This window comes from Vipera ursinii (genome assembly GCF_947247035.1).
Source record: "Vipera ursinii genome assembly, chromosome: 9".
Taxonomy (NCBI): Eukaryota; Metazoa; Chordata; class Lepidosauria; order Squamata; family Viperidae; genus Vipera; species Vipera ursinii.
In genome coordinates, this window is record NC_139523.1 from 3,716,948 (window position 1) to 3,859,470 (window position 142,523).

Genomic DNA, 142,523 nt, shown 5'->3' on the forward strand with positions numbered 1-142,523 from the left:
GAGAGATCGAGGAGAGAGAGGAGGGCCGCACTGTCCCCAGTCTCTGTCTCTCCCACCAGAAGTCCTCTCTGAGACCTCTGTCCCATCACCTGGCCTGGACCCTGACTGAGAAGGGGCCAGGTGATCCCTTTCCTCCAGAGTCCTCTGAAGCTTTGGGGTGCCACCTTTTTAGGGAAGGTGGGGACTGGACCACAACTATCCAGATTGGTGAATTGGGCGATGGGCCCTGGAGAGCACATCGCTGCCCCTGAAGGGCTGGTGGAACCATCCCTTTCCTCGAGGAAGCCTGAACCACTGTCTAAGCCCAGTCACACCTCCTCTCCTGAGCGGCCTTCAGCAGCCAGAAAGCCTACGGATCTACTACAGAAGAGGCCAAGCTAGCAGCTTTAAGAATTGTGTCCACTTCCTCAGGGTCAACAGGGACAAACTCCTCCTGGATAACTACCCAGTTAGCCCCCCTAGTCTCCACTGGCCCGTCGTCAAGGCCACCGTCCAATATGCAGCAAATACAAGCAACCTTATCCGGCCAGGTGCTCAGCATATTCTTCACAATGACCCTGTAAATACGCTCCAGAGTTATTCCCTCCAAGATCACTCCAAAGACGGCCTCTGGATGCTATCTGTGGATGCAATTAATCCAGAGAAATAATTACGTTTTGCCATCCTTGCCATCACAAGGTGGGCCTTAATAGGGGCTCCAGCTCATGTTTGGTGAGATTCACTTTTTGTCATTCTCCATCCGTGCTCTAGGCATCTCTTCATCTGCTTCAGCTCCTCCGCAAAACCACAAGATTTTGGGAATGCAGGGGTGTGGAAAGGCCACTCGGGTGCAATTTGATCCAAAGTCACAACCACCCTCCCATTCAAGGTGGCCTCCAGGGCTTCAGTCAAACCATGCAGCTTCTGGAGCTAACCCCAAGCCTCTTATGGAACCATCCTGGCTCCATCAGTTGTCTGGGACAGGCCGGCCGAATAGGTCCAGCCTCCCTGTGCTGGTGAGTAGTTATGGCACAGATTGTAATCTGAGCCTAAGGAAATAAATTTAAGACTCGTTTATAAAATCCTGGAGAAGTTTTGACAAATAACATTGTGTTAGGAACAGATCGGGGGAAACATGAGAAGGCATATCTTCAAGAGGTCTTTAATATCAAATGCCAAGAGCACGTCATACAATCATGCAGCCACAAGTCTTCTAGTGCAACCTCTTAGGCTGCCTATGCTGAAATTCCTGTGCACAAAACTGTGGTGGACGTTGACAAAAGCAAGATGACAGACTGGATGAGCATCCCATGACGAAGTTATGGGGATGCTTCACTCTCCTTTGGGGGGATTATTTATCAGGTGTGCCTTTGTTTTCCTCTCTGTTAAATATGGGCACAATTTTGGATTGGATCCCCCCACAGTGCTTCGGGAAGTGTGGGAGCAGCTGCTCCCTCCGCAGACTCACAAAGCTGAGCCTGGGCTGGCAGGTGGTGCAGTGGTGGGAAGGAAGCGCCGTGTGGGTGCACCAAGAGCCACATGGAGTCTGGACAGTGGGAAGGGATTGTCTCCTTCTCTGCCTTGGCCAGGTGCATCCTTGGGCAGTTCTGGCACCACCATTCAAACAGGGCCGAGACAGGAAACAGTCTGGAAAGGGAATCCTTTGAGAAACGGCTGGTGGATCTAGGCCTGCGCTGCTTGCAACAAAGAGTTAGGATAGCGTAAGGACCTACCTCAGCTAAGCCTCCCAAGAAAGCAGAACTCTTGAAACAAGCATTGTGTCCAAAGGAACTTTTGTTAGGGGCTAGTGATAGCCGGGAATCAAGGCGAGGTCTGGAGGAAAACTCTCAAAAGCAGTCTATTAAAAGCAATATTCAATACTCCTCCCCCCAGAGTTCCAGTGTTCGTTTAAATCCCAGCCAATCCACAGGTGGCACCGTGTTTTGGTAACCGGTCCATTTGGCAGGCTCTTCAAGGTCTCTCTTGCTTTCAATTTCTTCTGGCTCCAAGCCCAGAAATCCTCCTATCTCAGAGGAGCAGCAGCCATTCCAGGATAAAGATGGGTGTCCCTCTTTTCGGGGAGCAAAGAACCCAAACCAGTCCTCCCACACATACGGCCACTTCTTCATGCGTTTCTCTTTGATCTCTGAAGAGCCAAAGAGCCTGTGTTGAGGTAGGGAAATAGATCCCTAGAGATACACTGGGAAGGGGAAATGCAGAGCAGTCAACGTTTCCGGGATCGTGATCAGGAAAGCTGGGTCACTCTGGGCAGCCAACGCAGAGAAACAAAGCAGCCCATCCGGGCAAAATGCAAGACGAAGGGGATGGCTCAGGCACAGGGGCCCCTGAAACCCTCAAGATGTAGGAAAGGGCCACAGAGCTGACCTGATCTTCGGTTCACCCCACCTTTGGGGTGTCTGTGCGAAGAGCACAGACCCCCCAAAGGCCCTGCAATTGCCCGGCCGGCTCAGCTCAGCACCCTGCCGGGTTGTGCTTGAAGGATACAAACCTGCCAAAGTTAACCTACTTAACTTTGACAAATAATGTAAACCACACAATCTGGTGTTTGGGAAAACGACTCCGCCACAATTTATTTTAGTGCTTTCAACCACACGCCAAGCTCTGTAGCGAATTGCTAAATCAATGCCGGTCTGCCTTCTAAATTGGCCATTTTCAGATCACAGGCATCTTATGGGGAATGCTTTACTTTGAAATGCTCCCCAAGGCTCGAAGGTTGGTTGCGTGGAGACAAAAATGTGCCCAGGAACTGGTCTCTGCCAACTTGTGGCTACCACGTTTCCCAGCGTCTGCTGACCCAGCTGGCATTGGCCACTGGAGAGAAGCTGCAGGGTGAGAAGTGGGTCGGGGAAGGGCTGGGACTATCCTGAAGACCCTCGGGAGACCCTTCCTGCTCCTGCCTCGGCAGGTCTCCCAGGCCTGCCCCCTCCCCACCCGAGCTTGCCTGGGTTTCTGCCCCTTCTGCATCCCCAGGAATGTTGCTGTGGAGAAAGCAGGAAGAGGAAGGAGCCTTAGTTGTCTTCACAGCCTTGAGTTATTTCTAAAAATCATAAAACCAGGATTAAAAAAAATCTAAACAAACCCAACACCAATCCATTTGGACTTCAACAGCATGAATGCAATTATGTAAGATAAATTCATCCTAAATAACTTAGGATGAAAACGAGGTGGGAGATTTATAAGGGAATGAAACCGACGTATCAAGGAGTGGCACTGAAATAAAGCTTTATGTCCCCCCCCAAAAAAAAAACCCTGATGAAAAGAAAATCAGAAATGATAGGAGAATGTTGAAATAGGGTAAGGTTGCGGGCACATATAGTGTGATTGTTAAAATATTAAAATGTGCCTACAGCTAATCATTTATACGTTGAAAATATTAAGAATTATATTTTGGCTAAGGTTGAAGAAGGAAAATACAAATAGGAGAAGGGAAGATCAAAGAAATGTATTATTAATTAATATATTAATTATGGAATTATCAAATTTAATCATTATTGACTGTGAATTAATTATTACTGTCCTTTTTTGTTGTTGTTAAAATATAAACCAAGACAACATGCTGTACACCAGGCACTGGAGATTGTTATAGTTAAAAACCAATAAAATATCTATTAAAAAATATTAAAATAGGGATGTGGTTTGCTGATGGAGGTGGCAATGGCAGGTCAGCATCAAATCTTTATTTTGGTCAGTGACCAGAGCAGTGCACAACTGCACAGAACAAACAAAACAAATAAACCATGTCAAATGTCATGTAAAAAAATAAATAAGGAATAATGCTGCTTGGGGTGTGTGTGAAAAAGCCCTAATAAGCAGGCATATACATAGGATGAAGGCTACTGCTAAGCTTGTAAGCCGCCCTGAGTCTTCGGAGAAGGGCGGGATATAAATGGAATTAAAATAAAATAAATAAATAAATAAATAAATAAATAAATAAATAAATAAATAAATAAATAAATAAATAAATACAGTTTTAGGAAAGTTCTCAGAATTATAGAATAATTACTCTGCAATCAAGACTATTAAGCAATGATTGTGAAGTTACTAAAACCACTACAGTAATAGGTGCTGATACGTTTGGGTCCTAGTTCTGTAATTTTTTTAAACTACTTACAAAAGGAGTACATAGCTGGAATGTCATTCTTAAAAATATAGCCCCAGAACAAAATGGTATGAAATAGCTTTGTTTGCTTTATTGACCCAAGCTTAGATTTTGATAATCAAGTGAGAGATTCATCTTATGAGGTCCATAGATTCTGGGGAACAGACTAACTCACACCAGAGAGTAATTTATCTCCTTTCCTGGAGGTCAACTCTGAGGTATCTGCTGGAAGGAGAAAATAAAATCAGTGCCAGTTTTTCAGAGGTTAGACGTGTTGTGCCAAGCTAAATCAAAAGGACCATGAAATGCGATGGGATCTCCTAGCAGAGAGAAGCACGAATGCTCCCCCATTGGCTTGGGATCAAGCCCGCCCAGGTAGCCTGCGTAAGAGCAGCAGCAGTGCCTCCATCCAGGCCCTTGAAAGACACCATGTGTGTCTCCCAAAATGGAGAGCTTCCCATTGGTCCGTAGGGAGGAGACCTCCAAGCGCTGACGGCAGCCTGAAAAGAGTCAGGGACACAACATGGGGGGAAAACGTAGCTAATTAATAACAAAAACTCGGGTATAATTTTTGGGAGCGGGAAGTTTAAGAGGTGGCCAGCTCATTAAAGTTAATCAAAATTGTACCTTCACCAACATGAGAGTCTACCTAGTTCTTAGAATATATGTTTGCATTTCATATATATTTATAGATATAAAATATATATTTTTATGTATTTTGTACATGGCTTAGCGGCCCAGGGGTAGGCAACCTTGGCTCTTTTATGACTGGTGGACTTCAACTCCCAGAATTCCTGAGCCAGCACGGCTCAGCTTGGAAACCTCTCCCTTTCCCCTCAGCACGGCTGCCTCAGGAATTCTGGGAGTTTATTTATTTTATTTTTATTCCATTTATATCCTGCCCTTCTTCCAAGACTCAGGGCGGCTTACAAGCTTAGCAGTTGAAGTCCACCAGTCATAAAAGAGCCAAAGTTGTCTACCCCTGGCTTAGCCGTTAAAGATGCTGAGCTTGTCAGCTGGAGAGCTGGCAGCCCGGCTTTGAGACCCAAGCGCCACACAACGGGGTGAGCTCCCGTTCCTTGCCTCAGATCCTGCCCACCCAGCCTGCACAGGCAAGCAGATTAAGGTGCCACTTTGGAGGGAAGGCAACAGTGTTCCCTGTACCTCCTCAACATATAGTCTTGCTGGCCAAATGACCACAGAAATGTCTTCGGAAAAACACTGGCTTCCTCGCTCAAGAAATGGAGATGAGCACCGTGCCTTAAAGTCGGACAATGACCGACAGGGAAACTTTTATTAAGAGTAGTTGATAGCAGGCATGATAGACAGGAGCTGAGATTTCTTGCGCAAAGCGATAAAGTATCCCCAAGCAAGATCCCACCCCGTAGTCTGCCTGCCCGACGTGGGACGGCCAATCCCCAGGTGTGAGGTCCATCGTGGGAAAAGGGGAGATAACTTTCGCCCGTCTCCAGTTCACGCAGGAGACGGAGCAGGGACAGGAGGCAGCCTCGTCTTTCTGACATCTGGCAGAACACGGAGCAAAAGTTAAAGCTTCCTATTTTCCAGTCAGCAGTTTGCTAAATCCACAATGTGAAAGTGACTCTTCTGGTTCTGCTTAACGTTTTTAATGAATTAAAAATTTCTCACTTGATTGAAAAAAAATTGTGGTCTTGGCACTATTTTCTTGAGAAATAAAATGAACAGTTCAGACAAAAAAAAATACAAATCGAAACTAAGAATCCTGGGAACTTTAAAAGCCACGTAATGCAAAGCAGAGCTTCAGACAGCCTGTCCTTCAGGCCTGCAGCCAATTTGGTTGCATCACCTGTGGCAGATGGGCGGGGAGAGGGCCTTGGGGCACGTGGTGCCGAGTCATTGGGTTCCTGTGACTCTGGAGCAGTTCTGGGTTTGGGTTTGATGTCCCCAGAAGGCAGAATTTCCTTCAGTCCCCCAAGCCAGACTCCATGACGGCAGATCTTGGGGGGACACCCCGGGTGCTCCAGCTCCTTGAGGGCTGAGGTTAACTGCAGTGGCTTCTTTTGTTTAGATTCTTTTCAGGTTTCGTGATTCAAGTTATTGCCTCATGAAATCTGGTGCAGATCTCTGCTGGGGGTGCGGGGGGGGGGGAGCAAAGCTATAACAGATGTGAGCTAATTGGAAGCACAGCAGCAGCTGCAAGAAGTACTGGCTTGCTGCAGAGAAGGGAACTGTCCAGACCCCAAGAGGTCCCAAAGTGGCATCTTCTGCTGGCCTGCAGGAAGGGGTCAAGTGGGCGGTAACAGTCACATCCAGGGTCACCCTCTCTACCTCAGCATGGCTGACCAGGATTCTGGCTGGACAGGCTGTTCTTGGGAGCCCCTTGGGTCCTGCAAGTATGTCCATCAGCTCTCCACTGCCCGCATCACTCAGTCTGACCTCATATAAGGAGCTGGAGATTCCTGAAGTGATGGTTCCATTCCTCCAGCTGATCTTTCACGTTTCCTTTCTCTATTCTCAGGATAAATTCTGCAGCTTCCAAAGCAATAACTTTTCATGGAGGGATCCTCCCTTTAAGGCCGGACTTCCCTGCTCATCCAGAGCATCCCTCTTTGGTGGTGTGGTCCGTGGGGCAGGAAGGAGACGTACTGGTATCACTGGTGCTGCCGAGGGAGCAGAGAAGGCAGAGGCCAGGAGAGGCCTGCTGGCCTCCTGGTCTCTCCAGGGCCAACGTCACCTGACCTTACAGTGACCCACCTGTCCATTAGCAATAATGGATCTATTGCGGGGATTAGAGAGATTGTCATAAATGTTTCCCAAATAAACACTTTTCCTGCCGGTCAAGCATTTCTTGATCCAAGCAGAAACAGATGTGTGGACTAGCCAAAGAATTGGAAACATCTGGAACAACTTATCTCACTGAAGCAGGACAAACACTCCTTTCACCACAGCCCCCGTGAGAGAGTTGAGCTGGGCTCTCCTGGGCCAATGGGACGAGATCAGAGGGGCCAGGAGGCCGCTTGTCCCCACAAGTCTGCCCGCAGCAGGCCACGTCTAGTGTCAGCATCATCAGCATCCTAGCATGTTTCCCAGAGGTGCAGGGTCTGGTTTTCGGATCCACAAGAACCAATCTTCTGCGATCAAATGCAGCACCTGAGTCCACCTGGGCATTTTTCACGTCTGCATTTATTGCACCTGGCCATCTTTGCTTCAGCCTCCCATCAATATTAAAGTGGGAGATCAGGTAGTCCACCGTATGAATTGCTACCCACAGAACATGGCCGTACCTCTGCAGGCGCTTCTCCCTAAAAGGGCAGGTCTAGAGTGCTCATAAGGGACGTGGTGGCTCAGTGGATTAGGACGCTGAGCTTGTCAATCTGAAGGTCGGCAGTTTGGCGGGTCGAATCCCGAGTGCCGCGTAACAGAGTGAGTGCCTGTTACTCGTCCCAGCTTCTGCCAACCTAGCAGTTCGAAAGCACGTAAAAATGCAAGTAGAAAAATAGAGTCAACTTCTGAGCCTCTAATGAGAATGCAGAGGTATAGAATAGGTCAGTGGTGGTGAACCTATGGCATGCGTGCCAGAGGCGCCACTCACAGCCCTCTCTGTTGGCACGCGCTCCACCGCTGCCAGCAGCAGGTCCACTACTGCCCGGAGCAGGAGCCCTGCCCAGCATGAAGGAGGCGAAGCGGTCGACTAGCAAGCTCAAGTAAAGGTGGTAGAAGAGAGGTCCCATCAACCATTGTCGATTGGTGGACTGGAAGAAAAGGGAGGGGGAAGCATTTTACATGCCTGCATGCAATGCACGGGGCCGGGAGCACGCATGCACTGCAAATGGGGCGGGGATAGTGCCTGTATGATACTCAATAGCCCTGCCCTGTTCTTGCATGGTGCAGCGCCTTGTATCTGCACCCTGTGGCACAGCGGTGGCCGTTTTTGCGCCTTGCAGCACGGTGGCCCATTTTTGCACTCCCGGTTTTTGCGTGCCAGAGGCAGCACTCAGAAGCACCTCCCTGGGCACCATAATGCTGATGCGGCCCTGGCACTTTGCGATAAATGAGTGAGTTTTGAGTTGCAGTTTGGGCATTCGGTCTCTAAAAGGTTCGCCATCACTGGAATAGGCAGTACCTCACTCAACAGGGATAGCTGTGAGAAAGATCTTGGTATCCTAGCAGATCAGCACTTAATTATGAGCCAGCGGTGTGCTGCAGCTGCCAAAAATGGATAGCATCAAAGATCAAGAGATGTGATGTTACCGCTTTATGCTGCAATACAGAGGACACAGCTGGAATTCTGAATCAATGCAAAAAAGATCCTGAGATCCTGGAAAGGGTGCAGCGAAGCTAAACTGTCTTATTTCAATAGTAGCCACTAGAGGGAGCAGGAGACCACCTTTTAAGTGTTATTTCGACCTTAAACCACAAAAAGGACCTACAAAATTTGAAAAATTGCTAAAAAGCAATAGTGGCGAATATCTGTAGCTGGGGTGGAGGATGAGGGTGGAGGTTCGTTCTCCGAGCTTGTGGGTCGGTTTCAGGACGTTCCATTACCTGGCTAGGTAATATCTTCAGTGGTCTTACTAGGGTTTTCTAAAGAGGTACTAATACTTCACATGATCTTGATTCTATGCCTCTGTTTATACAACCCAGGATAGTATTAGCTTTTTTGGCTGTTGCTGCACACTGCTGGCTCATAGTCAACTGATCGTCCACTAGGACTCCAAGGTCCCTCTCACAGTTACTGTTTTTGAGACAAATCGCCTAATCTGTACTTGTGATCTGTATTTGTGACTTCAAACAGGGGCAACCGTATTGTTGACAACCATAATGAGGACCCAGATTGTTGGGGGCAATTAAGCTGACTTTGTAATAATGCCTCTGGGTGTGTGTGTGTGTGAAAGCCCTAATAAGCAGGCATATACATAGAATGAAGGCTACTGCTAAGCTTGTAAGCCGCCCTGAGTCTTCGGAGAAGGGTGGGATATAAATGGAATTAAATAAAAAATAAAAAAAAATATTTATGGAGCAGTGGGCTAATGCCTCCTTAAGTAACACCAGCTGCCTGCAATTAGTGCAGGTTCGAGTCCCACCAGGCTCAAGATTGACTCAGCCTTCCATCCTTCCGAGGTAGGTAAAATGAGGACCCAGATTGTTGGGGGCAATTAAGCTGACTTTGTAATAATGCCGCTTGGGGGGGGGGGCGCGAAAGCCCTAATAAGCAGGCATATACATAGAACGAAGGCTACTGCTAAGCTTGTAAGCCGCCCTGAGTCTTTGGAGAAGGGTGGGATAGAAATGGAATTAAAATAAAAAATAATAATAAAAAAAATAAATAAATGTGAAGTGACCAAAACCTGCTGCAACCACCCAGCAGAGAGGAGGGAATAAAAACCAAACACCCCCCCACCCCACCCCCGCTGCCAATCCTCAACAGAAACGCTCACAACTATCAAAGCCTCGGACAGGAGGAAGAGCGGGCGGGCAGGTGTCTTGCGTGACAAGGCGAGCGGGGAGAAGGGAGGCGCAGCGCGAAGGGCAGCGGCGCGTCTTTGGGGAGCCGGCGGGCGGTGGCGAGGGGGTCTCCGGCCAAGGGCCGCGGGCTTTCGGGGGGAGCGGCTGGGAGGGCGCGGTGGGTCGGGGGCTCTTGCGCTTGTCCTGTTTCTGGGCGAGAAGAAGAAGCGTAGGGAGGGGCGGCGGCTCAAGGGCGGGCGCGAAAGGAGCGCCCAAGCGCCGGGGAAGGAGTTGGCGAAGCGCCCGAGGAAGGCGGGAGAGGCGCTGCAACGGGCAGGCGGCGAGGTGAAGAGGTGGGAGAAGAGAGCTTCTCCCGCAGCGGCTTCGACGGCTCGGCTGGCAGCGCGGCTGGAAGGTCTCCGGTGCTAAGCGGGGAATGCTTAGGGCAGGGGTCTTCAAACTTGGCCCTTTTATGACTTGTGGACTTCAACTCCCAGAATTCCTCAGCCAGCTGAGGAATTCTGGGAGTTGAAGTCCACAAGTCATAAAAGGGCCAAGTTTGAAGACCCCTGGCTTAGGGTCATCATCTGGGATGGGTGACCAGAGCGCAGCCGGCCAACAGCGTTTTTTCTCTCCGTTACACCCCAACGAGAAAGGGCCTCCGCTTTAGGCGCCCCCACCCTTCTCCAAATGGCAGCTCTTCGCTTTGCCAACGCGAACAGTTTGCACCTTAGGAAGCTCCAGGGACTCTCCCTCCCCCCACGCTGCCTCGCCCTTCTCACGGTTGGCCTTCCTTCTGCCCCTTAGCCAACCTTTTCTGCCAGGATCCCTGCCGAATACTCTGCTCCTATTTGGAGTAGTTTTTTTTTTTTTTTAAAAAATCAGGCTAATATCTTGACACACACTCTTCTTTGTGGCAGCCTCTCAGATACTGGAACACTGCTATTGTCCCATCTCATCCTTCTTTTTTCTAGACAAGCCAAACCCAAATCTTGCAACCATTCCTCATGTGGTTCAGTCTCCAGGCCTTTATTGTCTTAGTTGCTCTTCTTTGCATTTTTCCCAAAGTCTCAACATCTTCTTTGTAATCTGGTGGCCAAAACGTTTGGTCTTCCTAAGACTTTATGAAGAGGTACTTCAAGTGATTTTGGTTCTATGCCTCTGATTCTAGAACCAAGGATTGTATTAGCTTTTTGGTTCCTGCTGCACATAACTGACTGATGTTTAAATAATGATCCACTAGGACTGCAAGGACCTTCTCACAGTAAGGCTTTTTGGGGCCAGGTTTCCTCTAATCTGAACTTGTACTTTGCATTTTTCCTACCCAGATAAAGTCCTGGTTGTCCCTGTTTGAAGCCACAAATAGCCCAGAGCCTGGATATCTGCAAGACCACCTCTCTCTGAGGGTCCATGCCCATTTCCCCCGCCCCAAACCATAAAGGGTGGGTTCCTCCAGGTCCCAGAGACTTAGTTAGGAGACGTTTCCCATCGCTTCTCAGGCCAGGTGAAAGAGGATTTCTGTGAAACCCAGCATCCCTCTTGCATCCTCTTATTGGGCGATAAGGACACCCCAAACAGAGGGGTCTTTTCCCCTATACATGGAATAGAGCAAGACTCCAGTCCCAAAGATGTGAGGGGGAGAATGACTCCGTGGGCACCATCTCTCTCTGTCTCTGTCTCTGTCTCTGTCTCTGTCTCTGTCTCTGTCTCTCTGTCTCTCTCTCTCTCTCTCTCTCTGCCTCTGTGTGTGTGTGTGTGTGTTTGTGTCTTCCCCAACCTCTCCCTTTCTCCCACTCCCTCCCATCTTTTCCCTCCCTGCGCTGTTCTTTCCAAATCACCTGTGACAAGGCGTCTGGAGCACAGTCCTGACGTTACAGAGCTCACGTACTAGAGCTACACCCAGCCACCTAGCCTGATAGAAGAATAACTACTCCAAATAGGAGCAGAGTATCTGGCAGGGATCCTGGCAGAAAAGGTTGGCTAAGGGGCAGAAGGAAGGCCAACCGTGGGAAGGGCGAGGCAGCGTGGGGGGTGGGGGGAGGGAGAGTCCCTGGAGCTTCCTAGGGTGCAAACTGGGGAAGCGTTGGCAAAGCGAAGGGAGGGTGGAAGAGCTGCCATTTGGAGAAGGGTGGGGGCGCCTAAAGCGGAGGCCCTTTCTCGTTGGGGTGTAACGGAGAGAAAAAACGCTGTTGGCCAGCTGCGCTCTGGTCGCCCATCCCAGATGATGACCCTAAGCCAGGGGTCTTCAAACTTGGCCCTTTTATGACTTGTGGACTTCAACTCCCAGAATTCCTCAGCCAGCTGGCTGAGGAATTCTGGGAGTTGAAGTCCACAAGTCATCAAAGGGCCAAGTTTGAAGACCCCTGCCCTAAGCATTCCCCGCTTAGCACCGGAGACCTTCCAGCCGCGCTGCCAGCCGAGCCGTCGAAGCCGCTGCGGGAGAAGCGCTCTTTTCCCGCCTCTTCACCTCGCCGCCCGCCCGTTGCAGCGCCTCTGCCGCCTTCCTCGGGCGCTTCGCCAACTCCTTCCCCGACGCTGCCGCTTGGGCGCTCCTCCCTCGCGCGTCTTCTTCTCGCCCAGGAACTGGACAAGCGCAAGAGCCCCAAACTCTCCCAGCCGCTCCCCCCGAAAGCCCGCGGCCCTTGGCCGGAGACCCCCTCGCCACCGCCCGCCGGCTCCCCAAAGACGCGCCGCTGCCCTTTGCCCGGCGCCTCCCTTCTCCCCGCTCGCCTTGTCACGCAAGACACCTGCCCGCCCGCCCGCCCGCCCGGCGGCGCTCTTCCTCCTGTCCGAGGCTTTGATAGTTGTGAGCGTTTCTGTTGAGGATTGGCAGCGGGGGTGGGGTGGGGGTTGGTTTTTATTCCCTCCTCTCTGCTGGGTGGTTGCAGCAGGTTTTGGTCACTTCACATTTATTTATTTTTTTTTTATTTTTTTATTTTAATTCCATTTATATCCCACCCTTCTCCAAAGACTCAGGGCGGCTTACAAGCTTAGCAGTAGCCTTCATTCTATGTATATGCCTGCTTATTAGGGCTTTCACACACACACCCCAAGCGGCATTATTACAAAGTCAGCTTAATTGCCCCCAACAATCTGGCTCCTCATTTTACCTACCTGGGAAGGATGGAAGGCTGAGTCAACCTTGAGCCTGGTGGGACGCGAACCTGCACTAATGGCAGGCAGCTGGTGTTACTTAAGGAGGCGTTAGCCCACTGCTCCACCAAGGCTCAATAATCCCCTCAAGCCCTCCAGACGGAGCAGGGATCCTCTTTCCCAGCCTCCGGCCTGAATGCCAAGTGGAGACGGCTTGGGAATGGTGCTGCGTCTCTCGGGGACGGGCGACTCGGTGCTCCTTTGGGATCTCTCTCGCACGTGAGGCTGAAGATTTGCAAGACGGCCCCTCTCTGAGGGTCCGTGTCCACCCCCTCCAAGGCTGCCCAGTTCCAGGAAACCTAGTTAGCAGATGTTTCCCATGACCTTTCAGGCCAGGTGAGAGAGGATTCCTGTGAAACCCAGCATCCCCTTGAAGTTTTCGCTATAATCTCAAAATGTTTTTTATTTTATTTTTATTTTAATTCCATTTATATCCCGCCCTTCTCCGAAGACTCAGGGCGGCTTACAAGCTTAGCAGTAGCCTTCATTCTATGTATATGCCTGCTTATTAGGGCTTTCACACACACCCCCAAGCAGCATTATTACAAAGTCAGCTTAATTGCCCCCAACAATCTGGGTCCTCATTTTACCTACCTCGGAAGGATGGAAGGCTGAGTCAACCTTGAGCCTGGTGGGACTCGAACCTGCACTAATTGCAGGCAGCTGGTGTTACGACAAGGACACCTCAAAGTCCCATTCCTGGCTTCGACATTGGAACTGCTTGTCACTGTGTTCTTCACCCAACTATCATCTGGTGTTTGGCATCCTAAGATTCATCAGAGTTGTCAACAATTCTCTCATGTCCGACCCTGGTCCACTCTCTAGATCAGCACGCTGCCTACCCCTTTGTCTCACCCTGCGTTCGTCAGACCTGCCCTGGTCAGCCCCGTGTGTTTTTAACAATGTCCAGCCAGAAATACTAGAGCGGCCACTTCATTTGGCCACTCTCTGTCCGCATGATTGACTTTTCACATCAGTCAGCTCTCACGACACAAAGTAGGGCAGCCTCTGTTTGATGATCTTGGCTTCAAGTGATGTTTTTAGAGAATTTCGGTCTAGGACTTCTGTGTTACCTTTTCAGTCCCTTCGATGCCTAAAAGTCACCTCCGGCATTGCAGTTCAGTCCACCCTTCTCCCATCTGCCTTTTTCAGAGTCCAACTTTCCCAGCTCTAAGTAGCAACTGGGAAAGGTAATGCATTTACTACTTTGCATTAGGCCGATGTCTTTATTCTTCCAGATGTTATTCAAGCTGGATGTTGCAGTTCTTCCACGTGAGACTCGCCTTTCGCTGTCAGGACTGGAGTCACCACTCAGGTTGATTTTAGAGCCCGGGAAGATGAATTCCTTTACCGTTTTGCTGGTCCCAAAGTCATCTGCACTCTGACCTCTGTTTCCTCTGCAGTCTTCGTTATCTTCCTTTTTATGACGTTAAGATGCAGCCCAGACTTTTCATTTTACTAAGACAGCCAGAACATGCAAAGACAAGTCAGGAAAGCAAAGGCTCAGAATGAACAAAGACTTGCAACAGACAAGCTCAGGATTCAAAAAGTTGTTGACAAACTTGAACAAAGGGCCCTGATACAACAAAATGAATTTTAATGTGGAGAAAAGCAAAGTTTTACATTTAGGCAGGAAAAATCAAAGGTTCAAGTACAGATTAGGTGAGACCTGTCTCAAAAACAGTAAGTGTGAGAGGGACCTTGGAGTCCTAGTGGACGATCAGTTGACTATGAGCCAAGCAGTGTGCAGCAACAGCCAAAAAAGCTAATACTATCCTGGGTTGTATAAAAAGAGGCATAGAATCAAGATCACACAAAGTATTAGTACCGCTTTAGAAAACCTTTGTAAGACCACACCTGAAATACTGCAACCAATTTTGGTCACCATATCACAGAAAAGATGTTGAGAGTTTGGAAAAAGATTTAAGAGCAGCTAATATGATCCAAGGACTGGAGACTAAAACATACAGACGGCTGCAGGACTTGGATTTGGCTAGTCTAAAGAAAAGAGGAAAGAGGGGCGACATGATAGCAGTATTCCACTATTTTGAGAGGCTGCCAGAAAGAAGAAAGTGGTTCAAACTATTCACCAAAGCACCAGAGGGAAGGAGGAGAAAGAATGGTTGGAAACTGACCAGAGAAGCAACCTGGAATTAAGGAGAAAGTTCCTGACAGTGAGCACAATTAACCAGGGTAACAGCTTGACTCCAGAAATCGTGGGCATGCTTTTCTGCCTTTTTAAGATCCTTTGAGGAGATAAAATTTTCTGCCCTTTTTAATATTTCCTTCTGGGAGGGGGCTGACTTCCAACAACAGACTCCTAAAATCTCCATTCCCCAAGCAGCTCCAATGACAGGGCATGACCTCCAAGCCACAATGAGAGTCAGGCAACAATGACTAGAATACCAAAAGAGCACACTCAAGCATAGGTCCAAGTGACGCTTCGCAACAGGCATCGCAAGCACAAAGCCCCAAAGAATGTATAAAAACCCACCTGGTTGCATCTCCATTTTGTCAACTGTCCCAGAACTACATGCTGTTGCTGGTTCTGCTCATCAATAAACTGAAACCTACTTTCCTAAGCAGTCAGCCTCCATTTTATTTACAGCATCCTCCCAGCTTGGAACAGGATCAGGTTTTTCTTCCCTCCCTCCCTCCTTTCTTCAGATCACAAGTACAGATTAGGCGACTTGTCTCAAAAACAGTGAGAGGGACCTTGGAGTCCTAGTGGACGATCAGTTGACTGTAAGCCAGCAGTGTGCAGCATCTTGCAAAAAAGCTAATACAATCCTGGGTAGTTGGGAGATTTGTTCTCCGAACTTGTGGGTTGGTTTTGGAAAGTTTTGTTACCAGGCTGAGTAACACCTAGGGCTTCAGGCGGTCAGTATGTCTTAAGATTGGAGGGTCACGTCAGATGAGGGTCTTGGGATGGGTCTTATGAGGGTGTCAGGACCCACCCCAATTCATCTCTTAGGAAAGAAGAACTCTTGGAGACAGGATTGTCCAAGCAAGAACTTTTACTAAAATATGGTTGACAGTGGATAATCTAGACAGGATCTAGAAACTCTCCCAGACTGATACTTTTAAAGTGTCCCCGAATAAAACCCCTCCCCTCAGTCCATTTGGTCAGTACCGAATCAGTTATGTTTCATGTGTCAAAATCCTTCATGGGAAAATAGAAACTTTGTGCATTTACAGCATCTTCCTCCCCTTCACATTCAGTCGGAGATGCAAACCAGAAACCCGCTTCCCCCCCTTCCTTTTGTTCTTCTCAGTTCAAAGGTTCTTTCCCTGGTCTTTGATGATGGCCTCCAAGGCAGGCTGAATAAACCACCTTTCGTCTAATGGATAGGGGTGGCCAATTGACATCTTCTCTCCCCCTCCTTGTGGATCCAGTAAGGGGGTAAGATTGAAGTTTGCACAGATAGGGATTTAGGAATGGAATATAAATGGATTTGGACAATCTGCCCTCCTCAAAAAAAGGATAGGTCCCCCTGCAGAGGTTCTGCCGTCCTCCAATTTACCCAGGGGTTCCATTTCTTCAGCCATTCCAGTCCTAAAATCATTGGGCATTCCATGCCTGGGGCCACTACAAACGCTATGCGTTGCATGCAAGAGCTAACAATAATAATACTAAATTAAAAGAGTTTTGTAAAGAAGAGTGGGAAAAATATCCAAAAGAAAAGAAATTTTCTAAGCTGATTAGGTTAGGTGTCTGAAAGATGCTGTTTTCACGAAAGGAGGTGGAAATAAAGGATATTTATTAATATCTCATCCCCTCCAGACATGACCCTCTGGTGCACAGGTCGGCAACCTGCGGCTCCGGAGCCGCATGCGGCTCTTTGAGCCGTCTCTTGCGGCTCCCAGCCGCCCGGTGCGCGCGCACCTCTTCCAACGGGCAGTGGTGCGCGCGCACCTCTCCAAATGGAGAGTGGCACCGCCCGTTTGGAGAGGTGCACGCGCACCACCCCGAATGGGCGGAGGTGCGCGCGCACCTCCCCAAACCTTTGGAGAGGTGCGCGCGTACCTCCGCGCGAATGGGCAGCGGTGCCGCTCTTTCAGGAAGCCCGCCGCGGCCCGTCTGTGAAGCTGCCGAAAGCGGCACCTTAGCAGACGGGCCGCGGCAGCTTCCGCAAAGAGCGGCGCCCCTGCCCATTCCGAGAGGTGCGCGCGCACCTCTCCGAACGACCGGAGGTGCGCGCGCACCTCCCCAAACCTTTGGGGAGGTGCGCGCGTACCTCCGCGCGAACGGGCAGCGGTGCCGCTCTTTCAGGAAGCTGCCGCTTTCGGCAGCTTCCTGAAAGAGCGGCGCCGCTGCCCCTTCGCTTTCGGCAGCTTCCTGAAAGAGCGGCGCCGCTGCCCCTTCGCACGGAGGTACGCGCGCACCTCCCCAAAGGTTTGGGGAGGTGCGCGCGCAACTCCGGTCGTTCGGAGAGGTGCGCGCGCACCTCTCGGAATGGGCAGGGGCGCCGCTCTTTGCGGAAGCTGCCGCAGCCCGTTTGCTAAGCTGCCGCTTTCGGCAGCTTCACAGACGGGCCGCGGCGGGCTTCCTGAAAGAGCGGCACCGCTGCCCATTCGCGCGGAGGTACGCGCGCACCTCCGGTCGTTCGGAGAGGTGCGCGCGCACCTCTCGGAATGGGCAGGGGCGCCGCTCTTTGCGGAAGCTGCCGCAGCCCGTTTGCTAAGCTGCCGCTTTCGGCAGCTTCACAGACGGGCCGCGGCGGGCTTCCTGAAAGAGCGGCACCGCTGCCCATTCGCGCGGAGGTACGCGCGCACCTCCGGTCGTTCGGAGAGGTGCGCGCGCACCTCTCGGAATGGGCAGGGGCGCCGCTCTTTGCGGAAGCTGCCACGGCCCGTCTGCAAAGCTGCCGAAAGCGGCAGCTTTGCAGACGGGCCGTCGCCATCGGGCAACCGGGAACCGGTTCCATCTCATTTTTTAAAAAATGGCAGCCGCGTGCGTCCGCGCATGCGCAAAAAACCTTTTTGCGCATGCGCGTGCATGGACACACGCACGCGGCTCCCTCTTTTTTTAATTTGTGATGGAACCGGTTCCCAGTGGCTCTTTTTCTTTTTTAGGTTGCCGACCCCTGCTCTGGTGGAATACAGTCACCTGTGAAGACTATTAAAGCATCTCTTAAGTCTTTAACAAACTCCCATTGATATTTTGAGTAAAGAACGGAGTCTGAGGCTCCGGAAGAGCTGTCATCATTAAGAAAATGGCATTTACATGCAGAAACACAGAAGATCTACAGAAGATTCACAGAAAACGTTTCATCACATGGAAAGTATTCCTACGGAAGGAAGTTTCACATGTTGTTAAACAACGAGTAAAATTGTTTGCAAATTCCAGCAACCAAAACCCATACTTCCGTTCTTGTCAAAGCCGAACCTATTTTTTTTTTAAATAAAAGGACCCTCTATGCGATTATGCGACACGGAAGGAAATATGGAATCAATGGCAGCCATCCTGGCCAGGCAGGGTGAAAGGGAATTATCTGGGGAGGGCAAAGCTTTCTCCTGTCCCGCTCTAGGGGATGATCTTCCTCTCCTTCTCCTAGCTGAGGGCGCCAGTGCTGCCCAAAGACGCTTCACAAAACAGGGTCACAATGCGTGCAGGACCTGAGCCACCAAAGGCTTGAGAAGAGCCCAAGACATTTCAAAGTGAAAAGCAGAGAAGCGCTTTCATTCAATGGGCTGGTTAAGGAGAGGTCACAGGATGTATTACTTTTTTCGGGTACTACCACAAAACCATGTGATAAGTCATATGGAATGTGTTGAGCGTGTACTCAAATAAATTATGCAATATGCCTGAGTTTCAGAGCCCCTGGAGCACATCACCGGCTGCCGAATTCGGAGACAAACGAGGAAGTTCCCACCTGGAGGAAGGAGATACTGCCTGCCCGCCTGCCAAATGACAGCGAAAGCCGCCACTCTCAATCTGGGCTTCCTCGCAGCCACCCCGGGTGTTGGTACGAGCGCTGAGCACAAGTCCACCAGGCAGACTCCTCTGGCTTCGAAACAAAGGGCTGGAGTCGGGCAGCCTCCCTCCCTCCGTGCTGCCGCTCCTGCCCGATCCAGGCGCAGGGTGAGCAAGCAAGCGCCAGCTCGTCCCGGCTCAGTCCTCCTTCGGGGTGCCATTATGAGCCCCGGCTTTCAGACTGGGAATGCTGGCTTGATGGCCGCAGGAGCCCTGAGAGGACACGCCCACCTCAAAGACCTCGTGGATGGCCTTGCGGAAGCAGTGGAAGTTGTAGTCTATCAAGCCTGCGAAGAAAGGGGGAGGGGGCGGGAGGGAAGAGGAGACATCAGTTGGGAAGATCTCAGAAAACGAGAGGCGGGTGATACGGGAACTTTGCAAACTGAAACATTGCGAATGCAATTGGCCCTTTTCTGAGCTCCAAAGGCATCATTGGGGACTGCAGAAGTTCTAAGAAGATGGAAACAACCCGTTTTTTTAAAGCATAAAATCTTTCCAGTTCTAAGCATGTTGCATGCCTTCTTCATTCTTCTGCATCTTCCCACGGAAAACCACACGGTTTCCCACTCACCAGCTGCCCTCTTGCAGGGAAGCAGCCCTGCCCTTTCTTGCCCCTCACAGCATTTCTCCTTACCAAAAGTGACACGCCTGAAAGCAAAAGGTGATCTCAGCCACGCTGCAATCCAGTGAAAAGGGCTCCCTCCCAGCCCACCGGCCGTTCCCCAGAAATCCCACCGGGGGCCAAACTACCCAGAGTTAAGCTGTGTTCGATGATCCCCAGGGAATTAGAGGAACGGCAAGCTTTTATAGACAAAAGCCCGAAGGGCAGCTTCATCCATGCTGCCAGACCAGGATGGGTCCCTTCGTCTAGAGGTCGACTATCAGGGCTTAAAGGCTGTCAGCCATGAAAACGCCTACCCGCCAGCCCTAATGAAGGACACCTTGCCCATTTGGCAAAAGGGAAACTCTTTGCCAAACTGGACCTGTGAGAAGGGCATTACCGGGGGAGGATCAAAGAGGGCGACGAGTGGAAGACAGCCTTCAATTGCCCCTTAGGATGTTTCCACTTCCGGGTCCTCCTTGCGGACTGCTGTCTTTGTGCAGCTGATAAACAAAGTGCTGCCTGAGCACCTGTGCGAGCGAGTGCCGGTTACCTGGATGACATCTTAACCTGCACCGAGACTATGGCAGAACAGGCAAAACAGGCCAGGCTGTGCTCAAAAGGCTCCGAGCAGCCCAACTGTGTGTCAAAATGCTAATTCCTCCATCTAGGCTTCCGCATTTCTCACGAGGGGATAGAGATGGACCCCAAAAAGGTGTGGGTGGCACTGGACCGGGCTCCTCCCCACACCAGGAAGCAAGGGATTTGCAAACTTTTTCCGCCAACTCATCCTGTCGCTTGCCCTGACAGCCCCCCCCCCGGTCAGCCATTTGCTGAAGACTAAAAGGGAAGGGAAACCCCAGCCCAGCCAACCGCTGAAATGCACAACGGAATGCCAAGCGGGGTTCGGAAAACTCAAGCGCCTCTTCGCAGCAAAGCCGGCGCTGAACACCCCCTTTGCCATCCAGGCAGATGCTGCTGATGTGGCAGAGGGGCAGAACTCTTACCGAAAAAGGAGCCAGGGCCACGACAGCACATAACTTCCAAAGGCGCACTGAAAGAGAGCGCAGAGGGCAGTCTGGGAAAAGGAGGCACATGCAGGGCACGGGGCACTCCTCACTTGGAGTCGTTTCTTAGAAGGGAGCAAAACGCCTTTGGAGGTTGGACTGACCACCCACGCAAGCTGTCACCCCAACAGGTCCGCTCGGCTCAGGATTTTAACCAGCTCAATTTCACCCTGAGATATCTCCCGGGGGGGGGGGGGAGAGAGATTTCTTGGCGGATGAACTGTCTGGAATGCCACAATGCAACAGGGAAAGCCAGACCTGATCCTGTCCCACCCATTGGCGGCCCCAGTCCCCACCAGAGCACAAGCCAAGCGAAAGGCCCAAGTGGCCGGGGACATCCGGGCTGCCCTGGAGGACAACGGTTTCCAGGCCGTAAGGTCGAGTGTACGATACAGGACGGTGTAGCCTGGCTGGGAGCCAAACTATACGTCCCTGAAAGTCGACGATGGTCTTGTAGAAAAGCCACGATTCCAAAGCAGTGGGACATTCTGGCTTTGTCAAAACCCTGCAGCCGGTTAAGCAACAATTCTAGTGCTGTCATTGAAAAAAGGCATAGAAAGCTACATAGCTCACTGCCTCAGCTGCGCGTCTGCTGAAAGACGGAAGGGAAACCAACAGGACTCTTGCAGCCAGCAGCACAGCCTCGTGCCCCGTGGAAGCAGCTCTCCGTAGACTTCAGAGCAGAGCTGCCCGAACCTTCCGGGAACACCGTAATTTGAGGGATAACCGAAAATTTATATGGCCACCCATTCTCAAATGACTTTGGGTGGCTTACAAAAATTATTCTCTTGTAATTTATTATATGGCTCAGGTTAGGAAATTATTCTCTCTCCAATACTAGAACAATTATTTCACTGACTGCCAGGGCAATGTTTAATGCAGTTTTAAAACCATTTCTCCAAAAGGAGTGGCAGGCAACCGTTTTGTGGAGCATTCCGAGCAGCCACTGCTTCCAATGAGCTGAACATCTGAAGCATTTCCAGTGCTGCTCTCTCCGATACCTGGAACACTTCAGGAATTCCAACTTTCACTCGCTAGGACGCAGCCAGCTTAGACTAAGTATTTCAGATGAGACTGTTTTGCCCTGAGTTTGAAACACAGCCTATTTTTTATTTTGGGAAAAATAACATTACGATTGTTTTTAATGCTGTTGTTTGTGCTGCCGATCCATGACGGTAATAAAGATTGATTGGTTGATTGAACAAAATGAAGCTCTTTTCTTACCTTTGCGTTCAAAGCTCTCCTCTCGAAGGATACACACCAAGGCTAGAAATTTTGTCACTTCTTTTAAATATAAAACAGTTGTGTTGTTGAGTTTAATAATTGCCATAGATTCCTCGTCATATGCGCTACCGCTGCCATCTTCTTTTAACCTGGAGTAGGTTGAAGGAGAAAGACTGCTCAGAATACCCGAGACTTACGACTGAGCACTTAAATTTGATGCAACTCAGATGTCTCATTTATATTTAGGCAACTGCATAGGACTTTAGAACAAATTAAAAACTTTTACAATTTACGACGACTTCAGAAATCTATAGCTGCTTTTTAGCTTGACTGATCTACAAATATATTTAAATAGCCTTATATTAATATATAAAGTGAGTTTACCACCATACTGATGATCTCTATTTTTTTTATTTATTCATTAAATTTATATGTTGCCCATCTCATCAATTAGGTCAGGGCTTTTCAATCTTTTCACCCATTGTACCACTTTTAGGATATGGCAACATCCGAGTACCACCAGTTGCCTAGGAAGGTGTCAAAAACCTGATGACCAAAAAAAAAAAAAAAAGGAAAAAGTGATGGAGTTCAGGTAGTCCTCGACTTACAACAGTTCGCTTAGTGACTGTTTGAAATTACAATGGCACTGAAAAAGTGCCCCCCAAGCCAGAGCCGAGCAAGACACCTGCCTGCCCACCCAGCGGCGCTCTTTCTCCTGTCCGAGGCTTTCACTGTTGTGAGCATTTCTCTTGAGGATTGGCAGTGGGGGTGGGGTGGGGGTGTTTGGTTTTTATTCCCCGCCCCATCTGCTGGGTGGTTGCAGCAGGTTTTGGTCACTTCACATGACCCTGGGACACTGTTACCGTCATAAATATGAATCAGTTGGCAAGCATCTGAATGTAGATCAGAAGACCCTGCAGATGCTGCAACATTCCAGCTGATAGGCAATTCTTCTGGGCTTAGCAGAAGCGTCAGGATCAGCGCTGAGCTCCACCTGGAGCCTGGCACTGATCCTGGTGCTTCCACTGATCCCTGACAGCCCTGAAGCTCCAGCCATCTCTCGCTCAGGCTTGTGCGGTGCTGCCACCGGTTCAGCTCATTCCCCTCCCCCGCTACCACTTTTCTAGGATAGTCGCGTACCACCTGCCAGGTGCCAATGTACCACAGGTGGTACCCGTACCACTGGTTGAAAAGCCCTGAATTAGGTGACTCTCGGCAGCAGTCATATTTTGATACAAATACCTGTAACTATGATCGTGAAGAGAGGCATACCAGGCTTTATAAAGACGCTTGCTCAGAATACTGGATAAAATTTTGTTGACAAAATTATGCCAACAATAAGCAAGGCGGCATAGCATTCCCCACCTTTTAAACTAAAACCTTCACAATTTTAAGATTATCTTGCATTTCTCAAAATATCCATGGACAGCAAAAGATCTTCTTAAGCAGTTAGAAGTCACTAGCTTCTTTCAAGACGGTTGTTCCGTACTTCTCAAGTATTTACTTACCCATATATGCAAGAAACATCAATGACAACGTCAATCATGTCACAACATAGCTCGTAGGACTGCATGTCAACAGGGGAGCTGTCTGTTGCAATATAGATCTTGCTGACAACATCAAAAAGAAAAGCTTTCTCAATCCCCGAGTTCTTCAGGAAATGAAAAGACAGGTTTACGTTAAGATTACATCTCACAAATACCCACATTTGTCCCAAGATCTATTTCCTTTTACTTATTTTGCAATATTTTATTGTATGAACTAAGGAGGTAAAATACCCACTCAATAGAAAGCAAGTATTGATCAGACCACATATTTTAATAATTTTACTAGCATCCAATCCAAATCTTCAATGTACGAAGATTATTAGTTTAAAATGTCTAATATAAACCAAATCATCTGTTTAAGCTCAGCACGATTAAGCAGTCTCCAACCCACCTCTGCTTTGGAGGCAAAAGTTCTTCCCAAGATCTCTTGGTGTCAGTTTCACCATCCCCTAAACGGAAATCCCTCATTTGTTAACTTTCACGACACGATTTGCCCTTCAAACATGTGGAGTAATTAACTGCTACTTACCGATATAAAGATATTCAGCAAGTTTTCCAAAGTGGGCAGCTGTGGAATGAGCTTCTGCACCACCTTACTGAAGGCCTCAAAGATTGAGTGATCGTAGATGCTGGTCAAATAAAAGCTAAAAAGAAAAGAACTCTAATTAGTTACCTGAGTGCTTTCACATATTAATAAACTGGTCAATATGTAAAGAAATGATGTCATAACCCACTTCAGTCCACATTTGAGGAAAGTAGGACTCTTGGAGATGAGATTTTCCAAGCAGGAACTTTTACTAAGAAATAGGAGATAGCAGGCATAACAGACAGGATCTGAGGAATCCCCTCACAGATCGATATTTTTATAGTGTCCCCAAGCAAACCCCATTCATTCGGTCAGTTCCGGATCAGCCAAACTCCCAGTGGTAAGCCCCTCGTGGGAAAAGAGAGATAACAGTCCGTTTGCAGCAGGATCATTTCCACCCTCCTCAAACTTTATTCAGAGAAACAAACCAGATTCCAGAGGGTTGCATTCCCCCCTTTCCCACCCCCTTTTCTAGTTTCCTGTAAGATGAGAGGGAATGCCTAGTGAGAAAGCAATTGATTATATTGTGATGGACAGCAGGCAAGCGGAATAAACAAAGGTTACATTTAAGGGAGGAAGTGAAAGCCATAAAGTCCCATGCCTGTTCCCTCTCCCCCTTGGGAACGGCAGAATCCAGGGGAAGATGAGATTTGGGTTTAGCTCAGAGGAGATAGTTAGAAATGAAATATAAATGGATTCTGTCAAATGATCTGTTTAGAAATACTACACCAAATCAAGTAATGGACTGACGTGTGAGAGGGGGAAGAACTTTGTTTCAAGAAGAAACAAATGTCAGTTTTCAGAAATTCAAGGAAACAATAAAATCAGAAAAATACCAGATCAGTAAAAGTAGAATTGCTAACCGTGACAGCATTTCAGATTCAGAAGAGGTATATTATGGGCTTTGGCTGCTCCCTTCCCCACCCCAAAATTGGTGCCGAATCATGAAAGGTCATTAAGGGGAGCATGGGGTGCCTGGAGGGGGGGCTTGGAAGCAGAGCAGAACCCCAGGCCTGCCTGCCCTGCCCCCCCACAAGGCTTCCGCTGCTCCCCAGCCCAGCCCAGCTTGCACCTGGTAACCGCCATTCAGAAGCAGGTAACGCCACTCGCCTAAGATGCAGCTTTTCTAAGCCAGCATCAGCCAGATCGTCGTTGGCTCTCTGATGGACGTCTCTCTGAGTTTCGATCTTGTGGTCGTCGGATAAGCCGTCCACTTTGTGAATGAAAACCTCAAAGTTCATTTCCGGATTGATTTTGTAAGCTTTGGAGACGGTGATGTGCAGCCTGGTTAAGGCCTCCATGTAGTCGTCCTGCAAGGCAAACGGAGGGGCGGCCTGAAGCGCTGCGGGGGGGGGGTCTGGGCAGGGGTCTGCCTTTCGGGGTCCCCCCTCCCCCGGGGGCTGGTGGGGGGAAGGAGCCGGGAGGGGAGCCCGGGAGAGAGCGGGAGGGGCCCGGGGGGGCTTCGGGGGGGGCTCGGCTGCCCCTCCGCCTGCAGCCCCCCACCCTCCCCTCCCCTCCCCTCCCCTCCCCCACCTGGGCGTCGATGACGTAGATGAGGGCGCCGGTGCCGCGGAAGATGGTCTCGTAGTCGAAGGCGGGGTCGAAGAAGTCCATCTGGCCGGGGAAGTCCCAGATCTGGAAGTTGACGAAGGAGCTGCCGGAGACGTCGTCCTTGTGGATCTGGGTGGTGCTCTCCAGGAAGAGCGTCTCGTTGGGGGACATCTTGTGGAAGACCACCTGCGGCACAGGGCGCGCGCCCATCAGGCGGCGGAGGGGCAGCCCCGACCCCCCTCCCCGAGCCCGGCCCGCCGCGCACCTTCTGGATGGAGGACTTCCCGCTGCGCCGCAGCCCCATCAGCAGGATGCGCGGCTGCTTGGAGGAGTCCCCGCCGGGCCCCGCCACGCCCATCCCGCCGCCGCCGCCCGCCAGCCCGGCCCCGTCGTCCTCGCCCGCCAGCTCGTCCTCGTCGGCGCCGTAGCCGAAGTCCTTGGGGAAGGCGTCGGCCGCGCCCAGGCTGCCCGCGGGCAAGGACGCGCCGGACGGCAGCTGCGCCGGCTCCTCGGCCGCCCCGAACGGCGTGGCGGCCATGGCGAGACCGGCCCCGGGCGGACGCTCGGCCGATTGGACGGCGCCGCGGCGGGGAAGGGCACGTGACCCCCTCGGGCCCGCCTCCCTGCCGCCCTGCGGCTTCCGGGCCCGGGCCCACGCGGGCGCCCCCTCCGGCCGGGCGGTGGCAGGGCAGCCGAGCGGCAGCCAGCCCGCCCCGGACGCTTCTCCGTCGGCGCCCGCCAGAGTCCGGCGCGGGGCTGGGGACGGGAAGCGGCCGTCCGTAACCGGCTTCGTGTCCTCGTGAGCCGCGACTTGTAGGGAGGACGCCGTCTGGCTCAGTCTAATGCAGCGTTTTCCAACCTTAGGAACTTGAAGATGCGTGGACTTCAACTCCCAGAATTCCCCAGCCAGCTATGCTGGCTGGGGAATTCTGGGAGTTGAAGTCCACGCATCTTCAAGTTCCTAAGGTTGGAAAACGCTGGTCTAATGGAAGGCGTCCAAGTCAAGCGGCGGCTCTCTTCCAGAACTAGAAGGATGAACGGGAGAGACAGAGCGAAGGGAAGGGGTGGGGTGGAATTGTGGGATTCTGAGCCCCCAAAGGTGCGGGGGATGGAAAAGTTCCCAGATTTAATTGGACAATTTAAACTAACGACGGCTGGTTCGTGAGCCTTGTTAATAAGATGAGGCTGCTAGGCTGATTTTTAGGGGGAATAAATCAGAAGAGGTTAGCATAATTACAGAGCAGGTTCCCATATTATGACAAGATATACATTAAGTTCATAGCCCAGAGGCAAAAACTGGATTGACAGTTACTTCAGCTGCCAAGCTACTTAATACTTTCTAGTTTCTTAATAATTTCCAGAATAAGATCTTTCAAAGCTGGGATATGAGAATGTATTTATTTATTTATTTCCTGGATTGCTTCCAGAGAGAAAAGATGTAAAAAAACACAATTCATTTGTTTTCAGGTAGACTATACCAGTCCCTGGAAGCTCTGTAAAAGATTCTGTCACCTAAACCTTGTCCCATCTCCCCTCTTTCACCCTTATCAGATCACCTTGAGCAGATTAGAACTCTCAAGTTCTATCCAGGCTTGCATGGGAGAAAATACTTAAGGAAAGACACGGAGTCCCAAAGTGCTTTTTCAAAAGGCAACTAGAATTTCTTTGTTTTTCCTTGAAGATGTTTCGCTTCTCATCCAAGAAGCTTCTTCAGTTCTGATTGAATGGTGGAATGATGGAAGGATTTATATTCCTTGCAGTCATTCTTCCATCCTCCACCATACAGTCAGAACTGAAGAAGCTTCTTGGATGAGAAGCAAAATGTCTTCAAGGAAAAACATAGTCCAGTTGCCTTTTGAAAAAGCACCTTTGGGACCACCATGATCTAGAGCAGGGGGTCTTCAAACTTGGCCCCTTTATGACTTGTGGACTTCAACTCCCAGAATTCCTCAGCCAGACACGCTGGCTGAGGAATTCTGGGAGTTGAATCAACAAGTCATAAAAGGGCCAAGTCTGAAGACCACTGACCTAGATGACTGGGAATCTCCACAGACAGAAAGGCATGGAGGTTGTAAAAAGGCAGTGACTGGCTTAGAGATGACTTATAGAATAACTAAAAATGCCCAACCCCTCCCCTCCTAGAAGCCTCAAACTTATTACTTTATTACTGAAAAGTGTTTAGTCCTTTTGGTTGCAAACACCAAGTTTTCCCCACTCCTTTACAACTGGCTACTTTCTTTCTATGGCAAGGAGCTTCAAATGCCCATATTCCCGTGGCAAGTTTACTCAGAAGAAAGATGTTCCTTTAGCTGTAATGGAGAATCATTCAGATTCTGTTAATTGCTATACTTGTTGTTGTTAGCTGCGAAGTCGTGTATGACCCATCGCGACCCCATGGACAACGTTCCTCCAGGCCTTCCTGTCCGCTACCATCTTTTGGAGTCCATTTAAGCTCACGCTTACTGCTTCAGGGACTCCATCCAGCCACCTCATTCTCTGTCGTCCCCTTCTTCTATTGCCCTCAACCTTTCCCAGCATGAGGCTCTTCTCCAGTCAGTCCTTCCTTCTCATTAGGTGGCCAAAGTATTTGAGTTTCAGCTTCAGGATCTGGCCTTCTAAAGAGCAGTCAGGGTGGATCTCCTCTAGGACTGACCGGTTTGATCGCCTTGCAGTCCAAGGGACTCGCAGGAGTCTTCTCCAGCACCAGAGTTCAAAGGCCTCACTTCTTTTGCGCTCAGCCTTTCTTATGGTCCAGCTTTCACAGCCATACATTGCAACTGGGAAGACCATAGCCTTGACTATATGCACTTTTGTTGACAGGGTGATGTGCTATACTGAGTGGTGCCTTTTTCCTTCTAGATTAGTTCAATAGGAATCTGTAATTAAAGTTATTAAAGGTAGGAAATGAGGAATAAAGATGTGTGCAAATTGGATGAAGGCTGAAGGAGAAGAGATGGAGAGATAGAATGAGGTGTTTTAAGGTGAACAGTTTGCAGGCGGAATTTGGAAAGTCCAGGGTTATGGAGCAGAGGTTCCCCAAGCCGAAAGGTGTCATTGGGAAAGAGAAGTTACTCCCCTACTTGTATACTGAAAAGAACTAAGAGAAGGAAACACAGACACACGTGCCTGCACACACACAAGCACACTTGAGAGTCGAAATAAGTAGGGGGCACCTATAAGAACTTATATAAGTCTCTGGGAATTTCATGGTGCATCTGTGGATGGCCATACCTCATGGTATAGAAAGGCAGACAGACAGCACCCTTCTACAAACATGTTTGACAAAAATATACAGAAAACGCAAAATAGAACTTTTGTCCAACCAATAGCAGATTTTCATGTTTCCTTTTATGAGTTTAAAACATTCCTTCACCAGGAAACTGGTGAAAATCTGGGCTGTCTCATAGCCCCGTTTCTTGGGGAAGGGATAAGAAAAGGAAAAAGGGGAAAGAGGTTTCTTCCCAGATTTCTCTGTTAGCCAGGCAAACCAAAGTGGGCAAGTTATTCCCCATTATTATTTCAGTAATTTCTAGAGATTTTAGAAATCTTTGATGGGTAAAGATCTTAAACAGCTGAGTTGTACTATACACCAATGCCATTGGTTTCCCCGCAGAATTCCCATCTCAGACGCTCCACTCAGAATAGGCTGGAGGACACGGAATTAATTTGGAGGAAGAGAAATCAGATATACATAATGCACAAAAACTGTAAGATTGTCTTGCTTACAAAGAAAAAATAAAAATCAGGGCTCTTATGTTTTACACATCCTGGCCAGGCATTTTCTGAACTGACAAGATTCATCTTATTTCAATTTAAACTTGAAGAAACTTTGTCATATTGAATGGCAACCTGACTTCTCAAGAAAACTGCTATTTTAAGAATGTTTTAATTTTTTAATTACAATTTGAAACTATGTTTGGCCAAATCCAATTGCGTGCTGAACTCAGTCCAATTGCTACATAATCTTCCTGTGTGTGTGTCAGAATCCATTTATATTCCATTCCTAAACCCCTATCTGTGCAAACCTAAATCTCATCCCTTACTGGATTCTGCCATTCCCAAGGAGGGGAAGAGGAGATGTTAATTGGCCATCCCTATCCATTAGACCCAAGTTTGTTTATTCAGCCTGCCTGGAGGCCATCATCAAAGACCAGGGAAAGAACCTTTGAACTGAGAAGAACAAAGAAAGAGGTGGGGGGGGGGAGATTCTGTTTTGTATTTGGAATTTGAAGGGGAGGAAGCATGTAAAGGCATGGAAGATCCTTCTTCCCTTGGAAGGTTCTGACACATGAAACTTGACTGATTCGGGACTGACCAAATGGACTGAGGGGAGGGGTTTTTACTCGGGGACACTTTAAAAGTATCAATCTGCGACATTTTCCAGATCCTGTCTAGATTATCCACTGTCAATCATGTTTTATTAAAATTTCCTGCTTGGACAATCCTGTCTCCAAGAGTTCTTCTTTCCTAAGAGGTGGATTGGGGTGGGTTCTGACTGTGCTTATTTCCATTCCTGGAAGTATTTTATTTCAATAATAATAATCATAGGAGATTCTTTATTCCAAATTAACCTTATTTCTCTCATTATCTCAGCTACCCTTTAACCATTAACACAAATCCATGATTCACTGAGGCTGGAAAGTATGGAAAATATATTGTCACAATAGATTGCTAAACTGCACCTCCGCTAAGCTATCAACTGGCATTAGAAAAACCAAGTGCCAAAACCAAGGACCTGGGCAAGAGTAATTAACCACACAAGGAACCTGTTCAGCTACACTTCCAGTCACACCCACAAATAGGCTACCCAGACACCAGGAAGGACAAATAAGATAGACCTGTTGACAGTCACACACTAGAACCAGCACGTATGCAACCCCCCACCCCACCCCAGCCTACACTAGAACCAGCACATACACAACCCGTGCCTCCCCAAACCCACACAAGGACCAGTCCCCCTATAAAAAAGTCTCTGTACCCCATTTTCTCTGTAGTCCGCCCCCAAGAGCAAACCTTTTCGTTCCTGGGAAATAAACGAATCGTCTCCTTTCCACAGCAGCGTGCCTCATGTCTTCTTTGCCTGCCTTCTCCCAGCTCAGAGAAAAGGACCCAGGTAAAAATTATCTTCACCCCAGGAATCCCAGATTCACAGAAGATAGGGTCAGTTACTGGAGGTTCCCCTCTTGGAGGTGTTTTGCAGGTTGCACCCTCTCCCAACCCTCCTGAATTTCTGCTTCTTTGCTTGTGGGGCGTATTAGTGATTTACCCTCTGTTTACCAATGGGGAAACAGGGACGTTTCTGACTACATTTCTGATTGTTGCCCTAAGTGCCCTAATCCAGAGTCTGCAGATTCAAATAGACCCTGGAGCCCCAACCAAGGTCAGCCACAGCCTGAGAGGGACCTTGGCCACATCTTTCAGCTGGACAGATACACACACACACGCGCGCACACACACACACACACACACACACACACTGCTTCCCTCCTTTGGTACTGCCTGGATGTCTGATCACAGGGTCCCAGGGACCATTTTCCTCCAGGGCTCAACTGGGTGCATGAGGAAGTACCCCAGTTCATGGTGTGGTTTCATTCCCATCACCACCACAGTGACTGCACATCAACAATGCCTGGGAGGCAAAGCAAGCATCTGAGGCCCAGTGACAAATTACCAGCTTGTAACAGGTCACATCTTCACACTTTTGCTCAGCTTACCCGAGCGCTGCCTCTCCCTGTAAGGATCCGTAGCCTTGAGCATCCGTAGAGGCAGATGGTGGTCCATACCAGCGGCAAAAAAGCATCCTGTACATTTGCTGAGCCAGGTGGGGGGAGGGAGAGGGGGAGCGGAGAAGGAAGGGGAAGAAGGTGCTTCAAAAGCTCAAGATGCCTGCGATGAAAGTCAAGGCTTGGCATTGTTTTGTGAAGGTCTCTCAACTGTCTCCGTAAAGACTGCTGTGTTGTTGGCTACTCGTTGTGGTGCCATTTCACATAGCTGAATGGATAAAGTTGCCCTGTAGATACAACGGCCTCCCATGCTGGCCATGAAGGTCAGGATAGTTCATGCACTCAGAGCCTCCCTGCCATGTCACTCTGGCTACTATGCATTCAGAATAACAGAGTTGGAAGGGACCTTGGAGATCATCTAGTCCAACCACCTGCCGAAGCAGGAGACCCTATGCCATTTCAGACAAATGGTTGTCCAATTTCTTCTTAAAACCTCTGAGACAAAATGGGCAAATTTGTCCTCTCTCCTCTTCCCCTGGATAGCACTGCTTTCTGGGACACAAAGGAGTGGGCCACATATGCCTGGCAGAAGACTCTTGCTGTGATTCTGTGCCAGCCAGTGGACCAGCTGAGTCCGGGAAATCAGAGGAGGAGGAGGAGGAGGAGGAGGGGCCTGGAGAGCCATCAGAGTCGGAGGAAGGCTTTCATGAGCTCCAGGACTTACAATCTGAAGAAATGCCTCCCCCCTCCACTCGTGCTCAGGCTGAGACCCAACTGTGCTGGGAAGCTGAGTCAGACTCTGAGGACTCACAGCTGCCTGCGGCTCCAAGGAGAAGACATTGAGAAGCCATGCCTTGGGGCTGCATAATAAAAAGGGAAGGTGTGGGCAGTGCTGGTAGCTGAAGGCAACCATTTGCAAAGGACTCAAGTTTCATGGAATCATGTTCTGTTTGCCTTGCCTGTGAACAATTCTATGTTTCAATTGTGTTGTGTTTGCCTTTGGACAATTGTTTGTTTGAATTGTGTTGTGTTTGCCTTTGAACAATTCTCTATTTGAATTGTGTTCTGTTTGCCTTTGGACAATTCTCCGTTTGCATTGTGTTCTGTTTGCCTTTGCTTTTGGGACATTTTGCAGGTCTGTAAATAATAATAAAAGGGGTTTGTTCTTCCTGCATTTCCAGCCTACTTGTTAAAAGAGGGGTTTGTCCTTGTGAGTTAACAAGGACTCACACAGCATGGGACAGAACAACTCTCCAGTGGGTCTCATACAGCTTTTAAAAGATCTCATGGTCTTGAAAAGGCTCTGGAGGCCAGTCAACCCCCCTTAGGTAATGTGGGAGGCTCCTTACTGTACTGCCTCTCCCCCCCTCCCCCTCCTGCTTTCTAGGACTTTTTTGTCAACTTCATGATGTATGACCTGCCCTCAAAGCAGAATGTTCTGTTCCTCCCTATGAACAGGTCAAGGGAAGTTCCTTTTTCAGCGGCTGCTTCTGGGATGGAAAGAGAGGAAGTTATCAAGTGGTTTTACAGGCTGGCCTATTTCCAGAAGAGATGAGGCAGATCACAAAGGTATGATGGTAAAGTGTGCCATTCCTGCTCCAGCAGCCAAAATGTGTGGGATCCTCCATATCACCATCCTTAGCCACCCCACCCCATCCAGGTCCAGTGTGATGAACAAAATCTGAGGGGTTACTCTGGTTGGCCTTCCCGCGAGATGTGGAGACTTATTGGGGGGCCACTGCTCTCAAGGGGGCAAATGGACAGCTCCCCATAAAAGCTTAAGCCACCCCAGGATGACATGTAAAAGTTCTGCTGGAGGCAGGTAAACTGCAGGCAAGCTGGAATGCCTTGGGCAACAGGTACATTCACAAGAGAGAACCCGTTAGTGGATGCACAATTGCAACCTTCTCCATCAAATCCAGATTACAGAAGTTTGTTTATTTAGTGTAGGGCATCTACAGAGCTCATGCAGTCACTGATATACAATACTAATAAAACACGCTGTATGTACAAAGACAAATATGAATTGAAGTAAAGCATCAGCAAATACATATATACATACATACATGCATGCATTATGTGTGTGTGCGTGTGCGTGTGTGGTAATACAATATGTAAGATAAAATATTAAATTAAGGTGAATCCATGATAACATCACCATAATATGGTGCCATTGAGCCTCGATAGGATAGATAATACAATTTGAGATCTAAGGCAGCTAACCATCTTAACTGCTTCTGGTGTGGCTATGATGAAATTATCCCAGGTGCCTTGAAATTTCCCGAGGAAACATTTTCAAACTTTTGTGTTTGTAAAATTTATTGGCCACCCATCTTACCACAGGATATATGTGTTATCGTTTGTCCCAATGCACCAGTTGTGATGTGGGGTCTCAGCCATTCCCCACTTAAAAGAGTTTGGCCTTAGTTCTGGTATGGATTTGCAGGAGTACTCCGATACAACATGAACCTCTTTCTCAAAATTTTCCAGTACTTCCCCAAAATTCCTACTGCCTGCTACTGGGAAAAAAACCAACCCATTTGGGATTGCCAAGCCTCGTCCTACAGCTCTCCATAGAAAAAAATGTTCTTTCTTTGCTTTACATCAGTAGAAGAAGGAAGGAAGAACCCATAGCTAGAAGAAGACAGTAAGATGTTGGGGAGAGGATAGAGATCCTCAACATCTGGTTTAGTTTGGTCTTTTTCCCCAAAAGGGAATAACGCTCAAAAGCAAAACAACAAAAACGTGATGGTGGTGGTGGTGGGGAATGGCAGTCCAAATTAAGTACTGATGTTTGGATGTTTGTCTTCTGAACCAGATCAAACATATTCAAGAAATTTGGAAAGTTTGTGCATATCATCTTGGAGCAACTTTCTGTGACTTTTTTGAAAAACAAATGCAAAAAGCTAAAGAAGGAGGAGCCGAGTTACCAGTAGCTTAGTTTCATAAGCAAGTATTGGAACAGATTATTAAGCAAATTATTATTTGTTAGCATTTAGGAAATAACTCATTGCTTAGCAGGAGCAAGCATAACGTTTGCTACTAATCATGCAAAACCAACTTGATCTATTTTGATAGAGTGACCAGCTTAGTACTTGTTTGTCTTCAGCAAAGCACTTAACACAGCAAAGCCTCCATGACTGCTACTGGGTGACTGCTCATCTCCGTTTCAAAGCCGAAGAGCCAGCGCTTGTCCGAGGATGTCTCCGTGGTCATGTGGCCAGCATGACTAGACGCCAAAGGCGCACGAAACGCTGTTACCTTCCCACCGTAGTGGTCCCTATTTTTCTACTTGCATTTTTACGTGCTTTCGAACTGCTAGGTTGGCAGAAGCTGGGACGAATAACAGGCTCTCACTGTTACGTGGCACTTAGGATTCAACCCGCCAAACTACCGACCTTCTGATCGACAAGCTCAGCGTCCTAACCCACTGAGCCACCGCGTCTCTTTTGGGTGACTGCTACTCCCACTCAAAAGCGGGTTGAAGAGCTGTGTCTAGCAAATGACCATCAATGGCTCTACCTATTCCTGGTATCTGACTTCCTGGAGGTTTAGTCCAGAGATCTTCAAACTTGGCAACTTTAATACTTGTGGACTTCAACACCCAGAACTCCCCAGCCAGCATGGTTGGTTTAAAGTCTTTAAAGTCTTAAAGTTGCCAAGTTTGGAGACACCCAGCCTAGTCTGTCAACTAAAGGGTAGGATGGGGATCTTTCAGCATTCTTTCATTCTGGGCCTAGTTTTTGAAAATCTCATGTTCAAAATGTTTCTGCCTGCTGTGGACGTACCATTTCCAGATACCCTTGTTGGGATTAGCTTGGTATATACTTTTGCCGAGGTAACTATCAACTAAGAATTAATAAACCTAACAAATTTTGGGGAGAAAAGTTTGAGATGGGGGAAAGAAGCAACATAATCAATTGGTGGACCAAACTCACTACAGATAATCCTTGACACACAACCATTCATTTAGTAACTTCTCAGACTTACAATGGTGCTGAAAAAAGCAGCACGGCTACTCGCATTTCCTGGAAGGGGAGGGATTTTTGACAGCTCAATGCTCCCTTTGGTATTTACTAACCTGGGAACATTCCAGAGGGCTGGGAGGTTAGTATTTCCCTTGCAAAGATAGCCCACATTATAAAAAGCGGTTGCTCCGCTACAGACCGGAGGGGAGAAAGTGGCAGCAGTTGCCAAGGTGCAGCACAGCCTCGTTCTGGGTCTTTGCCTTAATCTCAGTTCTACACTCAAGAAACTTGGATGACCAACGATCTTTACAGTAAAATAAATATAACGTTTATATGATATCATTTATTATAATAAATCTAATAAAGCCACTCCAGCTGCCCTCTCGGTGGCCCTTTCCTTCAGGGGACTCGCCCGGAGGGGCCCCTGGACAGGCGGGGGGGGGGGCATTGCTTCTCTGCCAGCCCAAATGCCCTGCTCCCCGTGTGTGTGGCGGGGCGTGCCCAGCAAGGGTTCGCGGGCTGCCGGGTGGGCCAGCCCCGACTCAAGGCTGCTGGGGAAAAGGGGGCCACAGACCGGACGGCCGAGGGGAGCCGCCGTTGCCGGCGGGACGCTGAACAGGGGCGACCCCCGCCTGTCTTTCTCCCCCGCAATTCTTCCCTTCGTCGCATCTCCGAGGAACGGACGCCCCTCCGTGCGCCCCCCTCCCCCCACGCGCCCTGCCTCCCAGCGGGGCGAGCTCCGGGGCGCCTCCGACCGGCGTTGGCGACGGGGCGTCTCCCGGCCGGGACCAGGCGAGGCTAGGGAGGCGAAGGGGCGGGCGGGGAGCAGCGCTTGGCCGGCCCGCCTCGCCTCGCCTCTTCCCGCTGCTGCGCCGGCGGAGCTCCTGGCTGACGCGCCCAGGTAAGCGCTGCTGGCCGCGGCGGCGGCTTCCCCGGCTCGGCCGCTCGCCACTCCCTCCGCCGCCTCGGGTCTCCCGCCGGCCGGCGGGGCCGAGCTCCTCTCCGGAGCCCGGGGCTGGCTGGCTGGCTGGACGGCGTCGGTCTCCGAGCTGCCCGGGCGTAGCCGACGAAGCTCCTTCCTCCTCCGCGTCCCTGGGAGCGGCCGTTCCGAGGCGCGTCTGAGCGGATCCCGGCGACGGGGGAGTGAACGGAGCGCGGCTGCCCGGCGGATGCAGGCGGCCCTCCCGGCCGGCCGGGGCTGGCGGGGTGGCGGCGCTGCCCCCGGGGCTGCGAGACGCCCGGGCAGCGATGCGACCTTTTGCTCCCTTCCTCCGGCCGCAGGCGGGCTTGGCCTCCCGACTCCTCGTCCAGGCAGCCCGGCGTTCCCCGGGTCTCCTGGCTGGGGCTGAGGAGGGCTAGGGGGACCCCGGTTGGGTGAGCCAGGCGGCTCGCCTGCAGGCTGGGAGCCCCCCAGTAACTGCCCATCGAAAAAAGGCCACCCCCAGGGAAGAAACAGCCCAAGCGCTGCCTGGCAGCCTCTGAGGCGCCTTCCGAGTGCGGGGAGAGCCCCGGAGCATTGGCCCCAAGGCTCTAGAGTGGATCTTTAACCAAAAGGACGCAAAGCTCTTTCTTTTTTTAAAAAAAAAACAACAACATATTTTTATTTATAAGTTTACATTTCATGAGTGCTTGATAAACAATGTGTCTGGGTCTTATCTTAATAACATGTAATAAAATCCTAATCTCTACCCCGTTTTTTCCAGCCATTGGTAAAATACATCCCATATTGGGACATGCATCTTGTGGTTTGTTTGTTTTTAATCTTCAACGTGAGTCTGTCCATTTCTGCACATTCCTTGACCTGCTGAGACTTAGGGAGGATCGGGGAAGGTTAGTGCTAACTGCAGATCGCACCACGCACACACGAGTGCCCCGAATCATGCCTTGCAGGCAGCGGAGAGACGGTCCCGGCAGAGGCTCCTTCCTGACGGCCCCTTGAAGGGCTGGGGCAGCATGGAGCTTGAGCGACTCAACCTGGAAGATGCCCCAGACACCTGGCGGGAAGAGGAGCCCAGCGAGGAGAAGAGCAGGTGGTGCCCTCGGCTGAAGTGCAGCAGCATCCACAACACCGTCTCCAAATGGATGCTTCCCGGAGAGGCCAGAGCCACTTACCTGGAAAGAGCCAGCTGCATTCCGCCACCCGTTTTCATCCTGGCTATCAGCTTAGCTGAGGTGAGAAGCTCTCGCTTTGGTCTGTACATTTCTAAATCTGCATTTCATGGTTTTTACCATTGAGGAAAAGTTCAGGAATTTTCTTCTTTAATCTAATGCGTTGCCGGGTTTGGAGGCCCCCGATCTACAGAGTTGGTTTTCGTGAACTCCAATTCCTTTTTAACTAGTGTTATTTATTTATTTATTTATTTATTTATTTATTTATTTATTTATTTATTTAAAAAAAGCATCATAGAGTTTTTACTTCTCATTTTAAGTGAATGTTTTATCAGTTCCTAAAAAGGAACTTATCAACCTTTCCACGGGGAATGCTCACCTGGGCCTTCTCTCTGTTCTGGTTTAACTGCTTCGCAAAAGGCGCTCGCTTACTTCTTTTCCCCCAAATAGAAGGCTGTCTCTTTCACCCAAGAGAAACAAAGTAAAATGGCAGAGAAAATCCTGTGAAGGAATGTAGTCATGTGGGTTTCTCAGAATCAGAATGTTTTAAGTAAAATATTAACATTGGGCTGTTTTGATTATATAGATGGGAGATTTGAAAGCTGTTCAGAGTTGATCGAGTATCGGAGTTGTCTGTAAACCTAGCAAAATAAGTAAATAAAGCTGAGCTTTACTAAGATTTCCTGAGAGAGAGAAAAGTTGCAGAAATTCCTTTTCTTTTCCAGCAAAGCGCTGTGAAGGATAGTTTTCTGTGAGATGCCAAGCAACTGATTGCAGGCTTCTTGGGACCACAAAGCCAGGGACTCAAAGGGCATTGCTGAATCTCTGCAAAAAATCAGCGTCAAAGTCTGCTTGACCAGATTGCTGAAAAATCCCTGCTTAAGAAATATAACTAAGAACAAAGTGAATCTTTCTTCCTTACACTACCAGTATCCCATTTAAGCGTTTAATTTTGATAGTTTTATACACAGAAGGAAACTTTAAAAGACAGAATAAGAAGCAGTGGGCCAAAACGATAAGGAAGTAAAGTCAGGTTAGATATTAAAGAACTTTCCTGCCTCTGAAATGTGATTTTCCCCATGTGACAGAAGTCTTCACGGGATGGATAGCCACCTGTTCAAAATGCTTTAGGTTTGCACTTCAGGTTGGCCTAGGTCAGGGGTAGGCAACCTTGGCTCTTTTATGACTCATGGACTTCAACTCCCAGAATTCCTGAGCTGGCTCAGGAATTCTGGGAGTTGAAGTCCATGAGTCATAAAAGAGCCAAGGTTGCCTACCCATGGCCTAGGTCACCTCCAAAGACATCTATGATTTTATGAGAAACAAAAAAGAAATTATAGACCTAATTTAAAAAGGGGGAAAGAAAAAAGTATCAAAACTTCTTATTATATTTAAAGCAGACACCTTGATCACATGGAATAATATTGAGTGATTTTTGCATTTTACTCATTGCCAGATCAGAACAGAGAATCAAAATCATGCCATTAATTCCTAATGGCAAATCAGGATGGCACATTCTTTCCATTGTAACAATATAATCTTGTAGGGGCAGCGTCTAAATCTACAGTCCTTCATAGAAGATTGAATCATAAGGCTGGAAGGGATATCGGAAGTCTTCTAGTCCAACCCCAACCATGCTCAAGCAGGAGATCTTAAATGGGCCCAGTGATGGAGCACTCAGACATGCTATTTCATTGATTAATTGTTCTCACCATCAGGAAATTTCTCAGTTGGATCTGTCTTCCAACAAGCTTCCACTCGTTACTTCTTGTCCTGCACTCAAGTGCTTTGGAGAATAAATTAAGCCCCTCTTCTCTGTGACATCCTCTCAAGTACTGGAGGATAGTTATCATGTCCCCTCTAAACTTTGTCTTTGGTAGGCTAGGCTAGGCCTACCTACTTCCCTCAGCCGTTTGTCATACGATTTAGCCTACAGATCCTATATTATCTTTGTTGCTCTTCTCTGCACCCTTTCTAGGGTTTCAGCATCTTTTGTGTTATTATGGTGGCCAGAACCGTATGCAGTATTCCAAGTATGGCCTCACTAGTACGGTATGAAGCGGTATTATCCTAATTCATATATGGATACATTCCAAATATTTTGTTTATAATGCAAAATTCTCTTTCACACCTTCAGACCTTATTCTTCCTAAAACTGCATCATCAAGAATATTAAATGAACATGGGACTGCAATAGGGCAAGCCCATATATCAAATTTCACCTAAAATGGTGAGGAGGGGAGCCTGTGTGCCCCCCAACCCCCACAGCTGTTATTGATCTATGTCAATTGCTAATTGTTTCGGACATTGCGGCTTTTGGCGATAGATTGTGGGAAGTCTGGAAGCCCACTCCTGTGGCTAACTTTCTGAAGGCCTTACTCTCTAGCCTACTGAAGGGAAAAGGCCCCAGTTGCTTGGGGTCTTCACCTGTTATCTCCATCAGGTATGGACTGAAGGACTTTCTCTTGTTTATTTCCAGCTGTCAATTTTCATTTATTATGCTGTTTGGAAGCCCCAGACTCAATGGATCACGCTAGAAGTGGGAATCTGGGAAAGTCCACTTATTTACAGGCCTGAGAAACGGAAGGAAGCCTGGAGATTTTTGTCTTACATGTTTCTGCATGCTGGGTAAGCAATCTGTTATTTTGCTCATTTTGACAGGTGCGAGATGAGCCCCTGGGCTGGGCTTGTGTTATTCTACTTTGCTTTCCAATGGGACTGAAGCTGCTTTATGGCTTTGGGCTAAGAGCACACCTAGAACCCCTGGAACCGTTGCGCTCTAATTGTATTTAATTACTTCACTGCCACTTAAGTTGCTTGTCGTATTGGTATAATTATGCTAAACACTGCATATTTACAGTGTGTATTCATTAAATTTGTATCCCATTTTATCATTTAAATAATCTCAGTGTTCTTTTTTTCTGGAGAAGATGAGTATTCATTTCAAATTCACCTTTCCTTCCGCAGCGTTGAACATATCATAGGGAACCTTGTTCTGCAGCTCTGCCTGGGGATTCCCCTGGAATTAGTTCATAAAGGACACAGAGTTGCAGCTGTGTATCTTGCTGGAGTAATTGGAGGTGAGTCGTGCCAGAAAAAGGCTTGGTAGCAATTAGCCCACTTTTCGATACAAAGCAGCATGAGAGGAATAGCCTGTGGAAATGCTGGGGCCTGAATGCGAATCAAAAAACATCTTACATTTTAACTTGCATGTCAGTAATCAAACTTAATTGCTGCTTCGTTATAGGGGAAAGAGTGGCAGAACCTGGGGGGCGGAGTCAAAAGAGGGATCTGCCCAGAATCTCTATGTGGTCACAAGCGGACTAAGTCCAACCCACCCTTGAATTCCATTGATATTTATGTGCTTAGGCATCAATTGCAATACATCAGTTTAATTAGACCTTTGGGTGTGGACCTGATCCTTCGGGCCTGACATTAGTCATTCCAAACTGCCAGCAGTATCTTCCTTAATTGGCCTAATTCTTTTTAGGTTCTTTGGCAAGTTCCATCTGTGATCCTCTGCTGGGTCTTGTGGGAGCATCAGGAGGTGTCTACGCTCTGATTGGAGGATACTTCATGAATGTTCTAGTGGTAAGGGGGTTGCTTGATCATGGGAGGTGGGGGCAGGGAGATAAGATTTCCCATTGCAGTGAGGCAAACAGATGTTGGAAATTAGGGTCATTAAGCCAGGGCTACCTGTAGAGATAGAACTCTGAAAGAAAACTGTCCCCCTCGCTGCTTTGTGTCACTAGCCAAAGTTTTCATAATCTAAACCTGGGTTTACAAAGTCACAGAATATCATCCACAAGCTGGCTGAAACATGCATGTTTGTGGGTATTCAGAGAGAGAAAAAAAGTCTCAATATGGAAATTAGCTTACAAGAAACACAGGCAGTAATAATTGTTCCATTAAGTGAATTTCTTTGTGCTCTCTGAGCTTGCTTGCTTGCTTGCTAAGAAACTAGGTGACATCATCAGGGCGAGTGGGGTGGGGTGGGGTGGGGTGGGGACTACTTCCTCTTAGATGCAATAGCTTGCCCTGCCAGTGTTGGTGAGCATATAGTTTTCTGCATTATTCTTTGCCTACCTGGATGTTGGCTGCTAGAGAGGATCCATTCTGGTCTTTTTATTGCCTTAGTTATTTTTATTGTTACTTTTGAATGGTGAGTAAATGTGGTATACATTAACAGGGAACAAACTCCACACTCACTTGCATTGATGATGTCAATTAGTTGGATAATGAAATGTCTGCAAGCAAACCATCAAGCTCAAAGAGCATCAAGGATCCCACAGTTCAACCCTTTAAGGTCTACTCATAATGTGAAATAAATATAATTATTCACTAGTACTGTTGATTTAATAACCATGGTATTATAGATCAGTTTGGTCTAATAATAACATTATAACAATACCCCCTCCCATGCATACCCCTTTGTCATGGGGGAGAGGCCGGCAATGCTCTGAGAGGTTGGGAGCTGTGTTGGCCAGAAGGTGTTCTCCCAGGAGGGTCAGCCCATGCCAGAAAGGCCAGACTAAGCCTAGGGGTAGGCAACATCGGCTCTTTTATGACTCATGGACTTCAACTCCCAGAATTCCTGAGTCAGCATAGCTGACTCAGGAATTCTGGGAGTTGGAGTCCATGAGTCATAAAAGAGCCGAGGTTGCCTACCCCTGTGCTAACCCATTTAATATGGTAAGAAAACAAAAATAATCCTACACCAGATCAGTCATCACCAGGTCAACAAGGACCACATCAGATGTTGTCAGTTGGTTAAGGGGACTCAGGAGATGGCTGAGCAACCAGGGCCTCTGAAGCCTGTAGGGTTATTGGAGGAACATCAATCACAGGCAAGAGAAAAGCAAACTGTGTTTCAAAATCACCCCACTATGGCCTACAGTTATAAATCAGAAGCAACAAAGCGGGACTAAAAGTGAACGTCTGAACATTGGAAAATAATGTATCCAGACTCAAATATCACTGAACAACAATTAGCAGATCAGAGATTCATCACCAGAAATAAATATTCAAGAAAGCAAAACTGGAAGGGATTCAGAAAAATTATGAAAATGAAAGACCCAAAGCCAATAGTAGAATGAAACTCAGATAATAGCAATTTGGAAATATTGAACTGCACACATCATAGCTTAGAAGAAGTAATAATAGTAGAAACAGTATAGGCCTGCACTGAAACAACCTATGAACTGACCTCCTGACAAGAATTAAAAGAGAAGATTGTGGCATATGCAGAATTGCCAGTAGAAAACTGCTGGCCTTGAAAGTAGTGCCCAAAACAGACCTATAATAAAGGATGTGAACAAGCCGTTTGAAAGGATTAAAATAACATCTGTTGAACAGACCAATCAGCTTGTCTACAGTACAGCAGTGGTGGTTACAGAACAACTGGGTACTGAAATTAGAAAACCAAAAGCAAAATCATATTCAGTCCCAAAGTGGAAGATCAGACTGGAAGCCAAAAAAAGAAATTAAGATCAGATGTGAGTAATTTTAAAAAAAAACAACCCAGAAAAATTGAAGAAGCTTAGGAAATCATAAAACAAGAAATAACAGTAATAACTAGGGCAATTGAATGCTTTGAGGCACAAATCATCCAATTTAAGCAAAATCAGCTATTTCAATCAGACCAGCAGTGATTCTGCCAAAATATAAATGGCAATAGATATTTGGGGGGTGGGAATAAAAAAAAGAAACAATGCCGTTTTGGAAAACTAAGAAAAACTGTATAGGTAATCTTTGACTTAGGACCATAATGGAGCTTGCCCATCCAGTTACCCAGGACTCAGCCTACTCCTTAGCCACCTCTGAGGGTCAACACAACACCCAACTTACCTTAATGCTTTTTGCAAGATATGCCCAGCCAATGCGATGCGAGGCTCAGCTTTCCTCCAGACGCAGGGGTAGGCAACCTTGGCTCTTTTATGACTTGTGGGCTTCATAGGTGAAGTCCACGAGTCATAAAAGAGCCAAGGTTGCTTACCCCTGCTCCAGAGGCAAGCAGGTGCGATTCTCATCATCGTCTAGCCCCGGCTGTGGAATTCTGGGAGTTGAAGGCCACAAGTCTTAAAGTTGCCAAGTTTGGAGACCCCTGATCTAACGGGCTCCATTTGTTAAGGCAGCTCCACAAACTCCACAAACAAATGGCTTGTGAGAATAGAAGAGGCTTGCATGGTGAATGAAATGAAAAGTGAAACATAACGAAAAATAGTTGAAATAGTTGTCAAAAGGGAGCAGGTTAAAATATTGTGGGATTACTGAATACAGACGGATAAAATCTTGGCTCAGAACACACCAGATTTAACTGTGGCTGAAAAATTGAGGTGTTAATACCAGGAAATAATAGAAGAATTGGAGAATAAAATTCTAACAGAGTAGATCAAGAACTGAAAATCAAAACTGAAAGATTATGGCATGAGCTGTGGTGATTCCCTGCAGTTATTAGCACACCAAAAAAATCTTTGAAAGCATTGAAAATATTTCTGTCTATCAACTGCAAAGGGGCAAACTGCTTGGATCTGGACATACTATGTGGATATGACATCCCGTATGCTTGGGAAGAACTGGGTGCAAATGAAAGCCAACCCCAGCTAAGGAGCGAGCAGCTGCTGTATGACTTCACATTGTTGTGAACAGAGAATATAATAGAGCAATTGGGTCTAACTATTAAGGCACCAGGCTAGAGACTTCTTTGTCTGGCTCATCTGATGAGAACTGCCCAGTAGGGTTGAAACTCTGGCATGGAGCTCATCTTGCTCAGAGCAGACAAGCCCCACAACCACATCAAAGTAGCACTTCCTGAGGGATAAAAATAGAGTAGTTTGGTTTAGTGGTGAAGGCTAGAAACAAGACACTCTTGAGTTCTAGTCCTGCTTTAAGCGTGAAAGCCAGCTGGGAAACTTTGGACTAGTCGCGCTTCTCTCTGTTCTGTCCCAGCCTACATACCACCTTGCTACTTCACAAGGCAACCCTTCTTTTAACAATAGACTGGATAAATAAACCCCTTTTATTGTACTTACAGACCTTGTCCACAAACAGAACAGAGCACAAGCCAAAACAGGAAATAACTCACTGGTAAAACAAACAGACCATCATCTCTGGACACAGAATTTCTTTGCAAACAGTTGCCTCCAGCAACCAGAACTGCCCACGTTCCCTTTTTGTTATGCAGCCCCAAGGCGTGGCTTCTCACTGCTTTCTCCTTCTCCCCTGGAGTCGCCCCATTGCCTCCTTCTGATTTACTCGTGTGACCTGTCTACATTTACCTACGTCTCTGAGGTCTTCCAGCTGTTCTGCCTCTGAGTCTGACTCATCCTCCCAGCACAGCTGGCTTTCAGCTTGACCACGAGTGGAGGGGCCAGGTTCTTCCTCACTTTGTAAGTCTTGTAACTCATCAGAGCTTTCCTCTGACCCTGATAGTTCCCCAGGCCCCTCCTCCTCCTTCTCTGATTCCCCGGACTCAGCTGCCAGGATCACAGGCTGGCACGGAATCACAATATTCTCGGCCAGCTCACCTCACAGGGTTGTTGTTGTGGGGAAAATAGGAGGAGGAAAGGGTATTAGGCATGTTCCCCACCTTGAGTTATTTATAAAAAGAAGGTGAGATTAAAAATGTTTAAAAAGGGAAAAAATACACTTACAGTCTGAAAATATTAATATCATATCAGCTGTTCAGTCATGGAATTCTCTGTTGTGATTCTGTGCCAGCCAGTGGACCCGGCAGCTGAGTCCGGGGAATCAGAGGAGAAGGGGCCTGGGGAGCATCAGAGTTGGAGGAAGGCTCTGATAAGCTCCAGGACTTACAATCTGAGGAAGAGCCTGGCCCCTCCACTCGTGCTCAGGCTGAGACCCAGCTATGCTGGGAAGCTGAGTCAGATTCTGTGGACTCACAGCTGGAAGACATCATAGACAGTCGCAAATGCCGACAGGCAACAAGAGTAGGACAGAGGGAGGCAATAGGTTGGCTCCAAGGAAGGAGGAGAAGACATTGAGAAGCCATGCCTTGGGGCTGCATAATAAAAAGGGAAGGTGTGGGCGGTGCTGGTTGCTGAAGGCAACCATTTGCAAAGGACTCAGGTTTCATGGGATCATGTTCTGATTGCCTTGCCTGTGAATAATTCTCCGTTTGAATCATGTTCTGTTTGCCTTTGAACAATTCTCTGTTTGCATCGTGTTGTGTTTCCTTTTGGGACATTTTGCAGGTCTGTAAATAATAATAAAAGGGGTTTGTTTTTCCTGCATTTCCAACCTACTTGTTAAAAGAGGGGTTTGTCCTTGTGAGTTAACAAGGACTCACATAGGCTGGGACATAACATTATCCTGGGAAGTGGTGGAGTCTCCTTTGAGGTGTTTAAACAGAAAATGGAAGCCCATCTATCAGAAATGCTGTCAGAGAGGGTTCCTGGATTAGGCAGAGGGTCAGACTAGGGAATTTTTAAGACCCTTTCAAATATTTATTTATTTATTTATTTATTTATTTATTTATTTATTTATTTATTTATTTAAATCCCATTTATATCCCGCCCTTCTCCGAAGACTCAGAGCGGCTTACAATTTAAGCACAAACCAATGTGCTTAGCAATAGCCTTCATTCTATGTATATGCCTGCTTATTAGGGCTTTCGGCCCCTGCCAATTATATTCTATAATTCTGTGATCTTGATTTAATTCTTTGGCAATATAATTTTACTTTTCGATGAGTAGCTTACAGCTTGAAATGGAATTGTTTTAGAGTTTGTTCATATCTCTTTTTCTTTCAGAACTTCCGAGAAATGATTCCTCTATTTGGAATTGCAAGACTGCTATTCATTGGCTCAATAGGTAACTTTTTTAATGTGCTCTTCTCTGAGCATCATTAAGTTAGTATCGTAAAATTGGAGAAGTTGCCATGCTGCTTTTGCTCTCCATGCTCAGTGAAGCATATGTACACTTCTATTCTTCATTCTCATACCAAATTAGTCATGGGGAAAAAGTTTGTATTTTGATATCTTCTTTCAATTTAGATAAGGGTGGTATGTTGGGATATTTAAAATAAGCCATGTTATGTGTAATATCAGAAAAGCAAACTATTGGTTTGTTTTTTTGTCTTATCTGGACAAGCGAGATTTGCAATGGAGCTGTTATTTTTAATAATAACTTGGGGAATGAATTTTGAGCCGGAAGGGGATTAGTCTGTTTCAGTCATGGGCAGCTTGGGAAAGGAAATTTGGGGTAGTGACTATAACAACATTAACTGGCTTCTCACTTTCATGTTTACTTTGCAAGGAAAAAAAATGACAGTGTGAGGAACCATTTAATCTGTTATTAAAATTTGTAAATTTAAGAAGTTCTTGGGTGTTGCATACTGATATAAACTGGGACAGGAAAAAGAAAAAAAGGAAATTTGGCTGATTTCTTCATCCAGAGGCGAGGCGAGGCGAGGCGAGGCCCTTATAATGCATTTGAAGCCAATCTATGGATAGAAAAAAGTTATCAGAGAAAGGAAAATGTGCAAAAAACAAGCGAATTCCGAGTAAAATTAATATAGTCAACCCACTCAGATCAGTCACTTGTTGCCTCTTTGACCAATCATTGGGTTTTAGCAGATGTTTATTGCAAAGAGAAAAGCTGGAGAGAGGCCACCCAGGGGGTCTGCTCTAGGTGCTTTTAAGCACTCTGGTTTCTGGAAAATGGGCAACACCTTAAAACTAGCCTTTGGGGGAGACTGATTTGGCTTTGCCCAATGAGGACAGTGGTGTATCATGGTGCCTTGGTCAAAGCAGCAAATCGGGAGTTATTCTGGGCAAACCCCACCTTGATGACCTTGATAAAATTGTAAGTGGCATTTCGCAGGAGAGGCTCTATTAAGAAACAAAAACTCGAATTCAGTTCTCTCAGCCTAGGATCAGATCATTGGGAACCGTCACACCAAACCTATTTTCACCTACGCCTTTTAAAATCATTTATAATTATCCATAACATTCTGTTGGGATCTTGTGTGATGTGTTGTGATACAGGGTCAGCCTGTGGGTTCGGCAGTTGGGTTGGATGATTCAGAGGAGGAGGAGGAGGAGGGGTTTGGAGAGCCTGCAGAGGACAATTCTGAGGCTTCGCAGAGCTCTCAGCCAGGCCCCTCCCATCTGGTTACTACTCAGACGCAGCTGTGTGAGCCTGACAGCTTAGATGAAGATGACCCACAGCTGGCCCTGTTCAAGGACACCCACGCAGGAGGCAGTCAATCAGGAGTAAACAGAGGAAGGCAATGGGGCACCTCGGAAGGAGGCAAAGGGAAGCCATGCCTTGAAACTGTTTAAAAGGGGAATGTGTGGGAGGGCCGGTTGCTGAAGGCAACCGCTTGAGCAGCTTGTGTTTTAGTGGTCCGTATTTTGTTTTGCTCAGCTTGCTCTGTTTTGGATCTGTTTTGTGTAAATAAATTTGGTGGGCGTACTTCCAGCCTGTTGCCTTTTGTAAAGGGGTTGTCCCTGGCTTTTCTGCAGGGCCGGTAGTAGGCTGGAACAGAACATGATGTGTCTGCAGCTCAGTGGTTCCCATTGCTTCTTAATGTAGCATATTCTCCAGACTGAGTGAGGCAAGAAGGAAGGCCTCGTGGTGTGGTTCATGTGAACAGAGGGCACAAATAACGGGGCGGCTTTCCCCAAGATTCCAATCCTGATGCCATCCAAGCTATTGGTGGTTATACAAACACCAATCCAGTCTTCCTTCCTGGAAAGTTATATGCTGGCATGCTACACAGCGTGTTTGAGGGAAGAAAGATTATGAAGTAGACCAGACAATGTTAACGTCTTCAGAGAATATGGCTCCAGCTATATAAGGCGTTTTATTGAGAGACTTAGATTTCACTCCAGGGCCAGAGGCAGCCCTCTGCCTTTTTAAATAATACCTACCTACTTATTCCTTTGGCAACAATCCCTCAGTTAATGTGCAATGCTCTCAAAGTTGGTTTCTGACCATTTGTGTTAAATTCCTAGTTGGAACAGATGTAGCATTTGCTCTGTACAGAAGATTTCTCTCTCCTTCAACTGGGATTCAGGTACGTGCATATTTCCTGTTAAAAACTACCTTCACTCTCTTAGCTCGCTGGTTCATTTTGCTGCCAGTTCTGATAAATAATTTGGCATTCTTTTTTTGTTTGTTTGCAAACTTGCACCAAGTGCTTTCCCTTACCCCTTTATCTGAATGTTGCATTTTCTCCCTCTATATCTTGCATTACTTTGACTTGTTCTCTCCTCTTTTCCCTTTTCAGCACAAACTTCAAGGTAATTAATTAATTAATTATATTTTTATGCCGTCAATCTCCTCTGTGAGGTGACTCTGGGTGGCCTACAGGTTATAAAACAAAATAATTAAAATATTAAAATTTTGCAGATTAAAGTTTTAAAGACTATACAAAAACCCAAATTAAGAGATGGACAGTGTGGGGAGGAGGTCTTCTTACCTGGTCAACCATCTCACCTCCAGTGGTAGAGTGTTCCATAGGGACAGAGCCTTAGTGCAAAAGGTTCTTCTCCTTCGACCTGTCTGCCGGAGTTCCTTAGCAGGTGAGATCCATAGCAGGCCTCTTCCGCTGGTGCAAGTGGAACAGGCTAGTTCCATTGGGGAGAAATGGCTCCATAGGTACCTTTGGGCCCATGCCATAGAGAGCTTTAAAGGTAACAGCCAACACCTCGAATTGGATCTGTATGCACACTGGTAGCCAATGCAGCTTGCACAGTAATGAGGTTAGGACAGTGGTGGGATTCAGCCAGTTCACAACAGTTCGGCAGAACCGGTAATTTTTTGTTGCCCAGGCCCAGAATAGACTTCCAGAAGCAGCATTCACACAGAGAACCAGTTGTACACCTATTTGAATCCCACCACTGGGTTAGGATTAGAACTAATCAAGTCCATGCTAGCAACTCAGTACTAGAAATTCTAACTATGATTGACTTCTGGCGTTCTCTATGTATGAATAGAATCAGTAGAACCCAGCTAGATAATCCTATTCAGAGATGCAGTTTGGAGATATGTTTTTAAGAGGTCCATTGACCTCTTTTCAATTGCGTTCACTTTAGAATTAGATAAATTTTCTGAGTAGGATGAGCGAGAGAGAGAGATGGACTTCTTGGAGTACAATTGCTCACTAGGGTTTATTTTGGAAACCTTTTCTTTATCTTCTGATTTCCTTTTTGTGGAATCTCCACTCTTTATCCCTGTTTGATTGAGGGAGAGTCTATTACTTGGGACCTGTTCTTGCAAATCCCTTTGCAGCTGTCCTTGTCCTTGCTTTGTAGTGCTGGAAGCAGCAAAATCCTGCATATATGCAAATATTTCTGTTTTGGTTTTCACTAATGCTGCAACAATCTTTGTGTTGTCCTTTGGCTGTTTGCACCAAAGGCTGACACTCCAAGCATAAATTAAAATTAAAATGATATATATGTATATGTGTGTCTTTTTTCTCTTAAGGTTTCCTTTGTGGCCCACATTGCAGGCGGCCTTGCTGGAATGTCAGTAGGTTATGTCATATTCAGCAATTTTGATAAAAATTTCATTAAAGATACTAAATTCTGGATTTGTATAAGTACATTTTTAATATTTGTGATACTTGTTGTATTGTTCAATGTGTTTTTCTCACCAGCAAACCAGTAGAACACATTCAATAACAGTGTATAATTCTGAAGGATAATTTTAAAAATCTTTGAAAAATGTGTTTTGTTTTCATATTTTCATAGTATCGTCTTATATTTTGTGTGACAATATATTTTAATGCAAAGCAGCAATGCTTTTTAATTGCTAAATTGTTTCAACTTTCAGAGTCGTTATAATTTTATTCACATTCTTTTGCTAGAAATTTTGGTCAGTAGCGGATTTGAGATTTGAGCTCCCACTTGTATCCTCAGCATCAGTATCTAGATACCAGATCTTCTGTTGCCTTCCTTTATGACTTGATTTTTCTAAGCATTGAGGGGCTGCTCCAATGACTCTGGCCTTTGAAGGATATATGGCAAATTATTTGCAGTGCTGTGCCAGTGTTTCCTTGGTACAAAAACTTGCTAATAACTGACAAGCTGATCGTGTGCAGATGGCCTGCCCTGAGAAAGGTGGAAGCTTGCTGGTGTTCAGATGCTTTAGAAGAGACCTCTTCAGATCATCAGCTTGCACTTCCTCCAGCATTATTTCATGCCTCATAAATGGGAATAGACTGGTTTGAGTGGACAAATGTATCCATTTTGAAAGGAGGCTAACACATAATTCATCCAGGGATGTTTCAGGCTGGGATATAGACCTGAAACAGCACAGACTGCACTTGTGGATGAAGGATGGGGGTAGTAGCATGTCTATCCTTGCTCTCAGGGGACTTTGGTATTACTGTCCATGATATTCTTCTGAACACTCACGTGTTGCATGCAGAGCGTTCTGCTGATTCTCCTCCTATCTCGAATTGGTTGCAATCAGTCTTGATGGGAGGATAGGATGGAGGCTTTGCACAACTTCAGTTTTACACCAATTGTTCCCTTTCCTGGGTGAAGAGGTACATGGTTACTCATGCTTTGATCACCTCTCAGATGGATTACTGTAATGCACTTTACATGGTGCTGCCCTTGAAGAACCACCACAAGGTTCACCTGGTCCAGAATACAAAAGCCGAAGCAATTATGTTTTATTATATCCATATTATACCTTTGGTCTGCAATCTGCATGGCTTCCAGTTTGCTTCCAGGTGCAACTACAGGTGCTAGTTATTACCTATACAGTCTTACATGACACAGGGACAGCGTATTTGAAGGATGGCCTTATCTCTGTTTTTTACCCGTAGCAGTATGTCAGGCAGAAGGGGCTCACTCTGTCTAGGCTGTTAATCATGGCTTGCTATATTGCAATCTCCCCGAAATCAAACTTTTTCCCTACCTGTGCCTGCTTCCTGAAACCCCATTGGCCCAGAATTTAGCAGGTCCTAACTCTGTTACCTCTCAGAAAGTCGTGAACACCTGTTTTCCTAGGCATGGTTGGGGAACAGTGTTTTCTGGAATCATTTTATGTTAGTTGGCTGATTATATATATATAATATATATATATATATATATATATATATATATATATATATATATATATATATATATATATATATATATATATATATATATATATATATATATTTGTTTTCTGAGGTTTCCATATATATATGGATCTTTGGTAATTCGGGTTTTTCCCCACGTAGAACTAAAGGTGTAGGAACGACGTTTCGACGGAATCCCATCCGTCATCATCAGGCTGGTGGCTTCAGCTTCCTTCTTCTGCTTCTCCCAGAAGAAGGAAGCTGAAGCCACCAGCCTGATGATGACGGATGGGATTCCGTCAAAACGTTGCTCCTACACCTTTAGTTCTACGCGGGAAAAAACCCGAATGACCAAAGATCCGCATACTAACACCCGCAAAAACCTCAGAAAACATATATATATATATATATATATATATATATATATATATATATATATATATATATATATATATATATACATATATATATATATATACATACATACATACATAAAAATAATTTATATTGCATTTCTAAATCTTTGTTAGCTGCCCAGAATCAAGATGGGTGGCCATACGAATCAATTTAAAGAAATAAAATTAAATATTTCAATAATTGTGTGGGGTGGTGCTCCTTTGGTATGAAGAGAGAAACTTGCCCAAGCTCCCTCTTTAAACTGCAGCAATGAAGGAAGGCAAGTGCTTCTGACGCTGATACCTCCCTCCCAGATGTGCTGGATTACCACTCTCAAAATTCCCAAGCAGCAAGTTTTGGGGAAGCAACTTTACTCAGCTTAAATGGAAATAGATTTGGAAGTGTTCCATATTTCCCATGAGATTTCAGGGCCCCTGCATCTGTTCTTCAAGTCCAAGGCACAGGAAAGAAAGTTCCAACTTCCTCTATGCTTTTTTCCAGTAGCTAAACTATTGGAACTATTATTAGCCAAAAAAGGAAACGGGCTTCTGGCTGAAAATAGTAACCTTGAATCATAAACAGCAGCGAAGAGGGAGAATAGCCCAGAACAGGAAGGGAAGTAGAAGAGGAGGAACTTTTATGGCTTGTTGGAATCCAGCTCTTCTCCACACAGAAGGTGGGATTCTACTTTGGCTTGTAATTGTTTCCTTATTTCTTTAGACCAGTGTTTCTCAACCTTGGCAGATTTAAGACATGTGGTCTTCAAATTCCACAATTCCCTAGCCAGACATGGGCAATTCTGGGAGTTGTAGTCCACACGTTAAAGTTACCAAGGTTGAGAAACACTGCTTTAGACCAGGGGTCTCCAACCCCCGGTCCGTGGACTGGTACCAGGCCGTGGCATGCCAGCAGCCGGTCTTCACAAACAAGCAAAGCCCCATCTGTGGGATGCAGGCAACACACAAAACCATACACTCTCCGGTCTGTGGAAAAACCTTTCTTCGTGGAACTGGTCCCTGGTGCCCAAAAGGTTTGGGACCTCTGCTTTCGACCATTTATATCGCTGCCCATCTAACCAAAGTGACTCTTAAGTGGCATGTAGATGAATAACAATAACGAAAAACAAATCCAGAACCAATTAACAACACATGCCCTGGGAATATGCCATTCCATTTCCAGCCCCTAAGTTTATTTTATTTATATTCCACTTTTATTTTTATAAATGTCTGTGTCCTTAAAAGCATTATTGTGAGGGTGAATGAAAAACCGTGGCTGACCTATGAGGTCCATAAGATGCTGAAGGCACAGAATGTGCCTTTTAAATTCGGTGACATGCAGGCACTTAGAACAGCCAGAGCTAATTTGAATAGTGCCATAAAAGGTGCAAACCAAGCCCATTGCCAGAAAATTCAGAACTTTTTTCAGGACCCAACAAACACCAGGCAAATGTGGCAAGGAATCGAGGCCATTACAGATTATAAGGTGGCTCCATCAAGATGCAAGGACGACACAGACTTCCTAAACAAGCTGTATACATTTTTTGGAAGTTTTGAGGCACCAAATAGCACTCCTGCTAGGAAAGCTGTGCCCCATCCTGACGAGCAAGTGCTTAGTTTTGATGTCACCTCCGTCCGGAAAACACTGCGGAAAGTTAACATTCGGAAAGCAGCAGGCCCAGATAATATCACTGGACGTGTTCTTAGGGAATGTGCCAATGAGCTGGCTTGTGTTCTCAAAGATATTGTCAATCTCTCATTGCAGCAGGCAGTGGTCCCATTCTGTTTTAAGATGGCCATCATTTTGCTCGTGCCAAAAAAGTCCACAATTACAGGCCTCAAAGATTACCGTCCGGTTGCACTAACATCCATCATTATGAAACACTTTGAAAAGCTGATAAAGGACATCATTGTATCTAGTCTCCCGCCAGCATTTGACTTGTTTCAGTTTGCTTACCAACCAAATCGCTCTATGGAGGATGCTATTTCTTCTGTTCTACATCTGAGCTTGGAGCACTTAGAACAGGGGTCTCAAACTCGCAATGTCACATGATGTATTGCAATTTTTTCCCCATTGCTGGCAATGGGGTGGGCATGGTTTCGGCATGATGCATCCAGCCCGTGGGCCAGCAGTTTGACACCCCTGACTTATAGGAAAGAAATACATGCGTTTGTTGTTTGTTGACTTCAGTTCAGCAATCATTCCCCAGCATCTAGTAAACAAACTGGGTCTTTTAGGCTTAAACACTCCTTTGTGCAACTGGATTCTTGATTTTCTTACTAACAGGCCCCAATATGTGTGAGCTGGAACAAATATTTTTAATACCATTTTCTTGAGCACAGGGTGTGCAGTTAACAAGTAGGCTACCTTGGTCACTCAACAGTGAGACACTGGTGAAGTGGGCACAGCAGGCCTGCATTTTCTGTGTCGCATGAGAAAAGCACATCTTCCTTCCTTCCCGTCCTTACCACTTTCTACAGAGAGCATCCTGACATACAGCATTACTGTCTGGTTTGGAAGCATCACTAGTTCAGATGGGAAGGCGGTGCAGAGTGGTGAGGATAGCAGAAAAGATCATTGGCAGTTCCCTCCCTTCCATCCATATAGCACATAAGTGTTGCTTGAACAGGGTCCGCAAGATTGTCTGGGACATGACACATCCTCTTCCTTGTTACCTTCTGGGAGGAGGGAGAGAGAGAGAGAGAGAACACCTGGCCAGCCCGTGGCTAGTCTAGGTAGCATCCCGAGGGCTGGGCAGGCAACATTGTGTCAAGGAAGCAATTCTGGATTTCGAAGCCCACCTTTCCTCCCCCCACAAACCGACCCCAACCAGAGCCCCGGAAAGTCCTGCGGGTGAAACGCTGGGACAAGCCTCTTCCTCCAGCCTTTCTTAGGGTCTTGCGGAAGAACAGGGTAGAACAACGGCTAATGACCCTCTTTTACCGGTCTACTATAGAGAGCGCCCTCTCGTATGGTATTGTGGTTTGGTATGCTGGTCTGACAGCTGTGGACAGGAAAGTATTACAGAGGGTAGTGAGCACAGCACAAGACATTGTGGGCTGTTCCCTGACACCACTGGATGACCTCGCCAGGGCTCACTGCCTTGGAAGAGTGAGGAAGATTCTCAGGGATGACTCACACCCTGGACGGTATCTCTTTACTTTCCTACCATCCGGTAGGAGATATAGGAATATAGCCAGCCGTACCAACAGGCTGAAAAACAGCTTTTATCCGTGGGCTGTTAGGCTTTTAAATGGGACATAATCTTATGCAGAATTGACTTGGGAGGCCGGTGTGTGGTGTAGTTGGTCTGCAGGGATGCAGGGAAGCTGCTGTTGCTGGGATGCTGCTGGTGAAGCTGGGCAGAGGCTGCTCCTGCCCAGGGTTAGCGCCCATGAAAGAAAGACACAGAGATCTCTCGGGGAAAGGGCCCCGCTGCTCCTGGGATGCACACTGGATGCTGGACACTGAACCACGAGGAGCAGTGGACCTTGTTTATTTATAGCAAAAGCAACCAATCACATTTTATTGTTATTCAAATAGACCAATCATGGTTACACGTGTGTTCTTCTAAACTATCCTAAAAGGACATAGGTGTTAGAAGTAGATTCAAATACAGTAATGACCAATCATTTGTATTTTATTGTTTTATTGTTATTCAAATAGACCAATCATGGTTACACGTGTGTTCTTCTAAACTATCCTAAAAGGACATAGGTGTTAGAGGTAGATTCAAATACAGTAATGACCAATCATTTGTAGGAGGCGTCAGAATTTGTCTTAAATTGAATAGCCAATGGTGTGGAGGAATACTGTGACCATGCCCCTATCTGGCTGCAGCCAAATGGCCTCTCCTAGGTTCCTTTGTTTTCTGGGTTTATGGCTTACTTCCTTGCACATGGTTCACTGACCTTATCTGGCTGTAGCCAAATGGCCTCTCTGGGTTTATGGCTTACTTCCTTGCACATGGTTCACTGAAGACTTTCCATGGTAGAAAAGTATTAGCCAGAAAAGTACTAGCCAGCTACATGTATAGGAACAGAGATCATGGTTATTCCAACATCTCCTCTGTTTTTGTTTTAAATGCAGAATTTGTATGTTCCGCTTCAAAGTTGAGGAGGGATGGGTTCTTAAGAGACGCACCTTCGGGAGAGTCAAGAGGCAAGCGAGCCCAAAAGGCATTTTTATTTTCCTCTTTTAGGAGACAAAGGAGTCTCTAGTTCAAATTGAGCATTAGGCTCTTCTGAATCCTCCTGGGGGATTGAACCTTACTGTACCATAAAGAATTAATTGTTTAACAGCTCTATGTTCAGCTATCAAAGGAATACTGTTAGTAATGCTTTTGATAGTAATATGTTAGTAATACTTTGATAAAGATAGGCAAGACACAAGGTAAAATAGTACATCCTAATACAATCATACTAATAAAAGCTACAATAGGTTGTAAACCAGGTACTTTGGGAAACCAGGAGCCAAGTAATTCCTGAAAGTTGAAACCATTTCAAGTTTGGACAGGAACATGAGCTACAGAGTTCACATAGATGATGATGGTAGACTCGTTGTTAACAACAGGTTGTTCCTTCTGGGTCCATGCGATGGGGCAAAAACAGTGTGAAAAGAGTCATTTTTGACTGGAAGCAATGTCAAAGGTGTGAGTCATTGTAAAGAACGGGATGGGATAGCTGGTGAAGTGGAGTTGACGTCTGGGGTAAGCTTTCAGATGGAATTGTGTTTTAGTGGCATCAGTCAGTGGTGTAAGAACAAAGCTGAAAAAAGTCACAAACCATGCTGTCATCTTTAATGGGTTCTGCAGTTGTGTTTGTGGAGGCATGATACGGACGAACCTGGCGACCTGGGATCTACAGCACTTTGTCTGGTAGCTGGACTGCAGCGTAGCCTCTTCCCCAAGTGAGAAGGTCTGCAGGGCCTTTCCAAGTTAGGTCTGGAAGTTGGCGATACCACACTTTGGGTTTAGGCTGATCTGCAACTAGAGATGAAAAATGCCGCTCTGCGGCTGTGGTTAAGGGATGGCCAGTCAAGTTTGAAAAGTTCAGAGTGTAGAGGCAAAGGTTAAGAGTTTCTTGCAATGCTGGGAGGTTGGGGCTTCGTTTTCCCCCGTTCTGATTTTTATAACGATCTAATGCATGTTTCAAGGTTTGGTTAGCCCTTTCCACCAAGGCTTGGCCTTGGCTATTATATGGAATTCCAAATTTGTGTGTTATTTGCCAATGATGACAAAATTCTGCCATGGCTTGACTGCTGTAGGCAGGGCCATTGTCTGTTTTGAGTTCTTTTGGACATCCCAGCACTGCAAAGGTCCGAATACAATGATTAATTACATGTTTAGTGGCTTCACCCCTTTGGGGGGTGGCCATGACGAATCCTGAGAAGGTGTCAATTGAAACATGCAAATACTTCCATGGGGCAAATGGTGCATATTGTGTGACATCCATTTGCCAAATTTGGCAAGGCTTCAATCCCCTTGGATTAACACCCATAGGGATTGCAGTTGCTTGTTTGCTGCATGTAGGGCACTGCTGGCGAATTGCAATTGCTTCTGCAGCGGTGATGCCAAACTGCTTCTGCAAAGCTTTGGAATTTTGATGGAAATATGAATGACTTTCCCAGGGGGTGAGGGGTTGCAAGGAACAGGCCAAGGGTCCGGAGGCAGCCTGATCTGCAATGTTGTTTAGGCTAGTGCTGATTAAGGGAGGGAAATTCTCCCAGATATCACCCTCCATCAATGTGTCCTGCACACAGACACAAAAACATCAAAAACAAAAAAACAAAAACAAAAACAACTCCACAAAAAGATCAGAGTAATTTCTTTTGGGTGATGTTTAATTAAAACTCAAAGAATTCCAAAAACTTGTCCAACAATTAATCTCTCCTCTTACGAGTAAAAAAAATTGCAAGCTGAAACTGCAAGAGTGGGCATCAAGTTTCACATCCACCCCCCTTTCTCAGACTGGAATTCTAAGCAGAGAAAAAAAATGGTTAAAAGGACCAGCCACCCCCCCCTCTTCTGGCTGTCTCTCCCTTTCTCACTCTTAAAGTAACAGAGCGGGGTTGGGGGGGGGGTAAAAGAAACTTTACAAAAATCTCACCACCAAAAAAATAAAATAAAAATAGTTTGCTCTCCTTTACATGCATTTACTCTCACACATCATCCATGGCTTTTACAACAATAAAATTCTGACTGCTTGCATAAACAATTTCACATACAAAAATTTCATTTCATACTTTCTCCAGACAAACCACACATTGTTAAATAAGGCCTTTTGTTTGGTGTTATCAGAGAGGATTTTGACCCTCTTCCAAGTCTTGGAAATAACACAGAATAACACAGACAGACATATATACACACATACTATTAAAACAACATTTATTTAAAACAGAACAAAACACACATATAAAACAACATTTATTTAAAACAGAACAAAACACACATATCAATTTGGGGTTGTAGGCCAAAACAATAATCCAAAGAGCTAGATAAAAAAAAAGATAGAAGAAAAACTTGATTTTATTTCTTTGATTTTTCTTTTCTTTAGGTTTACAACAATAACTACTTTCCTATGCTTTGATTTGGTAGACCAGAATGGTCAATTTAGTTTGGCTGGGAGCCTGCAATGGGAAGCTAGATCCCAGAAAACTCCAGGCAGTTGAAATCAACAGGCGCGCCCCTGGACTTTACTGAGAACAGCTCGCCCCAAGAGGCTCTTTCAAGCCCCACATAAGCCAATTTTAGCAGGAGTTCATTTCGGGCATATTCATTGTCTATTTGCCTTGTATTTTCTTAACAGATTCTGGCTGGGCCTGAGGGGCTCAGCCGCAGCTGAGGTTCCTCATAAGGAGGGGGAGCCGGAGAAACTGAAAAGGCTTAATGAAAAAGAGAATCAGTGAAAAGTTCAGAGGGGTTAGAAGCATTAAGAGGAAAAGAAATGTCAGCCTTTGTTGTCGGGCTGGCTGACTGCCCCTCCTCTAGATTCCCTGCTGGGAACCAGAAGAGGCGTGGCCAAACAGCACGCGATAATCAGCGATGGTCATATGAGTGCCAAGGTAATCAATAGTTTTTGGAGTCAGAGGAGTATAAACAGGTTGTACAAAAGTGACAGGATAGGCAGCACAAGCTTCTAAATCCTCTGGACCTAATATCCCAGAGGCATGAGCTGCAAGCATAGAGTGAACAAAAGGTGCTCCTTGAGGGGGGAGATCTGAATAAGGAGGAGGGGGGAAGGGAGGAGGGGCAGAGGGAGGAGGAGGTTCAGAAATGGCAACAAACTCAGAGGCTTTTGGAGCAGAGGCAGGAAGTTTTTTCGGAGGGAGATTTGGAGAAGGAGGAGGAGAGGGGGGAGGAGAAGGTTTAGAAATAGAGGCTTTGGCATTATCAATTAATTCTCTCAACTCCTGCAGATGCGCTGTCTGCTGTTGAGAGAATTTTCCACCCATACTCACGAAAATTCCTGCGTCTAGCAACGGACGAGGATGAGTCGCTGCCACCGTCGGGCGAATGAGTATGGATGGCTGAAGACGTATTCCACAGAATCACGTCGGGGTCACCATTTGCAGGGATGCAGGGAAGCTGCTGTTGCTGGGATGCTGCTGGTGAAGCTGGGCAGAGGCTGCTCCTGCCCAGGGTTAGCGCCCATGAAAGAAAGACACAGAGATCTCTCGGGGAAAGGGCCCCGCTGCTCCTGGGATGCACACTGGATGCTGGACACTGAACCACGAGGAGCAGTGGACCTTGTTTATTTATAGCAAAAGCAACCAATCACATTTTATTGTTAGTCAAATAGACCAATCATGGTTACACGTGTGTTCTTCTAAACTATCCTAAAAGGACATAGGTGTTAGAGGTAGATTCAAATACAGTAATGACCAATCATTTGTAGGAGGCGTCAGAATTTGTCTTAAATTGAATAGCCAATGGTGTGGAGGAATACTGTGACCATGCCCCTATCTGGCTGCAGCCAAATGGCCTCTCCTAGGTTCCTTTGTTTTCTGGGTTTATGGCTTACTTCCTTGCACATGGTTCACTGACCTTATCTGGCTGTAGCCAAATGGCCTCTCTGGGTTTATGGCTTACTTCCTTGCACATGGTTCACTGAAGACTTTCCATGGTAGAAGAGTATTAGCCAGAAAAGTACTAGCCAGCTACATGTATAGGAACAGAGATCATGGTTATTCCAACATTGGTCCACATGGTGTGGTGGGATGGAGGGTTTGTTGTCACTGTGTGTTGGGGGCGGGAGAGAGAGCACAGGGGGAGGCTCAGCTAATCTCAACGTACACATGTTGTACTTTGACAATAAAGGTTTATTATTATTATTATCCATTCCTGCCTCCCGAAGGAAGAGGAGGAGCTGAAGCTCCCTAACACTTCGGCTTCACAGGGCCGCCCCTTCAGGCGCCCCAAACTGCTTCACGTCCCGAGTCACGCAGCCGGCCAAGCACCAGCTACGCGGATTCAGGCCCGGCCGGGCGGGAAGGAAGGAAGGAAGGAAGGAAGGAAGGAAGGAAGGAAGGAAGGGAGCGCGGAAGAGGAGGAGGAGGAGGCCAAGAGGGAGTGGGCGGAGCCTCCTCCTCCTGGCGGGGACGGAGGGAGGCCCCGCCCTCTTCCCCCATTCGGCTCTTCCGGCCCGAAGAAGAGCAGGGGGGGAGGAGGAGGACGGCGGCGGAAGAGGCGGAGCCGAGGGGGGCGGTGCCAGCCGGTGTCTATGGCGACGCGCGGACGCCGCGGCGCGCTCAAGAGGCGGGCGCCGGCTCACGCCTCTTCCCGTTTCCTGCGCGGGGTGTCCGAGAGCAGCCGCAGCGGGAGGAGCCGAAGGCGCCAATGGCCAACTACAAGGTGAGGGGGGGGTCGGGGGGGGGCGCCGCCGGGACCGGGCTGGGGGCCTTGGGGGGGGGGAAGCAATGCTGACTCCTCCCTCCCTCCTTCCTTCCCTCCCTGCGGTGTAGGCCGCCGACTCCAAGCGGGAGCAGTTCCGGCGCTACCTGGAGAAGTCCGGCGTGATGGACACCCTGACCAAAGGTAAGGCGGCTGGGCGCTGGGGGGCCGGGCGAGGGGCCGCTCGGTTCCGCCCGCCGGCTCGCCAGCGCCGCTTCCGCTTTCTCGCCCCGCAGTGCTGGTGGCGCTCTACGAGGAGCCCGAGAAGCCCAGCTGCGCCCTCGAGTATCCTGCCGGGAATGGGGCCGGGGGGCGCGGGGGGGGGGCGGCCGGGCCGGGAGGCGCGACGGCCCTTAACTCCTCCGGCCTCGAAGCTTCCTGAAGCACCACCTGGGAGCCGCGGCGCCCGAGAACCCCGAGGTGGAAGCCCTCCGGCTGGAGGTGGCCGAGATGAAGGAGAAGTACGAGGCCCTCCTGGAGGAAAACCGGAAGCTGAAAGCCAAGGTAAAGGCGGCCCCGGGAGAAGCCTCGGCGAGGGCCGCTCCCAGCGCCTGGGGAAAGACTAACCGCCTCGCCGCCCTCCTTTTCAGCTGGCCCAGTACGAACCGCCGCAGGAAGAGAAGCGGGGAGAATGAGCCTTGTGCGTGCTTCAATAAAAGATCTGGAAAGAGTCGCCTCTTGCCGCTTGTTCTTCTGGTGGGGCCCACATTGTTTTACTTGGAGGGTGGTTCAGGCCGGCCCCTCTCTGTGCGAAGCTGAGCGACTTGTTCTGCAAGCTTGTAAGCCGCCCTGAGTCTTTGGAGAAGGGCGGCATATAAATGGAATTAAAATAAAATATATAAATAAATAAATAAGCATTGCAGGCTGAGCAAATGGTTACAGCCGGTCTTCTGGCCACCCCAGCACACCTGTGGTCCACCCTTAGAACTGATTGTAGCACTCCACCAAAGCAGGTAACCCATTTGCAACCTCCCCTGTCGGCTTCCCCTAACTCACCTGTGCCTGCCCGGCCAGTCTGCACTTGGGCTGGTGCTTCCTGACCAGTTTTGCTCCCCACATGCACCTTTCCTAACCTACATATCTCTCGCACACCCTCCCCAATTCACACTGTACCTCTTGTGTACCCTTATCTGCACCCCTTAGTTCCCTCCCCCAAAAGGCAGCAACCACTTGCCTTGCCTGCTGTCCTCACATTTGGAAATTTCTGCCAGCTTCTCCACTAACTATGATTGTGGGAAGCCAGGAGGAAGTAGCTGTACCTAATAATGTGGGATTCAGGTAATGATGGTACCTCGGGCTACAAAGATTCCCTTTGGTAAAGGATACATTCATAAAGTCACAAGCGCATCACTCAGCAACAGTGTCCCAATTACCACTAAGTTGAGGATTACTTGTATTTCTAGGTATCAAAGGTTTACACATTCCCCCATAGAAATATGCTCATGTTTCTTTCATTGTAAAGTTATAGATCAGCGACAATGTTATACTAACATATTCTGGAATAATTGCTAACATTACAGAATTAAGCTGCCCTTTACTAGGAAAAAAGATGGAACATACCTAGGATTGGGTGGAAGAATGGATAAAATAAGGATGTAAAAGTAGAAGTAATAAACGGTTTGGCAATAAAGGAAGATTAATAAACGAATTCCCATCGCCCTGTGTGCTCACACAGGGAGGGCCTCCTCAGGGTACCGTCGGCTAGGCAATGTCGGCTGGTGAACCCCAGGGGGAGGGCCTTCTCTGTGGGAGCGCCAGCCCTGTGGAATCAGCTCCTCCCTGAGCTTCGGATGGCCCAAGATCTCCAGTCCTTTTGCCGCTGCCTCAAAACACTCCTTTTCCACCTGGCTGACCTGGACTGACAGGCATTTTAATTATGTTTACAATTTTAACTCTAATCTTTAATTTATTTCAATTTTTAATTTTAATTTACTGTACAGAGACCTTTAATTTTTGTTGTTGTTAGCCGCCCTGAGTCCCTCGGGAGATAGGGCGGGATATAAGTCCCATTAATAAATAAATAAATAAAAGGCTGAGAAGCATAGGTGTAAAGTAAGGTAAACTTTTGTAAACAGGTAAATCGACCAAAAAACTTATATAAGTAACAGAAATCTAATATCAACATCCTTTTTACAATTACAACTGTAACAAAGTAGTAGAATTAATTATGTTTATACGTCTATTGGATAAATAGCGTTATTAGACTCCGTTTAAAATCCAAGTGTGGTCGGGCCTCCCCAGCCCCGCGCCGGACTCTGCCACCGCCCGGCCGGAGGGGGCGCCCGCGTCGGCCCGGGCCCGGAAGCCGCGGGGCGGCAGGGAGGCGGGCCCGAGGGGGTCACGTGCCCTTCCCCGCCGCGGCGCCGTCCAATCGGCCGAGCGTCCGCCCGGGGCCGGTCTCGCCATGGCCGCCACGCCGTTCGGGGCGGCCGAGGAGCCGGCGCAGCTGCCGTCCGGCGCGTCCTTGCCCGCGGGCAGCCTGGGCGCGGCCGACGCCTTCCCCAAGGACTTCGGCTACGGCGCCGACGAGGACGAGCTGGCGGGCGAGGACGACGGGGCCGGGCTGGCGGGCGGCGGCGGCGGGATGGGCGTGGCGGGGCCCGGCGGGGACTCCTCCAAGCAGCCGCGCATCCTGCTGATGGGGCTGCGGCGCAGCGGGAAGTCCTCCATCCAGAAGGTGCGCGGCGGGCCGGGGAGGGCCGGGAGGGGGGTCGGGGCTGCCCCTCCGCCGCTGATCGGCGCGCGCCCTGTGCCGCAGGTGGTCTTCCACAAGATGTCCCCCAACGAGACGCTCTTCCTGGAGAGCACCACCCAGATCCACAAGGACGACGTCTCCGGCAGCTCCTTCGTCAACTTCCAGATCTGGGACTTCCCCGGCCAGATGGACTTCTTCGACCCCGCCTTCGACTACGAGACCATCTTCCGCGGCACCGGCGCCCTCATCTACGTCATCGACGCCCAGGTGGGGGAGGGGAGGGGAGGGGAGGGGAGGGTGGGGGGCTGCAGGCGGAGGGGCAGCCGAGCCCCCCCCCCCGAAGCCCCCGGGCCCCTCCCGCTCCCTCCCGGGCTCCCCTCCCGGCTCCTTCCCCCCACCAGCCCCCGGGGGAGGGGGGACCCCGAAAGGCAGACCCCTGCCCAGACCCCCCCCCCGCAGCGCTTCAGGCCGCCCCTCCGTTTGCCTTGCAGGACGACTACATGGAGGCCTTAACCAGGCTGCACATCACCGTCTCCAAAGCTTACAAAATCAATCCGGAAATGAACTTTGAGGTTTTCATTCACAAAGTGGACGGCTTATCCGACGACCACAAGATCGAAACTCAGAGAGACGTCCATCAGAGAGCCAACGACGATCTGGCTGATGCTGGCTTAGAAAAGCTGCATCTTAGGCGAGTGGCGTTACCTGCTTCTGAATGCCCAGGTGCAAGCTGGGCTGGGCTGGGGAGCAGCGGAAGCCTTGTGGGGGGGCAGGGCAGGCAGGCCTGGGGTTCTGCTCTGCTTCCAAGCCCCCCCCTCCAGGCACCCCATGCTCCCCTTAATGACCTTTCATGATTCGGCACCAATTTTGGGGTGAGGAAGGGAGCAGCCAAAGCCCATAATATACCTCTTCTGAATCTGAAATGCTGTCACGGTTAGCAATTCTACTTTTACTGATCTGGTATTTTTCTGATTTTATTGTTTCCTTGAATTTCTGAAAACTGACATTTGTTTCTTCTTGAAACAAAGTTCTTCCCCCTCTCACACGTCAGTCCATTACTTGATTTGGTGTAGTATTTCTAAACAGATCATTTGACAGAATCCATTTATATTTCATTTCTAACTATCTCCTCTGAGCTAAACCCAAATCTCATCTTCCCCTGGATTCTGCCGTTCCCAAGGGGGAGAGGGAACAGGCATGGGACTTTATGGCTTTCACTTCCTCCCTTAAATGTAACCTTTGTTTATTCCGCTTGCCTGCTGTCCATCACAATATAATCAATTGCTTTCTCACTAGGCATTCCCTCTCATCTTACAGGAAACTAGAAAAGGGGGTGGGAAAGGGGGGAATGCAACCCTCTGGAATCTGGTTTGTTTCTCTGAATAAAGTTTGAGGAGGGTGGAAATGATCCTGCTGCAAACGGACTGTTATCTCTCTTTTCCCACGAGGGGCTTACCACTGGGAGTTTGGCTGATCCGGAACTGACCGAATGAATGGGGTTTGCTTGGGGACACTATAAAAATATCGATCTGTGAGGGGATTCCTCAGATCCTGTCTGTTATGCCTGCTATCTCCTATTTCTTAGTAAAAGTTCCTGCTTGGAAAATCTCGTCTCCAAGAGTCCTACTTTCTTCAGATGTGGACTGAAGTGGGTTATGACACCATTTATTTACATATTGACAAGTTTATTAATTGGTTAATTGAAATGAAAGTGTTAGTGGATGTTTCATAATCTTTTTTTCAGTGCCTGCTTTTAAAGAGACAAGCACTAACCAGTTTATTTGGATTAGGGTTTAATGTGCCGTGCAGATCCAGGTTGTTTCAGTAAGTTAGTTATTAGTTAGTCGTGAATGAAACAAGCAAAATAATTTCTACAGATTCCAGTTGGGAAATTATATCAGTGGTGGTATTATTTCGGCCAAAGAGCAGCTAATATGTGAAAGCACTCAGGTAACTAATTAGAGTTCTTTTCTTTTTAGCTTTTATTTGACCAGCATCTACGATCACTCAATCTTTGAGGCCTTCAGTAAGGTGGTGCAGAAGCTCATTCCACAGCTGCCCACTTTGGAAAACTTGCTGAATATCTTTATATCGGTAAGTAGCAGTTAATTACTCCACATGTTTGAAGGGCAAATCATGTCGTGAAAGTTAACAAATGAGGGATTTCCGTTTAGGGGATGGTGAAACTGACACCAAGAGATCTTGGGAAGAACTTTTGCCTCCAAAGCAGAGGTGGGTTGGAGACTGCTTAATCGTGCTGAGCTTAAACAGATGATTTGGTTTATATTAGACATTTAAAACTAATAATCTTTGTACATTGAAGATTTGGATTGGATGCTAGTAAAATTATTAAAATATGTGGTGTGATCAATACTTGCTTTCTATTGAGTGGGTATTTTACCTCCTTAGTTTATACAATAAAATGTTGCAAAATAAATAAAAGGAAATAGATCTCGGGACAAATGTGGGTATTTGTGAGATGCAATCTTAACGTAAACCTGTCTTTTCATTTCCTGAAGAACTCGGGGATTGAGAAAGCTTTTCTTTTTGATGTTGTCAGCAAGATCTATATTGCAACAGACAGCTCCCCTGTTGACATGCAGTCCTACGAGCTATGTTGTGACATGATTGACGTTGTCATTGATGTTTCTTGCATATATGGGTAAGTAAATACTTGAGAAGTATGGGGGGTGAACTATTACCCCCCGTAGATAGGGCTCGCAACTTGGGAGTCCTCCTAGATTCACGGCTCACCTTGGAAGACCATATAGGAGCTGTGACTAGGGGGGCCTTCGCCCAGGTTCGCCTGGTGCGCCAGTTGCGGCCCTATCTTAGCCGGGATGATTTGTGCACGGTCACTCATGCGCTCGTGTCCTCTCGTCTGGACTACTGCAACGCTCTCTACATGGGGCTGCCCTTGAGGACCACCCGGAAGCTCCAACTGGTACAGAATGCAGCCGCGAGAGTTGTGTTGGGAGTCTCCCGATACTCCCACGTTACACCTCTGCTCCGTGAGCTGCATTGGTTGCCAGTTGTCTTCCGGGTGAGATTCAAGGTACTGGTAACGGTGTTCAAAGCCCTCCATGGCATGGGGCCGGAGTACCTTAGGGAACATCTGCTGCCGGCATCAAGCTCCCTGCGCCCTGTGCGTTCCCACAGAGAGGGCCTCCTCAGGGTGCCACCGATCAGAGAATGTCGATTGGTGGCCCCCAGGGGGAGATCCTTCTCTGTGGGCGCTCCGGAGCTGTGGAATCAGCTACCGGTAGAGCTCCGGATGGCGCCCGATCTTCGCTCCTTTCGTCGCGATCTCAAGACATTTTTGTTTGTACAAGCTGGCCTAGCCTGATGGGGATCGGTGGGGTTGTTTTATCTTTGGTCTCTTAATTTTATCTTGGGGTTTTTAGAATTGTACTTTTATTGTTTTAACTAGGGCAACTGTTTAATCTTTTTTAATGTTTGTATTTGGTATTTTATTCTGCCCTGTGAACCGCCCTGAGTCCTCAGGGAGAAGGGCGGTATATAAATGTTATTAAATTAAATTAAATTAAATTAAGTACAGAACAACCATCTCGAAAGAAGCTAGTGACTTCTAACTGCTTAAGAAGATCTTTTGCTGTCCATGAATATTTTGAGAAATGCAAGATAATCTTAAAATTGTGAAGTTTTTAGTTTAAAAGGTGGGGGATGCTATGCCGCCTTGCTTATTGTTGGCATAATTTTGTCAACAAAATTTTGTCCAGGATTCTGAGCAAGCGCCTTTATAAAGCCTGGTATGCCTCACATCACGATCATAGTTACAGGTATTTTTATCAAAATATGACTGCTGCCCAGAGTCACCTAATTCAGAGCTTTTCAACCAGTGGTACGGGTACCACCTGTGGTACATTGGCACCTGGCAGATGGTACGCGACTATCCTAGAAAAGTGGTAGCGGGGGAGGGGAATGAGCTGAAACGGTGGCAGCACCGCACAAGCCTGAGCGAGAGATGGCTGGAGCTGCAGGGCTGTCGGGGATCAGTGGAAGCACCAGGATCAGTGCCAGGCTCTGTTCTGAACCAGCCCTCTTCTCGCAACCCCTAATCAAAAGAAGAGTCTGGAAAGCGTCCAAGGCTAAAAGGCTTCTGCCAAGATTTAATTACGCAGTTAACAAAAACACAAGAGCTTGTCTTCTCAAGCGGAAAAGTTGCTTTCAGCAACCAGCCCCTCCCCAAACACTTCTTTTATAGAGAGCTCAGGGCGTGGTCTCCCTGTGCCTCCTCCCGAGGAGTCCCATAGCCTTTCTTTGTTTGTCCCTGCTCGTCTGCCTCCTGCGTCGGGCGTCCTTGAACAGGGCCAGCTGTGGGTCATCATCCTCCGCACTCTCGGGCTCACACAGCTGAGAAGAGGTCCCCGGCTGAGGACTCTGCAAAGCCTCCAAATCATCATCAGCCGGTTCGTTTCCCTCCTCCCCCACATCTGAGTCCTCCGATACATCGGACCCGGCTGTCGGACCCACAGGCTGGCCCTGAGTCACAACACTATCCCGCACCGCAGGGCCCTTCCCCCGGGTCTGCCGATCCGGATGCGGTCGGGATGGGAACTGTTCGTGAAAAGCAGTCACCAACGCAGGGGCATGAACGGCGGTCGCGTCTTCCCATGTGAAGTCCTCCGGCCCGTACCCTTTCCACTCGATCAGGTACTGGAAGCGACCTTTCAGCCAGCGGGAATCCCTGATGCTGGCGACTTCGTACTCGGGGGTGCTGTCGCCATCACGAGGTCCTGATGGGGGAGGTTCCGCTTGGCGAAGTGGACAAGCCGGTTGTTCGGGGACCAACAAGGACCGATGGAAGACGGGGTGCACGCGCAGGGAACGTGGCAGAGTTAAACGATAGGCGACCGGGTTGATGACGGCCTCGACTGGGAACGGTCCAAGGTAACGGTGGTCCAGCTTCCTCGCCGGCCGAGTGGATGGTAGGTTCCTGGTGGACAGCCAGACCCGATCCCCCACCGATAATGGAGGCGTATCCCTTCTCGACCGATCGGCGAACCTCTTGTAGTCGGCCTTGGCCTTCTCCAGCTGCCGTCGCACCAACCGATGGATCGCCTGTAACTCCGCCATGAATTCGTTCGCTGCCGGCTCCGGTGAGTCCACGGGAGAAAGGGGGAAAAACCGAGGGTGATAACCCACATTGGCCAAGAACGGTGTCATCTGCGTGGAGGTGTGCTGCGAGTTGTTAAAGGCAAACTCGGCTATGGCCAAATAGTCCACCCAATTGTCCTGCTGCAGGTTAACGTAGCAGCGCAAATACTGCTCTAAGATGCCGATGACCTTTTCGGTACCCCCGTCGGTCTGAGGATGATGCGCGGACGAGAGGCAAACCTTAATGTTCAACGCCCGCATCAACTCCTGCCAGAAGCGGGCTGTAAACTGGGCCCCCCTATCGGAGACGACTCTATCGGGAAGGCCGTGCAGCCAGAACACCTGTTGGATGAACATGCGACTAGTGGCGCGAGCTGACGGTAAGCCGCGACAGGGGATGAAGTGCGCCATCTTGGTCAACATGTCCACCACCACAAACACTGTCGTGAAGCCGGAGGATGGGGGTAGATCCGTCAGAAAGTCCATGGACACAGCCCCCCAGGGTCTCTTGGGCGTTGGCAAAGGCTGCAGTAAACCAGGCGGGGCCCCTGTCGCTGACTTGGCCTGCCTGCATGGGACGCAGGAGGTGACATAAGACTGGACATCGTGTCGGACTCGGGGCCACCAGAATGTACGGGAGACCAGGTTCAGAGTCTTGAACAGGCCAAATTGCCCCGCAGCCGGGTTATCATGACATTGGCTGAGGACGAGTCCCCTGAGTGGCCCTCCTGGAACATAGAGCCGGTCACGATAATACAGGAGTCCATCCGTGACCGACCAAGGCGAATCTGGCCCCACCTCTTCCTTCCGCTGAGCCACCCACGCCTCCTGCTGCTGCGCCTCCCGGATCCGAGCCCGTATATCCACCGGCTCCCGCACCGCAGCAAAAGACTCGACGGGGATCACGGTCCTGGGCGGAAGCTTGTCTTCCACTCGGGTGTACTCGGGCTTCCTGGACAGAGCATCCGCTCTCTGGTTGTGCCCGCTTGGTATGTACCGCACCCGGAAGTCAAACCTCGCAAAGAAGAGGGACCACCGGATCTGGCGTTGGTTCAAATTCCGAGCGGTCTGCAGGCTTTCCAGATTCTTGTGGTCCGTCCGGACCTCGATTTGATGCCGCGCCCCCTCCAGATGATGCCTCCAAGCCTCGAACGCCGCCTTGATGGCCAGCAGCTCCTTCTCCCAGATGGTATAGTTGCGCTCCGAGGGATTCAATTTCCGTGAGTGATACGCGCAAGGGAAAAGGGTACCGTTGGGCGTCGCTGCCTGGAGTAACACGGCCCCAATGGCAATGTCGGAGGCGTCCGCCTCCACGACAAACGGCCGTTGCGGGTCAGGATGCTTCAAGATGGGCTCCTTCATGAAGGCGTCCTTCAAAGCTTGGAACGCCTGTTGTTCGGGGGCGTTCCACTGGAACCGAGTCTTCTTCTGCAGGAGCCGGGTGAGGGGGGCTGTCAAGGCAGCAAAGCCAGGGATGAATGTCCGATAGTAGTTGGCAAATCCAAGAAGTCGCTGAATATCCTTCACGCGACGCGGGGGTTGCCAACTCTGCAACGACTCAACTTTACTCGGTTCCATGGCGATGCCCTCAGGAGAAATGCGGTGACCCAAGAAATCAATGGTCACCTGGTAGAACTGGCACTTCTCCAACTTGGCAAACAGCCGATGTTTCCGGAGGCGCTGCAGGACCTGACGGAGATGCTGATGATGCGCTTCACGCGACGGGGAGTAAATCAGGATGTCGTCCAGGTAAATCACAACAAACTGGTCCAACAGATCCCGAAAGATGTCATTCATAAAATGCTGAAACACAGCGGGGGCGTTGGTCAGGCCAAACGGCATCACCGTGTACTCGAAATGTCCATAGCGAGTACCAAACGCCGTCTTCCACTCATCACCCGGCCGAACCCTGACGAGGTTGTAAGCTCCACGCAGGTCCAGTTTCGTGAAGATCTTAGCCTCCCGGAGTCGGTCCAAGAGCTCGGGGATGAGGGGCAGCGGGTAGCGGTTACGCACCGTGATAGCGTTGAGTTTCCGGTAGTCACAGCAAAGCCGTAACTCGCCCGACTTCTTTTTGACGAAGAGCACGGGCGCAGACACTGGCGAGGACGAGGGCCGGATGAATCCACGAGCCAAGTTCTTTGTCAGGAAGTCCCGCAATGCAGCCAACTCGGGCTCCGACATGGAGTACAAACGCCCCACTGGGAGAGGCGCATCAGGGACTAGGTCAATGGAGCAGTCGTAGGGCCTGTGCGGGGGTAATTGGTCCGCCTCTGACTCGCTGAACACGTCAGCAAAGTCGGACAATTCGGGAGGCAAGGAAACCCCTGAGGAACCCTCCACCTGGCCGGCACAGATATGGCGGGTGTGGTCCAAGCACTGCAAACTTGGGAAGGTGACCAAGTTCTGAGACCAATAGATCTGTGGATCATGCGCCCGGAGCCACGCCAGTCCCAAAACCACGGGGAAGTGCAGATCCGAAGTGACGTAAAACTGAATGGCCTCCACATGGGTACTGATGGCCATACACACGGGTTGCGTGGCGGCCGTGATAGGCCCGGACAGGAGCACTCGACCATCGATGGTCTCCACAAGCATGGGCGGATCCACTGGACACTGGGGAACAGCCCATTTGGCCACAAAGGCCGAATCCATAAAGTTAGTGGTAGCCCCAGAGTCAATTAAGGCATGGACCGGAATCCCCTCTGGCTTGCCAGGAAGGATCAGTCGTGCCTCCAGAATCAAATGCCGTGGAGGTTCACAGGCACCGTCGGAACGGCGTCGCTCGGCGTGATCGTTGTGGGTCGCCCGATCTTTCACACCGTCTAGATCGGGCTCGGGCTGTTTCCCGATAGCAAAGCAGGGGACTTTCTCGGGGCAGGCTTGGTCACTGACGCCCGCTGACGCTTCTTCGGGCAAGAAGCAGCCAAATGTCCAGGGTCCCCACAGTAAAAACACAACCCCTCCGATCGTCGTCTGTCCATTTCCGTCACCGATAGACGGGACCTGGCGGCACCCAGCTCCATTGGCTCCTCCCTCTGGACTGGGGGCTCACGCACAACAGGGGCGGCAGGGGTCTGTGGGGTGGCACGGCGACTCTTACGCTGCTGCAGCCGGGCATCGATCCGCAGACAAAGATGGATCAGCCCATTCAGGTCTGAGGGAATGTCCACGCGGGCCAGCTCATCCAACATCTCCTCTGACAAGCCATCCTGAAAGGCATCCACGAGCGCAGCCTCATTCCAGGCGGAATCCTGGCTAAGCAGCCGGAAATCGCTGATATAGGCCTGTAAAGGGCGCTGACCCTGCCTCAAAGCTTTCAGGCGTCGGGTGGCGGTCTGCGCCTTAATCGGGTCCTCGTACATGAGGCGCATATGGTCACAAAACCCCCCAAAGTTATCCAACAAAGGGCTAGGCTGTGCCAACAGAGGCGTGCCCCAACGAGCTGCATCTCCCGACAGAAGGCTCAACACGAATCCCACCTTATCTCGGTCAGTGGGGAAATCAGCTGCTCTCACGCTGATATAAAGCTGGCATTGTCCCAGGAAGGCAGGAAACAGTTCTGGTTTACCAGCAAATTTATCCGGCATAGCTATCTGACATTTCCTCCTGGGTGGGGGGGCAGCATGTACCTGAGCCTGCAGTTGTGCCACCTGAGTGGCCAGCAAGGTGAGTTGCTGGTTGAGCTGGGCATTCTCGGCAAGAAGCTGCTCCATCGTAGTATTAAGGGGTGGGGGGCTGAAAGCAAACTGTTCTGAACCAGCCCTCTTCTCGCAACCCCTAATCAAAAGAAGAGTCTGGAAAGCGTCCAAGGCTAAAAGGCTTCTGCCAAGATTTAATTACGCAGTTAACAAAAACACAAGAGCTTGTCTTCTCAAGCGGAAAAGTTGCTTTCAGCAACCAGCCCCTCCCCAAACACTTCTTTTATAGAGAGCTCAGGGCGTGGTCTCCCTGTGCCTCCTCCCGAGGTGTCCCATAGCCTTTCTTTGTTTGTCCCTGCTCGTCTGCCTCCTGCGTCGGGCGTCCTTGAACAGGGCCAGCTGTGGGTCATCATCCTCCGCACTCTCGGGCTCACACAGCTGAGAAGAGGTCCCCGGCTGAGGACTCTGCAAAGCCTCCAAATCATCATCAGCCGGTTCGTTTCCCTCCTCCCCCACATCTGAGTCCTCCGATACATCGGACCCGGCTGTCGGACCCACAGGCTGGCCCTGAGTCACAACAGGCTCCAGGTGGAGCTCGGCGCTGATCCTGATGCTTCTGCTAAGCCCAGAAGAAGTGCCGATCAGCTGGAATGTTGCAGCATCTGCAGGGTCTTCTGATCTACATTCAGATTCTTGGCAACTGATTCATATTTATGACGGTCAGAATGTCCTGGGGTTATGTGAAGTGACCAAAACCTGCTGCAACCACCCAGCAGATGGGGGGGGAAATAAAAACCAAACACCCCCTCCACCCCACCCCCACTGCCAATCCTCAACAGAAATGCTCACAACAATGAAAACCTCGGACAGGAGGAAGAGCGCCTCCAGGTGGGCAGGCAGGTGTCTTGCTCGGCTGTGGCTTGGGGGGCACTTTTTCAGTGCCATTGTAATTTCAAACAGTCACTAAGTGAACTGTTGTAAGTCGAGGACTACCTGAACTCCATCACTTTTTCCTTTTTTTTTTTTTTGGTCATCAGGTTTTTGACACCTTCCTAGGCAACTGGTGGTACTCGGATGTTGCCATATCCTAAAAGTGGTACAAGGGGTGAAAAGATTGGAAAGCCCTGAGCTAATTGATGAGATGGGCAACATATAAATTTAATGAATAAGTAAAAATAATAGAGATCGTCAGTATGGTGGTAAACTCACTTTATATATTAATATAAGGCTATTTAAATATATTTGTAGATCAGTCAAGCTAAAAAGCAGCTATAGATTTCTGAAGTCGTCCTAAATTGTAAAAAAATTTAATTTGTTCTAAAGTCCTATGCAGTTGCCTAAATATAAATGAGACATCTGAGTTGCATCAAATTTAAGTGCTCAGTCGTAAGTCTCAGGTATTCTGAGCAGTCTTTCTCCTTCAACCTACTCCAGGTTAAAAGAAGATGGCAGCGGTAGCGCATATGACGAGGAATCTATGGCAATTATTAAACTCAACAACACAACTGTTTTATATTTAAAAGAAGTGACAAAATTTCTAGCCTTGGTGTGTATCCTTCGAGAGGAGAGCTTTGAACGCAAAGGTAAGAAAAGAGCTTCCATTTTGTTCAATCAACCAATCAATCTTTGTTACCGTCATGGATCGGAGCACAAACAACAGCATTAAAAACAATACAGGTGAAATTCAAAAAATTAGAATATCGTGCAAAAGTTCATTTATTTCAGTAATGCAACTTAAAAGGGGAAACTAATATATGAGATAGACTCATTACATGCAAAGCAAGATAGTTCAAGCCGTGATTTGTCATAATTGTGATGAGAGCTGCTTCCACGGGGCACGAGGCTGTGCTGCTGGCTGCAGGAGTCCTGGTGGTTTCCCTTCCGTCTTTCAGCAGACGCGCAGCTGAGGCAGTGAGCTATGTAGCTTTCTATGCCTTTTTTCAATGACAGCACTAGAATTGTTGCTTAACCGGCTGCAGGGTTTTGACAAAGCCAGAATGTCCCACTGCTTTGGAATCGTGGCTTTTCTAGAAGACCATCGTCGACTTTCAGGGACGTATAGTTTGGCTCCCAGCCAGGCTACACCGTACTGTATCGTACACTCGACCTTACGGCCTGGAAACCGTTGTCCTCCTCCAGGGCAGCCCGGATGAGCCCAGCGGACCTGTTGGGGTGACAGCTTGCGTGGGTGGTCAGTCCAACCTCCAAAGGCGTTTTGCTCCCTTCTAAGAAACGACTCCAAGTGAGGAGTGCCCCGTGCCCTGCATGTGCCTCCTTTTCCCAGACTGCCCTCTGCGCTCCCTTTCAGTGCGCCTTTGGAAGTTATGCGCTGTGGAGCCCCTGGCTCCTTTTTCGGTAAGAGTTCTGCCCCTCTGCCACATCAGCAGCATCTGCCTGGATGGCAAAGGGGGTGTTCAGCGCCGGCTTTGCTGCAAAGAGGCGCTTGAGTTTTCCGAACTCCGTTGTGCATTTCAGCGGCTGGCTGGGCTGGGGTTTCCCTTCCCTTTTAGTCTTCTGCAAGTGGCTGACAGGGAGGGCTGTCGGGGCAAGCGACAGGATGAATTGGCGGAAAAAGTTTGCGAATCGCAGGAAGCTTTGCAGTTGCTTCCTGGTGTGGGGAGGAGCCCGGTCCAGTGCCACCCACACCTTTTTGGGGTCCATCTCTATCCCCTCGTGAGAAATGCGGAAGCCTAGATGGAGGAATTAGCATTTTGACACACAGTTGGGCTGCTCGGAGCCTTTTGAGCACAGCCTGGCCTGTTTTGCCTGTTGTGCCATAGTCTCGGTGCAGGTTAAGATGTCATCCAGGTAACCGGCACTCGCTTGCACAGGTGCTCAGGCAGCACTTTATTTATCAGCTGCACAAAGACAGCAGTCCGCAAGGAGGACCCGGAAGTGGAAACATCCTAAGGGGCAATTGAAGGCTGTCTTCCACTCGTCGCCCTCTTTGATCCTCCCCCGGTAATGCCCTTCTCACAGGTCCAGTTTGGCAAAGAGTTTCCCTTTTGCCAAATGGGCAAGGTGTCCTTCATTAGGGCTGGCGGGTAGGTGTTTTCATGGCTGACAGCCTTTAAGCCACAATAGTCGACCTCTAGACGAAGGGACCCATCCTGGTCTGGCAGCCTGGATGAAGCTGCCCTTCAGGCTTTTGTCTATAAAAGCTTGCCATTCCTCTAATTCCCTGGGGATCATCGAACACAGCTTAACTCTGGGTAGTTTGGCCCCCAGTGGGATTTCTGGGGAACGGCCAGTTGGTCGGTGGGCTGGGAGGGAGCCCTTTTCACTGGATTGCAGCGTGGCTGAGATCACCTTTTGCTTTCAAGTGTGTCACTTTTGGTAAGGAGAAATGCTGTGAGGGGCAAGAAAGGGCAGGGCTGCTTCCCTGCAAGAGGGCAGCTGGTGAGTGGGAAACCGTGTGGTTTTCCATGGGAAGATGCAGAAGAATGAAGAAGGCATGCAACATGTTTAGAACTGGAAAGATTTTATGCTTTAAAAAAACGGGTTGTTTCCATCTTCTTAGAACTTCTGCAGTCCCCAATGATGCCTTTGGAGCTCAGAAAAGGGCCAATTGCATTCACAACGTTTCAGTTTGCAAAGTTTCATCTCGTTTTCTGAGATCTTCCCAACTGATGTCTCCTCTTCCCTCCCGCCCCCTCCCCGTTTCTTCGCAGGCTTGATAGACTACAACTTCCACTGCTTCCGCAAGGCCATCCACGAGGTCTTTGAGGTGGGCGTGTCCTCTCAGGGCTCCTGCGGCCATCAAGCCAGCATTCCCAGTCTGAAAGCCGGGGCTCATAATGGCACCCCGAAGGAGGACTGAGCCGGGAGGAGCTGGCGCTTGCTTGCTCACCCTGCGCCTGGATCGGGCAGGAGCGGCAGCTCGGAGGGAGGGAGGCTGCCCGACTCCAGCCCTTTGTTTCGAAGCCAGAGGAGTCTGCCTGGTGGACTTGTGCTCAGCGCTCGTACCAACACCCGGGGTGGCTGCGAGGAAGCCCAGATTGAGTGTGACGGCTTTCGCTGTCATTTGGCAGGCGGGCAGGCAGTATCTCCTTCCTCCAGGTGGGAACTTCCTCATTTGTCTCCGAATTCGGCAGCTGGTGATGTGCTCCAGGGGCTCTGAAACTCAGGCATATTGCATAATTTATTTGAGTACACGCTCAACACATTCCACATGACTTACCACATGGTTTTGTGGTAGTACCCGAAAAAAGTAATACATCCTGTGTCCTCTCCTTAACCAGCCCATTGAATGAAAGCGCTTCTCTGCTTTTCTAGCTCTAACGGTCGTCAGAACGCTTTGAAATGTCTTGGGCTCTTCTGAAGCCTTTGGTGGCTCAGGTCCTGCACGCATTGTGACCCTGTTTTGTGAAGCGTCTTTGGGCAGCGCTGGCGCCCTCAGCTAGCAGAAGGGGAGGAAGATCATCCCCTAGAGCGGGACAGGAGAAAGCTTTGCCCTCCCCAGATAATTCCCTTTCACCCTGCCTGGCCAGGATGGCTGCCATTCATTCCATATTTCCTTCCGTGTCGCATAATCGCATAGAGGGTCCTTTTATTTAAAAAAAAATAGGTTTGGCTTTGACAAGAACGGAAGTATGGGTTTTGGTTGCTGGAATTTGCAAACAATTTTGCTCCTTTTTTAACAACATGTGAAACTTCCTTCCATAGGAATACTTTCCATGTGATGAAACGTTTTCTGTGAATCTTCTGTAGATCTTCTGTGTTTCTGCATGTAAATGCCATTTTCTTAATGATGACAGCTCTTCCGGAGCCTCAGACTCCGTTCTTTATTTAAAATATCAGTGGGAGTTTGTTAAAGACTTAAGAGATGCTTTAATAGTCTTCACAGGTGACTGTATTCCGCCAGTGGGTCATGTCCAGACCAGATATGTTCCCAGACTACATTAATAAAAGATCTTTATCTCAACAAGTGTTTCTCTACTGAATTAAATACAAGGTAATGCAGGCTTTAGTGTCCTGTGGGAAGTTGTAAACTCACATGCGTTACAATAATTTTGTGGCTGCAATTCAGTTGCTAATTAATACCTTGCAGAAATTAGGCCTTCTGCTTTATTGTGTTTTCTTTCAACTTGTAAGCAAAACCAACTAGCTGTTTTTGCCAAACAGTACTGTGTATTTTCTTGTGACAGTTTTTTAGACATTACATTGGAATACCTTCTTTGGTAGAAATTTCAGCTTCCAAATATTTTGCTGTGTGCATATTTTTGCACCTGTTATATTTTTCTTATTTTGAAGCTAAACACTCCAGATGGTAAGTATATAATCACCTTTACAGAAAAATGTATAAGGAATTCTTACAGAATTAGCGGCCTGTAATTGGTATGCACATAAAGCCATCTTGACTCAAACGATTTGCACCAAAGTATTTTAATTTACGGGGCAATTACTGACCCTTTTGCTTAGTAAGTTCATGATTTAAAGTGATTTGATCACCAGTAACATATTTGAATATATTGTATGTGTGACAGATCTTCAGTGAATGTATACAACCCAATACATGCATCAAACGTTAAAACTTACAATGTGGAGCAGTTTCTCCACAGTTTTCAAAAGGAGATATCCCAATAGCTACATAGTGAAGATGCTGAAATTGAATCTATATAGCAGTGGAGTGGATTATTTTGATTGGTTGATTGATCATATTTATACACTGCCCATCTCACTGTATAAATGATTGTGAGCCGTTTTCAAGCAAAAAAGACCATTAAAATCCTTACAAAAATATGCATACTGAACGCCGGACAGAGTGTCCTCAAACCACCAACCATCCCCAGGTTTGTGTACCACTAGTAGATCCCCATGCTAGTTGGCATTGCCAGATCTTGATGCTCTTCCTGAAGAGTAGAAGCCAACCTCACCTCCAAGACAAGATGGTCCATGGAGTGGGGGCAACAGCAGGAAAAGCTCTCCTAGGCCAGACAAGTCAAAATTCTTTAACCAACGAGACCGGTGCTGCCAAAGCACCAGAGGGCAAGACAAGAAACAATGGTTGGAAACAGCAAAGAGAGAAGCAACCTGGAATTAAGGGGAAAGTTCCTGACAATGAGGACAATTAACCAGGGGAGCAGCTTGCCATCAGAAATCATGGGTGCTCCATCACTGGAGGTTTTTAAGAAGAAGCTAGACAGTCATTTGTGTGAGATGGTATAGATTCTCCTGCTTCAGCAGAGGGCTGGACTAGAAGACCTCCAAGGTCCCTTCCAGCTTTATTCTCTTGCCAGACCAGGTGGGAAGGGTCAATTAATGTGCAGTTTAGCAAGATCTTGGAGCTCAAAAGTTCCCTTTTCCTGCTTTACTGAATGGGGTGACAAAATTAGTGGACCAGAGGAATGCTTTGGATATACAGTAATTTACTTTTTTTTAAAAAAAAAAATCCCATTTATATCCCACCCTTCGCCGAAGACTCAGGGCGGCTTACAATTTAAAGCACAAATCAATGTGCTTAGCAATGGCCTTCATTCTATGTATATGCCTGCTTATTAGGGCTTTCGCCCCCCCCCAAGCGGCATTATTACAAAGTCAGCTTATTGCCCCCAACAATCTGGGTCCTCATTTTACCTACCTCGGAAGGATGAAAGGCTGAGTCAACCTTGAGCCTGGTGGGACGCGAACCTGCACTAATTGCAGGCAGCTGGTGTTACTTAAGGAGGCATTAGCCCACTGCTCCACCAAGGACTTCAGTAAGGCATTTGATAAAGTAGATCACAACCTACTACTTGATAAGACAGAAAAATGTGGGTTAGACAGCATCACCACCAGATGGATCACCACATGTTGGCTGACTAACGACACTCAACATGTAGTCCTCAATGTAACTGCATCCACATGGAGGGAAGTATGCAGTGGGGTACCCCAAGGCTCTGTTTTAGGCCCAGTACTCTTCAACATCTCCATCAATGATTTGGATGAGGGGATAGTTGGGGAATTCATTACATTTGCAGACGACACCAAGCTGGCAAGAATAGCCAACACTCCAGAAGACAGGCTTAAGATAGAGAAGGATCTTGACAGACTTGAAACTGGGCCCTATCTAACAAAATGAAATTCAGTGGTGAAAAAGCAAGTTCTACATTTAAGGCAAGAAAAACCAAATGCATAGGTATGGTATGGGTGGTACCTGGCTCAATAGTAGTAACTATGAGAGGGATCTTGGATTCCTAGTGGACAATCACTTCGATATGAGCCAGCCATGTGCTGCAGCTGCCAAAAAAGCTAACACAGTGCTAGGCTGCATTAACAGAGGGATAGAATCAAGATCACGTGAAGTGTTAATACCACTTCATAAGGCCTTGGTAAGGCCACACTTGGAATACTGCATCCAGTTTTGGTTGCCACAGTGTAAAAAAGATGTTGAGACTCTAGAAAGAATACAGAAAATAGCAACAAAGATGATCAGGGGACTGGAGGGTAAAACATATAAGGAACGGTTGCTGGAATTGGATATGTCTGGTTTAATGAAGAGAAGGACTAAGGGTGACATGATAGCGGTGTTCCAATAAACCCAGGAGTTGCCACACAGAAGAGGGAGTCAAGCTATTCTCCAAAACACCTGAAGGCAGGACAAGGAGCAATGGACCAGCAAGGAGAGAAGCAATAAGGAGAAATTTCCTGACAGAACAATCAGTGGAACAACTTGCCTCCAGAGATTGTGAATTCTCCAACACTGGAAGTTTTTAAGAAGCGATTGGACAACATTTGTTTGAAATGGTATAGGGTCTCCTGCTTAAGCTGAGGGTTGGGCTAGAAGATCTCCAAGATCCCTTCCAACTCTGTTATTCTGAGTTTCCTATGTACGGCATCTTGGTAGTTTATCCAGTTTCAAGAAACACATGCTTTATTCAACAAAAGCTTTATTGTTGCAACAGCACAAAGGCACTATCTGGAGAATAAATCCAGGCATTACAGTTTGAGCATCATTTAATACTGTGTATACTTTTCATTCTACTCATACAGGAGAAAGTTGCAATAAATACCTCTATATATCAGAAGATGGCAGTAGAGCTCCACAAAAAGTTTAGTTTGAGAACTCATGTACTAAACATTTATTCCAAGAGAGGAATAATACAGAATAACCCCAGAGTTGGTAGGGACTTTGAAGGTCTTCTAGTCCAACCTCTTGTTCAAGCAGGAGATCCTATGCCATTGCAGACAAATGGTTGTCCAATCTCTTCTTGAAAACCTACAGCGATGGAGTACCCAGAACTTCTGGAGGCAACCCGTTCCACTGGTTACCGGGTAATTGTTCTCACTGTTCAGGAAATGTCTCCTTAGTTCTAGGCTGGATCTCTCTTTGTTAAGCTTCCATCCATTACTTCTAGTTTTTCCCTTCTGTGTGACAACCCCTCAAACTTTGGGACACTGCTATCATGTCACCTCTCGTGCTTCTCTTTGTTATGCTAGACATTTCCAATTCCAGTGACCATTCATCATATCGTTTAGTCTCCAGTCTCCTAATGATCTTTGTTGCTCTTCTCTGCAATGTTTTTTGTGTCTCAACATCTTTTTTTGTAGCATGGTGTCCAAAACTGTACATAGTATTCCAAGTGTGATCTTAACAGTGTTTTATAAAGCAGTACTAACACTTCATGCGATCCTTATACTATTCCTCTGTTCAGGACGGTGCTGTCTTTTTTGGCAGCTGCAGCACACTGCTGCCTCATACTTAAATGATTCTCCACTAGGATACCTAAGTTCCCTCTTGCAGTTACTGCTCTTCAGCCAGGTACCACCATACCTGTGCATTTGGTTTTTCCTGCCTAAGTGCAAGACCTTACTTTTCTCACCACTGAATTGCATTTTGTTGAATAGGGCCATTGTTTAGCTGTGTCAAGATCTTTCTGGATCTTGAGCCTATCTTCTAAAGGCTATTCCCCCCAGCTTGGTGTCATGTATAAATTTGAGGAGTTCCCCTTCTATCCCCTCATTTAAATTGTTTATGAAGATGTTGAAGAGTACTGGGCCTAAGACAGAACCTTTGGGTACCCCACTGCTTGCTTCCCTCCATGCAGATGTAGTTCCATTGAGGACTATATGTTGAGTGTGGTTGGTCAGCCAATTATGAATCCATCTGGTGGTGATGCTCTCTAACCCACATTTTTCTGTCTTATCAAGTAGTAGGTTGTGGTCTACTTTGTCAGATGCCTTACTGAAGTCCAAGTAAATTATATCCACAGCATTTCCCGGTCCACTAATTTAGTCACTTTGTCAAAGAATGCAATTTTTCCTGGTTTTTAATTTGTTTTTGACAAACCCCTTTCCTTTAGTTTTCTGGATTCATTTTCCCCCCATGTTTTCAATGAATGAACCTTTATTATCAAAGTACAACCATGTATACACTGAGATTGGCTGAGCCAATTGGAACCACATCAGCGCTTTTCCAGTCCTCTGTAGTTCCCCGATGATCTTCTAGGATTTTTGAAAGACATGGTACGTGATTCCAATATCACATCTGCCAGCTCCTCCAGAACTCTGTGATGTCATCTATGGTCCTGGTGATTTAAAGCGGATAGGTGTTATCTTACAATTTCTAAAGAAAAGAATACAAGTGCCTTCGTTTCTACATGGAGACCACTTCTGGACTTTGTGCTTGAGGTGGAAAAAAATAAAAGTTTGATTCTGGGTTTCACTGATTAGATTGATTTGTTGTTAAAGAAATGGCTAGTTTTACTACTGTGAAAATAGGGATGCGGTGGCTCAGTGGGTTAGGATGCTGAGATTGTCGATCAGAAGGTCGGCAGTTTGGCGGGTCGAATCCCGAGTGCCACATAACAGAGTGAGCGCCTGTTACTCGTCCCAGCTTCGATCAGAAGGTCGGCAGTTTGGTGGGTCGAATCCCGAGTGCCGCGTAACAGAGTGAGCGCCTGTTACTCGTCCCAGCTTCTGCCAACCTAGCAGTTCGAAAGCATGTAAAAATGCAAGTAGAAAAATAGGGACCACTACAGTGGGAAGGTAACAGCGTTCCGTGCGCCTTTGGTGTCTAGTCATGCCGGCCACATCACCACGGAGACATCCTCGGACAAGCGCTGGCTCTTCGGCTTTGAAACGGAGATGAGCACCGGCCCCTAGAGTGGGAAACAACTAGCACGCTTGTGCGGGGGAACCTTTACCTTTACCTTTACCTTACTATTGTGAAATAGTAAAAAGTGGAGGCTCGACATTAATACTCTATTCTGTTGCAACAGGGGAAGTCAATCTCTTCTTTTTTTCTCCCTTTCCCTCCCTTTCCTCTCCCCAGGATGTCCTACTATTTGCTTTGTAGTTTGTATTTTACTGTGAAACATAATATGTTATTTAAAAAAATTGTCTTGCCTATTTTGCTTTGTACTCCTAATTTGTGTTTTACAGTACTATTTTTGGTAGGTTGGACTATTTCCTTTTGTGTAAAGACAGATGCAAAGAAAGAATTAAACAGTTCTGCTCTCTTTCTGCTGCCTGTTACTTCCTTGTCATCTTCTCCATTAGTAGACCAATCATTCCCTTGACTTTTTTCTTGTTTCTTTACATGTTGAAAAAAAATCTTAATATTATTTTTATCATTTGTTGCAAGTCTTGGTTCATTCTGTGCTTTAGCTTTCTTGGCTTCATCTTTGCAGATTTGGGCTATTTGCTGATATTCTGTTTTAGTTATATGTCCTTCTTTCCATTTGTTTATATTTGTCCTTTTTGTCTTTCAGTTTATCAGAGAGTTCCTTATCCAGTCATATTGGTTTCTTCTGGGGTCTCTTATTTTTCTTTCTCAGAGGGATTGTGCTAGATTGGGCTTTTATAATCTCATTTTTCAAAGTTTCCCAAAATTCTTGAAATGTTTTCCCTTTAAGATTTTCATCCATGGAGTCTTTCAACTCCCTCTTAGTTTATTGAATCAGCTCTCTTAAAGTCTAACACACTAATCTGACTTTATTTTGTTGCTTGTATCTGCATTATGTTGAATTCCAATGTGACATGGCAACTCTTCCTTTAAGTTCCTGAAACTTCAACCCCCTCTGTCATTTAATTAAGTCCAATACAGCTGATTCTCTAATTCCCTCCTCTACATTTTGAGTGACAAAGTGGTCTGCTAGGTTTGTAAGGAATTTGCCTGATCTCCCACTTGTTACAGAGTGTTGTTGATGTCAGAATAGGTGAAGTCCCCCATTACTATTGTATTGTGCTTCTTTCATACCTTAGCTAACTGATTAGTGCATCTATTTCCTCTGCTTGGGTGGTTTGTAGTATACATAGTATGGCAATGTTATTCCTTTTTCCCTTTATATTAATCCAAATGCATTCAATAATGTTTTCATTCTTGTTTTTTTGCATTTCTATAGAGATTTAGTTTTTCTTATATGTAATGCAATTCTAGCTGCTCTTTTATTAGGTCTGTTTCTTTTGAACAATTTAAATTTAAATTTAAACCCTAAACTTAACTCTAAATTTAAATTTAGCCCTGCTCTGCTTTGGCTGCCCTGATTGGGAGGTCTGTTCAGGAATGGCTGTGCTTGGCAGATGCTCTGACCATTGGCTTCTCTCAACTGGGCCAGCCATTAGTTAAAAGGCACTATTTAAGGTTCTCTGTTTACACAATGATTTTCCTGCCCTGTCCTGCTCTGAATGAAGTCACGCCTCTTCCCTTGGTGTGGAATGATGATGTTGATCTCCTGACTTTGTCAGTCAAGGATAAATCAATTAAAGTCAATTTGTCATTATATATTAGACACTTTATTGTATCCCACTACAAGTATGTTAATACTTTTGCAGCTTATTAATAAGTGGCATGTTGAGGTCTATAGTGCTGAAGAGAGGCTGCCTGAGGATAATTTTACCAATGCTTAGAAATGTAAAAAAATTAAATTTAATTAAATTTCTATGATGTATTTTTTTCAATGTAAATATGGCATCGACTTTGGAAAGGATATTTTGCTTTATTAAGAAACCAGAACCAATGAGGTATTGCTAAATCTGTTTAGGAATTCACTGTGTTGAAAAGGAAGTTTATAACCTGTGACTGACATTTTCCTGAACCCCTTGCTTCTTGGAAGTTTTGGGTTCCTGGAGCAGCGGGCATTGATTATTTTCTCCTCCATCTTTCTTATGGGTCCAGATGTTACAGTTTACAAGAGGGAGAGTCACCACTTTGCAAGATGTACATGGTTGCCATAGGGCTGCCTCTGCATTTTTGCAATGGATTTCTCTTTATTTCATGGCTACAGTCATGAAGGCTTGTGCCAAGGCAGGGAAAACCTGTTACTGCTTCAAACTTCTCCATCTATTTCCACGAACTGCCTGATGACATAATCTAAACTTTTTCAATACGGAGCATCAGAATAGCGTTTTCTGTTTTAGAACAATTCTTCAACCTTCAATAAGAGATTCTTTCAGTTCTTTACTTCCAGACATCAGGATGGTATCAGTTGCACCAAAGTTTTTTTACCTTTTTTCCTAACAATTTTAATTCTAGTTCCTATTTGTTCTAGACCAGTATTTCTTATTATATAACTTCTTTGTGTAAGTTAAACCAATTCACCAGTGGAACAGCTTGCCTCCAGAAATCGTGGGCACTCCATCACTGAACATTTTTAAGAAGAGGCTAGAGTCAGTTGTCTGAGATGGTATAGGTTCTCCTGCTTGAGCAGGGGACTGGACTAGAAGACCTCTAATATTCTATTCTATTCTATTCTATTCTGTTCTGTTCTGTTCCGTTCCGTTCCGTTCCGTTCCGTTCCATTCCATTCCATTCCATTCCATTCCATTCCATTCCATTCCATTCTATTCTATTCTATTCTATTCTATTCTATTCTATTCTATTCTATTCTATTCTATTCTATTCTATTCTATTCTATTCTATTCCAACAAGGTAACAGTATGCAATCATGGCACATTCTCAGCATGTAATCTTTGTGGTCTCCATATTTTGTCCTCTTGCTTTCTGGTCATTGGAAACAAAGCAAATGCTTCAGCTGACAGATATAATGTAGCAGCAATCTTGAGATATCTAAATGAATGTCAGAAAAAGTTGTCCTGATGTCTATCATTGTAGAAGGCAAGGCATGGAATAATGGCTATGTTACATCAAGGCATGTTACTGAAGGTTATCTATTTTTTTCTCTCAGAGTAAGAACTGTTCAGCTGTGGATCCCAGAGATGGTGGGAGGTGGGGGATGATGGTCTCCCTTCATGATACGTGGTCAAACAGAACCTGGACAGCAGTTAGTTGGGAGGCAGGGAGCTGGATTCAGGGGACTCTAAGGACTTTTTAAATTTTAAGGATAATTCTATAATAAATAAATGGAGAACCTGCTGTACACCGATTTCTGCCCATAATCTAGAGTTAAATGGTTTGTTAAATGATGGAGCCATATATTTGTTTCAAAATACTTTCTTGGAGACATCCAAAAACATAAGGGGTAATGTCACACATTACGGTACCACGTGAAAAAAATGATCAGATCCCCAAATCTCCCATTTCATATGTCCCCAGATATTTTTGCATGGAATTCAGTAGAATGAAATAAATAAGGATAGCTAACTGATTGTATAGCTATAGAATTTTCTGCTTTGCAAAAAATATTTCCATCTCTTCTGATGACAAAATGATGCAACTACGCAGCATATAATAAAAGTTTCAGAAGAGCTTACTTTTAAAATTTGGAAGTGTTTTTGAGGAGTTATCCTACAGATGGACAGACAGACAGATTTGCTACCCTTTGCATAATTTATTTCCTGCATTCTTATTGGACTGGAAAGAATAAAAAAATGATGTCTTCTTCAAATGAGAGTAGGAAATACGTATGCCATTTTTGCAAAATAGAAACCAAAAGCAAGCTACCAATAAAATTGCACTGGAAAGAATTTGAGGAGCACACGACAAGAATATTAAAGGAAAAGATGAAGAAGTATCTGCTGACGACCCAAAGGTGCTTTTTTTTCCAAAAGGCAACGGGACCTTCTCGGTTTTTTTCTTTGAAAACGTTTCCCTTCTCATTTGAGAAGCTGAAGAAGAGAAACGTTTTCAAAGAAAAAAACCAAGAAAATCCAATTGCCTTCCTTTTGGGAAAAAGCACCTTAGGGCAGAATTCCCCAACCTTTTGGGGTTGGCAGCAGGGAACGGGGGGGAAGGAGGAAAGAAGGGATGGTTTTGTGGGGTGCGTGTGAATGCAGGTGTGTGCATGAACACCCGTTGCTCACGTGAATGAGGCTGTGAGTGCCGGTGCGAGTGGGGCCGCAAATGCCTGCGATGCTCACACGAATGGGGCTGGAAACACCCATGACGCTCGCGGCGATGCTCACACGCGAGGCTGTGTGCACGCACAGACACGCATGACCCGGCCAGCCACTCACAAGGCCCAGTGGTCCACAGGTTGTGGACACCTGCCTAAGGGACAACCATGACCTGGATGATTGAGAATCTCTGTAGATAAATACTGAGAGCCCAAAATAATTCCCCCATAATTTTATGCTTCTTTTGCATCAAATACACAAGGATCAGTTCTCTTCTGTTTTGCTATGTCTGCGCCATAGAACAACCTCCCCAGCAGAGTGGGGGCTCTGTTGGCCTCCCACCCATGCTAAAGGCCTGGAGGTCCCACAAGGGTTTGGGACAGGAAAGCATGTAGCCCTGCTGCTTCACTACCATATTATTTATTTATTATTTATTTATTTTATTTATTTATTTGTTTTATATACCGCCCTTCTCCCGGAGGACTCAGGGCGGTGTACAGAGCAAAGTAAGTATACAATAAACCAACAATAAAACAAATAAAACCCCAGATCTACAAATAAAACCCCAAATCTATCAGGCCAGGCCGGCTTGCTGGAATAGATAGGTTTTTAAATCTCGCCGAAAGGTGCGAAGGTCGGGGGCCATCCGAATTTCGGCTGGTAAGCGGTTCCAGAGGATTGGCGCACCCACCGAGAATGCTTTCCCCCTGGGGGTCACCAGCCGGCATTCTCTGACCGGTGGCACCCTGAGGAGGCCCTCTCTGTGGGAGCGCACAGGACGGAGGGGTGTTGACGCTGGCAGTAGGTGCTCCCGTAGGTAATCCGGACCCATGCCATGTAGGGCTTTGTATGTCATCACTAGCACCTTGAATTTCACCCGGAAGGCAACTGGAAGCCAGTGCAGCTCACGAAGCAGAGGTGTAATATGGGAGTATCAGGGAGCCCCCAAAAGCGTCCGTGCAGCTGCACTCTGTACCAGCTGAAGCTTCCGAGTGATTCTCAAGGGCAGCCCCATGTAAAAAGCGTTGCAGTAGTCAAGACGAGAGGTCACAAGTGCATGGGTGACTGTACGTAAGGCATCCAGGTCCAGATAGGGTCGTAGCTGGCGCACCAGATGAACCTGAGTGAAAGCCCCCCTAGTCACAGCTCCTATGTGATCTTCTAAGGAGAGCTGTGAATCTAGGAGGACACCCAGGTTGCGAGCCCTATCTACGGGGGGCAGTAACTCGCCCCCAATATTAAGGGATGGAATACTCTGAGTATCCTGACATGCCGGTATGTACAGCCATTCAGTCTTGTCCGGGTTGAGTTGAAGCCTGTTCCTCCCCATCCATTCCCGGACCGCTTCCAGGCAACGGGACATCACGTCAAGGGCATCACTGATGTGGTTTGAGGTCGAGATGAAAAGCTGGGTGTCATCAGCATACTGATGATAACCCACTCCAAAACCACGGATGATCTCACCTAGCGGCTTCATATAGATGTTAAACAGGAGAGGTGAGGGGACCAACCCCTGAGGAACTCCATAAATGAGGGGCCTCGGGGTCGATCTCTGGTCACCCGCCAACACCCACTGTGAACGTTCCAGAAGGTAGGAGGAGAACCACTGAAGAACAGTGCCTCCCACTCCCAATCTCCTGAGACGCCAAAGTAAGATACCATGGTCGATGGTATCAAAAGCCGCAGAGAGGTCTAATAGGACCAGGACAGAGGAATGACCCCTGTCCCGAGCCCGCCAGAGATCATTCATCAGAGCGACCAATGCCGTCTCCGTGCTGTGTCCGGGCCTGAAACCCAATTGGTACGGGTCTAGATAATCAGTATCTTCTAGGAACAGAGGAAGCTGATGCGCCACTACGCTCTCAACAACCTTTGCAAGAAAGCGAAGGTTGGAGACCGGGCGAAAGTTGTTTAAAACAGCTGGGTCCAGGGAAGGCTTTTTGAGGAGGGGTCTCACCACCGCTTCTTTCAAGGCTGCGGGGAAACTGCCCTCTTTCAATGAAGCAGTTACCACTGCATGGATCCAGCCTCGTGTCCCATCCCGAGCCGAATAAACCAGCCAGGAGGGGCACGGGTCCAATAAGGATGTAGTGGAGCTTAGCTTCCTCATGATCCTTTCTACCTCGTCCAGAGTCACAGGATCGAACTCTTCCCAGATAACATCAACAAGACTGTCCATGTTCTCATCGTCAGACTCTGCCCAGTTGGAATCCAGACTGGTCCGGATCCGAGCGATTTTGTCCAGCAGATGTTGGCTAAATTCCTCAGCACGACCCTGCAAGGGATCCTCCTTCACCTCTAGATTAAGGAGGGAGCGGGTCACCCTAAACAGGGCGGTCGGGCGATTATCTGCGGACGCGATAAGGGCAGCAAAGTAATTAGACCTTGCCCTTCTTAGCGCCGTGAGATAAGACCTCGTAAAGGACCTTAGTCGCGATCGGTCGGATTCGGATCGGCTGGATCTCCAACAGCTCTCTAGGCCCCGTCTCTGCCGTTTCATCTCCCGGAGCTCTGTAGAAAACCATGGAGCCCACTGGGATCTGCAACGGGTCAGGGGACGCATGGGTACAACTCGGTCGAGTGCTTCTGTGGCTGCCTTTTCCCAGGCTTCCACCATGGCACTGGCCGAGCTATGAGCAAAGGAGGCAGGTGGGGGGCCAAGCGCTGTTTGGAACCGCCCAGGGTCCATAAGCCGCCTGGGGCGGTACCATCTCATTGGTTCAGTAACCCCACGACGGGGAGTGGCAAAGCGGAAGGTCAGCCGCAGGAGATGATGATCTGTCCATGACAGGGGCGTAACAATTGGAGAGCCCCCACCCAGATCATCTAACCACTGTCCAGATAGGAAAATCAAATCGAGCATGTGACCTCCTACATGAGTCGGGCCCTGGATTACCTGCGTCAGGTCCATGGCCGTCATGGAAGCCATGAACTCCTGAGCCAACTCAGATGATCTCCCCAGGGATGGTAAGTTGAAGTCACCCAAGATCATAATTTTGGGGAACTCAACCACCAGTCCCGAGAGGATGACAAGAAGCTCGGGCAGGGCTGCTGCTATGCGACTAGGTGTCACCTTAGTCATGAAATCCAGCTGGGTGACTTTTGGGCCAATCACCAAGAGACTCTGAGTTCTAGTCCCACCCTGGACATGACAGCCTACTGGGAGACTTTGGGTCAGTCATTCTCTTTCAGCCCAATCCACCTCACAGGGTTGTTGTGGTGGGGAAACTGAGAGTAGGAAGAAGTATTAGATATGCTTGCTGCCTTGAATTATTTGTAAAAATGAGAAAGGAGGGGTATACATTTTTAAAAAATGCAATAAATAATCTCATGGACTAGAAGTAGAATGATATTTTTGCCCCAGGGCATTTCTTATACTATTGGTTCTGGGTTTCTGTCAATTGCGTTATTGATTTTATCCCTCCGTGGGCCACTTAAAGTCACTTTGGTTAGATGGGCAGCAATATAAATGGTCTAAAGAAATAGAAGGAGCACCATTAGGGAAGGAATCTGAGCACTTTTTTTGTTTCTGATATACCAAAAGTATTTAAGGGTTCAAAATCTATGGCATCTTGTAGGCACTGAAATTCTGTAGTCAGACACAGTTTCATCTTAACAGCTGTGGAGTAACTCTCCCTGAAATAATAGAAAATACTTGCAGCTCGGATTTTAGATTTTGGCTGTGATTTGCTTTCCAAGTTTGTTTCAATTTAGTTTCTGAATGTTTCGTTACCAGACCAGGTAACATCATCAGCAGGAATTTCTTTATATATCTCTTGTCTGCCAGTGTGGTCAGTTGGTGGTGTGATTGGTTGTTTGTTTGGAGCTCTATTTAGGAAATATATTTAGTAACTCTCTGCTCATCTAGTTCCATAAGTGTTAGAGATGTTTTGTAATAAACCCCCCTCCACAATTTTGGTCTACAAAATGGAAAACTATACTTGACAGGACCTAGCTGATCTCAAACAGCAATTCCCTGCGAGGGAGTTGCTAAGAAGTGGCTGGCAGCAGACTTGGCCAGGAAGTTAAAAGGATCTCCAGGCAGAAAGGGCGGCAGATTCGTCCATCTGGTTGCCATAGCAACTGTACAGCTAACACTAGACATGGACCTGGGATCTGCAGACAAAATGGTTAGCTACTTTAGTTGGTTGTATTTGAACTGGTCTCCATTTTTTTGTTCAAGGTAATAAATCTAAAGCAGACATGTCAAACACAAGGCCCGGGGGCCGGATCCAGCCCGCGAAGTGGTTTCATGTGGCCCGTGAAGCCATCCTGGAAACAGTGAGGGAACGGCCCCCACTGCCTTGGCCCTGGCCCAGAGACCCTCCTCCTGCCAGAGACCCTCAGATCTGTCCCACTCCTGCCCTGGCCCCCATAGGCACCCTTGATGCCAACGATGTAGAGGTGGCCACGCCCACCCAGTAGGCCATACGCACTCTAGCCATGCCCACCCAGTAGGCCATGCCCACCCTGGCCATGCCCACCCGGCCCCCTAAGGGCAACCGCCATGCTGATGCAGCCCTCAATGAAATTGAGTTTGACACCCCTGATCTAAAGGATGCAATGTCTCTTTATTTAGCATTCATAAGAAGCCAACAGTGAAACAAATCCACACTTCTAAAGCCATGACTAGGTTTAACTGATTTAACAGAATAACAGAATTGGAAAGGATCTTGGAGGTCTTCTAGTCCAACCCTCTGCTCAAGCGGGAGATCCAATGCCATTTCAGACAAGTGGCTGTTCAATCTCTTCTCGAAAACCACCAGTGACGGAGCACCCACAACTTCTGGAGGGAAGCTGGTCCTCTGGTTAATTGCTCTCAGTGTCATGTAATTATTCCAGGAAGGTCTGGTTTCCTAGACTGGGGGTTAGGGTTGGGGGGAGAATGAGAAGCAAGTCTGAGAACAATGATTCCAGGTCAGTATTTGTGCTGAAGGGCTATTACTACTATGAGTAGTTTCTACTTTTCTGGCTCTTTATTTTTATGTTTGTGGAGATCTGAAAGGCAAGAAGATACTGTGCCTTGTCTTCCTTTTCAGATGTTCATTTCTTTCTAGATCTGATGGGAATCTTTTAAAACATAGAGCAGTTTTTTTTCCATAGGTCAACTCTTTGACATGAGCCATAAATGCTCCAGAGAGAGAAATTGGGCTGAAAGGACAAATGTCCTGCGATTGTGCATTTGAATGATTCGGAGTTCAGATGGTTTTCCCAACTGACATAACGATGTAACCTGGAAAGCTCTTGGCCTGTGAAAGAGTCATCACTAAAAGTAGACAGGCTGAGCATTGCTTTCTTGGGGGTTAGCAATGGGGATGCTCACAGATCAGATGGAGCTGATCAGCTAGCGGCCTTTTGCCATTCCAAGTGAAAAAAAGAAGCCATTGGTCACGGCCAAAGTCTCATGGACTTTGGAGTGATTTGCGAAATTTCAGATATTCAGAGGGATCATATTTACAATTTTGTTGGGACCTGGGACCACAAAAGCTCTCGCCCTAAATTTGGGGTCCAACTACTCAAAGAGCCAGGATACCCTCTACATAGCTGAATTAACTGGAAGGCTCAATGAATGCAACGTGAGGCCAAAGCAGTGGACAGGAAGAGAGGCAGAGGGAAGGAGGGGGCCAAGAAATCACAGAGAGAATCCAAGAGGGGTGGAAAGCAAAGTTTTCTGGACCTGAGTAGAGAACACAGAAGAACTGTTGGTGAGGCAAGCTAAAATCAGGGTTTTTTTTCTCCACAAATAATCCGCCCTGCTCTGCAGAACCTGCTTTCATGCAGCCTCAGAGTTTATCTATTTTCCCCCCAGTATTCATGCTGCTTCTTCTCATTGGGAGATCCTAGTGAGGTCCAGCAGCTGGAATGTAAACCATTTAGCCATGATAAGGTCATGTTGCCCAGGGTGCACCATGTGGAGTCTAGGCTACATTGCATGCCAGCATTGGGCAATTTCTAACTGAGATCTGTTTAATTTAGTGTTTTATCCCTTATAACATCCCTTCGGCTTTGATTTCCCAAGGAAAATTTGGACAGCACTCAACTTGATTTGCAGTAGCCATTGCGCCAGTGCTGGAAATATAAATGGGGGCTGGTTGATAATCCTGACAGTGATTGTGGGAACGGCCTGCAAACTTTACATCATATTGCGATAGAATTCCTCCTGAGAAGCTTCCCTGGATTCCTGCAGGAATTCCATGATCTCGAGGGGAGTGCTGTCCAGTGGCTAAACAATTCAGATCTCCGGCCGTAGGCTTAGCCACCTCAGTAACTGCTGATAGATAGTTTAATTTTATGCTGAGTTTTATTCATCACTATGTGTTTTTTTTAAATAATTCACTGTTCTGATGCGTTATGTTTTGATAGACATTTTATATGCTTCTATTTGCGAATGTTTTGTGCATCAATGCTGTATTCTGTTATGCTATACGAAATATAGATAGAGGGAGAATTTTTAGAGAGGAGTCTAGTTAGATGACATTTGCCCTACATTTGCAAAGGAAGGGGGAGTTTGCCCTTGGCTTCCGTATGGGAGTGCACAGTTCCAATTAGCCCAACCTCTGTAGGCTCAGCACTTTTTCTTTGTTTTCCATATTTATGGACTATTTAAACCCAAGGGTACCACCTTTGGTCCTGTTAAATACTGTCCAGGATGTTTGTTCTTTTTTTTTTCCTAAAAGGGAAGGGGGCAGCGTTGGTCCATTTTAGCAAGAGGGTCAGATTTTTTTGTGACGCACAAGCACACCCCTCCATTGCCAGGAGTCCTTTTCCACTGGGCTCTCCCCTGCCCCACTCAAAGTGAGAGAGATTGCGCTGCACCCCCCACCCCCCCATGGCCAAGCACTCCCCAGAACCGACTACCTCAGAGGAGAGAAGGTGGAGCATCATCCGTGGTCCAGCAAGCTTTCTTCCCAGGAACCGTCTGGTGGGAAAATCAAGCTGGTCTTCTGAACAGTTGTGGCTGACACCCCCCCACACCCCCCCCAAGCAGGATGGACACAGCACATACGGAAAGGCTGAACAGCCTCTTGGAAAGCAAATTCGAGTCACCGAGGATGGGGCAGAGAGAGATCCCCTTGCTCTGAGTGGCAGAAGTTAATAATTAGTGACAATGATTGACAGCTGTACTCCCATCTGCTGCTCCGATGCCTGGGAGCATTTCTCCCACTCCGGTCTGTGGGTACAATGATCTCCTGAGGGAGAGGAAGGCTGCCTGTGATTGACAGGTGCCTTGCAGAGAGACGGGCTGCTGACAGCAAGAAGACCGAAGGCTCCCAGTGCTTCGTGGAAATCTCAGGGGATGTATACATTTATTCCATTTCATTTATCGTGTCCAGAATGGGGTTAAATATATTAACAGGAAACCCGTGTTTACTGCAGGCTTCCTTGCATGTTAAATTAGACAAATATGTATCTTAATGCTGGATTGGCTTCCTTTAGAAATCCCTGATCATGTAGTGCGTGTAAGGCATCAGGATACCTAAAAAAATAATGTTTTTCCCACTGTATAGGGAGGTGAAAATTCTGGCGCGCTGAAACTCATGAACTGCCAGGCTAAGAGGGATTCTGTGGGACCAGGTCTCCATCCCACACTCCGGAAAACCAGCTCCTTCGTGCAGAGGGACGAAGGGAGGGAACGGGAGTCCTTTACACTCACTCCAGCCCTGCAATCTTTTTTCTTTTTTTTCTTTCTTTTTCTTTTTGCCTTGGGCTGCGTTCCAGGTTGGGTAGGCCAATCAATTATTTTGTGAATTCGTTTTTACACAAATCGCACCTGTAAAGAAAATTCTACCATTGTCGCCATATTGTAGCCAGATGCTTTGCAGCAGATCAGGCGTTATCTTAATGGTGCTTTTAAAAAAATAAATCTCATGCTGACCTAAGGGTTTCAGGGTGATTTTTTCCCCTCCAAAAATATATGCCTTGATCGTTAAAACCATGATGCAATTTTGTGCAATAAAAGAGGGAGAGCTTCAAGTAACAGGAAGGCAGAATGCTATACAAGTGCTTGCATATCAGATAGGTCCTTGGTTCTTTAGCTGTGGCAGATATTGATATGGGGTTGGATTAGATGTGTCAGAATCCATTTATATTTCATTTCTAACTCTCTTTCTGTGCAAACCCAAATCTCACCCTGCCCCCCCTGGATTCTGCCATTCCCAAGGCGGAAAGGGAATAAACGGGGGAGTTTATTGCCTCCATTTCCTCCCCTTAGATGTCTCCAAGAGTCTTTCTTTCTTAAGGTGTGGATTGGGGTGGGTTCTGACATTAGACAGGATCTGCATTAAGAGTCAACCTGGAAGGAAGAACCTTACTGGGGAACTTTGCAAAAAATACAATGTCTAACGATGAGGAGGGAAGCCCCATCGAAAGGGAACTTTCCCCCCAACCGAAATCCCACCAACTATCGGACGCTGAAGCGTCATATTCCTCCGGGGAAAAGGTGGTGGAGATGCGGGACCCCAAACCGCGGTGGTCGATGGGCGTTGGAAGGAAGAGTGAGTGGGAAAAGGCATCCAGGAAAGTGACCTTGAGGCGGGGCGGCCGCCAACCCGAATGGAAGCAAAAGATGGAGAGCTCCCTGCAGGTCAGCAAAGAGGACGGGAATTATGCACCACATGCAGAGTGGATCCTAGAGAAAGCTATTGACCTGATGAAAAAAAAAACCCTTGGCTCTCTAAGAGAGGAGAAACCTGAATCCTGCAGCCGCAACAGCGCCTGGAGCTGCAGCTGGAGACACATTGGTGGGGGATCTGGAACCTGTCATACCAGAGCCGTTGACTGATCTCGAAGCTGCCACCTCAGTAGCACCCTCCCCCCCCAGAACCACAGACGGGGATCAAGACAAGGGGCAATACCGCCCACTGCACAGACAATGATCCATTCAAAGACTACTGCCCCTGGAAGTGAAATTCAGGGGAGAGCCACCACGCTTGGGGTTTTTCCTAACTCAAATCCTCAGTTATATGGAAGAATACGGACAGGACATCCCCAGTGACAAAGCCCACATCCACATCGTGCAATCTGCCCTGGACAGACTGGCTGCAGACTGGGTGGTGAACCTGCATGACTCCAATGCCCTGGAACTCAACGACTTCAACTGGTTCATGTCATCCTTCAGGAGGCGGGTTGAGGACCCTTTGGCTGATTGTAAGGCCCGGGAGAGAATCAAAACAGTGAGGCAGGGCAGGAGAACAGTGGCCGAATATACCCAAGAATTCTGAGCCATCGCCAGCAAGCTGAACTGGCCGGAAGACATCCTCCTCAGCCATTTCAAAGATGGGCTAAACTATGACCTGTATGATGCTTGCCTGCCTCGAGGAGACCCACACCACCTCGATGACTGGTATGTCCTGGCAGAGGAGGCGGAGATAGACCTACTGAAGAGGCACTTCTAGGGAAAACCATGGGCCCGCCCGCCACCCAAGCAAACACACAAGCCAGTGAAACCACTGATTATGGCTAAGAAATCAACAGGCTGTTTCAAATGTGGGAGAGAGGGTCACCATACCGCAGAATGCTGCTCAAAAGCCCATCAGCGCAAATCAGAGGCATCACCCTCCAAGAGGCTAGGGAAGTCCCAAGGCAACCCAAAAGAACCTGCCATGAGGGAGACAGAGGCTGTAGAGTCCCCAACCCCAGCCAAGGACTGAGAGGGGATTCCGGCCTACACCGCAGGGGTGGCGGACACCTCAGAAGACAGCTCCGAGGGAGAAACATTGGTAAGTGGATCCATTCCACCCATCCTGAAGACAGTGACTATATTAGCTTCCTCCATGCCCGAAGCCGTCAAATAAAAGCCCTAATAGACTCTGGCTGCACCCGCTGCCTCATCAGCCCGATGCAGGTGGGGAATTTGGGCATCCCAGTGAGGAGACTAAAACAACCAATCTCCTTTGGCCAATTAGATGGGTCCATAGCAGGGGGGGGGTCCCAGCTACCCTAGCCACCTTACCAGTTCACCCTGTCCCTCAGGACTCATGAGGAAGACATAACGTTTGTAGCGGCCTCAGGCATGGAATGCCCAATGATTTTAGGACTGGAATGGCTGAAGAAATGGAACCTCTGGGTAAATTGGAGGACAGCAGAACTCAACTTCCCGGAGGGGGAGCATAGGAACTTAAAACCCCAAAGCACCCCCCCAACCCGAGGAGTGGAGACAGCATTAGTGGGGAAAGAGAAGGGGTTACCAGAAATACCGGAAGAATACCGGGACCTTGCTGACGTTTTCAGTGAGGAACGGGCAGATGAGCTTCCCCCTCATCGACCCACAGACTGTGCTATAGAATTCAAACCCCGGGCAAAACTCCCAGGATATACGCCATGAGCCCCAAAGAGACAGCAGAGATGGAAAGATTCATAAATAAAAACCTAGAAAGGGGATTTATTAAGCCTGCCAAACCCAAAGTGACTGCTCCAGTCCTGTTCAGGGAGAAGAAGGACGTCTTGCTTCATTTATACATGGATTATAGGTCTCTTAACACAATTAGTGAAAGCAATCTGTATCCCCTACCCCTAATGAAGGATATGCTATTCCACCTATCAAAAGGAAGGATTTTTACCAAACTAGACCTAAGAGAAGCATACTACCACATTAGGGTTAAGGAAAGGGACAAATGGAAGACTGCATTCAATTGTCCAATGGTTGCTACCAGTTCAAAGTACTGCCGTTTGGACTGCAAGGGGCCCCCACAGTTTTTATGCAATTAATTAATGAAGTGCTAAGAGAGCACTTATATAAGGGGGTCCTGGTTTACCTAGATGACATCCTTATCTTCACTGAGGAGCATATTAAGGAAGACCCGAGCGATGTGGCAGTGGGAGCTGTATTATTACAGGAAAATGACAAGTGGGCATTGCAACCGTGTGCATATACGTCCAGGAAAGTCACAGAGACAGAACAAGGTTGGGCCGTGTGGGAGAAGGAGGCTTATGCTGTGAGGTGGTCATTACTTACATGGCATCATTTCTTTGAAGGAAATAAAATCCCCTTCTAGGTCTGGACAGACCACAAAAGTTTGGAAGTGCTAAAAACACCCAGGAAACTCACTCCTAAGCAAGCCTGCTGGTCTCAAAATTTTCACCGATTCCGTTTCACTCACAAACACTTACCGGAGTGGGTGGGGGGAGAATTTTCTGGCGGATGCATTATCTCACATGCCCCAGTATAGCAGCACATAGGCCACTGACTCTAAACCATGTTATGCCTGAACAACAACTGGCAGCACCAGTAACTGTGTTTTTGTCTCCAGGCCTTTAATCATCTTACTTGCTCTTCTTCACACTTTTTCCAAAGTCTCAACAGCATTTTTGTAACGTGGCAACCAAAACTGGATGCAGGATTCTAGGTGTGGCCTCACTAGGGTTTTATAAAGCACTACTAATTTTGACCTTGATTCCATGCCTCTTTTTATACAACCAAGGATTTGGGCCGCTGCTGCACACTGCTGACTCATGGTCAAGTGATGTAATTAAGGATGATGTGATTATGTGCAAGATGCCATTGTTCAACCAGGTATAAACCTACCTGCTAGTCACAAGATTCAGCCACATGGATCCATTGAATCAAGAAGGCAGCTGCAGTCAACCTCATCCAATGACTTACTGAAGTCCAAGGACTTCTCATCATAGTATCCACTTGGTCTACTAATAGAATCACTTTTTCAAAGGGAACGGCAGGATTTCTCTGCCATGATCTATTTTTAACAAGATGGTCCTGTCCTTGAGTGACCACCTTGATCCTTTGTAAGTGCTCACAAACTACCACTTGATTATTTTCCTAGGCTTTTCCCCAGATACCGATGTCAATCTGATTGGTTTGCCGTATATATATGGGTCACTTTTTCTCCCATAGAGAAAGATGGGAATGTTGTTCAGTCTTCTGGCATGTCCAGTAATTATTGTTACTGTTGTTGTTTTGTTAAGTATTTTTAAGAAAATTTTAAAAAGGAACCAAAGAAGGAAAATAAAACAGAAGTGAATAAACAGGAAAAGTACGGTATATACATTGTATAATTAGATTAAAATTTCAAGTATTTCATTGATTATTTTTGAATAACTGAATGTATTGTACTACTTTAAAAAACACAAATCCAGTTATTTATGCCATTGCTAGCCAACTGTCAATTTAAATTGTTAAGATCCAAGTAATATAAGACATATCATTTGCAATAATTAGTCCAATATAATAAAATGAGATTAATAGCTATGGCAAATTTTTCCAAGCAATTGCAGGCTTGATGTTGGGAGAAATCCAAATTTTAGATGTGGTAAAGACCCATAGAGAGAATTATATTCTAAAAATGTTTTCCAAGTTGAGTTAAATTCTGCATAATATTTATTTTTTGAAAAAGAAAGTTATCTGGGGCATCAAGGTGTCATCTCAGACTTAATTACTAGTTCTTAAGAGGAATTGTGTGTATTTTTCAAAAGGTAGCTTTGGGTAAGCTTAAAACAGTCACACTATACACAGATTCCATGTTTTCCCCAAAATAAGACCTATCCCAAAAATAAGCTCGGTCTTACATTTTTTCCCCTCCAAAAGAAGCACCAGGTCTTATTTCCAGAGGATGTCTTACCTGCTTACCTTAGGATCGCTGCAGCCAGGCCTCCCACACCCCCGACACCTGTTGCACTGCCGTCCGAGTTCTTCATATGTTTTATTCAGGCCTTTAATCATCTTAGTTGCGTTTCTCTGATTTTTTTTTTCCAAACTCCCAACATCTTTTTTGTGATATGGTGACCAAAATTGGCTGCAGCATTCCAGGTGTGGTCCTACTAGGGTTTTATAAAGTGATACTAGCACTTCGTGTGATCTTGGTTCTATGCCTCTGTTTCTACAACCCAGGATTGTATTAGCTTTTTTGGCTGCTGCTGCACACTGCTGGCTCATAGTCAAGTGATCATCCACTAACCTGCTATGATGCTTCAGCAGATTGTATTCTAGGCAGTGGTTAGACTATGTAAAGGCTATGATTCCACAATTCTATCATATAATGAAGCTCATTCACTCATTCTAACATTTGAAATGCTCGCTTTATAAAGATAGCTAATCCTATTTTAGAGGATTAATCAACTGAAATAATATGCTAATACAGCTGGACTTGTTCACTTTGCTTGTGACATCTTCCAGTTGAATGTTCTCTGCCCTAAAGCAAACTGGGACACCTTCTAGAAACTTTGAGGCTTACACAAAATGACAGTCATCTGCTTTGCAAACTCCTGGGAGTTCAGGCAGCTTCCAATCTATTTTGCAGGCATTTCAAACCTGCAGCAATCCTTATTTCTGGACCAAGGACTTGGGACCTTTTCTCCTTGCTTACACCCATTGACCTGTGACTGCCTAATAGGAATGGTTTTATCTTCCTAACATTTACAGCATCTCCAGGGTTGTGTTTTGGGTGGGTTGAGATGAGGAGATCCACCACAAGCTATTTGAAGAGGCAGCTCTCCTGGATATGCAGGTCTTGTAGAGGAGATCCTGTAGAGGGCAGAGAGAATGAACACGAGGAACAGGAAGGAGAGCCACTGCCAAGTCCATCGTCAGATAAAAGAGGACTGAGTCCAGAGCAGGAATGTAACCCAAGAAACTATCCGAGACAAGCACCCCACTCCCCCAACGCAATTTTCACAAAAGATAAATGGAGGGAAGGGAGAAGGCCATCCATACTTACAAGATGCTGTTACTATAGCTTTACAAGAAAATTAGTATTGACCTATATGGCAGTGGATGGTCTTCCTTGAAGGTCACACACATGCCATAGAGATGGAGAAGGACGCTATTTTCTAGCATTGGTAGTGAGGGAAAGTAGAAATGAAAGTCTTTCAGCTCTTTTTCTGACCTGAACCATTCAGTCCTGCTCATTGCTCACTGAGACAACCCCATTACTTATATCCCACAATTATGAAGGGACATTGATGAATTTTCCTTAATCTGAACCATTATCCAGATGATCTGTCGGATACTGGTTTTTCCTGTAAGATGAAACATGATTGTATCTTATCAGGTGTCTTCTCAAATGCAAGGTTTGCTAAAGCTGCTAAAAATATTCAGGCCTTAATTTCAACATAATAGCATTTTAAACTGAGCAAATCACAGTTCAGTTGTTACAGGACATTTTACCACACAATTGGGTAAGAGTGGCCACTCAGCTTTATTAGATAAAATGCATCACATTATCCCCACATTGAGGAAAAACAATGACTATTAGCAGTTAAAGAAATTTGATTCAAATAAATTTATTGCTATAAATGGCCAGGTCTAGCCCAGATGCACATTAATAGTATGTGCGTACTTTTGAGAATGCATATTATTTCCAAATCATTTAAGTATCAACCTATTATTTATTTATTTATAAATAGCACTAAACTCAGTATATCCTCTCCAAAGCGATGACGTTGTTTAACTAATCATTACATTTTATGCACACATTTAACAAAAGCTAAATTTGTTTTAGGGAGCCCATTGTAGAGGATTCAAAAGGTCTCTCTCTGCAACTGGCCTGTTCTTGATGAGACAGGGAGGCAATGAGGTAGAAGCCATGCCAGATAAATTAAAGATATATCTTGGGCCCGTTATTATTTAACAATTACTTCAGTGCAAATAATGAGTTATTGAAATAAAAAGGATCATCCCCTCAATTGGCAAACAGGCTCCTACCTAGACTGCTTTGTGCAGATGAGCTGGTTGTACTTTGCAGATTTCAGTAAGATTACAAAGCACCACAAAGGCAGGATCCTATTTTTTGAAAGGACCACTTAAATGAAAATTGAACATGAGAAAACTAAGATCACGGGCTTTTCAAAGTGTTACAAAAATTGTCCTTGTGGGTTTATTGTTTTTTATTGTTGTATGCCACCCAGATCCAGGTGTTTTGATTTGGACAGCATCACAAACCCAGTAAATAAATCAATACCTGACATTTTTGTCAAAGTGTTCTGCATGATTGGGCGTGGAAAAGTACATAGGAGCATTTATAACACACTTGCAGAGAGCTATGGAAAGATGAACTCCTCATTTCAAAAGGGAAAAAAATATGATGAAAGCCTATGCAGGAAGCGGCTTTTAGGAAAAAAAGGCTGACGTTGAAACCAATTTTCTTAGAAATACCTCTTTTGAGGAACCTCCATTTATAGACCATGTGCTAATTTCTGAATATTTTGCCCAACATTTTTTTCATTTCTGGATCTTCAGGTCTGTTAACCCTGGAATCTTAGCATTTTGTAGCATCTCCCTGACAACCTCCTTGAGTTTAAGGGGCACCAATTAAGGTGGGCACTGTAGCTAATGTATCAACTTCTCTGCTATGGCACAAAACAATTTCTCTGCTAGTTAGAATATCACAGGCTCCAGTTGTTCTCCTCCAGCTGATGAGAGTTGCTTTGGATTGCAACCTGATACAAATGGAATGACAAATAACTGAATAAATAAATAAATAAATAAAATCTAGAACATTCCTTGAACATGTTTATGAATCTCAAATTTCAATTCTGCCCTTCTTTATTTCATAATGGAACACACTTGCCTTCTTATAGCGCTTAGCAATAGCACTTAAATGTATATACTGCTTCACTGTGCTTTACAGCCCTCTCTAAGCGGTTTACAGAGTCAGCTTATTGCCCTCCAACAATCTGGGTCCTCATTTTACTGACTTCAGAAGGATGGACGGCTGAGTCAACCTTGAGCCAGTGAGAATTGAACTGCCAAACAGATGGCAGCCGGCAGTCAGCAGAAGGAGCCTGCAGTACTGCATTCCTAACCACTGCGCCACCACGGCTGGGTGAAGGAGGAATTATTCTGCTCTTTTGGTTAGCATTTTCCTGCCCCTCTGAGAAAAAAAAAACCTGCTGTCCTTCTTGACCCCTTTGCCAACCGAGCCTTCCTGAAACTATTGCCATAATTACATTTCTTTCTTAGTGGCCTGTCCCTCTTCCTATCACTTCTAAACACCTGTTAAAATCTCACGTTCAGATTTCACTAAGAATAGACTCATGGGTTTCTTCTGCTGCCTTCAATTTTTTTCCCTCACTAAAATTATTTGCAATTGTGGATACCTTCTCTTAGTATGGAATACAGTTTGTATGTGTTCTTTATTACTTAAAATATGCTTTTCTGAAATTGAAAGTATATGGTCAATTATTATTATTTTCTTAAACTCAAGAACTCCAGCACAGGCTCCTGGCATGGAGAGAAGAGCAGTTAACTCATGACAATATGAAACACATGTATTGTATTTTTTCCACAAATGAAAGCATATATACATATCCCAGGCTAATGTTGTGGGATCCAATCTGGTTTGGTCACCAGGACGAGATAGTTTAGTTTTTCAAGCATTGGGACTCATGCTGGGGCCCATCCTCAGGGGACTTTCTACTGGAAAGTTTGCTTTGGGCTATTCTATGCATTGTATTTGTGTGGTGCCTGGTTGGGTGTGGTTCTTATTGATTGATTGGGGTGTTAATGGCTGGCTATTTAATTGTTGGCTGTTGTTTCCTTGCGCTGCCAAGCTGGTGGTAAAACAGCACTCCTGTTGAGTGACAAGGGGCCCATTTTCCAGCATTCATTAATTTCCCTGGGTATCTTTGTACCTGCTTGGCCAACAATCTTAATAGCTGTGAAATTCAATGTACAGTATGTCCTTGTTCATTGCAATGTGGGGCTACCAATGAGATTGGCCTAATTTCAAATTATATTATGAGGCTGCTGCTTTGTCAGCGATAAGTGACTGGTTTAATTTAACACAAGCGAGATTATTAAATCTTGAGGGTCATGATTTGTTATTTGGATGGCATGCATATTTATTGTATGATAAGAAGGTGGATAATGTGTTTAAGATACATATTTTAAGGTATGCTCTGTTGCGAGTCTGTAAAAAGTATAGACATAAGTTAAATTATAAGATACCCATTTGGGCAATATCTAAACACGCAATAGAAAATATAAATGTTGGATTTAAACATGATGTGACTACATATAAGGAAATTTTAAGTTTGGAAAGGAATGTATGGCAATTAAAGTCATATAACATTTTAAAAGAAGAAAAGATTGTACAAACCTGATTTCAGTATGGGCAATTACAGGCTAGGTGGAAAGAGGACCAGAAAACTGGTTTTTCAATGATTGATGAAAATTTGGTAAAGCAAATTAGAGATCAAGGTCAAGCACATATAAAAAGGATATATCTTGCATTGATAGAAATTGATTCAGAGACGGAACTTGTTAAAGACTGTATGATAAAGTGGGCTCAGAATTTTCAAGAAGTTATTACAATGGATACTTGGGAAAAGATCTGGGTGAGAAATGTAAAATTTACACAGGCCCAAAACTTAAGAGAGAACTTTTACAAAATGTTTTATAGGTGGCACTTAGATCCTAAAAAATTAGCAAGTATGTATCCGAATTGCCAGCCCAAATGCTGGAGGTGTGGTTGTGAGGATGCAACGTATTTTCATATATGGTGGACTTGTAAAAGGGTTAAAGTTTTTTGGATTAAAAATTTGGTGGAATATGCAAAAAATATTCAAGAAAAGAATAAAGTTTTCTCTGCAACTGTTTTTATTGGGTATTATCACAGATACTACCGTTGTGGATACTAGGTTGATGTTGAATTTAATTACGGCAGCGAGACTTTTAGTAGCGCAATATTGGAAGAAGATTTCAGCGTATTTGAAAGACCAATCGCAACAGAGATATATTGTGGAGTGGAGAAGATGGATTGATTATATCCAGAATAAATATGGGACTAAAAAGTTTCATTTAGCATTTGAATAAGTAGTGGATATATATGATGTATAACTAGCTTGTAGTTATTTTACTAAGAGTTAAAGTGCGATAGAATTTAATATTTTATTGTTGTTTGCATATTTTAGATTAAGTTTGTTTGTATTTTTATACCCTGTATTTTGCTCTGGGAAGTCGGGGAAGGGGGAGGGGAGGGGAGGGAAGTTGGGGAAGGGGGAGGGGAGGGGAGGGTTGGGGGGGGTTGGGGAGAGGGGAAGGGGACGGGGGGGGTTGTTTTTTAAAAAATGTATTGTAAAACTTTTCAATAAAAAAAAAGAGATTGGCTCTCCTCATCTGACGACTCGCTTGTGTTCTTGCAGTGTGGTGGTCAGCTTCTTTCCCATCTGCCCTACATAGTCACAGGGGCAATCCATGTATATCCACTGTATTTTTCCACTGCAATTGTATTGTATGATACACTAAACGTTTTCAGGTTCAACATTTTAGATATTTCAGTTTTACAATGCAGATGTTCATGCATAAAGGCAGCTAACCTGAGATGCCCACCTTATAGGAATATCCAAAGGACCTCTCTGTATAGCTAACCTTTCCTATAAGGGAGGGGGGGAAGGAGGGAGGGAGGGACTTCGAAAGGGCAAAAACAGGAGCATAAGAAAGAACTTCATATGACTGTCTGCCTAGTTTTTTCTTCTTCTTCTGGGGCACTCTGGTTTCATTAAAATAGGTATTTATTTTATTTTGTTCACACTGAGAAAAATAACGATGTACTTGAAGCCATCTATGAAAGAGCACTAAAAAGATAAACCTCACAGTAATGTGGTTCTTCCCTTAGGAAAACCAGACAGTAGAGGGGGAAAAATCCCATAATTCGGTTAGCTTCAGCTAGATCATAACTGAAATCAAAATATGGCTGCTATTATTTTTTCCCCCCTGATGCTTTTGGCACCAGCCTGCTGAGTTTTATAGCATTCGCAGCTTCCACACCAGTCAGCCTCCAGTTGGTAAAGTCATAATGTTCCTTAATATGTTCATTCTGATGTAATTTGCAGCCTCTGTTTTTTAAATATCTGCTCTGTAATAATGTTTAATTTCAGGGGTCACCCCGCCAAGGAGTATATTAAGGCTTATAAAACTCATTTTCAAAGCTCAAATATCAAACTGTGATCAGGTTAGAAGGGCAGCATCTGTGAATATTTCATCTTTTATCATGCTGATAATAAGGAGATGACAGAAACACATTATTACAATGAGGGAACTGCTCATTTCAGCCCAGACTGCAGGGGCTCTACTGGGTGTTACTCAATAAAAGCAATTCTGATAAGAAAACCAAGCTTATGGACTCACCATTGTGTCATATTTGAAGGTAATGAATAATGTATGGAGCTGAACGAAGGCTGATGCAGGAAAAAAACATGTTTAAGTTTTAGTGGGGCACACAAACTATGCGTTGAGCACAGCTTAGTAGATTCAAAGTAGAGATATTTTCTGGTCAAAAGATGAATTGGACACACCCAGAAACTAGCCAGATCCGATCATCTGAACTTGGATACTTTTGATAGCTTAGGTATCAGGAGGTCAAAGCCCTTGGCTACTTACTTTAAACACCACACATATCCATCTTGTATGTTCTCAGATCACATGGCACTGTCCTTTTTCATATGATGCCTCTCCCTAAATTTGACAGGTACATTACTGAACACCAGTAAGGGAGAATATTTGTAGCTCAGGGTTGAAATGAGGGGTTCTTCATGGTCTCTGAGCTTGGTTGTATTGTTGCAGCTGTTTCTTTACCCAAACTAGGTAACATCATCAAGATATTACAGAATCCTTCAAACTGAACTTAGACAATTTTCATGAACAACCTTCTGAGGTTTATGTATGGATATACCAATGTTGTCACACCACCCAGCTTTGAAGAGTCCAAGTAATAACTAGATAATTGCTGTTCTGAAGCAAAAGTGGATTCTGCCCACTAAGCTCCTGGCCACTTCATTTTGTATCAATTGCAATTTAAAAAATTGTTCCATTATAGGGATGACCAAGGAAGTTAATATCACCGGGGCTTCACAGTCAAGGCAGAACTAGCTTGAGTTTCTTTCTAATATTTTCTTCCTATCTAGAGCTTAAATGATTGCTTTGCTAACCTCCACTGCTTAGTTCTCTGGTTCTCTACAGTTGAGGAATGCCATGGCTTCAGTCTGTTTTTACAACAAGACTTTTCTGCCTAAGAGGATCCCTAAAGATCCCTGCCTAAGCCACTTCTGTTAATCTTGTTGCTCTGGACTCAAAAAATGTTTACACTGATTGCTTGGAAGCAGATCTTACAATCATTGTTACTTTATACATCACCTCACTGGCTAGCCTCAGTTCCCCCCTCCTGCAGTTCTAGAAAAGCTGAAGGTATGAGCTGCAGGGAATAAGTTGTTCTCCTCTTGGGCTGACAACTTCTCTAGTTCTTCTGACAAGCCCTGCAAAGTTTACTCCTCTGTTCTTCCTTCTGCTCTTTGGATTGAATTTCATCCTCCCTTCCTGGCTGTTCCTGTGTCATGGTTCCGATAGATGAGACCATTTAAAAGAACTTCAAGGCAAGAAATTCTTCCTTAAAGGACATTTTTATTTGGCTACAACATAACGGCACGTACATGGGTGAACCCAAGACTAAATTCTCCTCCCCTTGGTTACAAAGTTGCAAGTTTCATTTCCCACCTCAATTTGCTGTCATAACTCACATTCACCAATTGTTAGAAAATGTGGGCACTCCTACCAGCTCTCCAGCCCGCCAAGATGTTATCAGCAATGACCTTGGTTCCCATGCATGGGAATTGTTTTGGCTAACTGAGAACTACGCCCCCCCTTCCTTCTTCTAACTAAATATGTGGCAATGAAGACAAAATGGAAATGGCTTCAGTTTGGTTTGACCCAGCGTTGACATTCGGCTCCCCTTAAAAGAAAGGAGAAATCCTGCAAATTAAAGAAGAATAAAGGTTAAGAATTCCCTCTCAGTTCACTTGGGTGTTTATCATAGAATTTGCGGATAAGTCTACAGGTTTTCACATCAGTACACTTCACCCAGGTGCCTTCTGATAACGGATATCCCTTCCACTGCACTAAATATTGCAATTTCTCCTTATATAATCTAGCATCAAGAATACACTTTACTTCATAATGAGTCTCTCCAGGTGCTTTCTTGGGATCACATGAGCCAGCACTGAAAGCAGGACAAGAAGCAACGGATGGAAACTAGTCAAGGAGAGAAGCAACCTAGAACTAAGGAGAAACTTCCTGACAGTTAGAACAACTAACCAGTGGAACAGCTGGCCTTCAGACGCTGTGAATGCTCCAACACTGGAAGTTTTTAAGAAGAGACTGGACAGCCATTTGTCTGAAATGGTATAGGGTTTCTTGCATGAGCAGGGGGTTGGACTAGATGACCTCCAAGGTCCCTTCCATCTTCTTCTTCTTCTTCTTCTTCTTCTTCTTCTTCTTCTTCTTCTTCTTCTTCTTCTTCTTCTTCTTCTTCTTCTTCTTCTTCTTCTTCTTCTTCTTCTTATTATTATTATTATTATTATTATTATTATTATTATTATTATTATTATTATTATTATTAATTTCCTGACAGGCATTGTGGGTGCTCCATCACTGGAGGTTTTTAAGAAGAGATTGGACAGCCATTTGCCTGAAATGGTATAGGGCAGGGGTCGGCAACCTCGGCTCTTTTATGACTCGTGGACTTCAACTCCCAGAATTCCTGAGCCAGCTATGCTGGCTCAGGAATTTTTGGACTTGAAGTCCACGAGTCATAAAAGAGCCGAGGTTGCCAACCCCTGGTATAGGGTTTCCTGCCTGAGCAGGGGGTTGGACTAGATGACCTCCCAGGTGCCTTCCAACTACTACTTCTTCTTCTTCTTCTTCTTCTTCTTCTTCTTCTTCTTCTTCTTCTTCTTCTTCTTCTTCTTATTATTATTATTATTATTATTATTATTATTATTATTATTATTATTATTATTATTAATTTTCCTGACAGGCAGAACAATTAACTAGGGGAACAGCTTGCCTTCAGGCATTGTGGGTGCTCCATCACTGGAGGTTTTTAAGAAGAGATTGGACAGCCATTTGTTCAGAACGGTACTACTGTATAGGGTCTCTGGCTTGAGCTGGGGTTGGATTAGAACAGGGGGCCCTAACTTGTGAGCTGCAGCCCACTACTGGTCCGTGGCCTAGTCACAACTGGATCGCATGCATGCGCACAGCCCCACTCACGCAAGCATTGCTGGTGCTCAGGGCCCCACTCATGCGAGCATTTTGACAGGGAGTCTCCAATCACACACGTACGCACTCTTCTTCTTTTCTTCAGGGCTGAGGCAGGAATCCTTCCCTTTAGAGTCTTCTTTCTCAATCTGTGAATGGGGAGGAAGAATAGACTCAAGCACAATCTTAGCAAGACAAAATGGCTCTGGATGCTTGGTCCTCCTGGTTCTGAGCTCTCTCTGGGAGTCATTCTGGACACTCAGTTCATGCTCGAAGAGATGTGGCTAGGAAGGCCTTCGCACAGGCATAGGTTTTTTGCCAGTTCCATTTTTGCCTGGACAATTTGATTCTCCTCACAAATTCTCCTCACAAGCCTTGATGCTGCCCTTGAAGTCTTCTCAGAAGCTACAGCTGGTCCAAACACTGTGGTGCAAACAGTTATATTTACATTACACCTCTGTTTTGTGAGTAAGGTGCTTACCGAGAAACTTCCAGGTGCTGGTTATTACTTACAAAAATCTACATTCATAGGGCTTAGCTGTCCGAGGGACTATGTGTAACTTAGAGTGACAATCAGACAGAGTTGTTCATTTCAGGCCTGTTTGATCAAGCCATGTCATCTATCGGGACCTGGGAAGTGGACCTTTTCTGTCCCAACTCCTGACTTTTGGAAGAAGTAGATTTGTAAAGCCCCTGCAACCTACCTTCCTTCAAGTGAGCCCTAAAAGCTTGGCTGTTCCCTTAGGCCTTTGGTTAGGATATTTAGTGAATCCTTGAGGTTGGCACTAATCTGAGAAGGGCTTTCTTCTTTATTTGTTCCATTTGGGTGACCATGTGTTTTTATATAATTGTTTTTGTGCTTCTTAAACTTACCCACAGTCATTTTGGAGTTGGGGAACATAGCAAAAATGAATAAAACAAACTAATAGCTGAAAACATCTTTCCTCTTGGCCTATTTGAGGAAAGGTACTGGAGTCATGTCATCTTCCATCTCCTCACCCTTTGAAGACATGGCAGCTGGTCTTGGAGGGTTAAAATGTCAGCTTCCAGGCCTGGCACAATTCCAGAACCAAATCCTCACCCTCCCCTTCTCCTGTAGAGGCTACAGAAATCCATACAGACAAGCATCGCCCACTTGAGATGCTAAATGCTAAAGGAACTTGGGTGCACAAGCTGTGTATGAAGAACTCTTACACTAGACTCTCGTGCACCTGTCAGGTGGGATTTGTTTTGACTGTCCCAGAGGCAGGTCGATGCTATTTGAAGGATGGCGGTGTCCTAGCTCTACTCCAGAGAGAAACATTTCCAGTTCAACTTGGCTGAAGAGGGGCAAAGCGGAGACTATTCTTGTGTTTGCCTGAAGTCACCTTCCTCCGACCGCTTTGAGGTTGGGGATCAAACTCTTGGTGGAATATTCAAGAAGAAAAAAGGACGTCTAATTCATCTTTAAAAAACCATCCAAATGTCAGTTTCTGGTTCCTCTGGCAGTTTTCCTCATGTTACCAAAAGCCAAGAGAAGAGAAACAAAACATGAGCAAGTTCTACAATTAACTTTGAAAAATAGGATTTGGACACATTTTTTAGAAAAAACTACAGCCTTCGCATCTGATTCCTTAGGCTCGCACAAAATGTCTTATGGTTTAAGAAAGGTCTAATTCTGGGGACAGCAACACTTCTTACAGTGCGCAAAAGGTTGGTGGTATTTCCAGTGATCCCACTACCTCGACTGTTGGAAAAGAACTGCTGTTTAGAAGTAAAAATATTGATATAACCAATAGCCTGTACATTGCAGACCTCTATATTATATCACAATAAGATGTGGTTCAGCCTGTTCTTAGGTTACATTTACCCGAACAACCTCTTCTGCAATCTTAGAATCTCTACTGTCTCCCCTTGCTAGATCTAGATTTCTAGATGGCAACTGTGGCAGGAATTATCTTTGAATGATTTTATTTAGATCAGAACAGAACAGAACAAAATCATAGGACTAGAATGGATCTTGGAGGTCTTCTAGTCCAAACACTGCCCAAGGCAGGAGACTTTATATGATCCTGGTTGTCAAGCAACCACAGCTCCAGGAGGCAAGCTGTTCCCTTGATTAATTACTCTCACTGTCAGGAAATCCCTCCTTGTTTCCAGATTGGATCTCCCTCTGTTGAGCTTCCACTCATTGCTTCTTGTTCTGCCCTCAGGGGCTTTGGAGAATAAATCAACTCACTGCCCCTCAAATCCCAGAAGACAGCTATCATGTCAACCTTAATTCTTCTTTTGGTTAGCCTAGATATACTGAACCTAGCTCCCTTAACTGCATCTCGTACTATTTATCTTGCAAACCACTTATCATCCTAGTTGCTCTTGCCTCAACACTTTCTACTGTCTCAGCATCTTTTTTTATATTGTGGTGACCAGAACTGGACATAATATTGTGGCCTTACGAGTCTGTTGCTACAGTGTAGGACTGCACTGGATTTTTTTGGCACCTGCAGCACATTGTGGTTCATACTGAAATGGTTGTCCACTCAGACACCTAGATCCCTCTCACAGTTACTGCTGTTGAGCCAGGTACCACCTATTCATTTGGCTTTTCTTGCTTAAGTGTAAGACCTTGTGCTTTTCACCACTAAATTGCATTTTGTTGGATAGGGCCCAGTGTTCAAGTCTGTCAAAATTCTTTTGGATCTTGAGCCTACCTGTCAGATCCACCACCTTCAGCTTGGTATGTCTCTGGCATCCTGCCATCAATGAACTGGGGAAGGGAGGGGGGAACAAATGGGCAGTAGAACTGTATACCTTTATGAGGGGAGAATTGACAGTTGAGAAAAACAGAGTGTTTGGAATCTGGTCTGTGCTGCCATCTTCAAGGCCGTTTACCCTGAGAGTGGAATTTCACCTGCCTAAGCACCTCAGCGCTTCCCAAAACATCTTGTCGGTGCCGGATTGGCTACACATGGACAGACTATGGGGGGAGGGCTGGAGCAACCAAGGGGTTAGTTTTGTATTGATGCACCGGAACTTTAGATTCTGTCTGACTCCACTGCAATCAGCATCTCTTAGTAAAAGTATGTTTTGTGTCAATCAAATGGAGTCGAGAGTTTTACTTCCCTAGGGCAGGGCTTTTCAACCGGTGGTACGCGTACCACCGGTGGTACATTGGCACCTGGCAGGTGGTACGCGACCCTGCCTAGCCTAGACAAGATTAGCGGGGGAGGGAACGAGCTAAAGCGGTGCAGTGCAGGACTCGCCATGAGAGAGTCCTCAGGAGCTGTAGGGCTACTGGGCCAAGACAAGGCCCCAGGATCGGCACTTCTCGCACACCCGGGAGAGAAAGGAGGAGGGGGGGCAGTGACAGGAGAGGCTATAAAAGGAGGCAGTTTTGGCTGGAGTGGTAGAGAAAAAAAGACTCCAGAGAAAGAGATAGAAGAGAAAAGGCTTTTGTCAGAGAAGCGGTGAGGAGAAACAGAGGGGGGCGGGAAATGCTTTCTGGGAGAAGTGTGTGTGAGACAAGGCAAGGGGCTGAAAGAAAAAAGGAAAAAGCTGAGGGGGAGAAGGGAAAAAGAAAAGGCATTGACTTCCGACTTTCTCTGTTGCAGTAGAAGGAAGCACTAATATTGAACCTCAACTTTGTACTTTTCCAAATTATAAACTAGTTATTTCTATAAAGGTAAAGGTAAAGGTTCCCCCGCACATGCGTGCTAGTCGTTTCCGACTCTAGGGGCCGGTGCTCATCTCCGTTGCAAAGCCGAAGAGCCAGCGCTTGTCCAAGGACGTCTCTGTGGTCATGTGGCCGGCATGACTAGACGCCAAAGGCGCACGGAACGCTGTTACCTTCCCACCGGAGTGGTCCCTATTTTTCTACTTGCATTTTTACGTGCTTTCGAACTGCTAGGTTGGCAGAAGCTGGGACGAGTAACAGGCGCTCACTCTGCTATGCGGCACTCGGGATTCGACCCGCCAAACTTCTGATCGACAAGCTCAGCATTCTAACCCACTGAGCCAATGCGTCCCTGTTATTTCTATAACAACACATGAATCTAAGAGTAAAACCCAAAATCTCCCCCCCCTTTTTTCACTCAAGTTTTTGACCCCTTGCTAAGCACTGGTGGTACTCGAATATTATCATGTCCTAAAAGTGGTGCAATCTCTGAAAAGGTTGAAAAGCCCTACCCTAAGGGATCAGACTGGGACAGGTCTGACACTATCTTTTAAAGTGTTGCTATTCCCCCCAAATTAGTGCCATCCGCAAATTTGATGAGTTCCCCTCCTTTCCCCTCATCTAGATCATTTACGAAAATGCTGAAGAGTACTGGACCTAAGACAGAAACTTGAGGTATCCCACTGCATGCTTCCCACCATGCAGATGTAGCAATGAGGATACATTTTGAGTGCAGTTAGTCAGACAGTTAGGAATCCATCTGGTGCTGATGCTATCTATCCCACATTGTTCTATCTTACCAAGAAGTAGGCTGTGGTCTACTTTGTCAAATGCCTTGCTAAAGTCCAAATGTACTATGTCCACAGCATTTCGCTGGTCCACTAATTTTGTCAGTTTGTCAAAGGATGGAATAAGGTTTGTTTATACTTGTTGATTTGGTTTTCCTGCCTAGGAGAGGACTTTACTTTTCACGCCACTAAATTGCATCTTATTGGATAGGGCCCAGTGTTCAACTCTGTCAAGATCCTTCTGAACCTTGAGTCTATCTTCCAAAGTATTACCACTTCCCCCCAGCTTGGTATATCTGCAAATTGGATGAGCTCCCCTTCTATCTTCTCATCTAAATTATTTATGAAGATGTTGAAGAGCGCTGGTCTCAAGGCAGAACCTTAAAATACCCCACTGTAGGCTTCTCTCCATGTAGATGTTGCTCCATTGAGTACTACACACTGGATGTGGATGGCCAGTCAGTTGCAAATCAATCCGGTGGTGATGCTCTCTAACCCACATTGTTCTATCTTACCAAGAACTAGGCTATGGTCTATTTTGTCAAATGCCCTACTGAAGTCCAAGCATATTATGTCCACAGCATTTCACTGGTCCACTAATTTAGTCACTTTATCAAAAGAGGCAATAAGCTTTGTCTGGAATGATACGTTTTTGACAAACCCACGTTGGCTTCTAGTCACTGTAATAAGGGGGTGTCTGGCTTGTTAGATGTTGCATTGTAGCGCTGTATCCTGCTTAACTGGCAGCTGACAAAAACGCTCAATCTTCACATCTGCTGCTGCCAAGCAAGGGTTGCCCTCTGTGTCTATTGGGTCTTTCATTTTTCTACACAGATGCAGAGCTTCACATTTTTCTCTGTTAAATTTCACCCTAGTTATTTCAGCTCACTCTTTGTCCCTGGAATTTTTGAATTTCTCTCTCTTCATCTAACGCCACAATTTTGTTTCAATTACAATAGGTTTAGTGAACTGGCCTTCTCAAATCATAGATAAAAATGGTGAATTCAGGACGGGCCACTGTGCCTCTCCACTCAGTAGTTCCCTCCATGCTGGAGCAATTAAGAAGCATTCTCTGAGTGCAATTATTTAGCTAGTGGTGAGTCCATCTAACAGTATACACCTTCCTGTCCTTTTTCTATTAGGAGGCACTTTGTCAAAGGTTTTGCTGAAATCCAGCTGCACCGTGTTTATGATATTCTGCCAGCTCCTTCAGAACTCTGGTATGTAAACTGTTGGGTCCTGGTGATTTATATTCAAGGTCGGATAGGTGTTCTCTTACCATTTTCTTGCTTATTTTAATTTTTGTTTCTAATTCGTCTTTGCAGTGGGGGCTTTCTGGTATGTTGGGCTATAGTTTCTTTTTGTGTGAAGACTGATGCAAAGTATGAGTTAAGCAGCTCGACTTTATCCCTCTTGTCTGTTATTTTCTTGCCATCTTCTCTCTTTAGTGGACCTACCATTTCCTTGGCTTTTTTCTTTTTATTAATACGTTAGAAGAAACTTTTTTTTTATTATCCATGATTTCAGTTACAAGTCTTTGTTCTAAGCCTTTGCTTTCCTGACTTCATCTTTGCATGTTCTGGCTGTCTGCTGATAATTGGCCTTAGTTATGTGCCCCTCTTTCCATTTTTTATATTTGTCCTTTTTGTCTTTCAGTTTGTCAGAGAGATCTTTGTGCAGCCATGCTGGTTTCTTTTTGACTTTTTTGTTTTTCTTTTTCAGTGGTATTGTGCTGGTCTGGGCTTTTATGATCACATTTTTCAGAGTTTCTCACGCTTCTTGGGTTGTTTTCCCCTTTAGGATTTTCATCTATGGGATTTTTCCTAGGTTCTCTCTGAGTTTGTTAAAGTCAGCTCTTTTGAAGTTTAAGACACTGGTTGGATTATTTTCTGTTGCTAGTGTTTGCGTTATGTTAAAATTCCAGTATGATGTGGTCACTTTCCCCCAAGGGTCCGGCAACTTCAATTCCCTCTATCATTTCTTCTTTGTTAGTTAGAATTAAGTCCAGTAGGGCTTTACATCTAGTTCCCTCCTCCACCTTTTGGATGACAAAGTTGTTGGCTAGGTTGATTAGTAATCTGTTTGATCTCCCACTTGCTACAGATTTTGTCTCCCAGTTGATATCTGGATAGTTGAAGTCTCCCATTACTACTGTGGTATGCTTCCCACATACATTCCTATGTACAATGTTCTCATGAATTGCTGAAAATCACTGAATACAGGCCACACATAAAAAGATACTGTTTCAGCAGTTCATCAATGCATGGAAGGAGAAGGCTGTCTGCCATTTTTAGTAATAGCAGCCCGTTCATAAATACGAATTATTCGTAAGTCAGACGTTCTTAATCCTAGGACTGATTATACTCAAGTCCTCACTAACACAGTACTTGGCCCTCTGTTTGAAGACCTTGTTCAACACAGACAGCAGAATGCCACATCGGCAGGTTCATGGGCCTTATTCTTTATTTATTTAAAAATAGTTGTGACATTGGTCTCTGTGGTTTTTTTTCACAAATATATGACTCAATCAATAATATCCCGCCTATATGTTTGCATGTGTCCTTCTTTTTCTTCCTCAACCGTAGAGTTCAGTAAGAAAGACAGAAAGTTCTTTTGTGCTCTTTTAAAGTTTCACTTTCACTTTTTTATCCAGAAATAATATAAGATAGATCTTTCATATACAATGGAACAAAGTCGTTCCAGATCTGTAGGATCTCAAACTCCCCGGGATTGGAAGGCTTCAGACAATGCTTAATACCTCTTGGCTTCCTGCTCAATCAGTTTGTGATTCACCTCAAGTCACAAATGTTGATCCAAAAGCAGTTCTTGATCCAAAAGCAGAGGTACGCTTAATTTTATTTTTAATCCTTTCAATCTAAGACAAGAAGAGCTGCCAGAATGATAGATCCAAGGAATGACAACAAATGCTTTAAAGGAAAATTTAAAGACCTACGTAGACTGGAAAACAAGGTGGAGAACCAAAGACTTAACTATAAAACATTGTGCCTCAAAAACTTGTCCAATTCAATATTTAAAACCTTCCAGGGAAAATGAAACTGTCTGGTATCTTAGATTATTTTACTCTAGGAGGCTTCATAATAGACATCAAACTAGATTACTTCTGACAGAAACTTTCTGAGTTCTCCAGTACTGATTCATATTCAGTACCCTGTAACTATCAGGTTTCAGGGGAACATTTCTTTTGTTATTATTACTGAATTTATATCCTGTCTTTCTGTTTATTCCAAATATAAGAATACAAGGAATAAAACATAGCAATACAAATGCGATTAAACCAAAATTAAAATAATTATAATTGAAATGATGACACCAATAAAAGAGGGAAAAAATATAAACAGTTGAAAGACTGCAAAAAAGATGTACCTCTTTCTTACATGGTATAAGAGAACAGGAGCCATACACATCTCCTCAGGGAGTGAATTCAAAAGGGCTTTTTCTGCTGATCGGGCGGTTAGACAAATTCATCATGGAAAAAGCAGTTCCTCAAATAATAAAGACAAAAGTTATTCAAATCCTTAAATGTTAGTGCCAGCACCTTACACTCTGCCTGATAACCAGCAAACTAGATCGTTCTCTACAGAGATTGTAATCCAAACATGGATGAACATCTCAGCTTTGACTGGCCTGGAAGGCTCACAGTTGTCTCATTAATGTGGGTGCTGGACAAATCTAATTGCATTCTTTGACAAAATGACAAAATTAGTGGGCCAGTGGAATGCTGTGGATATAATTTACGTGGACTTCAGTAAGGCATCTGACAGAATAGACCACAACCTACTACTTGATAAGATAGAAAAATGTAGGTTAGACAGCATCACCACCAGATGATATAGTACAGTCCTCAATGGAATGGCATCTACCTGGAGGGATGTATGCAGTGGGGTACCCGAAGGTTCTGCCTTAAGCCCAGTACTCTTCAATATCTTCATCAATGATTTCAATGAGGGGATAGAAGAGGAACTCATTTTTTGGTCCTCAGGCATGATCTGGATTTGGGGGAGGTAGATACATTGGACTAGTTCACCCTAGATGCTTGATGTAGGGTAAAGGAGACAACTGGAAGAAAAATATTGACTGGATGGGCTGTGTATTGAGGAATAGGTACTGTAGGTATTCATGTTATTTTGGGGCACAAATGTAGGTTGTGCCCCAAAATGCCTTTGTGGGTTTTAGCACTTTTTATAGGCAAGAAATAATAAGTAAACATAAATGGCCCACCTAAAGAAATGAACTAGAATTTTCTGAAGGCAATTGCAAGATGAATTCCAGAGATCTGATAACAGAAAGGTATACTTGTCAATGGCTTTTTAAAAGTACAATCATCAGAAAAGTTTAAAGGAATAATGGTACTGAAGAGTTCCAAAGAGTTCAGTATTGAAAGCTTTTCTAAACGTCTTGAGTGATGGAGCCAGCTGGATTTCCTGTGGGATTCCATTATGATGCTTCAGCAAATTCTTAAAGGAGCTTCCTGTCTGTCAGAACCCACTTCAATCCACATCTTAAGAAAGAAAGACTCTTGGAGACAAGATTACCCAAGCAGGAACTTTTACTAAGACATGGATGATACAGGGTATAATAGATAGGATCTGAAGAATCCCTTCACAGATCAATGTTTTTAAAGTGTCCCCAAGCAAACTCTACCCCTCAATTCATTTGGTCAGTTCTGGATTAGCCAAGTTCCAGGTGGCAAGCCACTCGTGGGAAAAGGAGAAACATCAGTCCATTCATAGCAGAATTCTCCCACCCCTTCACATTCCATCTGAAGAAACAAATCAGATCCCCCCCCCCTTTCTTAGTTTCCTGAAAGATGAGCGGGAGAATGCTCTTATTGTGATGGGTAACAGGCAGGCGAAATAAACAAAAAGTTACATCTAAGGAAAGGAAGCGGAAGCAATAAACTCCTATGTTTATTCCACCTTGGGAATGGCAGAATCCAAAGGGTGTGGGGAGTGAGATTTGGGTTTTGCACAGAAGAGACAGTTAGAAATAAGATATAAATGGATTCTGACATCGTCTTCATTTAGCATGGAGGGGATTATTGCAAAAAACTCTATATGGGGCTGCCCTTGAAGAGTATTCGGAAGTTAAAATTGGTCCAGAATGCAGTTCAGTTTTGGAAGCTCCGAGGGTGGCATATGTAACACCACTGTCACACAAGTTGCACTGGCTGCCGATATGCTTCCAGGTGCAATTCAAGATGTTGGCTATCACCTTTATCACCTGTATGGCATGGGTCCAGGATATCTATGGAACTCTTTCCCTAAGGGATTGGCCCACCCCACTAGTGCTGACAGAACGGGCCTACTGCAGGTCCCATCAGCCAAAGAATCCTAGCTGCTGGGATCCAGGAGAAGAGCCTTTTCTTGCATAGCCCCCACCCTTGGGAACACCCTTGGGATCCAGGAGGCGAGATCTACCAGCTTTCTTTCAGCCTTCAGGAAAAAGCTTAAAACTTGGCTATGCCAGCTGGCCTGGAGTCCTGAAGAAGCAGCTGTTGGCTGGGAGGTGGGTTAGTACACTAACAAAGAAGGCACCACCACCTCTCTGCTCCAGACCCAGGGTTTTTAGTTTGTTTTGATTTTTTGTAATTTTAACCTTTTATAATTCTTTTTATATTTGTGTGTTTTATCACACTGTAAGCTGCTCAGTCGCCTCAAACTGTAAAACAGGCAGGAATAGAATAGAATAGAATAGAATAGAATAGAATAGAATAGAATAGAATAGAATAGAATAGAATAGAATAGAATAGAATAGAATAGAATAGAATTATGGAATAGAATAGAATAGAATAGAATAGAATAGAATAGAATAGAATAGAATAGAATAGAATAGAATAGAATAGAATAGAATAGAATTATAGAATAGAATAGAATAATGATAGAATTAAAATAGAGAATGGATAGAGAATAGAATAGAATAGAATAGAATAGAATAGAATAGAATAGAATAGAATAGAATAGAATAGAATTATGGAATAGAATAGAATAGAATAGAATAGAATAGAATAGAATAGAATAGAATAGAATAGAATAGAATAGAATAGAATTATAGAATAGAATAGAATAATGATAGAATTAAAATAGAGAATGGATAGAGAATAGAATAGAATAGAATAGAATAGAATAGAATAGAATAGAATAGAATAGAATAGAATAGAATAGAATAGAATAGAATAGAATAGAATAGAATAGAATAGAATAGAATAGAATAGAAAAGTTTCATTGCCTGTCCATATCAAGGAGGGCATGACTGAGAAGCAGGTGTCCAGATGGATGTGCAGGGGGAAGGAATGGGCAGCTTCAAATTATAACCTGGGTTAGTATAAAGCCCATAACCTGCTCCAGGCACGCCTGTGTTCTGCTTTGATATCTGAGGAGCTGAGATGCCCTGAGAACCTCTGGCTTCCTACCCTGGTGGCAAACCATGTTTAGCACAAGTCAAGATAAAGTAAATATTAGCAAGAAAAAAGGGGGAATGCTTGATAAAAAGCATGAATTAGAGTCTTCCCTGGGCTCAACTGTATGATGTATGGAACTGTGTGGAAGGAAAGTCACTGGAGGTTTTTAAGAAGAGATTGGACAACCCCCTTCTCTGAAATGGAACAGCGTTTCCTGCTTGAGCAGTACGTTGGATAGAAGACCTCCAAGGTCCCTTCCGAGTCTACTCTTCTATTCTGTTCTGTTTTGCTCTGATATCAAGAAATGCTGGGTACTGTTGAAGGGTCTTGTAACTGCTCCTCAGTGCTATCTCCATCTTCAAGAAAGGGAAAACAAAACAATGAACCACAGACCAATCTAACATGGATATCTGGAAAACAGTTTAGAGCAGATTTATTTATTTACTTACTTGGTTCTTAGCTTTTGATCATCTTCGTGACACGACTGGTATGCCATTTCTTTTCCTTTCCTTTCAGCTGAGCTGAAGAATGCTTTTCTAAGGTCACTTCATTCTGCCATTTCTCAGGTTTCTTGCTATTAACTGCAAATTCGGATTACTGTTATCCCCTCCTGCTCTGAAACTTGTCCCTCTTCCCATCAGCTATTTTTTAAAATGTTCACAAACTTCGTTAAGCTTTTTGCGCAGCTGCATTGGCGTCCTTTCTGTTCCATTTTTCTCCTCATGGGAGTAGTTGACAACTGTGTGTCTATTTCCTCTTTTAGGACCTTCCCCTGTCTTTCCTCTTTGCTTCTACATCTTGCTTAGCGCTGAATTCATGCACTGGTTAAATATTTGAGCATACACTTAGCATTAGTTTCCCAACTAGTAGAGAAGGATTCCAACATTGAATGGTCACATCCTTATGCCAAACTGCCAGATTTCACACCCAGGCTTAAAATAAACCACAGATTCCCCACTCAGATGACCGCTTATTCAGCTCTTGGCTGGGCTTCTCCCTCCCTCCCTCCGTTCTGCATGTATGGGTACTTAATGGGTCACTTGGTGCTTTGGGGGATGGATGAGATGGGTGGCCTGAGCACCACTGGGGCCAGTTTTCCTAGTTCAGCCCTTGTCCCGATGACTTACTGTCACCGCTGCTCTTCCCCTCATTAACATCAAGTTCCTTAGATTTTCTCCACCTTCGGAGAGGGGAAGCTATCAGCTAGGCAGGCCAAGAATTATCTGCTCAGCAGAGTTTCTTGCCCAAGAGGTGGTACATGATCTAGCTTGCAGCCCACAGCCTCTGCTGTTGAGGTAATTCACAGAAGATTCTAGTATATTTGCAAAAGAAGACTGAACAATGCACTGGAAAAGATTAAGCACTCGGTGCTGGTCTGAAAGAGAAAGTGTCCACGTGAGAACGGGAGAGGTAAACAGTCTTCCAAAATGCGATTTTAAATGCCCAATGCAAACTTTCTAAATATCTCTTGTCCTTTATATGTTGCACTCTTATCAGTGACTTTGTTTCTGCTCCATGGATGTTGTTTTGCTTTAAACGGCAGGAATAGAACAGAACAGAGCAGAGCAGAGCAGAGCAGAACAGAACAGAACAGAACAGAATAGAATAATAACAGAATAGAATGGAATGGAATGGAATAGAATAGAATAGAATAGAAAATTTGGAATAGAATAGAATAGAATAGAATAGAATAGAATAGAATAGAATAGAATAGAATAGAATAGAATAGAATAGAATAGAATAGAATAGAATAGAATAAAGACCGTGGAGGTCAAGCCCCTTGCCCAAGCAGGAGAAGCTATACCAGGGGTAGGCAACCTCGGGTCTTTTATGACTCGTGGACTTCAACTCCCAGAATTCCTGAGTCAGTCCATGAGTCATAAAAGAGCCGAGGCTGCCTACCCCCGACCTATACCATCTCAGACAAGTGACTATCCAGTCTCTTTTTAAAAACCTCCCGGGTGGAGATGGGAGACTCCACAGAAGGTGATGGAGAATAACAGGGCCAGGATCCTCTGGGACGTCCAGATGCAGACAGGCAGGTTCTGGCCAATCCACCAGACCTTGTGGTAGTAGACAAGGACCAGAAGGCAGCAGTGGTGGTAGGTGTGACGGAAGTGCCAGGGCCTGAAGGAGGAACTAGAGAGGATGGAAAATAAGAGAGAAAGAGCACGTAGGGCTGGAAGGGACCTTGGAGGTCTTCTAGTCCAGCCCCTTGCTCAAGCAGGAGAGCCTATGCCATCTCAGACAAGTGTTGGGAGGGCTCTTCAGGAGTGGCATTCTGTGCCCGGGTGCCCCCTCACCCACGAATAATGCTGCACATTTGAAGGACTGGTGCCTTTGTCTTTCTTGGGGTGGTAAGACCCATTTGGGGATCTTATCATGTCAAAGTTGCCTCTTTTGATCATTGACCAGACTAGAGAAAGGTAGCAGAATGAATCAGATGAAATCAGGTTAAAAGTAAAATAAGGCAATGCAAGTAATCTTCAATGTACAATTTGTTCAGTGACCGTTCAAAGTTACAACAGAACTGAAAAAAGTGACTCACAATCATTTTTCACGCTTATGGCTGTTGCAGCATGAGATCAAAATTCAGATGCTTGGCAAGTGGTTCCTATTTATGACAGTCACAGTTTCCCGGGGTCACGTGATCCCCCTTTGTGACCTTCTAACAAGCAATGGGGGAAGCCAGATTCACTTAACAACCATGTAACTAACTTAGCAACTGCAGCTATTCACTTAACAACATTGGCGAGAAAGGTCATAAAATGGGGCAAAACTCACAACAATGTCTCACATAACAATGGAAACTTGGGGCTCAATTGTGGTTGTAAGTCAAGGACTTTGTAAAGGCAAATTAAAAAATATAATCCAATCAAATTGCTCCTAGCAAATTCCTGGCAAATCTTGTGAATGACTAAACAGAATTTGGCATCATTGCAAAACGGTACGGTACGTTACTCTGATCAGCAGAGAGATAACTAAAGAAAGAAGAATGAGGCCAGCCTGAGGCTTGAGTTAATGATGGTGTCGTAACTTGTGGGAGACTGAGAAGGACACAGGCTGTTGTTTCATCACACAGGCCTTTTGTGCTTTGGGATTTTCTGGAATCTCCCTTCCAAAACCATATTTTCCAAGCGCTGCAATCCCCAAGTGTCTGAACCCTTTGAAATCTGGGTATAGCAATTTGAGTAAGGCATCTTACCAGTTATCTGGTGACTTGATTACCAGATTCCCTAGATAGACACCAATGGGGATTAGGTTCTGGGGTTAGGCAGAGGAGGAGAGGTCCCAGGGCTTATGGAGCGACGGAACTGGATGAGGCTGTCGGCAGACCCAGAGGAAGGGAGAGAGGCTTTTGGAGGAGTCAGAGGTGGTGGCAGCATACTCCAGGGGCGAAAAGGAGTGAGGCCCCTTTAAGGAAAAGATGGAAGAGACAGGCTCAGAAAAAGGAAAGGAGGCGAGGAGGTTGTCGTGCAGGAATACAAGCTATTTCAGGGCTAATCTACACGGAGCTCCTGTTATGTCTATAGATGTACTGTATATAGTTGGGTGATCATATTAGCAGTGGCCACTGACACCACCAGGTGGCGCTATACTGTGATAGGATTGGCTGGCCCGCAGACGGCGGGAAATTCAGTTAAAGGGATTGGCCTAGGGTGTACCTGGCCAGGTATATAAGGGATCAGGCAGCCCTATTGTTCCAGTTCAGTCTGACCACAATAAAGAGCTGATATGCTGCACTCATCTGCCTGGCATCTTTCCATGCGGTCCACGCGGTTCAAAACCCACTACACAATACTCCGTTTCCATCTGTCTTGTTTCCATCTGTCTTGTTTGCCATCGTTCGCTCCCTAGAGACTAAAATGGCCGTTCTGAAACCTGAGCAGGCTAAGAACAAGGAGTGTATATTGGAGGTGATGACCCTTTGAGAGCTGTATGCAACGAAATTTCATTTTTATGTATGTCGATTGGTGTACATGACAATAAAGTTATTATTATTATTATTATTATTGTTGTTGTTATTGTTGCTGTTCTCATTTTATTCTTCCATATCCCACTTCCATTGTCCAAGGCTCTTCCTGGCTGAGCCGAACCCCATAATAATCAACATGGGAGGGGAGGAGCTTCTGTCCATTCTTTTTCCATCTTGTCATGAATGAGACATTTAACTTGATTTGTTTGATCAGAGAAAAGGCAATTTACGTTTATTATTGAGTGGAAACCCCTTATGGACTTTTCGCATAAAGCAAGAACAAAAAAATGGACTTATGATTTATGATTTTGATGATTAGACAGGACAGATTATAGAAAGAGAGTTATATTGCAACCATAGAGTAAAAGGTAAATTTATAATTAAATGTAGAACTGCTGTAAAAAAGGTTGGAGGCCAATTCTTTGTATATTTTTTTTCTTTTTTTCCTATTTTTTAAAACTTTTTTCTCTTTTCTTGCACTTTTAGCTTTCTCTTTGATTTTTCCTTTTTCTTAGATTCATATTAATACTAACATCATTTAGTATTAGTTTGTATTAGTTTATCTTCCTTTTTATTTTTTAATAATAATATTAAAATATTAAATATGGTCCATGTTGCACTACTACTCCACAAACTGCACTGGTCGCCAGTTTGCTTCCAGGGCCAATTCAAGGTGTTGGTTACCATTTTTAAAGCCCTTCATGTTATGGATCTGGCTTAACTGAGGAACTGTGGGATTAGCCCATCCTATCCACTCTGGCAGACGAGGCATGCTGTGGACTCTGTTAGTCAAGGAATTACAGCTGGTGAGATCCAGGAAAAGAGCCTTTTCTGCCATGGCACCTGCCCTCTGGAACATTGTCCCCCCCCCCGATGTGAGATCTGCACCCACACTTTTGGCCTTCCGAAACAGCCTGAAGAGCTAGCTCTGCCAACTGACCCGGGACACAAATGGGTGCTGTGTATTGGAGTGCGTATTGTATTAAGCAATAGCTTAACAGATGAGAGCTAGAAGGGGCTGTACATAACTGCCGCTAGGCGTGGCTCAGTTTTCGGCGGGAAAGCCTAGTTAAATTGATTGGCTGTCAGCTCAGCAGCCAGAGTATATAAAGGGCAGAGGCAGCCCATTCTGTTGCTGGTTCTTCTCTACAAATAAAGAGCTGAATTCACTGCCTGGCGTCGTCTTGTGTGTGTTAACCCACTACACTTCAATGGGAGAGTGGCATCTTGGAGGAGGTTGATGGAATAGACAGGGCCCTGTGTGCACTTTGCTCCCTTCCTCTCTCTGTCTTGGTCAATTGAATTTTAGCTGACTTTTAAATGTATTTATTGGTTTAATATTTTATACAGTATTTTATTGAATGACTGCAAGCCACCTAGAGTCACCTTGGCAAGATCGGCAGCATAAAAGTTTAATAAATAAATATGTAAAAATGAAAGGGTCATCTAACACATATGAAGGTAAACCCCAGGAAAACAAAATACAAGTTTTAGCCAAAATTCTGAGCTAATGAGCCATGCCTTGGCTTCAGTTTTTGCTTCTGTAGAAATAGCAGCGTTGGATCCAAGCAGTCACTTTGTGGGGGGAGGGGCTTCCTCCAGGCTTGAAAGATGCAGTGGTCAGCCCCTCCTCAAGAGGCCATCTTTGAACTTTATGGGTTTTGATAATGTCTGTCCGCATCTCCAATTAGGAGACGTGCCTTCTAAGTGTAGTAGCCCCTGCCCTTCATAAGGCCTTGAAGACTTGGCTTTGTGCCCAGGCTTGGCGCCCTGAGTTTGCAAAGGGCCCAGTTTCCTGGCTATATTGACCTCTAGGATGACAATTTTTCCTCACCTGCCACATACTTTTATTTTTGTGCTATATTGTAATTATTTTTTAATTGATGTTATGATTGTTTGTTGCCCAGAATCACTTGTTTGAGCTGGGCAGCTATAGAAATTAAATAAATCAATACAGGTTATAAACTTTCCTTTTCTAGACAAGGTTGTTGACAGAGTGACGAGCTCCCATCTGCCGAAGATTCTGGGTGAAGCAGATTATCTGGAACCTTTTGAATTAGGATTCAGGCTGAGCTACATTACCGAGACAGCCTTGACCACAGTTGTGAATTAGTTTTGGAGGGCTCACAATGGGGCGGCTCTTCTGGATCTCTCAGGAACTTTCAATGCCATGGACCAGCTATAGGAATTAGGAGTGGAGGCACCATTGCACTGTTTCTCTGCCTTTCTCGTGGCTGGTACCAGTCACTGCTGGTGGGGAAGGCGAGATCTAGCTCTAGGGCCATTATATGGAGTGCCAAGGGGTTTAAGGCAGGAAGCAGGCTCATCCTAAGGTTACATTAACAGAAAGTACATTTTTGTCCAGTCACCTTTATAATCCAAGAAATTAGGCAGGGCCCCTTCGGAGACATTTGCCACCCCCACACTCTTGCCGTGGACTAAGCTTTTATCCAAGCATTCCCCTGAGGCGTTGGCTCTTCTTGTCTCCCAAGATCATTCCCACATACCATTGCAAATTAATAGGAATGTGTGGCTGTCCATCCTGGCCTAGTCCTTCCATTTTAAGAACACTTCCACTCAGGTGAGATGCTGGGGCCCTAGAAAGTGTGCAGAAAAGAGCAACATGCAAGATAAAGGGTCTGGAGGCTAAACCATCAGACGAACGATTGAAGGAATTAGGTATGTCAGGTCTAACAAAGAGAAGGACTGGGGCTGACATGCTAGCAGTCTTCCAGTTCTTGAGGGGCTGTCACAGAAAAGAGGGGGGCAACCTATTCTCCAAAGCACCCAGAGCAGGACAAGAAGTAGTGTGTGGAAGCTTGTTAAAGAGTAAGGAGGAATTTCCTGACAGAACAATTGAGAAATGGAACAGTTTGCCTTCTGGAGTTGTGGTTGCTCCATCCTTGGAGGTTTTAAAAAACAAACTGGACAACCATTTGATTGGGATGGTATAAGATCTCCTGCCTTGAGCAGAGGGTTGGACTAGAAGACCCCCCCCAGGTCTCTTCCAGCCCTATGTGCTCTTTCTCTCTCTCTCTCCCTCCCTCCCTCCCTCCCTCCCTCCCTCCCTCCCTCCCTCCCTCCCTCCCTCCCTCTCTCTCTCTCTCTCTCTCTCTCTCTCTCTCTCTCTCTTTCTTTCAGAGGAAAACAAACCTGCTACTCCCAGGAGCTAGATCTGAAGGAACAGAATAGCGCCTATATATATGTATATAGAACTTGGCCAGTATGAATGAGTATTGTTGTTTGCATTTAAGAGCACTTGGGTCAAAATGACTCCTGAGCTGTTTTAGGCAGTAGCTATGCTCCCTTCTCAATGAAGTTGTCCAGTCTCCGAACCAAAAAAGTTTCCCGTTCTGGCCTAGACATTGTTCTGTTCCCTCAGACCTCGCTCCTGGCACCAGCAGGTTTGTCTTCCTCTGAAGGAAAGCCCCACCACTCTGATGCCAGACACATTTTTACAAGGCTGAAGACGGATGAGACACAGAATGGCCCTGGCTGCTTCAGTGGCGGGGGTGGGGGTGGGGGGCAAGGAAAACCCCTAGGGCAAAGATGGATGAAGCCTAATTGTTTCTTTTTCTCTTGATTTCTTTTTGTCTGAGGTAACATGACCGAGGTAACAATGTGGGGAAGAGACTGCTGCTTGGTTCAATGAACACGCACAGATTAATGTATGCCAGCTGCTTAGTTGATTAAATTCTTCCCCCCATTCACAGTCAGGGATCTTTTTTAAAAAAAGTGCATCGGTTCCAGTGGAGATGTACACTGACACCCCCATGTTTGGCTCCAGAAGAGGGAGAAGGGATTTTGCAAAGCAAGTGGCCGATCTGGAGGGAGGTTTAAGCCTCTGATTTATACGTAGAGCCTCTGATTTATACATATATGCGTAGAGTCAGTGAGGGTTTGGTGCCCCCAAATGCTACGACTGTGAATACTCTACAAGCCACGTGCCCCAGCCACTGGTTGAAATGTGCGCAGCTGAGGCAAGCGCCCGTGTCTCCTTGTCTCGCCGTACCACCTCTTCCCAAAGGCACAGCATTGAGCATGATATTTGGGCCAACAGCTGAGCGCCGGCTGGCTTCCTACTCAGCAAAATGCCTGAATGCTGACCTTGCCTTGTCGTTGTCATCACTGTCACCAATGACATCAATTCTATTAGCTGCCTTGAGAGTTTAAGTAAGCAGAAAGGTGAACATAAATCAAATCTGAACAAATATACAAAACATGATCAGACCACAAATAGTGCTGTGATGTCTCTTTCTCCTCAGAGATCTGTGAAAGTTCTTGAGTGTGCCTCATGGTAGAAAAAAAGAATGGCCATTATTATGTTTATCCTGATTTGTTGTTGTTAGTTGTGAAGTCGTGTCCGACCCCTCGCGGCCCCATGGACAATGTTCCTCCAGGCCTTCCTGTCCTCTACCATCTTCTGGAGTCCATCTAAGCTCACGTCTCCTGCTTCAGTGACTCCATCCAGCCACCTCATTCTCTGTCGTCCCCTTCTTCTCTTGCCCTCAATCTTTCCCAGCATGAGGCTCTTCTCCAGCGAGTCCTTCTTTCTCATTAGGTGGCCATATCCTGATTATGTTATCCTTAATAACCTTATTAATTAAATTATCCAGATTAGGTTTATCTTGTTCATGAAAGTTTTGCTGCATTAGGCTCCTCAGTTATGTGCAATTAGCTGCCTGGGCATATTTTAATACGTTAGGACTGTACCAGGGGATTGCAGAGTTGGACAGGGTTGCAGGTCTGCCAGTCCAGTGCAGACTAAGGGCTTGGAAACTTCCAGCAGTGGAACATCCCTGACTCCAAATCAGCTGCTCCACTCCTTCACAGCCCCCCCCCATCAGGAAATCCTTCTGTCCCATGTTTCAAGCTTGGATCCCTCTCTTCTACCTGCTGGTTCTTGCCACGTCTTAAAGCACTAAGGAGGAGAATTCCACATCCTCTTCTCTGGGATACCCCTTTAACCAGCCCCTGCCTAAGCATTCGCTCTCGGATTTAGCCTGCAAGCCCCTCCCCATCTTGGCTTGCTCTTCCCAGCAGCTTTTCAATTGCTCAACACCCTCTGAAATTGTAGGACTCCACAAAAAATTTGGCACAGCTAACCCATTAGTGTCATCAACTCACTCTTGTTGGAAGCACTGGGCACCTTTGCCTCACCTTGGCTTTGAGTGATCCTCTTTTCCCCGCCTGCATTGCGTTACCAAGGAAGCATTTGCCCCACCAGGCAGGAAATTTGGCTGACAGCCTTGAATTATTCCTGTGTTAGCAGTCCTAAAATCTCCTGATCGCTTTTACTCTACTTCTGTGAGAAGAGGCTTGTAATATCCATCCCTGTAAATGTTGTGAAGCTTTTAATTAATGTTTGTAAAGAGCTTCATGTGTGCACAGCACTTTCCAGAATTCTTCATTACAGTCACAAAGTAATATTAATTTCAGTTGCATCAGAGTATTTCCCAAAGTACCAAAAGAATACTTAATGCCATGGGAACTCTGGAAGGCTAAGAGGCATCAAGAATAATACAGAAGGACAGAAGGTTGGCATCACAATTTCAGATGAAAACTTAGTAAAACAAATTAGAGATTTAAATCGTGCACATATAAAGAGGATATATAATGTTTTGATTGAATTGGACTCGGAAACGGAATTAGTTAAAGATTGTATGATAAAGTGGGCAGAAAACATACAGGAACCAATTCCGTTGGAGGTAATCTGGGCTAGAAATGTTAAATTTACTCAGGCTCAAAATTTAAGAGAAAATTTTTATGAAATGTTTTATAGATGGCATTTGGATCCCAAAAGGTTGTCTAACATGTATCCTAACCTACAGTCTAAATGCTGGAGATGTGGTAGTTTAGATGCTACTTATTTTCATATGTGGTGGACTTGTAGAAATATAAAAGCTTTTTGGATTAAAATTTGGTGGAACATTCAAAAGATTTTTAAGAGAAAGGTAAAGTTTTCTCCACAATTGTTTTTATTGGGTATTGTTGTAGATTGTGATACTAAAGAAATCAACTTGATGTTGAACTTGATAACAGCAGCACAGTTACTGGTGGGACAATATTGGAAGAAGGATAGTTTGCCTACTATAGAAGAATGGGTACTTAAAGTATCGAATCTTGCAGAAATGTCTAAGATTTCTGCTTATTTGAAGGATCATTCGCAAGAAAGATATATTTCAGTTTGGAGGAGATGGATAGATTATATTCAAAACAAATATGGGACTAAAAAGTTCCATTTAGCTTATGAGTAGATTTTAGATTGTTATTAATTTTAGTATTAGTATTGATTATATTTTTGTTTAAGTTATTATTATGTTTTTAATAATTTGAATGTATCTATGTTAAAGGGGAGTTAAAGCACATTATGAATTTGGTTAATTTTATAATGGATAATCTTAGTTAGAATATGATTATTATATCTATAACCCTGTATTCAGCTCTGGGAAGTGGGGAGGGGAAAGGGGGTGGTTTGGGGCGGGTGGGTTTTGGGGATATGTATTGTAAAAATTTTCTTGTAAAACTCTTTAATAAAATAATAAAAAAGTATAATACAGAAGGAGTTTATTTTTCAATATTCTATTAACCTTACTTCAAAAGAGACAGTTAGAACCTTGTTCGGTGCATATTTATCAGCAAACAACTGTGCTCCTCAGAGTTGAATGCGGTTGCTTTGCATTATTTCACAGAGAGAAGGCACTCCGTTATCATCTAGGCCTTCGCAAAACAACTTGGCACTGCCACCAGGGAGAGTTTGATGCCAAGGTGAACAGTTCTTCATCGACAAAGCAGTTGCATGGTTTTTGTACTGCTATGAAGTGCCCCAGCTTTGGTTTCATACAAAATAATATGTATTGTGATAAAGCGATAAAGAGTCTATAGGCTAAATTGTATGATGAACAGCTGAAGGAACTAGGTATATTTCTAGCCTGTTGAAGAGAAGGACTAGGGGTGACATGAGAGCAGTCTTCCCATACGTGCAGGGCTGTCACAGAGATGAGGGGGTTGATTTATTCTCCAAAGCAGGGCTTTTCAACCTTTTCACCCATTGTACCACTTTCAGGATATGGCAACATCCGAGTACCACCAGTCGCCTAGCAAGGGGTTAAAAACTTGATGACCAAAAAAAAAGAAAAAGAAAAAAATGATGAAGTACTTACAACACTTACAACACTTCGCTTAGTGACTGTTTGAAGTTACAATGGCACTGAAAAAGTGCCCCCCAAGCCACAGCCGAGCAAGACACCTGCCTGCCCGCCCAGCGGCGCTCTTCCCCCTGTCCGAGGTTTTCATTGTTGTGAGCATTTCTTTTGAGGATTGGAAGCGGGGGTGGGTTTTTATTCCCCCCCCCCCGCTGGGTGGTTGCAGCAGGTTTTGGTCACTTCAAATGACCCTGGGACACTGTGACCGTCATAAATATGAATCAGTTGCCAAGCGTCTGAATGTAAATCACAAGACCCTGGAGATGCTGCAACATTCCAGCTGATCGGCGCTTCTTCTGGGCTCAGAAGCGTCAGGATCAGCGCTGAGCTCCAGCTGGAGAATGACACTGGTCCCGGCACTTCCGCTGAGCCCTGACAGCCCTGCAGCTCCAGCCGTCTCTCGCTCAGGCTTGTGCGGTGCTGCCACTGGTTCATCTCATTCCCCTCCCCGCTACTTTTCTAGGATGGTTGCGTACCACCTGCCAGGTGCCAATGTACCACAGGTGGTAACCGTACCACTGGTTGAAAAGCCCTGCTCCAAAGCACCTGAGCGCAGGACAAGAACGAATGTGTGGAAGCTTATCAAAGAGAGATCCAACCTAGAAGTAAGGAGAAATTTTCTGACGCTGAGAACAACTAAGCAGCGGAACAGCTTGCCTCCCGGAGTTGTGGGTGCTCCATTACTGAAGGTTTTCAAAAACAGACTGGACAACCGTTTGACTGGGATGGTGTAAGGCTCCTGCCTTGAGCAGGAGGGTTTGGACTAAAAGACCTTGAAAGTCCCTTCCAGCCCTAGGATTCTGTGATTCTGTAAATGCAGGGCCCGTGTTACTGTGCCAGGCCACTCTGAAAAATCACCTGATTTCACTGAAGCAAAGAACTTTGTGAAAGGTTTGCACAGCATTCGTTCCTCTGTCAGGGTTTCCAAATCCAATTTGTGCCACCAAGTTTTGCATTTATCCTTGGGTATACAGTATTACCCGCAAGGTTGCTTGTATTTGATAGGTATTTGAATATTATGTATAGTTTTTTGTGTGTGTGCATAGCATCATCTCTTTTTCATTTTCTAACTGCCATGAGTGGAAACAAATTGCCTTTTAGCAGTTGCACAAAACTTGGGAGGGGATATGGTGATTATTAGTTTCTTTCTTTGTGCCAAATTTGGGGAGAATTCAACTGGTGTGGCTCCAATAAGTCTCTGTCCAGGTGTTTGGATTCTCCACGTCCTCCAAAGAAAGCCTGGCATGGGGGATTCTGAAATGCCCTCCCCCCTTTGCAATCTTTTCTGGAGGGCAAGAGGCCCCACCACCCTAGATAGGCCCTCCCTCGGCTCACTCAGGGACACGGAGGGGGGGGAGATCCAGAGACCCTCCACCTGGATTAAAAGCACCATTGCAGCTGCACCCACCCAGAAACTTGGGATGCCCAAAGGGGAGGCTTTTCTCTGTCCCCTTTAGTTTCTCTGGGAATGGCCAGTCTAGAGAAAAAAAGGACTAGGGGGATATGATAGCAGCATTCCGATATATGAGAGGCTGCCACAAGGAGGAAAGGGTCAGTTTATTCTCCAAAGCACCAGAGGGCAGGACAAGAAACAGTGGATGGAAACTAATCAAGGAGAGAAGCAACCTGGAATTAAGGAGAAACTTCCTAACAGGGCGGACAATTAATCAGTGGAACGGTTTTGTCTTCAGAAGTTGTGGGTGCTTCATCACTGGAGGTGTTTAAGAAGAGACTAGACTGGACAGCCACTTATCTGAAATGGTATAAATGTCAGAATCCATTTATATTTCATTTCTAACTGCAAATCTAAATCTCACCCCCTTACTGGATTCTGCCATTTCCGAGGAGGGGAAGAGAAGACAGGGTTGTTCATTGCCCATCTCTATCCCTTAGATGCAAGGTTTGTGTATTCAGCCTGCCTGGAGGCCATCACAAAAGACCAGGGAAGAAACCCTTTGAACTAAGAAGAACAAAGAAAGAGGGAGGGGTGGGGGGAAACTCTGGTTTGTATCTCCAACTGGAAAGTAAAAGGGAGGAAGTAATAATGTTGCAAATGATACTGGGGCTCTCCTTTCCCAGGAGGAGTTTGACACCTGAAACTCCACTGATCCGGTACTGACCAAATGGACTGAGGTGAAGGGTTTTACTTGGGGAGGGGGCACTTTAAAAGTATCAATCTGCGAGGCAGTTTCCAGATCCTGTCTAGATTATCCACCGTCAACCAGGTTTTAATAAAAGTTCTTGCTTGGACAATCTCGTCTCCCAAGAGTTCTTCTTTCCTAAGATGCGGGTTGGGTTGGGGTCTGACAATAGGTTCTCCTGCTTGAACAAGGGGCTGGACTAGAAGACCTCCAAGGTCCCTTCCAGTTCTATTCTGATTAGTTCGGGGGGGGGAGGGACGGGGGAAGCGGGCTCCTTCACCCCATCCGCGGAGCGTCCTTCTACGGATCCTTCCTGTCCGAGTTTGGCCACCTGCCCCCTCCCCTGCGGGTCACGCTCACTCCTCGTGGCCGGCGCGGAGACGACTGGGGAAGGAAACCCTCCCCGCCCCTTCCCGCCGGCCGGAGAGGATGCGAAAGGAAGCCGGTTGGCGGGGCGGCTCTCCCGGCTAGGGGCAGGGGGCGTCGCTGGTTCTTGGGGAGCCGCTCCGGAGGGTGGCGCGGCGGAGGCTGCCGGGGACGGGAGGCGCTCGCTTCCAGGGCCTTGGTCTGGGCGGAGGGGGAGGGGGGCTTCCCCGGACGGACTTCCACCCGCCCCTGCCTGTCCCGTTAGGCGAGCGCTCGCGCGCGCGTTCGCCACTCTGGCCGGGCATTCTGGGAGCTGGAGTTCTCTGCCCATCGGCGCGCCGCTTCCCGAAAGGCCTCCCGGCGGGCTCGGGGCAGCGGAGGGCGCGGGCGGGCGGGCGGGCGCAGATTCCGCAGCGGCGCCGGCTTTTCTCCGCGCCGCGCCCTCGGAGCCGCCGCGGGACCTCTTGCCGCGCAAGCAGCCCTCCGCGTCCGCTTCCTGCAAGCGGCGCCCGCCGGAGCCAGCGCGGAATTGTGCTGAGCCGAGGCCTCCCTGCGCCCGCCCGCCTCTTCCCTGCAGACTGCTGAGCCGACGGCCCGGCCGTCTCTCCGCCTCCGCCAGGCAGGCAGGCAGGCAGGCAGTCCGCGCCGCTCGCCCGGCTCTCTCGCTGCTGCTGGAAGGCGACCCGGGCCGGGGCCGCTGCCTTCTGGCGCCCCCTTAGAGGGCGAGCCGGGGCTGCCGCTGCGGGCTGGCCTCGCCCCTCGCAAGAGAGGCAAACCCGGGGACGGGGGTCTGCGAGGGGGCCTGAGACAGCTGAGGCTCCTCCGGAATGAAGCCCGGTCAGAGGAATGGCTGGGCTGGCCGCTTGGTCAGCTTCCCGAGGGCAGATCTGCTAAAAACAGGACCTCCTTGATCGTGGCCCCCTGCAGCTGGGGACTGGGAGGGGGGAGAGCAACTCAAAAGCCCCCCCCACCCAATTCACTGGCCCTTTTTTGACCCTGCCCAGGGCAGGAGAACTCTCCCTTACTCAGCCCCCGGGCACCTGGAAGGGGTGGCCGTGGGCATCTCCCTCCCCACCTCCTGATGTTCCTTGTCCTAAAGCAGGGGTCTTCAAACTTGGCCCTTTTATGACTTGTGGACTTCAACTCCCAGAATTCCTCAGCCAGCTTTGCTGGCTGAGGAATTCTGGGAGTTGAAGTCCACAAGTCATAAAAGGGCCAAGTTTGAAGACCCCTGTCCTAAAGGCTCAGAAGGCCCATTAGCCGACTCACCTTATTGCCCCTTAATCTTGGCCTGTGAAGCAGATGAAAGTCAGCTGCCAACATTCTTCTGGGCGGTGTTTTTGAAATATATCAGGGCCAGAGAGTCTGAGATATGATTTAAGGAAAAGACAATTCAACAATCATTTGTAACAATGGGATAGGAATTCCTCCCAGGTATTAACTGCCCCGTCTTGCCCCGACAGCCACAACAAGAGCCTTGGTGGAGCAGTGGGCTGATGCCTCCTTAAGTAACACCAGCTGCCTGCAATTAGTGCAGGTTCGCGTCCCACCAGGCTCAAGGTTGACTCAGCCTTCCATCCTTCCGAGGTAGGTAAAATGAGGACCCAGATTGTTGGGGGCAATAAGCTGACTTTGTAATAATGCCGCTTGGGGTGTGTGTGAAAGCCCTAATAAGCAGGCATATACATAGAATGAAGGCTACTGCTAAGCTTGTAAGCCGCCCTGAGTCTTCGGAGAAGGGCGGGATATAAATGGAATTAAAATTAAAATAAATAAATAAATAAAAACAAGCCTACTCGTTCGAGGCTGCTGCTGTTTCTGGGGGCTGTTCAGAAGCCCCTTACAGTTGAGGGAGAAACATACGTGGGGGTACTTGGCTCTTCTGTGTCCATTGGGGAGGAAGAAAGGAGACGGACCTTCCGAGTGGGGTTGTCAGGGTAAGGTTTAACCACTTGCCTCTCCTCATCCCCACTGGAAGGGATTGCCGAGGACCACTTTTTTCCCCACGGAGATGTCACCAGTGGCCAGATGCCTCAGGGGAGAGGATTCCTGTGGGACCTGATGCAAATTGGCCACTACTTGTTTCAATGTGGAGGATAGTTAATTAATAAAGGCGAATATTTGTAGCTCAGAGTTGGTGATGACCTATAAAGCCCTAAAGGGCTTGGGTCCGGGATATCTGAGGGAACACCTGCTGCCGGCATCAAGCTCCCTTCGTCCAGTGCGCTCCCACAGGGAGGGTCTTCTCAGGGTGCCACCGGTAAAAGATTGCCGGTGGACAACACCCAGGGGGAGGGCCTTCTCTGTGGGTGCGCCTGCCCTTTGGAACCAGCTGCCCGTAGAGCTTAGGACTGCCCCTGACCTTCACTCATTCCGCCGGGACCTGAAGACTTGGCTCTTTGAGCTTTCTGGCCTGGACTGAGAGTATTAATTGGGGTTTTAAATTGGATTTCAATTGGGGTTTTATATTTATTCAAGGTTTAAATGTAATTATTTTAACTGTTTTTAATTATTGTAATTGTTGTATTGTTATTTTAATAAAACCTTGTGAACCGCTCTGAGTCCTACGGGAGAAGGGCGGTATATAAGTCTAATAAAGATAAAGAAATGAGGGGTCCTTGGTGCTCTCTGAGCTTGGCTGTTTGCTTGCAGAGCTTTCATTACTAGCACTGATATGATGTTACTTAGTTTGGGTAATGAAACGTCTGAACCAAGCTCAGAAGGCACCAAGAAGCCCTCAGGATAATTAATGTCCGTGCAGAGGAAACTTTTTACTTCTTTTGTGTGTGTGAAATCTACAAAAAGAATCCCGAATACTCCAGGAAAGTAAACCAAGAAAACACAGCATGATCCAGCAATTAGCAAGCTTTGTTATGACATACCAGCTTACAAATTACAAGCCTTAAGTTTCAGTCTAACCCCAATATATGCATAGCTTTACCCAGAGTGCAGCTGGGAAGGGAACAGGGAGAGGAAGACTTTACATTCCTTCTGGGGTGACGTCTTCCTGTTTGGGGTATGGTTCATGTGTGAACCCGTGACATATATATGATTAAAAGGGTTTACTCTAAAAGCATTCCCCATTATATTTGCATGTGGAGAGAATGGTGATAAACATCTTCAGGGCATTTGCTACAGTATAGAACGGGGCATCTGCCCCGAAGTGTGCTTCACCTTTTGAACTCTCACCTAGAGTCCAATTAAGCTTCAAGAACTTCTCCCTCAGTTTATCTTTTGGGCTTTCAGTGGGCTACACGGGAGGTGTGTGTAATACACAGAGTCATCCTTGCTTCTGGCCTTTTCCTTCCGAAGCCAGCCGGCAAGAAGGCTGATAAACTGTACCAAAGGTTTCCCGAAGGTGCTTTTTCAAGAGGCGTTTTTTCTTTGAAGATGTTTCCCTTCTCATCCAAGAAGCGTCTTCATTTTTGAGTTCTTCAGTCAGATCTGAAGAAGCTTCTTGGATGAGAGGCAAGATGTCTTCAAGGAAGAAGTCCAGTTGCCTTTTGAAAAAGCACTTTAGGACAACCGTAATGACTGGGGAATCTCCATAGGCATCGAGACACTGTATTTTTGAAGTTGGCCTGAGAGTTTCAGCACACCAGCAGTTGGAACAGAATCAGCACCATCGAGACCAGGCGTGTTCAATTCGCCATGTGACGTGTCGTGATGTATCGTGACTTTTTCTCCATTGCCGGAGCTGGGGTGGGCGCGGTTTCAGCATGAGGCATCCAGCCCGCGGGCCGGCAGTTTGACACCCCTGATCTAGATGTGAAAGAACCATTGAAGGCTCAGCTGACTAGAGGCATCCAAGCAAAAGCATCCTGCCCAGAAGGCTATCAAGCATCTTCTGGACAGCATCCAGGGAAGTGAAGCCATAGTATCTTCAACCTCTTCTCACAGTCTTCAGAGGATATTTTTCCTGTTGGGTTAAGCAGATTCACTGTCCATTTGATCTCTCTCAGTAACTTATCAATAGATGTTGTTGTTAGCTGCGAAGTCATGTCCGACCCATCGCGACCCTATGGATGTTCCTCCAGGCCTTCCTGTCCTCTACCATCTTCTGGAGTCCATTTAAGCTCACGCCTACTGCTTCAGTGACTCCATCCAGCCACCTCATTCTCTGCCGTCCCCTTCTTCTCTTGCCCTCAACCTTTCCCAGCATTCGGCTCTTCTCCAGTGAGTCCTTCCTTCTCATTAGGTGGCCAAAGTATTTGAGTTTTAGCTTCAGGATCTGGCCTTCTAAAGAGCAGTCAGGGTTGATCTCCTCTAGGACTGACCGGTTTGATCGCCTTGCAGTCCAAGGGACTCGCAGGAGTCTTCTCCAGCACCACAGTTCAAAGGCCTCAATTCTTTGTCTGGGTCTATCCATTGATAGACCCAGACAAAAACCACCAAGAGAAAGACAGCTGGCAATAACCCAGTTATGGTTTCCTGTCATACATAAATCATATTTCTGCTCACCATGCATGGGATCCCATAGAATGCTAGGCATTCAGCTTTCAAGGAATACAATTGTCTCATTGAAACAGGTTGCTGACTAGGAAGCTGAGGGAATGGCTAAAATATTGTCCACCCCCTCAGTTCAAACATTATGGCTCCTCTGCAGTCATGAAAAAGTGGGCTTCTTTGGAATGAAGGAGGTGCTCTGGAGAGAAAGGATCCATTAATAAATACTAATTAATGGTATCTGATGTCTTGCAAAAGTAACTGCTATATACTTCCCAGAAGTGAGCTTCTGGTAGTTGGTGATTGAAAATTTAGAGTCATGGAAGAATGGATCCATGGATGGATCACTGATAGCTCTGCTGGCCACAGGCGGATGTACCTATCTGGCGTAAAGTTGTGGATATTGTTTACCATCTAAAATACATCATTGTCTTGGCTAAGAACCAATGGTGCCATGGCTTGAGGAAATACGCAGTCTTCTCTGAGCGAAAATTAGATGGTTGGGCAAATGTGAAAACTAAGATCACCAAATAACATCCCTCAAAATGATATTTATTACGTGCACATGATATATTGGATAGAAGCGTACAAACCGTAGCGTCAAGATTCTATAGAAGAGATAGGTGAAAATGGTTAGTGCTTATGGCAGAACAACTTTAAAATGTTCCTGGGGTGAAAGTTGATAGGAACTATGAAGTTTAAGTCTTCCAGTATTTGGGGGGGCTAAGTGTCACAGAGAAGAGGGGGACAGGCTATTCTCCAAAGCACCAGAGGGCAGGATAAGAAGCAACAAAAGGAAACTTAACAAGAGATCCAAGCGAGAAGGAGAAATTTCCTAACAATTCACCAGTGAAATGGCTTGCCTTCAGAAATTTTGGGTGCTCCATCACTGGAGATTTCTTAGAAGAGATTGGATACCCATTTATCTGGAATGGGATTGGGTCTCCTCCTTCAGCAGGGAGTTGGACTGGAACACAAATCCCCAACCTTTTGGGCACCAGGGACCGGTTCCGTGGAGAAAGGTTTTTCCACGGACCGGAGGGTGCGTGGTTTTGTGTGCTGCCTGTGGATGGGGCTTTGACAATTACAAAAATGTGTTAAGGCCAGGAAACAAAACATTACAAAGAAATTCAAGCCAACTCTACTTTAAGTACGGGTAGTCCTCGACTTATGACCACAATTGAGCCCAAAATTAGATAGAAGTGAAACATTTGTTAAGTGAGTTTTGCCCCATTTTACGACCTTTCTTGCCACAGTTGTTAAGTGAATCATTGCAGTTGTTAAATTAGTAACACAGTTGTTAAGTGAATGTGCATTCCCCATTGACTTTGCTTGTCAGAAGGTCACAAAAGGTGATCACGTGACTCCAGGACACTGCGACCGTCACAAATATGAGCCAGCTGCCAAGCATCTGAATTCTGATTCCGTGACCCTGGGGATGCTGCAGCGGTCGTAAGTGTGAAAAAAGGTTACAAGTCACTTTTCCCAGTGCCGTTGTAACTTTGAATGGTTGTAAACAAATTGTTGTTGAGGGATTCCTTACCTGGAATATTAGAGGGAGGGAAGGGAAAATAGAGACTTTCGAGATTCTGCTCCTATAGTAATATCAGTCACGTGCAGCATCGGTCATTCTTCAGGAGCCCATTTCCTGACGTGGCTTATCTTGAAAGGTTTACACACCTGTTGGCAACCTGTGCCATTGGCGGCTTGTCATCTTCAGTGTTTTATTCAAGCCTTGAAGAAAAAGAAAAGAAGTGGAGTGCCCTTGGAATGAAGTGGAACGTATTTGGGTGGACGGAGCGTTATTGTTCACTTCTTTAATTTTCTTTAATATTAGAGTAATTCTATGAGGTATTTTTTTCCTCAAAACGATAGTAGATCAGGGATTTGGCAAAATTTATAGAAGAGCAACTAAGATAATCCAAGGCCTGGAGACCAAAACATATGAAGAATGGCTGCAGGACGTGGGTTTGGCTAGTCTAAAGAAAAGAAGAAATAGGTAAAGGTAAAGGTTCCCCCGCACATGCGTGCTAGTCGTTTCCGACTCTAGGGGCCGGTGCTCATCTCCATTTCAAAGCCGAAGAGCCAGCGCTTGTCCGAGGACGTCTCCGTGGTCATGTGGCCGGCCTGACTAGATGCCAAAGGCACACGGAACGCTGTTACCTTTCCACTGTAGCGGTCCCTGTTTTTCTACTTGCATTTTTACGTGCTTTCAAACTGCTAGGTTGGCAGAAGCTGGGACGAGTAACACTCTGTTACGTGGCACTCGGGATTCAACCCGCCAAACTGCCGACCTTCTGATCAACAAGCTCAGTGTCCTAACCCACTGAGCCACCGCGTCCCCAGAAGAGGAAGAAATAGGGGAGGCATGATAGCAGTGATCCAGTATTTGAGGGGCTGCCACAAAGACGAGGGGGTCACGTTATTCTCCAAAGCACCAGAGGGCAGGACAAGAAACAATGGTTGGAAACTGATCAAAAAAGAGAAACAACCTGGAATTAAGGAGAAACCTCCTGACAGTGAGGACAATCAACCAGTGGATCAGCCTGCCCTCAGAAATTGTGGACGGTCCATCCCTGCAGATTTTTAAGAAGAGGCTGGACAGTCACTTGTCTGAGATGGTACAGGTTCTCCTGCTTGAGCAGGGGGCTGGACTAGAAGACCTCCAAGGTCCCTTCCAGCTCTATTCTTTTCTAAGTGTCAATGGAAGTTGCACAGGCATACAGGTAGTCCTCAACCTATCACCACAATTCAGCCCCAAAATTCTGTTGCTAAGCAAGACAGTGGTTAAGTAAATCTTGCTCCATTTTACAATGTTTCTTGCCACAGTTGTTAAGTGAATCGTTGCAGTTATTAAGTTGTAACATGGTTGTTAAGTGAATCCGGCTTCCCCTTTGGCTCTGCTCACCAGAAGGTCACAGAAGAGAATCACGTGACCCCGGGACACTGCAGCCGCCATAAATACATGCCAGTTGCAGGCATTTTAATTTTGATCATGTGAACACGAGGATGCTGCAACAGGCATAAGTGTGAAAAACGTTCATAAGTCACCTTTTTCGAGTGATGTAACCAAACAAATGGTTGTAAGTTGAGAACCACCTGTGCTTCCAAGTTTGCTTTAAAATGTGGTGAAATGATGTGGGCACGATAGAAGAGCACCACAGCAGCATTTCTTCAAAACCACCTGCTTTCCTAGGTTGTTCCTCCCGAGTAGAGTTCTGAAATCTTGGTTGGAGGAGTCCTCTGAGACAGAGAAGACATGCAAGAAAAATCTGAAAGATGACCACTTTTTCCTTCCTTCCTTCCTTCCTTCCTTCCTTCCTTCCTTCCTTCCTTCCTTCCTTCCTTCCTTCCTTCCTTCCTTCCTTCCTCATATAGCCATTCATCTCAAAAACACCTTATATGGGTGGCATACAGCCCAACAACAGTTACACACTCCCTAACCATCTAAAAACCAATAAAATAAATAAGCATATAAGCTAAAGATGTAAAATATACAAAACCCAATGAAGCAGAAGAAGAAACAGAGCCAAGCCAATTGTGTGCAAAGGGCACAAGGTTCATAAGACCTATGTAGGGGAAACACCCATGCTGGTATTTATTTTGCCATCCAGAAACTTTCCTGTTTTGAAGCCATTTCGTGCTAGGTAGGCAGATGCTGGAATATTTATAGCCTGTGTTAAAACAACTGCAGGGTTGGTGTTGGTTACCCCAGATACACACACACACACACACACACACACACACACACACACACAGAGAGAGAGAGACAGACAGACACGGCGGAGGGAGGGAGGGAGGGAGGGAGCGCCTGGGAGCTTCCCGGGGATATGCAAATCCAGGTGAGTGTCTCTCTGCTGCTGCCTGGGAGGGGCTGGGCTGACGGCCCCCAGATGACTGCCTTGCTTATGAATTATGCAGCCTCCACTTATTTATTCCTCGGCTGTGCCTGGAGGCCCTTCAACTTCGTGTTCAATGTAAAAACAAAGGCACTATAGAGAGCCGGCACAACCCCAAGTGAGCATACACAAACAGCAATGGAGGAGGAGGGGAGCATCCCCCCCAGAGGGCCACGTGAAGCACCCTGCACCCTCGGAAGGCGGGTGGGTAGGGGGTCAACCAGTGATGAATAGGTGATAAATTCTGGTCCCTGAGAGAAATGCGCTCCACTGACTTTTATTGATTGTTTGATTTGATTTCTATAGCCCCCATCTCCACAAGTGACTCTTGGGGGGGGCGGCATACATCATAAGCCTCTTAATGTAGCACAGAGCAGGAGAGGACTGGGAAAGGGAAGCCCATCATGTAGCATTCATCCGGCACTCATGTGGCAATCAGTTTGACATCAATACTGCACCTGTGAAAATCCTGGAAATGATCATCAAGCAGTGGGTTTGTGAGCATCTTGAAGTGTTTTGTTAAAAACATATCATGGCACACAAACCTTATTCCCTTCTTTGATAAAGTGACTAAATTAGTGGATCAAGGAAATGCTGTGGATATAGTATACCTGGACTTTAGTAAGGCATTTTGACAAAATAGACCATGCTCTATTCTTGGTAAGACAGAAAAATGTGGAATAGGCAGTGCCATCATCAGATGGACCTGCCGTTGGCTGACCGACCGCAGTCTGCTGCAGTCCTGAATGGAGTTGCATCTGGGTGAAGGGAAGATGCAGTGAGGTATCTCGTGGTTCTGCCTTGGGCCTAGGATTCTTCAGCATCCTCATAAATGCTCTAGATGGAAGGATAGAAGGGAAAACTCAACAAATTTCTAGATCACACCAAGCTGAGGGGAGCAGCCAATAGTTTGGAAGATAAAGGTTCAGAAGGATCTTGATAGACATGAGCATTTGACCCTATTCAACAAGGCGCAATTCATTGGCAAGAAAAATAAGGTCCTGCGCTTAGGAAAAAACAAATGCATAGTTACAGAATAGGAGGTGGTTGGCCCAACAGTGGTAACTGTGAGAAGAATCTAGATGTCCTAGTGGACCAGCATTTAAATATGAGCCAGCAGTGCATTGCAGCTACCAAAAGGACCAATGCAGTCCTAGGCTGCATCAACAGAGGGATAACATCAAGACCAGAGGAAGTGATTGTTATGGCTCTATACTGCACTAGCGAGGGCACATTTCGAATGCTGTGTCCAGCTTTGATCATCACAATACAAAAAAGATGTTAAGACCCTAAAAAGAATGCAGAGAAGAACAACAAAGATGTCTGGAGGCTAAACCATACAATGAGACTGAACCATACAGATGAAACTCTTTAAAAGAACTTTGAGGCATTGTTTACCTTAAAGAATCTTTTATTTGAGAAACAAAGTATCAGCACTACAACCTTAAAGCCAAAAACTGAATCCCTCCCCATCATAAAGTAGTAAAGCACAATTTCCTCCTCCAATTAACAGTCATAAATCACATTCCCCAATTAGCTTGAAGCGCGGGCTTCCTCCCCAGCTCTCCACCCTGCCAATTCTTTATCATCTCTGATTTCAACAACCTTGCTTCTCATGCTAGGT

At 46.3% G+C, this 142,523-nt stretch overlaps 4 protein-coding genes across 7 annotated transcripts; 3 read left to right on the plus strand and 1 right to left on the minus strand.

Moving 5' to 3' along the window:
* Positions 1 to 12,363: 12,363 nt before the first annotated feature.
* LOC310644231 (ras-related GTP-binding protein C) lies at positions 12,364 to 25,785 on the minus strand. 2 transcript variants are annotated; one of them, XR_014493240.1, is made up of 8 exons: positions 25,495 to 25,785; positions 25,212 to 25,415; positions 24,789 to 24,988; positions 23,622 to 23,736; positions 23,054 to 23,196; positions 21,546 to 21,694; positions 18,553 to 18,940; positions 12,364 to 14,134 (listed from the first exon to the last, which is right to left on the minus strand). XR_014493240.1 is itself a non-coding variant. In XM_083369040.1 (7 exons), exons 1-7 carry the CDS (start codon positions 25,765 to 25,767, stop codon positions 18,792 to 18,794), a joined length of 1,233 nt encoding a protein of 410 aa, XP_083225166.1. In that variant the 5' UTR covers positions 25,768 to 25,785; the 3' UTR covers positions 17,882 to 18,791. The 2 variants fall into 2 exon arrangements, 1 of the variants encoding a protein (XP_083225166.1); XM_083369040.1 differs by lacking the exon at positions 12,364 to 14,134 and having other exon boundaries at positions 17,882 to 18,940.
* Positions 25,786 to 35,796: 10,011 nt separating this feature from the next.
* On the plus strand, positions 35,797 to 49,878 carry RHBDL2 (rhomboid like 2). 3 transcript variants are annotated; one of them, XM_083369044.1, is made up of 7 exons: positions 35,797 to 35,821; positions 36,811 to 37,092; positions 39,509 to 39,657; positions 39,997 to 40,109; positions 40,520 to 40,620; positions 45,800 to 45,860; positions 48,008 to 49,021. In XM_083369044.1, exons 2-7 carry the CDS (start codon positions 36,874 to 36,876, stop codon positions 48,301 to 48,303), a joined length of 939 nt encoding a protein of 312 aa, XP_083225170.1. In that variant the 5' UTR covers positions 35,797 to 35,821; positions 36,811 to 36,873; the 3' UTR covers positions 48,304 to 49,021. The 3 variants fall into 3 exon arrangements, with proteins under 3 accessions (XP_083225170.1, XP_083225171.1, XP_083225169.1); XM_083369045.1 differs by lacking the exon at positions 35,797 to 35,821 and adding an exon at positions 49,482 to 49,878 and having other exon boundaries at positions 36,291 to 37,092; positions 48,008 to 48,069; XM_083369043.1 differs by lacking the exon at positions 35,797 to 35,821 and having other exon boundaries at positions 36,291 to 37,092.
* A 10,268-nt stretch (positions 49,879 to 60,146) lies between these two features.
* Positions 60,147 to 61,156, plus strand: MYCBP (MYC binding protein). The gene is made up of 5 exons (XM_083369051.1): positions 60,147 to 60,316; positions 60,427 to 60,499; positions 60,592 to 60,640; positions 60,730 to 60,859; positions 60,946 to 61,156. Exons 1-5 carry the CDS (start codon positions 60,302 to 60,304, stop codon positions 60,988 to 60,990), a joined length of 312 nt encoding a protein of 103 aa, XP_083225177.1. The 5' UTR covers positions 60,147 to 60,301; the 3' UTR covers positions 60,991 to 61,156.
* Positions 61,157 to 62,741: 1,585 nt separating this feature from the next.
* On the plus strand, positions 62,742 to 77,071 carry RRAGC (Ras related GTP binding C). Its single transcript, XM_083369041.1, has 7 exons — positions 62,742 to 63,032; positions 63,114 to 63,317; positions 63,542 to 63,741; positions 65,030 to 65,144; positions 65,570 to 65,712; positions 73,244 to 73,392; positions 75,481 to 77,071. The coding sequence occupies exons 1-7, from the start codon at positions 62,760 to 62,762 to the stop codon at positions 75,627 to 75,629; spliced, it is 1,233 nt and encodes a 410-aa protein (XP_083225167.1). The 5' UTR covers positions 62,742 to 62,759; the 3' UTR covers positions 75,630 to 77,071.
* Positions 77,072 to 142,523: the final 65,452 nt, after the last annotated feature.

Bases quoted from the DNA above. Each gene is read 5' to 3' on its own strand.
- LOC310644231 (XM_083369040.1), bottom strand. From the start codon at position 25,767: ATGGCCGCCACGCCGTTCGGGGCGGCCGAGGAGCCGGCGCAGCTGCCG. The intron at 25,416-25,494 runs GTGCGCGGCGGG...CCTGTGCCGCAG, and splicing joins GGAAGTCCTCCATCCAGAAG to GTGGTCTTCCACAAGATGTC. The intron at 23,197-23,621 runs GTAAGTAGCAGT...CATTTCCTGAAG, and splicing joins TGCTGAATATCTTTATATCG to AACTCGGGGATTGAGAAAGC.
- RHBDL2 (XM_083369044.1), top strand. From the start codon at position 36,874: ATGGAGCTTGAGCGACTCAACCTGGAAGATGCCCCAGACACCTGGCGG. The intron at 39,658-39,996 runs GTAAGCAATCTG...TTCCTTCCGCAG, and splicing joins TACATGTTTCTGCATGCTGG to CGTTGAACATATCATAGGGA. The intron at 45,861-48,007 runs GTAACTTTTTTA...TTAAATTCCTAG, and splicing joins GCTATTCATTGGCTCAATAG to TTGGAACAGATGTAGCATTT.
- MYCBP (XM_083369051.1), top strand. The intron at 60,500-60,591 runs GTAAGGCGGCTG...CTCGCCCCGCAG, and splicing joins GATGGACACCCTGACCAAAG to TGCTGGTGGCGCTCTACGAG. The intron at 60,641-60,729 runs GTATCCTGCCGG...CCGGCCTCGAAG, and splicing joins AAGCCCAGCTGCGCCCTCGA to CTTCCTGAAGCACCACCTGG.
- RRAGC (XM_083369041.1), top strand. From the start codon at position 62,760: ATGGCCGCCACGCCGTTCGGGGCGGCCGAGGAGCCGGCGCAGCTGCCG. The intron at 65,145-65,569 runs GTAAGTAGCAGT...CATTTCCTGAAG, and splicing joins TGCTGAATATCTTTATATCG to AACTCGGGGATTGAGAAAGC. The intron at 73,393-75,480 runs GTAAGAAAAGAG...GTTTCTTCGCAG, and splicing joins GGAGAGCTTTGAACGCAAAG to GCTTGATAGACTACAACTTC.